The sequence below is a fragment of the Stegodyphus dumicola genome, chromosome 12, assembly GCF_044657685.1.
Source record: "Stegodyphus dumicola isolate Sdum_Otavi_A_Nest chromosome 12, ASM4465768v1".
Lineage (NCBI taxonomy): Eukaryota > Metazoa > Arthropoda > Arachnida > Araneae > Eresidae > Stegodyphus > Stegodyphus dumicola.
Genome location: NC_140779.1, coordinates 114,445,522 through 114,567,855, shown reverse-complemented (window position 1 = coordinate 114,567,855; position 122,334 = coordinate 114,445,522). Strand labels below are relative to the sequence as shown.

The 122,334-nt window shown below is 32.8% G+C and overlaps 2 protein-coding genes across 2 annotated transcripts; one reads left to right on the top strand and one right to left on the bottom strand.

The window, feature by feature from the left end:
• Positions 1-4,321: 4,321 nt before the first annotated feature.
• Positions 4,322-98,659, bottom strand: LOC118202272 (RING finger and SPRY domain-containing protein 1-like). The gene is made up of 16 exons (XM_085806824.1): positions 98,601-98,659; positions 89,192-89,314; positions 82,034-82,528; positions 78,146-78,311; positions 77,919-78,045; positions 72,572-72,630; positions 69,663-69,729; positions 60,925-61,065; positions 58,161-58,171; positions 54,371-54,475; positions 47,046-47,189; positions 38,747-38,858; positions 36,092-36,194; positions 34,456-34,608; positions 21,621-21,725; positions 4,322-12,929 (listed from the first exon to the last, which is right to left on the bottom strand). Exons 3-16 carry the CDS (start codon positions 82,264-82,266, stop codon positions 12,845-12,847), a joined length of 1,611 nt encoding a protein of 536 aa, XP_085662950.1. The 5' UTR covers positions 82,267-82,528; positions 89,192-89,314; positions 98,601-98,659; the 3' UTR covers positions 4,322-12,844.
• A 716-nt stretch (positions 98,660-99,375) lies between these two features.
• On the top strand, positions 99,376-102,812 carry mRRF2 (mitochondrial ribosome recycling factor 2). The gene has a single exon (XM_035374428.2). The coding sequence runs from the start codon at positions 99,493-99,495 to the stop codon at positions 101,683-101,685; it is 2,193 nt and encodes a 730-aa protein (XP_035230319.1). The 5' UTR covers positions 99,376-99,492; the 3' UTR covers positions 101,686-102,812.
• The last annotated feature ends 19,522 nt before the right edge of the window (positions 102,813-122,334 follow it).

The window sequence follows — 122,334 nt, the reverse complement described above, 5'->3', positions numbered from 1 at the left end:
TCTGTATAATTTTTTTAATTTTTAAAATGTCTGGTGACTTTTGACAATTATCTTTTCATGAAATTTGTTTTCATATTTTTTAAATTACTTAATTTTTCCTCCTTTTGAACTTCATTATAATTATTCCATAATCTCTTTAATGATTTACAATTATATCATGATCTAGATTATTTAAAAAAACTAGCAGTTACTGTAAAAAAAAGTAGTATTGGTATTATTAAAAAAAGTATTTATTGATTTACTATCGCCTTAGACTTAAATATGAAATTATGCTTTCATTATGCAATCAAAATTTTATACATTTATTTTAAGAAATAATATGCAAGAAAGTTAACGTCATATTGTGACTACTGATGCAAGAACGTTAAAGCAATATTGTGATTTGCTTTTGTATTTATTTGCTGATATTTTAAACATATTGTGGTTCGATAACAAATCAAAACAAGCAGTAAGATATGAAACATGAAATCTTTTTAAAATATGTTAAAATGCTACTGATTACTGACTTATGTGCAAGCCTTTGGAATCTCTGATAAAAAAGTTTTCATTTGTAATAATACGATAAAGAAAAAATTATTTCAGCAGGGGAGATTTTTATGAACTGCTTGTATAGCTTATTTTGAAATACTAGATATGTATGCCCTTTAAATGCTACATTAGAACAAAACCATCAAAGCGAGATAAAATGTGAATATGAAATAGTACACACAAATATGTAGAACTATAGTTAGGACTGAATATAGTAAAGCACACAAGGGCTATCTGTCTACATGAAGGGATGACTTCATGAAGAACTTCTAAAGGAAACTGACTTGTATTGACAGTATACAATGAGAAAACCATCCATGCAAACATTCCGTTCGCCTGGAATTGAACCAGAGCCCTACATACATGAATTCATGCCCGAGAAATTAGTATGGACAATGACATTTAAGTTATGATAAATACGCTGGACAATATGGTAGAAGTCCCTCCATGCATCAAGATACACTCATTGTCAAATAACACAGTTGCACCTACACAGAATCAGTCTACCTGAATGAAATCAGGCATACAGATTATCACTGTTAGATATGCAAATGATTCAAGCTTCACACACATCCGCATATACGACATCAGCAAGAACGGGGCGTACGACCTGCTTCACCATAAAAAGTCATCCCGATGAGTGTAATATCCTCTTTGAATATAGTGTTGTTGTATTGAAAACCATCTGTTTAAAGTGTACTTGAAGACAAATTCAACAGTAGTTTGAACATTGGAATGCATTCAAGAAATGTGGTGTGTTAGACCTGCATGAAGGCGGATAGCTAATTTGCCGTAGTGTGTGTTATATACATCGTGTGAATGTTGCTATTACACGCTTTTGGTGTTATTAATTTCAGGAATTCGCAGTCGGCAAGTTCTGAAAGATGTTCAGACAACAATGAGTGAAGAACGAAGGATTATCTGACGTGACATATAACAGAGTACCTAAAATAGATGGCTACAATTCTTGAGTTATGAGAATTCAGACTACAACAACGACTGCCCCCGATACCTCAGCAGCATCACCACAGGCTGCAATAATGGTACTGAGAGAGAGAGAGCATTATGGCAGTGGTTAATCTTTAGTGGCGAGTTTCACTTTTGTCTTGGTGCGAATAGCAATGCATCTGCGTGTGGAAGTAACGCTTCAACATCAACATAATTTTTTTATGTCACTTATCATACAAATAGTCAGTTGGATATCATAGTATGAGGTGTGATTTCATGACACCTGAACATATTGTGCTTACATGGGAACTTCGAAAGCTCAGTGGCATGTTGATGAAGTCCTTTGACAAGTGTGGCCCAGCCATTTGTGAACAGCCAGAATGCATTATTATGACATGAAAATACCCATCTTCACACTGCTGGCATATTGTGTTTTAACCTTTTGTTGTTGTTGTCTTTTCCATATTATATGGAACAATGGTTTCCAGAGCCTTCTCCGAAGAGAGGTTGGACTTCTATTTTCCACCCCTAATTTTACGATCTCCCACGAATCCACATGAGAGGACTTTTGGCTTGCCGCATATTTAGAGTGCTGCCATGACACTATACATACTTTTCTGGGATTCGAATCCGGGCTCTTCAGTACTATACTAGGCTCCCCTAACCACTATACCATCTGGATGACTTTTAACCTTTTGATGGTCATTTACTAGCTCAGCTTACATATTTACGATGACAGATATCATGCATATTTGGGAAGAAAGGATTGCTTAATCTTGAAACCAATGACGGGTGAACAAACATCATTATATGAAGTGTGCAGATTTTACTTGGGAATATGAGAATGCAAAAAGAACTTGCGGTGCAGCCATTTCGCCAGACTTATCTATAATAGAAAACCTTTGGGAAGCTACAAGCTGCTCTGATGCACAATAAATATTTGTCATACCACTCTTACTTTGTTAATCCTTTTTTTTTTGTTGTTGTTGTTGTTGTTGTTGATAACTATTAACTTCTTTCCAAATAATATTTCAATCCAACTTTTTGTTTTTGGTGTAATATTTGTTTTCAGGAGGGGGAGGGATGATGCTTATATTATTCATTATTCGATTTTGACTTTTATCCACAAATTCGGTGTTAGGGAAAGAAAAGAACTAGTTAGCTGATGAGGCCTGTTGATCAGGACTGGTTTGAACTGTCCAGTGTACTGAGATATTGGACTGTCTCTATCGATATTGATTTTCTAGTACATGGATTCTCAACCGAAGGCGGAATTGCTATAGTTTCAGTGGGGAATGCGGTCAGCCTTTTATTTACCTCTCAAGTATTTAATCAGTTTCATGTAATTGAAAGAGATTAAAAAAAATATTCATAGAAGTATTTGATACAGTACAAAGTCCAAGATCCGGACTAGTCAGGATTTCGGCGATTCTGGATTTGGGAATTTTCTGGATATTAAATCATCAGTTTGAATCTAGTAAGATGACTTGTAGAAATTGTAAAATTAAAAATATGAAATAGGTGTTCATGGTATAAAGAAGCATTTATGACCTTAAGGGAATCAAACTGTATCAAAAAAGCTCAATATGTGTCTGTTTGCTTTATTTATTTCTGTCAATGTAAGTTGTTTAAGTTGCTTCATTTTTTGTACTAATTAATTATTTCTATAGATAGACATACTTTATAGTTCAGTTACGAAGTTCCATTGTTCAAGTCCTGTAACTGCCATGCCGAGAATTCTCACTAAATTATCAATCGAAATTTGTTTCATTTTTAACAATCTCTCTGTTCACTATCGGTAGTGATATTTTTTGGGAGTGTGCCTTTTTGTGTGTTCAGATGAGAATTTTTTAACTGCTTGATTAATAATGTTGAGTGAAAAGATGTTACGTAGACGATACTTTTACACTGTTTGAAGGTAATAAGGATGATTTAAATAAAGTTCTTTCAATAATGAATTTCATTGAGCCTGCTATTCAGTTCACTTTTGAACTTGAGACATTCAATTCTCTTCTGTTCCTTGAAATTTTGGTCATATGTAACACATCCAACTTTAGTACTACAGTTTACCATAAACCTTTATTGGTTTGCCTTTTACCACACTTCAAATCATGTCATCTGGCTAAACAAAAGTTAGCTTCATTTTTTTCCTTTGTTTTCCGCGAGCTTCAAGTTTGCTCCTCCAAACTGGCTCTTGCTCACCAGCGGTTGGTAAAAGCCGCTGAACACTGGTAGTTCAGTCCTGGGTTTGAGTCCCAGTGAACGGGCTGGCTGCATAGGCGTTTTTGTGGTTTTTTCCCATGAGTAACGTGGATACGAGCCAGTTTCCCTTAAAAAGGCCTCCCTCGCTTTCCGTGTAGTGCCTAGGGCAGAACACGTAATAAAATAAAAATTAAAAAAAAAAAAAAAAAAAAAATGCCTCTTGATGAAGAACTAAATTTTTTAAAAGCAGTAGCTATTGATCGGGGCTTTTCACTCAACATTATATAATTAATAACTATATATTTAGATATATCATTATAGAACCAATCCTTTAACACAAACTGTTGGACTAACTATGACAACAAGGCTGCCCTCTGGTGAGTAGCCAGAGAAGTACTTCAGTAAAAGCCAAGCATCCCACTTGATAGGTTGTACCAGACTCTTGCTCTGTAATTTTCTTAAAGTTAAATGTAATGCTCCTGTGTAACTTAAACCCATTAATAAATATTTTTTACACTATACAGGATTCTTCTATGACCCTATCTAAAATGACACCCTCACAATTATTAATAACTATATATTTAGATAGAAAATTATATTAATTTTCTGGCTCAAACTGCATGATTAAAAAAATATAAAAACATGCAGAAAAATGATTTTATTTGCACAAATAGCACAACTTGAAGCATATTTGTACAGAATTCCCACGATTCAATTTATTAAATATTTAATTGCAGTAAAAAAGTTTTAAAGTAAGAAATTGTACACTTATATATACATAGATATATTTACATACAGTGAAATCAAATGAGTTGAAATTAAATAATGGCACAATCAAGAGAAAAAATTACAATGACTAGTAATTTACATTCCATACAAACACTAATATTTGAGCAAAGGTAAGAAAAATGGATGACAAATAATTCTGCATATAGTTGCAATTATAGCTCATTTTTGAACTACAGAGTAACAGCATAAATTTACAAAATGATACCGGAGAAGAAAAACTGAACTGCATAGCAATTATTAAAGAATAGAAATACATTTTATCGGAAAATGTTAAAATACTGGGCCTGCATCACTTTAAAATTTATTTAATTTTCTTTATGTCTGAATTGGAAAACTGTTTGCAATGCAAAGATAAAACTTTTTCACTAAGCAATGAACTGATACATAGTGAAACATTAATAATGATGAGAGTATATTGAAAAAAAAAAAAAAAAAAAAAAAAAAAAAAAAAAAAAAAAACTACACATACACAAAATAATTTACTTTTGAAATAATTATATCACAAATAATGGTAAATAAAATGGTTTTACAGCTAGTGAAACAAAATTTTCAATTCAAATATATCAATATTTTTTATTTGATTTATTTATAACTGGAATATATAACTTTAATAATTATAACTGGAATTTATAACTGAATCATTATGCAGCAAATGGTGTCAAACATATCTGAACCCATTTGCTAATCCTGAAATCATAGGTACTGATTTCAGACATTTTGAAAGAAAATTTTCCTTTTGAAACAAGTAAATACATTAAAATATTATTTCAGATATAAACATGAAAAAGTACACAATCAATATTTTCAAAAGAATTAAAATCTATAAAAATTTCTCTGTTACAAACAACACTGTGAATAACAGCAAAATAAAAAATCTGACTTGAATTCACTTGCAAAGCCTAATGGCAAAACATTTTCTCTATAAAGTATTATTTTTTTGTAACTCTCAAAGGCAAGACATTTTCCTCTGAAAAGTACTCTTATACTTTACTGCTGGCATCAGCAACCTTTTTCGGTTGCAGCTCAAAATTAGCCAAAATAATAAAGAAGAAATTTTGGTATTTTCATTTTATAACATAGAAGATATTTTCAATTTAGAACAGTCTTTCTGGTTGAACAATAAGAGAAATTTTATTGAGAAAATAATTAAATATGTTACATAAATAAAATTTAAATTCTAATTATTATAAAAACAAATATAACTGACTGAACTCTATTTTCCTCTTTGATATCAAATTCTTCTCTGATGCTGAACTTGTCACATCAGTTTAATCAAGTCTGGCTTATAATTAGCAATCTTAAAAAAATCTTTAAAAAATAAAAATCTAGATTTAATTAAAGTTTATACAAAAGTAATCACATATTTCATTATTACTCAAAAAGGTTGGCTGTGGATGACTTTGGGTTACATTAATGTTTTTCAAAGATTCCCCCCCCCCCAAAAAAAAAAAATTGCAGCTACACAACAAGTAATTCTAAACATAAGTTCTAAAATGACAGTAAAGGAAAAAAAAAAAAAAAAAAAAAAAAAGAGTCAGCAACAAACATTTGTACGAGGCCAATATAAATTTTTGATATTTTTCAAAATATCAAAAGTTCTTCACAACTGCAATACGAGTTTACATTTAATTCTAACAAGCTACCGTGTTAATCTTGTGATATGGAAGCTGGCTGCCATAATCTTGGGTGGTGGTTCAAATCTAGGAGAAGTCAAGCATGTTTGCAAGTGTATAAACATATTTACAGCATGGAGGCACTTAAAATATTGTTGAACCAAAAATCTTTTTGAGAGGTAGATAGGAGATGCATACAACCATTCTCCAAAGAAGCCGCCATCAAAATTGGGAGAGAAATTCTCCTTTATTGCAAGAATACTTTGGTCATTCCCTGCAGTGCATCCTGGTCAACATGCTTATTACTGAAACAGTTAAATGACCAATGCTAATTAAATATTCCTGATGAATATTTAATTAGAAAAGTATGTAGCTGTTAGAAAAAAGGAAAGGAAAAATTTCCAGCTAGCACTGCTCATGTTGAGTATGTATACATCACAAGTCTCATTTAACAATTATCATGTTCTAATGACTCTGCATTATTAAAAGGCAACCATAAAAATATCTCATCCATAAAGCTGATATACCTGTAGAAAAAAACTGCTACAACAAGATTCAAAAGGAATGTGTTTAACTTCATCCACGAAAACCTTTAATCTCCAAACTAGGAAACAATTCAAACATGCATTATTAAGTACAATAATATTATGTCACCCTCATATATACCAGGTTAGTATAATAGAAAAACACATATATTAAACATATTAAGTTATCAGAGGAGAAGATATACAAATGTTTTGCCAATGAGATTTAATCTATACAATGTTAATTTTTTATATAATTTATGACTGTTTTTAAATGAGAATTCAGAAGTTAATTCATTGTTTTATTCACATGTTTAGTAACATTAAACATATCAACTTGAATAAGTTTTGTCAATATAAAAGTTACTACAGATATGGAAATAAAAATAATGTTCTTTAACCCTCTGACCAGCACAGGGTTTCACAGAGAAAGCCCAAATTTTCGAAAACTGCCATAAGAAATAGGTATTTTCTTAATTTTAATCACAAAATATCTCTGGTACTTTATACCTGTTATGTACTTTTAATTTATTGCCTTAATTTCATAGACATATTTCAAGATGCATGTATCAGACTCTTACAGATATCACAAAAAATATTCTAGGCTGTATATATCCGGCTTTGCTGGTCAGAGGGTTAATCAAGACCAATGATTTTTATTCTAATATTTTATTGCCAGAAGATAATGGGTGAAGGCCCCTCATCTAAAGACACCCACTGAAATCATGACATTATATTTTATATGACAACAAAGGGCAGAGAAGCTTTTATGTTTTATAATTTGTGCACTTCTGATGATACATAACATTTTCATTTTCTATTTATATATAATTAACAAATGAAATTTTTGCCTTAAATGCATTTCACACACAATATATATATATATACATAGAACATGCCAATTAATTTTAATATCTTAATGGTTATTAGACATTTTTCTGTTATCATTTAATACAACACTAGTGGGCTGCGGCCAAAGCAAAATTAATAAGTTCTGTGTAAAAATAAATGTATGAAAACATTTTAATATGAATGAAATAAATTCATTTCCAAGAAACAACCAATTTGTAAGTAATTTTTTGTTGCCAAACCAGAAAACAAAATTTTTTGACGGTTCAGGTACGCATATGATCTCATGATTTAAATTTAATACAGTTAAAAGTCGTTAATCCGGACTTCGGCGATTCTGGATTATCGATTTTTCCGAATTATAGATCATCAGTTAATCTGGTAAGATGGCATGCAGAAATTATAAAATTAAAAATATGAAACCATAATTTATGAAATAAAGAACAATTATGATCTAAAGGGTATCAAAATTTACACAAAAAAAAAAAGCTTAATATTTATTTGTTTACATTATTAAACATTTCTTTCAATGTAAGTTGTTTGCTTCGTTTTATGTGATAATACTTTCTCTTTAATTCTATAAACAGACAAAATTTCTTGTTCAGTTAAAGAGTTCCGCTGTTCAAGTCCTATAATTGCTGTGTCAAGAATACCGACTAATTTGTTAATCGAAATTTTTTCGTTTTCAATAACTTCTGTGTCACTTTCTTCACTATTGGAAGCAAATTATAATGACGAGGAATTTGATTTAAATCATATCAAGACGGAATACATCGAGATGAAGTACTACATTTAGTAAGGAATTATAAGCCAAATAAAATGAAAACATCTGCCCTGAAGATAAGGATAGTGCTGACAGATCATCTTCCAATTTACTGCACGCCTGCTGCGTTGAAAACATCTGCCCTGAAGATATGGATAGTGCTGACAGATCAACTTCCAATTCATTGTGCGCTGTTACCCCCATCCCCCGCCGCAGAGCAGCGTGAAATTTGATAACAGATTTTGGAATAAACAGATTTTGGAATGGTTAGGTCATTTTTTGCAGAAATTCAACTTTTGTTTAATGGACTTTGAAACATCCTTTCGCTTTGGTAGATCTTTTACATATTGGTAAATATATATTGGAAATTCTATTTGACATAATCGAAAGTTCAAGCTTACTTTTATAAAATTGCTCCAACAGGCTGCAAAAAATAATAAGCCGGATCCAATTCGAAGATTAAGGAACAACGCAATCTGCAACATTAACTGAATTAGATAATTTTAGCTTAGCTTATACCATCCGTTATACATCAAACGCGCATGCGTAAACGTACTTTGCACACACGCACACACCTTTTCACAGACGTAAAGGTCTTACGTCAACGCGACGCATGCGCAGAAAGTTTGTAGCTTTGAGGTCCGGATTATAGATCATTCCGGATTATGGGTGTCCAAATTAATGACTTTTGACTGTATAATAATTTTTTCTCAATAAAAGAATTAACATGGCAATAACATATTGTGTCAATTATTTTGATCTGAAACTAAAAAGTTGGCAACAGTGGCTATTTATTTAAAATGCTGATATTAATAAAAAATTTTCGACATTCAATGACATCACATGCAATCGCATGCTTTCTTCAACGCAAGAATAACCTCATATAATAATAATCTGTTTAATGTTTGGCAATGTCATTTGTATTTCATATTTTGTAAATTCTACGATATGAAAGCAAGCATTGGCAATACTTTTCGATATACAGGATTTTTATTTCCAGCATATGGGACTGTTGCCACTCAGAAAAATGAGTGTGAAATTTGCATTTTCAGAGTTTTTAATTAATATGTCAGCTGGTTAAAGTTGTACAGAGATGACAATGGTCGAAATGGCTTCCCACGAATTTTTGGAATATGGAGGATACTTCTCTCGAAACTAAACTGTCGTTCTGGAAGAGATGTTATGAACAGACAGACACACATGCACATATTTTAATAGTACATATTTGTGAATTTAAACACTCAATTTTAAGAAAATGTTTACAAAAATGATGGACAAGTTTTTTTTTTTTTTTTTTTTAAATTAATACAGTGAGGATAGCTGATTCAGAAACAAAGCATATAAGCCTAGATCAACATACATATGCAATGGCTTTTTTTTGTTATGTCATGCATTAAATATCTGAAGAAATTGAAGCAAAGTGTCAGTTTAAAGCAATCAATAATCATCTGCATTTTTATTTTAAATAAAGCATACGAACAATTTAAATTACATTATATATGATAGTATATATAAAAATAAGTAAACGATTCACATTGTAACTGCCAACCTTGAAATATGAAAAACTGAGATTTTTCGAGAGGTTTTTGTATTGCACAGTGATACAAAAAAAAAAAAAAAAAAAAAAAATAAATAAAGCAATAGATTAAGACAATTCATATTAAATCAAACTTAAGAAGAAAAACTATGCTGAAATTCACTCATGGTGGGGGGGGGGGGCATGGAATTTGCCCAATTTAAGTTTCATTTATTGCTGAGAAACATTTTCCCTATTAAATGTTAAAAATTAAAAACCAGGAGGTTCAGTGATTTATTGGAAGACTGGTATACGGCATGAAAAACTGGAAGAGTTGGCAAATACACAGAATAAAAATATAGCTTTTCTCTTAAATCTTTGTTAAAAATATATTAGTTGTGTTTAGCATGTAATGTAAAGGCAGATTTACAGGATTATTCAATTTAATCAAAATCGTAAATCCCTATTTTTAACCTTGTATAAATGCTAAATACAAGGTTGTTTTTATGATTTATACCATTTGAAGTTCAGATTTTGAGCTTGAAGGTGCATTTGCCCCTCGCTCCCTATTTTTAACTTCGCTAATTTTTCTTGTCCTTTATGCTTGATCAGATAGCCTGGCTCAGTAAAAGTAGGCAGCCAGTGCAACTCTGATTAAAAATCCAGTTATAACGCCATGCAGTGCTGATAAGGACCACGTGTTTCTGACACTCCTTCCCCTTTATTTTCTTCTTTCCAGGTATTTCTTTCTCCTGATAAGGAGGGACCTTCAGCTGCCCTCGAAATCGATTGAGTGTTTGAATATACTTACGCTATATACAAGGTTGTTTTTACGATTTTGATTGTCACATTAGCGTGTTTCGCTTCTAGTCTACTCAATTTAAGCAAGACATAAGAAGACCACCTGCTTAAGCTGTCATATGGTACTTACACAACAGTCATGACATAAAATGGTCATAACATAAAACGCTTCAGAAAATAATGATTTTCATTTTGGGAACCGAAACTTACCAACAGGGATTAAAGGTGAACTGAAATCAATCATTCTGGAAAAAAGTACAAAAAAGGCACAAATGTGATAAACAGCAGGCATGCAGATTGCATCCATTGCACTTTAAGTTAATATTGTGCTTCTCAAGAAATAAAATATGTTTATTGAGATTCGACTACTGCTATTATCTCTACGGATTATTGCTAATTCATGGTCATGACATCTATATTTAAATCATCACATGTACACTCAAATATATATGAAAAATTCTAAGAAATTAAAATTGGAAACTTAAAATATAACAACAAGAAATCTGATACCTAAAAGGTAAGTTTTTCTTTCGACATTTTTGTGACGACTGATAATTTTCATCATTGAATCATGGAAGAATTAAACTATGCAGGTTATCCTTTACTGGCCTTTGTCATTCGTAAGTCATGATTTCAATTATAAGCAGATTATCAGCTACGTTTATGTTAGTATATTGTTCATGTACACATGTTGTCATAAATTTGCATAATCATCCAACATATTACAATTGTATTAGTCAGATTTTTATTCAATATTAATGAAGAACTGAAAATTATAAATGCAATGAACCCAGTTTTACAGAATATGTCAGCAGAACTTTGTATGTTTTAATCTTTGGGGAAGTCAACTCTAGTCTTCTTTTATTTGGTTACATAGATTTAACCACTGATAACTACAGTTTTAATTTACACATATTTTAAATTTCTTCAAAAGATAATTAACTGGATGAACATATTTTATTTAACTGCCATTATAAGCCTTTTTTTTTCTTTCTGTTTAATAAGTGCATAGATTGCAAAATTCCCAAAAATCTAAATTTTTTTCAAAAATCAATTTTTTATTGTAAGCTTCACTTCAATAATTAGTCATTTCATTTTTTCCCAGAAGCTCTTTTATTAAATGCCAATTATTATTATTTTTTTTTTTCATTTTTAATATGAATAGCAAATTTACTATGGTTTTGAGCATAATGCCTCCAACCGCAACTCTGGAAAAAACATTAAAATATATCACAGGCTTCTAACTTCAGTAAAAAAATGAAAATGTGCTAGTTGCTCCTGATTAACACTAAACTAAAAAATTTAATGACTCCCACCTTAAAGTAAAAGTGTAGAAGTCTTAAATGTGTTAAAAAATCTCTCTGCCCTTTCTTAACAAAACATATTTATGGAAATAAAAGCTTTTCACTGGTTTTATTTAATATAAAATTGTATAATAAAGAAACATTGATTAAAAAAGTAATTAAATGGACATTCATGCCTTTCTAATATTAAAGGCTAAATTTTATGACAAAAGGATACAAAGTTAAAAGCTTGCCATACCCCAGAATAAAATAACAAACTCACAAGATATATACAAATTTAAATAAGGTCATAAAATTCCCAGGTCTTTGACACACAATAAATAGTGAATATATATACGGATATGATATAGTAACTGCTATGCAAATTCAGTATGATTTAATGATAAACATATCGAAAAAATCTACCACTGAAAATTAAAGAAACCATACAAGGTTCAATATTTGGCACTAGACTTGCATAAATTTACATGAAACTATAGGCATAATTCTTTTTACTGGAATCAATCATGAAACACCGAGTTGCATCACACACGAAATACTGGAAAATCTTGAATACAAAAGACACTTAAAAAAAATTACACATTATCTGATGATAACCAGGATCAAAAGCAATTTACAATAATGAAATCAAATAGTTCTTTTCCCTGTGTATGAATAATAAAAAGGCCATTTTTTTAATATCAATTGTAATTTCTATTAAACTGGTTATAACCCGAGTTTCTTTAAAAATATTTCATTTTAGAACTTTATATGTGCAACAATGATTTTAGCATCAATAGTATGTACCAATATAGCTTTCTCATAAAAACAAGCATAGATTTCTCTCAGATTGAGACAGTTCTTCAATCTGGATAAATATATCATGTCAATAAAATTTCAGTCATATTTAAAATCTTCAGGCCCAGACTTGTATAATCTGTATATTAAAATATGGTAAATATTAATAATGCCAAACAATTACATAAAAAACAACTTATTTTAAATTTAAAAGTTCAGAAAACTTGCCTTCATCCAACTTCAACTCTTTCATCTATAGCACTACGGCACATAGGGCACACTTCAAGCTGCAAGGCACACTGTGTACAAAATCCACTAAAATCAAAACATTCTTTGATTATTATATATATATATTTTTAACTAATCGATGAAAATTATTATAGGAACCGAAATGTGTTAGTTTTATATGATTTAGTTTTAAAAAACGAGATACGATTCCGATTTTATTACTCTAGAGCAGTGGTCGGCAAAGTGCAGCTTCAGAGCCACATGAGGCTCTTTGGCTCCTTAAGTGTGGCTCTGGTACAAATATCCACGGAAGGCGCAATAATATTTTCATTTAAAAAAAACTTGGTAAGAAAAAAATTACATCTTATTTTGATATATTAAAATTCTTCTATTAATCGAGAACATGTATAATTTTTTGTTTGAGTAAAAAAATAGATAGGTAATTAAAATTTTATATTGTTGTAAAAATACGTAACGAACATCGAGTTTAATTTTATTAGTTTTCGTAAACGTAAACATAAACCATGTACAAGCTAGGGGAATGCGCGTGCATGCTATTTATAAAGTAGTGAAGGTACAAATTGGCATCACAGAGCAGCAGTTGCAGTGTGAACAGTTTTGCCTTATCTACCGCGTCTGCCGTAGTCCTGTCTTATTAAAAAGTTGTTGCATTTTTTAATCTAGCTGCACATCTTACAGGTATTTTTATATGATTTTATTACACCTGCTATGTATGTTTGTGGTTCCAGTACAAAATTTGTAATCGATTTTTCGATAATTTCTATTTGTCCAAATGTTGGAAGTTTTCTTCCATTTTTGGTCATATTAAAAGTTTTGTTATTCTGATGATGGAAAAAATTTCTTTTTTTTTTCTTTTTAGTGCATTTACATATATTAATAAAATTGTATTTTTAAAAAAGATTTTTAAAAATTTTTATTTTTATCAATTTAATAATGATAATAATTTTGTACTGGTGGCTTTAGAAAAAAATATATTTGGAATATTTTTATATGCATCCCAATTAACATGGCTACCAAAAAAAAAAGCAAAGAGAAACAGAAGATGAAAATCGCGAATTTAAAGTTGAGTGGACCAAGAATTTTGCATTTATTCAAAACTTGAATGGACTTCCGACATGTCTTATTTGTAAGGAGAAATTTGCGCATAACAAGAAGTCAAATTTAGAGAGACACTTTACAAGAAAGCACGCGTCATTTAGCACTAAATATCCTACCAGTGATGCAAGGAAGAAAGCAGTTGACAAACTTCAGAACAGTCAAGAGTCGTCGAATTCTGTGTTTAATAACTGTATGCAATTTTCCAGCAATATTAATATGGCAAGTTTTGTTTGTAGCCAAGAGATTGCTAAGCGAGGAAAACCGTACACAGACAGCGAATACATAAAAAATTGTTTTATAAATGCATCCAAAGAGCTATTTTGGAATTTTAAGAACAAAGCAGATATTCTGAAAAGAATTAAAGAGTTACCATTGTCTGCGAAAACCATTAAAGATAGAACAATTAAAATGTGTTTGAATATAACCACCCAGCATATCGAAGATCTGAAATTGGTTTCAGCTTTATCAATAGCAGTTGACGAGTCTTGTGATATAAATGATACAGCGCAAGTTTCACTTTTTGTAAGATTTATGTCTCATTCAGGCCCTAAAGAAAAACTTTCAGCATTATTGCCCCTAAAAGGTCAGACACGTGGAGAAGATATCGCCAATGCTGTAATTGAGTGTATGGTTAAACATCATATTCCCCTCGATAAAATTGTGTAGATTTCAACAGATGGAGCCAAAAGTATGACCGGCGTAAGAAAAGGGGTTGTTGCTATTTTTAAAGAAAAATTAATCACGAGATACTTGTTTATCATTGTATCATTCACCAAGAAGTGCTTTGTGAGCAAACATTTCCGGAAGAAATTTGTATAAAGTTATGGAATTAGTGATTACCATTATCAACTCCATTTTAGCTAAAGCTCTTAATCATCGCCAATTCAAAGAATTTTTATTTGAAATGGAGAGTGAGTATGCTGATCTTCTGCTTCGTTACAAGGTATGTTGGTTAACAAGAGGGAACGTTTTAAAACATTTCACGTCCCATTTTCCGGAAATTAAAGCATTTCTACTTGAGAAGGGCATTTACTATCCAGAACTAACAGACGATCAGTGGATCCAAAACTTTTATTTCACGGTAGATGTTACATCTCATCTAAATCAGCTTAATCGTAAACTACAAGGGAAAGGAAACTTTTTTTTCGATGTTAGAAGAAATAACAACATTCGAAAACAAATTATCCATTTTTGCACAAGATTTTGAAAGGGAAACATTGTTTCACTTTCCAAGCCTGCTGAAGCATCGCCAAGAAAATTCCTCTATTGATAAACACCATTTTAAAATAATAATTTTAAATTTGAGGGAAGCATTTCTCAGCAGGTTTCAGGAATTTAAAAACAGCAGAGCAACTTTATCATTTGTCAAAAATCTTCTTAATGCTATGATAACCGAGGTGAAGTTTTCTCCTTTTGAAATACAATTGCTGGATTAAAAAAACAAGGAGATATGGCGCTCTAAATTCGAATGTCTTTGTGTTGAATTGGAAATATTGGAAAAGAAAAAATATGATCTTAGTTCACAACGCAAGTAGTCTGCTTTGAATGACCTGGAGAAGGAAGACATGATCATTATCAACGCTTGGAATAGTATTCCTGACTCTTACGATTAGCTGAAAAAGCTCGCGTTTGCTGTTCTTCCCCTTTTCGGTTCTACATATATATGCGAACAATCTTTTTCAAGCATGAACATTATCAAGAGTAAACTGAGAAGTCGTCTTATTGGTGAGAAATTGGAATCATGCCTAAAATTAAAAACAACAACATACAAACCTGACTTACTCAAACTTTCCAAGGAGATGCAAGCCCATTGTTCGAATTAATAAATATTTATTAAGTATTAAATTTAGTTTTATTTAGTGTAATAAAAGTTTACTAAATGAGCAGATTTGGCTCCCAATTATTTTTAAAATTGTTGTAATGTTCATATTTAGCTCTTTGGCTAATAAGTTTGCCGACCACTGCTCTAGAGTAATAAAATAGAATTTCTACAAATGCAACCTCTTACAATTTTATTGATTGCTTTATACATCTAATTCTATTTTTATATTTTTACATCACAAATATATTCTTGGAGAATACATGTTAAAAAAAATTAAAATAAATAAATAAATAAAAATACCTTTGGAAGAAAAGAATACCGATTCTGGGTCTAAAAAATTAGCAAACATAATTTAACCTTTTGGGTAAACATTTACTTGAAAATTTTTTTGTACTAGATATTTAATTTTGCGGGCAAGTAAGAACAATAGATTTTACCATAAGGTTCACCAAACTACTGAAATTATTTGTTCTGTTACAACAGATACACATTACTTTGAAATAAAACAGAATGAACTAGCTAAATCTCGTCTCAGTTTCAATGATGTACCAGAACGTCATGTGTGTCTTTGCCCAAACAAATGCATGACATACCGATACGTCAAATGTAGCCAAAGGGAACGAACTAGTTAAATCTCGTCTCAGTTTCGATGTCGTATTAGAACAGTGTTTCCCAATGTGGGGGCAATTCAAAAATGGACTCGTCCAGAGTTTAGGAGGACAATGGACATTCAAATTTCCAAATTTTCTTCAAGCTGAAAGTTTTTCAAATTTCATTTTTTATTCCCAAAAATAAAAAATAATGTAAGTGATGTATACGTAAAAAAGATTTTAAATTGCAGTGTATTTTAAATATTTTGTAATGAATTATCCATGTAGACAGGGACATTTAAATGCCTAGAAATTTCTTTCTGAAACCTATCATTCAAGTTTCTTTCGTGAACATTTTAATTCTTGAATATTAAAAACTATATATATGCTAGGGGAAGCATAAGAATTTTAGAGAGGATTATGGGGGGGCAAAGCACAAAAAAGGTTGGGAAACACTATATTAGAATGTCATGTGCATCTTTGCCCAAACAAATGCATGACATACTGATACATCAAATGTAGCCAAAGGGTTAAAGAAATATTCATTTTAAGCTTATTCTTATATTTCAACAAATACATTTGTAGTAATATGTAATGAAAATGTATTAAGGTAAATTTGCATTTGAAATAAAAAAAAAAAAAAGGATCTTCGATTTAATTACTTTCAACAAAATTAATAAATTTATATGTGCACAAATTTGACTGAAAATTCTTTCATTTTGAAATACAGCTACATACTAAATGTCTTCTGAAGATATAAAACATCGGTTTCAATTCCAAATTCAAAGTACACACAGCTTGGGAACAAAAGAGAAAACTAATACATTTAGTCACATGACTTAACTACTAACTGTGGGGAGGTGCTTTATTCTCCTCTAGTTATGCAATCTTTACATGCCTGTACTCCTATGCTCCTAATACTAATTACTATGGTAATAAAAAAATACTCCTATTCTAATAAATATTGTTTTTCTTAAAATTAAAGGCCCCTCAAAAAAATCTTAGAAACAGGGTTGGCCCAATCATGTTAAATCAAAATGACACATGTAAAGAGAAAATTAAATATTTATTTTAAATTCATGTTAATTCAAATTTATGGAAAAAAAAAGGCTTGTGTAAAAACATAATTAGATGTTGTCATACTTGTATGAAGAAAAATAATACAAACATTAATATCTCATTTCAAAATACCTTGGGATTTCATTCTGTTATTAACAGTCTTTGCATGGTTCCTTTATGTAGTGTTTAACAATTAAATATCTTTTGGCTGTTCATAGCAGACCCTCACATAAATTAATTAATTATTATATTAGTTTATATATTAAAAATGAATATAACCATTAAAAGAAAATTATGTTATGGACTTCTGAAGTAATAATGAATTAAAATATAACTAGAGGACATGGGAAAAGTAAAATATCCACCACCCTAGTAAAAAAAAAAAAATAAAGTGTTCTTCATTTATTGTTTATATAAATTTTGGTGCTACTCGATTTTCATAACCCTAGAGACTACTTTGTCATAAGAGAAGTATGTAGTATTCTCTTTTCTATCACTGCATATCAAAGTAAGAATAAGTTGTTTTTGTTTGCTTATTTTACCTGCACAACCAGTGAGGTACGCACAAGGCTGCATGTGCTCTATACTAAAATTCTCAATCATCCTATTGCTTGGTTCATAGTAGTTCTCATAGAATTATTTTTGTCTATTATTGTGACTTATTAGTACATCATTGTAATAAAGATGTCAATAGTACTTTTTAATTTAAAAACTAACTGCTTCAACTGAAAATTAATTTTCTTTCTTACTTTCTTTCTTTTTTTTTTTTTAATAAACACATGTCCTATTTCTAGTTGGGAAAATGTCCTCGGAAAAAAAAATTTGGGCCGGAAACATAAATTTTAATAAAAACCGGAAATAGAAGAATTTTTTCCACACTTGCAAGGCAAAGTTGCTTGCCTTTTATGCTCAGATTCAGTATCCATGTTGAAAAAATATATTGTTACGAAATGTATAGGCATGGTAAGACGGCTTCCATGCGAAGCAGTTTTAAGGTTGCCATAAAATGGCAAGGGAAGGCAGAGGTGCCACATTTGGCGAGAAATTGCCCATTTGGCGACAAAATTGACGATATGCCATGGATGGATGGAGAACCTTCTGGAACGAATTCTTACAGGTTTAACCCAAAATGTTCTCGAACACAAGCTGAAAACTATATAAACCCTGCTGGTATGCAGTCAGTTAGTGTGTGTGCCTCGTCTAGCGAGCTGATAGTCAGTCATTGAGCAAGTGTCTCGAAGTCTAGCGCCGTGTTGGTCGTCGAGTGCATCGAGAGTCTTTTAGTGCATCGCCGAGTTTTGTCTTACACTGTGCTGAGTCGAGAGCTATACTCTTGTGTATCGTTGAGTGCATCGTGAGTTGGAGCGAGGAGAGTCTCGAGAGTACATGGAGTTTCGAGAATGACCAAGCAGAGTCGAGAGCTGTACTCTAGTGCTTTGACATGAAGCTATCTCCAACGTGATAGCCTGATAACCTGAAGGCTGTGTCGCTGATTGTGTCAGCATGTTTGTAGTAGTTCATCGATGACTGTAAAACGTGTTTTGGAGCTGTCCTGACAATACTGGTAAATAAAGTGTGTTTCGATACTTCATCAAGTGTCGTCGTTATTAACTTCAAATCTACGAATCCCGTACGAACGTGAAGTAAGAAAATAATGTAACAACTAGTGTCAGGAAGAGAAAAACACAACAAGTGGTGTTAGAAGTGAGATCCCCCTCCAGATTCTTTCTGACCAAGGCAGGAACTTCACTTCGGCTGTGTTCAAGGAACTCTGTAACTTGTTGGAAATTAAGAAAACGCAGACGACCCCGCTACATCCGCAGTCTGATGGCATGGTGGAGAGGTTTAACCATACAATCCTGAACCACCTCTCGCTCATGGTTTCCCAAAACCAAGAAGACTGGGATCGCAAGCTGCCCCTGTTCCTACTTGCTTACCATAGTGCTGTCCATGAAAGCACCGGCTATTGTCCATCACAGATGCTCTTCGGTCGTGATCTCCGTCTGCCAAGTGACCTGCTCTTCAGCCGCCCTCCCTCCAGATGTACATTCCTCGCCTGAGGAGTACGTGCAAAACCTCCAGGCCCGGTTGGAAACAGTACATAGGTTTGCTCGAGAGTCGATCAACATCTCGATGGACAGGGTGAAGAAGAGATACGACGCAAGAGCCACTGATCATCAATTCCAGGAAAACGACAAGGTTTGGCTGTGGAATCCAAGTCGTTGTACAGGTGTTTCTCCCAAACTGCAGTCGCATTGGGAGGGTGCCTATACAGTCCTCAACAGATTGAACGACGTTGTGATACGGATCCGTAAATCCCCAATTCAAAACCCAAGGTTATTCATTATGACAAATTAGCCCCATACTATGGCTATAGTACTTAGTGTTTCTTACTCTTAGGGGTACCCATAATTCTAGTGCATGAGTTTTTTTACCTAGTTTCTGTGTAAAGTTTGTATGTAGTGTAAATGTTTGTTTCTTTAGTTATGTTATCTGTATATTTTAAAACGTTTCGATTATATCGAAACTGACTTCTGACCAAGGGTTGTACTGCCCGGATGTGCAGTTCTTGGGAGGCGGCAGTGTTACGAAATGGTAACAGGCGCAGTAAGATGGCTTCACCGCAAAGCACTAGAGTATAGCTCTCAACTCTGCATGGTCGTTCTCTGAAATCCTTGTACTCTTGAGACTCTCCACGCTACAACTTGCGATGCACTCAACGATATACAAGAATATAGCTCTCAACTCAGCACAGTCTAAGACAAAATTCAACGATGCACTAAAAGACTCTCTCAATGCACTCGACGACCAACTCGGCACTAGACTTCGAGACACTCACTCAATGACTGACTATCAGCTCGCTAGGCGAGGCACACACACTAAGTGACTGAGAACTAGCAGGGTTTATATAGTTTTCAGTTTGTATTTGAGAACATTCTGGGCTAATTCTGTAAGAATTCGTTCCAGAAGGTTCTCCACCCGACCATAGCATATCACCAATTGGGCGATTTCTTGCCAAATGTGGCAACCCTGCCTTCCCTTGCCATTTTATGGCAACCCTAAAACTGCTTTGCGGCGAAACCATCTTACAGCGCCTGTACATTTCATAACAATATTAAACGGCATTACGAGACGAAACATGATACAAATTATAAGATATCCATGGCCAGATGCAGAGAGATAAAATAAATGAATTGAAAAAAAGATTTAAACAACCAAACAATATATTTAAAACTTTTTTGTCAGTGAAAGCTATTTACAATGTTAGTCATATTTTAGCCCTCCCAAAAAAGAAACCATTCGCTGATGAAAAAATAATTAAGGAATGTTTAACTTCTGTTGCCAAAATAGTTTTCCATGCTAAGAAAGACATTACATTCAGAATTAATTTGTCCAGATTTACAGCTGTAAGATGATCTGAGATCTATTCCACAACTGCAACTGAATGCACTGAAATAATTTGAATGGTGTTCTTTAGAGCTTGATGAGAGCAGTAACATAAGTGACAAAACATAACTAGCAATATCTGTAAGAGGAATCAATTCCAATTTTAATATAATTGAAGAACTGGATTCATTTATAACAACTGCAGGAACTACAGCAAGACTGGCACAAGGAACTAAAACCACTGTTGGAGAACTTACCAATTCCATTTGAAATGACTTTTGGCATATCCACCTATGGAGCACAAGCAATGACAAGCAGGAATGCAGATGTTATGGGAACGCTATTTAATTATATTAAAAATTTGACAGGGACAGAAATATTTGTTAATCATTTGGATAATTCACTGATAGATCATTTGCATAAAAACTAAATATGCCAAATGTCAACTTGCTTTACAAACAATTTGCTAGGTCATCTATATCTGCAAATACAGACCAATTGGTGGCAAAGAAGCAATGCCAAACTTCTCATTAAAATTTATTTGAGAGTTTTCTTAAAATAATTATATTTTGCTGTTTTTTATAGTATTTCAATTACAAATTTTCAAAATTTGTTTTTATAAGATTGTTATTTTGTTAATTAAGATATAATTTCTGTTCTGTGTTTAATATTTTAATATCTTATATCTGGGCTGCAAAATATTTTTTTAATTTGCAGTTGGCCCATTGTTAAAGAAGGTTTTTCACTGCTAATCTACACTATCAAAGAACAGAGAATATTCGTATTTATTAAATCACTTACGTATGACGACAAGGATCTAACCTAACTGTGGCAGATCCATCAAAACAAAGTGAGCATGAATCTTCCCTTACACTTGCTTGTCGTAATTTTTCAAGCCTTATATGCCTGTAGAAAGAAAAATAAATGTGGAAATATGTTCACATATACACACATATAAATTTAAAAAAATTAATTTTATCATATTATTTAAGGTATGTTCAATTACTTTAAAAATCAATTAATAACTATAATCAATTATCAATATTAAAAACCAAACTCAAAATTGAAATTTACATTATTTTCATATAAAGTATTCTTAAATAATGCATTTAATCTAATTTAAATATAAATTGTTTAATAATTTAAAAATTAACTAAACCAAGATTTTACTCCTTCAGAAGAACCTGAGTTAAATCTTTCATACCTAGAATTGTACGTATTTGAAATGAAATAAACTGAAAATATACAAATACTTCAATAAAATATACAGATACATACATATAATTTTACGCAGTATATTAAAATGTAAATCTGAGGCCAAGTGCAATTCAACATATCTAGATTTTTGGGCATACTCAATAATGTTTCCCCCCCCCCAAGTGCAAATTTTCAGTCTTATTTATACCTCTAAGACCCATATCACACAACGTTTGTTTCACACAAACCACTCTTTCGGACAATTTTTCTGCCTGGTTTACTACTGAAAGAAGGACGTGCAATTTTTTCCTTCCTTTCGAAAAAAATTGCAAGTTGTTCATTTTCAACCAACCAGTTTTCAGCTTGTTTGTAATGGGGAACCAGTTTCTCCTGTGTTAACCCCAAAGTGATCTATAGTGATAGGCTGTTGTGACAAAGCAAAAAAATTGTTCCAAACAGTTGTTCTTCCGAAACAAACCCACGTGTGATAGCAGCCTAAGAATATAAATTTGATAATCAAAAGGTCGCTAACAGAATTCCTTTTCATGAAAATGAGACACAAATACATGGCTTAACACTTTACCGACCGCTAGTGGTTCAACAACATATGCACGTCTGACCAGCCGCTCAACCGCAGATTCTTCATGTTCTAAATAACTGTCAGGACAATCTGATAAATCGTCTAAATAAAACTCTCCAGTACCATTTTTTTCGCAAATCGTAAATGGTAATTTTTTTAAGAAATGGTGTGAAAATGTAGGAGTTTATGAAGCAACGCACTTAACACAAGTGAGCAATGTACCTCAATACTAATAATAAAATGCAGATGATATAGCAAATGGCAATTGTTTATCGCCATGGCTGCTGATTGATAGGCTATTTTTAGGTAGCACAGAGAAAAAGCGATTAATAGGCTATTGGTCGGTAGGCATTGGCTAAAAAAAGCTGATTAATAGGCTATGGGTCACTAGGCGTTGGTGATAAAAGCCGATTAATAGTGCATAGACTCCAACCTTCAGCAAACCTTGTCAGTAGTCAACGCGCGAACGACATTTTTACAACTTTGAAAATGTGCGCGTAGCGTATGTTGTAATTAACCATTCATTAATTTTAAATTAATAATTAATCGTAAGCAATTTTATTACATTTAAAATCCATATACATATAAAACTGAATAATTAAAAATATACCTTGTAAATTATATGCATATTTAATTAGAAATTTTCTTTTAACTCCTCAAGCATTCACTAATAAAAAGTACTTCAAATCACTACTAATCATAGAAAAAATCAGAAGCTATAAATCATATCTTTATTCTGGATATGATTTCTACAGGGAAATAAAATTTAAATAACCAAGAATGATACATATAAGTATTAAACAAAATACGCATAATTTATGAATGCAAAGATTTATATGTAGCATGCTTAGCAAGCTTAAGTTCTGATTTTGAGAATGTTTTTTTATAACACAGTTCTTCATTTGCCTGCATATTTATTTTTTCAATCAAAACTGCTTCAAGAGTTTTAAGACCTAAATTTGGTCGAAATTCCGTCTGATTTTTTTTAACAATAGAAAAAATTCTTTCGCAAGCTGCATTTGAATGAGGTATTATTAAGACAGCAAGCATTACAGAAGGCAATACTTTGTATTTCATACACCCATTCATATTTTTTAATTTGGCAATTTCTTCCCATGCTATATCAATACGCAAATCTACAATTTCTTTCAAATCATCTACTTGATACATGGAAAATTCAATTTCTACTTGATTAAGACATTTTTCATCAATAATGGATGGAAAAGTATTCATCAAGTAAAGAACAGATGAAAATGAGACTTCAGTTCTCAAGTTGATGTCAGCAACTTCAGCATGTTTTAGAAATGGATCACTCAGTGGAAATTTATCAATTATATATGAACATGCAGTTACAAAAAAAGCTCGCACAGAATTGAAAAATGATTTCACTTCACTTTCATTCAACTTGGCATTTTTTAAATATAGTCTTGTTTCTGCACCAATCACTAAATTTTCATTTTCTTTTTGTTTACTATACTTCTGAAATGGAATAGACGTTAGAGTAACATCTTCATTTTCTTTAGAAATTACTGATGGTTTTACGAATCTAACAAATAAATTCATTAAAAGTTCAAAAAGTTCTCTTCTCAATTTATGTATATAAGGAGCTTGTTGTTGCAAATTAATATTTACTGTTATAAACAAAGGCAAAGTATTTTTCAAAAATAACAATTACAATTTGGTGGTCGGTGACTGTAAAATTTTTTTAATGTTTTGCAATCTCTTTCCTTCATTCTCACTATTATCTGGTTTATCTCCAAAAAAATTTATCACAGCATTCCACTGTTCTAAAATCCTTGTTATAGATTCTAAAAGAAACAACCATCTCGTACTGCAATATTTCAAAATTTTATGAGATTTTGCATTCTGTCCCAAAATTTGTTGAGCAACTTTGAAGCTATGCTTCCGTTTCGAACTTTTCTCCAAGTAAAAATATATATCTATTATCAACATTTCAATTTCTGAGCCAATTAATTTTTCAGTAGCTTTTTTTGCAGCTATATGCAAGAGGTGGCATGGACAACCTCGGTGGATTATACTTGGTTGATGCATTTTGATAAATGATGCTACACCTTTAAACTTTCCAATCATATTACTAGCATTATCTGAAGAAAATGATAAGCAATTTTTCCATTCTAAACCTTTGTTTTTAAAGTTTTCATTTATACAATTAAAATTACCTTCTCCTGTATTATTCTTGCATTCTAAAATAGAAATCAATGAAGTAATTATCACTCCCTTTTCTTTACTGTAGTATGTTATAACCAATGGGTACAGTTTGTTATCATTGTTATCATTACTTCCATCAGTACTTAGAGAAAATGATGTACTGCACACTGATTTTATAATATCAGCAACAGTATTTTCTGCAAGCGTTTTCACAATAGCAGTAGTTTTGGTATGACCGCAGCTAAATTTTTTTGCTATGGCAGAATCCGGAAACATTGCTTTGAAAAGCTCTTTGGAATGATCCGAAACAGAAAGCGGTAGATTATGTTCAATTAAAAAACGAACAAAATAGCATTCGGCTTTTATAGGATCTGTTTCATCATCTTTTATTAAGAAATTTGTTATTTCTTTAGATTTTACGGTGCCAAGTTCTATATGCTTTTGAGAAAACACATGCCGTTTACAGTCATCTTTTCCGCCATGAGCAACTGAGAAGTCTTTGTTGCATACACTGCAGTGTGCGTGATTCACAGAAATTTCGGACGCTTTAATGCATGGAAATTCTGAAGAATATGAATCTTAAAACTTCTGCTTTGATAATTTTGGCTTCTTCGTTCAAGGCAGCATTATGATTAAAAATCTTTCACCTGATTCACAGTTCACAAGACACACGCTAAGCTCTCACCGTAAACTACACAATGCAGCCGAATGCAGCCTAAACACGCATCAGCGAGGAACCTGGGAGACAGACAATTGGGTGGAACTATTGATAAGTCGTTAACGGTTGGAGTTACTGATCTACGATTGGCTAATTCTTCAAAACTAGGAACGCACTCAACACGTGATATATGATAACACGAGTATTCAGCCAATCATCGGATGAATTAGTTGGTTCCGTTTTGCGTACTGGTTCTCCTGCTCTTGTTTCTGTAAAATCCGTAGTTTTTTCCATACTTTTCGTAGCTCGTAGTTTTTCATGAATTTCCGTAGAAACTACGGAGAATCCGTAGTAGTTGGAGTCTATGAATAGTGTTACGAAATGTACAGGCATGGTGAGATAGTTTTCCCGCGAAGCAGGTTTAGGGTTGCCATAAAATGACAAAGGAAGGCAGAGTTGCCATATTTGGCGACAAAATTGAAGATATGCCATGGATGGATGGAGAACCTTCTGAAACAAATTCTTACCAGTTTAGCCCAGAATGCCACGTTAATTAATATGCTATTGGTTGGCAGGCGTTGACGATAAAAAGCCGATTAATAGGCTACCGGTTGGAAATGTGTTAAGCAGCTACCAAAAGATTTGAAAAAATAAAAAAGGAAAGAAAAACACAACTGGAATGTCAGTATTGTGGCAAACTGTGTACAAAAGGTATAATGAGAAGAACTATCACATCTGAAAACCAAAGTTTGTTCCTCTGATCTTGCAATAAAATAAAAGAAATCCCAACTGAATTTATGTACAGAATATCACAGCTGAAATCTACTGAATGGCATAGAAATAGTTTTCTTATTTAAAGTGAATTACAAAAATTGTGTAAAGAATATAATTCATAATGAAAGAAAGGAGAGAAAGAAAGTTTTTATTTATCAAATACTTTTAAATAAGGTGAAAATGAAATTAATAATTAAATGCTGGTGTGTAGATAAATCTAGTACTGTGCCATATACTGAAGCAAAATAAATAAATAAATATTAATATTAACCTATTAAATACTGGCTGAATATTCAAAAACAGTTCTTAAAGTGTTTACAGTCGATTAAGGCAATCCAAATTTTTTTTTAAATAATAATAATAAATTTATACTGAAAATCACTATTACCCAGTAGCCTATTAATCGGCTGGAGGGATGGAATTTGAAGAATTTAAGCTCAATTGGTTCAATAAATTTCATTTATTTCTGGCAAATATCTCTCTCAGTAAAAGCTAAAAAATAAACTGGGAAATGTGATGAAAAAGAAACCGGGGCTAATGACAGCTATGTTGTTGTCATTCTTTTTTACTCTCTTGTGCAAAGTAAAGGAAGTACAGTAAAATTCCAGAAATCCGCAAAGCTTGGGAGTAGAGGTTGTGCGGATTTTAGGATTTTGCGGATTTCAGGGTAGAAAAGATAAAGCATAATATTTGGACTAAAAGTGCAAAATGAATAAGGTGTATTAGATACATTTAATTAAATTATTATATACATCATTTCAATAATTTATTATATGCATTAAATTATTATTACATATATAAATTGATTATATTATTCATTGTATTATATGTACACAGCATCGAGGTTTGCCGATTTCGCCTCATGCAAAGATTTCCGGTTTTGGATTCCGGCGTTAGAATCACTGTTGCTGTAAAATTTCGACATGTTTTCTTTATTTTTCCGTATATCATACATAATCGTGTCACAATTCCATACCATTCTGCTATAAATCGAGGAGTAGCACCTGCTTCCATCTTCTGCAGAATTTGCACTTTTTGTGTTACCATCAATGCACCGTGTTTACATTTTTCAACATTGCAAGCAGTAAAATCACGCATTTCTTATCTGTCATTGTATTAAAAAGGGCTGAAATTAAAAATATTCTTAATTTATCAACAAAATATCCGGATAAAAAAAAGGCAGCACTAAATAATCTCATGAAATAACAAAGCTCAGAAAATACAACGTGAATCGTGAACTTGAACAAAGGGTTCAGTGAATCGTCTGCTTTTTTACCTCGATGCAGATTAGAGGAAAAAAACTTATTTTATTTATTTTATCTTATTTTTTTAACTTTTTTATATCAATAATTTGGTATTTCTGTTTTAACTCATTATTATTCGGTAATTATGACGTCATATATTCGATAAGTATTTTTTTCTTCGATATTTCATCTCAAAGTTGCGGTTTCCAGAACCTATAAACTGAATGTTTATATTCTGAGAGGCAATGCAGATTTCAGGAGTTGGCTGATTTCAGGTCGACAGATTTTTGGTATCTGACTATACTATAAATCATGAAAAATTTCAGGTATCATACTTTAGTGAAAATATCCATTTTGACTACTCTTGAAGCCCTTTGAATGATTTTTTTTTTTTTTTTTTTTTGCATGACATCTGTATGTACAGGTAGAATTAAGGACTTTTTTCCAAAACAAATTGTAAAACGGGTTTAAAATGGATTCAGATGAGATTTTTTTTCATGACATCTGTACGTACATACCTATATATGAATCTCGCATAATTCAAAAATGAGTGGTTGTAGAACATAAAATTTTGTATATGGGACACTGCTATAACATGTACTTGTGCACCTCCCTTTTCCAATGAATATCAGTCACACCTAACATGCGTATACATTTTATATATATATACACACCCACCCTATTACCCAGCTAAGCGAGTTCAGTATTTTTATTCTTATATCGACAAATAGTGCATTTTTTGCGGTTGCAGCATACAGGTTCATAACAGATTGAATGCACACAGAAATGATGATAGCTTGATAAAATTTATTTTGCCAGAGACACACTCACAGTTTATACTTCAAACTACTATGAACGTCAAACACAATGCAATGTAAAGCGCATCTGAAGAGTGAAGCTAACCTGGAGATATCTCAAAATTCTGAGCTCACAATACAACTAAGAGCAAATGCTCTGTAGGGCCTTATATAGTTCTCACCTGACCACAAAGATATTTCTAGTATTTTCTGCTTCTTGAAATTATTGGAAAGCATACAAGGGCCGAAGTTATATTACACAGAGCATCAATTGCAGTTATTCAGTTACATTATCCATTACAAAGGGTACAGGAATATCACCAAGTTTAGTGATTTTTCGCCAAATTTGGTGACAAAAATTTTTACCCAAAACCACTGCCAGCTTGGCGATATTTTGCCAAATTAGTGAGATACCCATTTATAATATTTTATAGACTTACCCCTGTATTCTTATTTTTCAGCAGAGCATTGTTTCTCTCAGCTTTTCTTGTTATATTAAATAGAAAAATGCAGCAATTTCACATATACTTTCACTAAAATTATCTGTCTTACTGTAAGCTATAAAGTATGTATGAGGCTGTTGTTGGTGCCTGATCGTCTGTGCTATGCGAAACCTTTCGCCTCTAACTTAGTCCCCTAGCAACAAATATTGTAACACGCATATGTCAATACCTTTTATTTTTGTAATTCTTTTTTATTAGCTTGTTCGATGAGAAATTTGTTGCTTGGATTTTTGAATGGCTGCTAATTGAGCGGTTAATTTTCGAATAGAATAAAAGATGGATTTAAAGGAAAATTAGTTTCGTTATTTCGTAGCTACAGTCCTCCATAACAGTGGTCCTTAAACGCCGGAGTGGAATTGGCTAAATAAAATGTTGTTTCGAATGTTAGCAATAAAAACTTTAGTTTGATCGTGCATTAAAAACGAAAATGGCTAACGCAGATGATAAACTGAATAGTAGAGATAATTCTACAGTATTGTTAGTAGATGAAAAACTAAAAGTGCTGAATCGACAGCGTGGAAACTTTAAAACTAGGATTACGAAATTGGAAACTTTTTTGAAAGATTCAAATTTGAATGCTGACAAGATGCGTCTTCAAATAAAATTCGATATGGTTTCAGACATGTTATCTCAAATCGAATCGCTGCAACTGAAATATTATGATGTCACTGATGATGAAAATTTATCGAGTGTGGATTTAGAATTTGAAGAAATGAAAGACCGTTTAGAAGAAATAAAGGTAAGCTTACAGACATTATTATTAAATTCAGATTTAGTTGATAAATCTTTAATGAATAATATTAAGGATCCTAATTCTATCTCCATTAAGTTACCTGATTTAAGCTTATCAGAATCTGACAGTTGTATTGAGAATTGGAGTAATTTTAAAAAAAAAACAATTTGATAGTTTGATTACAAATAACTCTTCTTTAAATGATAATCAAAAATTGTTCTATTTGTGTTCTGCATTAAAAGGAGATGCGATAGCAACTCCAGAAGACAGTTTTCAGTCTTTATTTGAGGTTTTAATTGATAGATATGAAAATAAACGGTTGATTGTTAATTCTCATATTATGAATATTTTAAATTTTGAGAAAATACATGTTGAATCTTATAAGAGTCTTAGAAATCTAGTGGATATTTTGAACAAAAACCTAAGAGGTTTAAACTTAATGAAATTAGAGGCTAATGAACTAACACATCAATTCCTTATAAATATTGTCATTCAAAAGTTAGGTAATGAAACAAGAAAACAATATGAAATGAGTTTAACATCGACTGAATTACCTACCAAATTTGGTAGGTTCATGGAATATCTAGAAAAACGATCCTAAATGTTAGAAAATTTACATGGAGTGTGATTACCGTCACTAAAAACTAAAACTTCTTATACAAATAAAACCAGAAATTTTCTGTTAAATTCTAACAGCAATTCCTGCATATTGTGTAAAATGTCATATTTGGTATATAGTTGTTCTTTATTTTTAAAAATGACTCCATTACAAAGATTTAACATTGCTAAAAAAACATGCACTTTGTATAAACTGTTTAAGTGATAAACATAAGCTTGCATCATGTAAATCCAAATATTCTTGTTGTTTATGCCAAGGAAAGTACACTTATCTATTGTGTAGGTCTGAAACTAAAAATTCCTTGTGTGAAAAAATTTCGCCAGATCTAGATATTTCGTGAAGTTCGCAATCAGAAAATCTTCCCATTTTAGAGACTGCAGATGATCGTAATACGCAAAGCAAAAAGAACCCTAGTTCGCCCGATGTAATAAAAAATCTAAACTTAACTGAAGAGGTAAAGACTTTTGGATCTTTAAATAAAATGTCAAACAAAACAGTTTTGCTTTCTAAAGCCATGGTTAAGGTTTGGTCACCGATTCGAAGTGATTATATTAGCGGCAGAGCGATACTGGACAGTGCATCTCAATCGCATATTATGACCTCGCAGTTCACTTCTTCACTTGGTCGTAACAAACATACGATAAATATTCCTGTTAAAGGTTCAAGTGGAAATACGATGAATATTAAATGGAAATTAAATGACGTTCTCATTAGTAATAATGACCCTTCTTTTAACTCAGTAATAGACTTTCTCGTTGTACCTAAAATAACAGACTCTGTACCTGCTACCAGAATAAATGTAGAAAATCTGAAAATACCTGAGCTTAACAGATCCAGATTTTGACAAGCCAGGAAGGATCGATCTGACATTGGATGCTGAACGTTTTTTTGAATTAGTGAAGGAGCGAAAGATTCGATTATCTAGTACTTTACTTTTCCAAGATTCAATCTTTGGATTCATTGCTAGTGGATTTGTTGAAATTGAAAATTCAACAAATCCACTAGCAACGAATCCAAAGATTTGTTGAAATCCAAAGATTTGTGGATTTGTTGAAATTGAGTTTTGCGAATTGCATTATCAGAAGACACATAGGACAAATGAGAGTGGGCGTTTCATAGTACAGATGCCTATTTGAGAAGAAGCACTTCATCAATTAGGTGATTCTCAAGAAACCTTGCTAATAAACATCTTAATCAGACGATTGATTAAAAGTTTAAATAAAAACCCAGACCTAAAAGGGCTTTATACCGATTTTATCAACGATTATGAAAGCTTAAATCATATGGAAAGGGTTGAAGAAGAAAATCCTCCACCCGTTATTTTCTACCTTCCTCACTATGAAATTTACAAACCTGAACAATCATCTACGAAACTGCGCATTGTGTTTAATGCATCAGCTCCTACTACTACAGGATTGAGTTTGAACGACATTTTACTCTCTGGAGAGATTAAAGAAGATAATTTTGATTTAATTGTTCAATTTCGTAAACATAAAATAGCACTGGTCGCAGACATTAAACAAATGTTTAGACAGATTTTAATCGATTCATCGCAAAGGAATCTTCTATGTATCTTATGGAAAGAGCATGAAGATGACTTACCTATTATTTTTAGATTGAATACTGTAACGTTATGGGACTAAATGTGCTCCATTTCTAGCTATAAGAACTCTAAAACAGTTAGCTTTGGATGAACAGCAGAAATACCCTTTAGCTTCTGAAGTGATTCTTTCTGACATCTATATGGACGACATAGTTACAGGAGCCTCTGATTTTGAGTCTGCTATTCAATTAAAGAAACAACTAATAAAGATATTCAAAAGCTGTGGAATGGCTTTACACAAATGGTGATCTAACTCTAAGAGTGTATTACACACTTTAGTATCTAAGGAAGAGCTTCACTTTGATTGCACTGAATTTACGAAAACTCTTGGCATAATTTGGCAACCGGAATCCAATATCTTTACTTTTAAAATCACTTTTCAAGGCAAGTCATCTTTTACAAAAAGAAGAGATCTCCTTTCAGTCATTGCGCGGTTGTATGATCCTATTGGCTTTATCGGTCCAGTCATCTGTAAAGCAAAAATATTCCTTCAGAAACTACGGTCTTTAAAACTGAACTGGGACGATGAATTACCTGAACCATTTGCCAGTGAATGGAATCATTTCATTTTAAAGTTAAAGGAATTGGAAATTCTTAAGATAGGAAGATATGCTCTGCATTCTACAACTGATAAAAGGGCTATTGTAGGTTTGTCCAATGCTTCAACATCTGCGTATAGAGCAGTGGTCTACTTAAATGCCACTCAAGATAACCCTTGTTTAAAATTACTGGCAAGCAGATCTCCAGTAGCTCCTTTAAGAACTTTATCTTTACCACACTTAGAACTCTCAGCTTGTCTTCTACTTGCTAAGCTTGTTAAAAAAAGTTCTGACTTTGCTAAATATAGACATTGAAAAGGTAACATTATATTCGGATTTGAAAATTGCATTAGCATGGATAAACACTTCGCCACGTCAACTCAAAACCTTTGTTGCAAATCGTGTTGTGAAAATTCAGTCGTTATTAGAAAACTTCGAGTGGAAACGTATCCGTTCTAAGGAGAATCCTGCTGATTTGGTTTCTCATGGAGTCAAGCCTAGTGAACTTTTATCTTCAGAATTATGGTTCAATGAACCTTTTAATCTTGACATGAATGTTATAGAAAAGGCTAGTTTGGATGTTAAGGACTATGAACGTTACGAATGCGACTTGAAAAAAATCTCCAGAAATTTCTCTTAGTATTACTTCTAGTGCTGATTTCATTAACTATTTTCTTTCTTTAAGTAGTAGTTTTGTTAAACTAACTCGTATTCTTAGTTTTATTTCCAACTGTTGACAAGGTAAGAGGTCATCAGGTCCTATTACTAGATGAATTTACATATGCCAGATAGCAATGGTAAGGCTACTAGAGCGAATAGTATTCAAGGAAGAAATTCAAGCCATTAGATGTGGTAAAATTATAAAGGATAGTCACTTAGGTGATTTAAATCCTTTCGTTGATGAAAATGGAATACTTAGAGTAGGTGGAAGATTAAATAAATCATCTTTATACTATGACCAAAAGCACCTCTTCTGCTGTCTAGGAATCATAACTTAACTACTATAATTACGCAATACTTCCATTTAAAAAATTTACATGTTGGTGCTCAGACTATGCTGTATTGTGTTCGACAAGAATTTGGCCACTAAATGGCAGAAACACTGCTCGTAATATAATACATAACTGCATTATCTGTTTTAAAAATAGACCTAAAATATCCCAACAACTTATGGCACCATTGCCGAAAGAAAGAGTTTCTGCGAGTCCCCTTTTTTCCGTAACTGGAATTGATTTATGCGGACCCTTTTACATAAAATATAAAAATCAACGAAGAGGTACCTTAAATAAGATATATGTTGTTATTTTTGTATTTTTAGTTACTCGAGCAATACATCTGGATTTTGTTACAGATCTAACATCGCAGGCTGTAACTGCAACATTAAAAAAGATTTTTCGCGCAACACGGCCTTAGCTCAACTATATATTCAGATAACGCTACCAACTTTGTCGGAGCCAACGCCGATTTGAAAGGGCTGACAAAATGTGGAATATCGAACTTACGTATTCTACCTATGAATGATTGAAGTAGCGAATTTACCTTATAATTACTTGTATTAATATTGCATATCCATTTTATTGTAAAATGTAGTAATTTGTTTGTTATTTGTTTAATAGATGTATTATTGCATTTAATTGTTTCTAACTGATATGTGTATCAAACTTTGAATTTCTTAAATAATTTATATTAGCTTTGAAATTAGTATTTTAGCGTTGGGCGGGATGTTGGCGCCTGATCGTCTGTGCTATGAGAAAGCTTTCGCCTCTAACTTAGTTGCCTAGCAACAAATCTTATAATGCGCACGCGTCAATATTGTTTCTTTTTGTAATTCTTTTTTATTAGCCTGTTCAATGAGAAATTTGTTGCTTGGATTTTTTAACAGCTGATAATTTTCTAATAGAATAAAAGATGGATTTAAAAGAAAATTAGTTTCGTTATTTCGTAGCTACAGTCCATAACAGCTGTAGTTCCTTTTCTTGAACATTTTATGCATACAAATCAATTATATTATCAGAAAATTTAATGATTATTTTTTCAAGTAAAGCTGTCCCTCCTTCTTTCCTCTCACACATGAAAAGATAAAGAGAGAGAGAGAGAGAGAGAGAAACAGACACACACAACACAAAGGAATTTCTGTGGTTAGCCCCACTTTAAAAACATAAAACTAAACCTCAGCTACAAAATTTAAAAATAATGACTCATAAAAAGTTAACAAAATACCTTGGTAGAATAATTTTTTCTTCTTCAGAGAGAGTGGCACAACTATTAAAGGACTGGAAGCTCACATTTGGAGGGAATCTGAATGGTGTTCGACCAAAATTAAATTCGCATTGTTGGAATGACATAAAACTAGCTGCAGCAAAAAATCCCGACCTAAGAAAATTTATTTACAATGAATTCAAATAAATAAATGCATAATTTAATAAAGTAAAAATATAATTTTTTATCATACAATACACAATTTTCCAACTTATCAGATTCATATTTATTCAAAAAGAAGGGACTAGTTTTATTCCCCCTGGGAAAATTGGGGAATTAAATGAAAATTTGTTACTCTATAAAGAACACAGCTGAAATCTAAAAATAAAGATAACACCAATATTAAAGAAAATATTTATCAGTACTTTTAAATTTATTAGTTAGATAATCTGTGTGAAGGTCCAGCTTATATGCTGCATGATTACTTTTACGAGTATTACACATCCTAGCTGCCAATTTCACATAAGCAAAATGCAGAATAAAGGATATAAAATGAGTTTTAAAAGAAAAACATCTAAATATTTTGAAATAATTAGAAGAGGGAGGACATTTGTCACACAAAAGGAAAATTAGACAAATTGAATTTATTTCAGCATATTTACTCTTAACTTTTTCAGTTTTGCTGAAAGGAATCTACTATTAAACTAAATAGACTTAACCAAAACAAGACACAAATACCTAATGTAGTTGGTCCTTAAATTAACCTAGCCAGTGATTCTCAACAGGCACATACAATATGGCTGAGCCAATAAAGACTCCTAAGCACTCTTTCTTGAAGTAAGTTGAGTTTCCTTTAAATACTTCTTCTAACTCACTTGAACTGTTATAACATTAAAATACACCTTACAAATGTTTTATTGTAGGATAGAAATGCAGCTCAGAATCCTGCAGGAAAAATAACAAAAGGTTTTGTTACTTCAAGTGGAAAAACTTTGGAAGCTAGTTATCTAGTAAGCATAAGAATTGCCAAAGACTCGGCAGGCACACACTATCCGAGAAAACCTTATAGTTCCGCTGCTAAATGAAACAACAGCTAATGAACTAAATAATATACCATTACCTAATGATACAGTAAGTCGGCAAATTCCATAAAAGAGACACTTACTCAAAAAATAAAACACAGTGAGTAAATCTCATTACAACTGGATAAAAATAATGATGTAATGAGCTTTATTCAATTACTAGTTTATATATGCTTTAAAGAAGATAAACGAATTACCAAAGAATTAAAATATTATAACTTAAATTTTGATAATTAAAATGGTAACCAATTTTTAATTTTATATTTTTTATGTGTGCTTAGTTAATATAAATAGCCAATACATTATGCAAATGGCAATATATATATTTAATATTTCAACTGAGAAATTGATAAATAATCAGTGTAAAATGTAGTGGTGGTACTAAAGTTTTTCAGTTTTTGTTTAGATGGTATGAATTAGTCAAAAGATTGAGAACCGCTGGCCTAGATATTTAGAATTCTATTGTATGATTATATTCTTTTATAATGATATTAGCTAATTTTTCACAGTGGATTTACAAACTCGAAGTATAAAAACTAATTAACTAATAGAAAAGTAATTATTACTTAGCTTACCTCGCACTTTGAAACAAATGTGTACATGGTGGCAGTGGATTTCCATTCAAATAAAATATGACACAGAGATTATTTAAATCTAATAAAGATCCTAAAACATCACCTACAGAAAAAGGACCAAAAAAAAAAAAAAAAAAAAAAAAGGTATATTTAGTTTGTAAAAGATATTTGAAAATACTCAGAAAATACATAAAAAATTACAGTTGTTATAATATTTAATGTAAATTCTTAAATATATGCTCAACAAATCTGTTTTAGGAAATAGATCACATAAATTTATAGTATGTAAATAAACAGCCCCACAAAATGTCCTTTTAAAATTTCAGTCAATTTTCTTGTGTATCTGTTAGCAGCTACAATCTTGAAATTTTAAATACAGACTCTAATGAGATCCTACCCATTGTTCTCATAATACATAAAGACCCACATATGGACTACAATAAATTTTATCTCAGATTCTACTGAAAATGGTGAATGTTTAAATATGGATTTATACTATGATCTATGCATCTTTATGCTGATATCTATCTATAATATATCTATTCATTAATTACAGCATGAAGCACAGCTTTTTAGCATAAAGGACTTGGACATTTTCATACGAGATCTAGATATGAAATATACATTATTACAGATTTTGCAATGCACCTGTATAAATGTTCAAGAAAGATTTCAGTACAATTTCACAGTCAATGTTCAGAGAAAAGAAAAGGTCATTGGCTTGGGCTCCTAAATGAAAAATAGCGACTCAATGAGAGTTACTCAAAGCTACCCAAGGTATTGGATTTGAATACAAAAAATGTAGCAAGTTTATCAGTTGTTGAGAGTAGTAATTAAATACTCTCATAAAATAAACCAACTGAATTTTCAGTACTAGTGGATATTGCAGGATGCTTTTGATCAAATGAGGAATAGAGCTTAGAAAGATAGCCATTGTATGCTTTAATTGAATATTCTATTTGGCAACAGCAGTCGCTAAATATTTCTTTTTGACCTCAGGATTCTATAACAGCCAATAATAGAATAATTTCTTGATTGTAATCATGTTTATGAAAATTATTTGCAGTTGGAAAATACTCAAAGCTATCATATTTTGCTGTCTTTTTTATAATCTAAATCCGTACTGTGGCATATTTAACAGAACAAAATACAATTTTTATTGTTCATTTAAAAAATTCTTTGGGATGTATATGGCCAGAAATACAGCACCGAATATGTGAGGCAAAGTACAAGTAATACAAAAGTCAAGCCGAACTATTATAAATAATACAGCAAATTGAATATAATCATTCCTACTGAATTCTTTTATAGCTTACAGATACAGTGGGTTTAGACATGGATTCCAAATTAGCAAATCATGAACAGATTAGCTAATATTAACACAAGGGCACAATAGCTGCACACTGATCAGTTTCAAAGAAATTTAAAAGCAGAATCCAGATCAACATAGCAGTCATGCATTACACATTACACAGATAACTGATTACATGTATTCCCACAATGTGTAACATTTATCTTATCCTATATTAAAAATATAATACAGTTAAAAGTCTTTAATTCGGACTCGTCGGGACTTCGGCGATTCCGGATTACCGATCAGCAATTTAATTCTGGTAAGATGGCATGCAAAAATTATAAAATTAAAAATATGAAACCGTAATTTATGAAATAAAGAGCAATTATGATCTAAAGGGTATCAATATAAAAAAAAAAGCTTAATATTTATTTGTTTACTTTATTAAACATTTCTTTCAACGCGCGCATGCGTAAAGCATACATTACACATAGTCAAAATTAGGAAATTGCAACCAGAAAACTATTTGATGTGTATTCGTGATACTTATAATGACGAGGAATTTGATTTAAATCATATCAAAGACGGAGTACATCGAGATGAAATACTACATTTAGTAAGGAATTATAAGCCGAATACAATAAAAACAACTGTCCTGAAGATAAGGATAGTGCTGACAAATCAACTTCCAGTTCATTGTGCGCCGCGACGTCCCCCCCCTCCCACAGAGCAGCGTGAAATTGATGAACAGATTTCGGAATGGTTAGAGAAACAAAGGATATGCCTTTATCCATTTTTTTTGCAGCAATTCCACTTTTTGTTTGATGGACAAAAAAATGCCAAGAAACATGCTTTCGCTTTGTAGATCCTTTGACAACTCCAAAATCGGAAATTCTTTTTGACATAATCGAAAGTTCAAGCTTACTTTTATAAAATTGTTCTAACAGTCTGCAAAAAATAATAAGCCGGATCCAATTCGAAAATTAAGGAACAACGCAATCTGCAACATTAACTGAAATAGATAATTAGATAATTTTAGCTTAGCTTATACCGTCTGTTATACATTAAACGTGCATGCGCAGAAAGTTTGTAGCTTTGAGGTCTGGGTTATAGATCATTCCAAATTATGGACGTCCGGATTAAAGACTTTTGACTGTATGGGAAAAGAAAGCCCAAAGCTAAAATGAATTTTTACAAATGAAAACTAAAAATTAATATAAACATAATTCCATTATTTATCAACAGGAATTTTATAATTGGTATTTGTTTAATTTTTTTTAATGTGATAAAAGTCCAAAAATTTATTTTTTAATTATATCAATTAATTACTAATAAGAGATTAATTAGAACACAAGGCTTACCGGGCTTCCAACACAGATGATTATGAGAACTACTGGCAGCATTATACCAAATCAACTGACGGCAACCATCATATGCTAATGAATATTCATCATCACCTATACCATATCCTTCCTATAAATATTTAAAATGGATATTTTTTACACATTGTGAGATCAACCTACAGTGTTTACAGTCCCTTACATTTATAAAGTGCTCTAATAGAAAATGCATATGAAAACACACAAGAAATCATTTTAAAATAAAAATTTGAAGACAGAAGTAAAATGAAGTAAAAGAAAAAAAGTATGACTTTAGAGTAGAAATTATGTTTGACTCACAGAATTTGTTCAGAATGCACAAACATTTTCTACCTTTCTTTTAGTATGTGTAATACCTATTTTAGTATGCATTTAACAGTATCAGTAACTATAATGTTTTCAAAAATCCAATAGCAGGCACTTGCCTATTCAGCACTGGCCACTCCAGAAGTGGTGGCTATTTTTATTTGGACATATCTAACATGTGACCACCGCTGCTTCCTAAGAAGTCACGGACAGTTACAGCCATGCCTTTCAAAAGACTCAAACTTGGGCTCTTCAGTATTGCAGTAGTCTCCCCTAAACACTATACTATCTACGCAGCTAATTTATAATGTAATCATCAGCACATTTTGTGCTTAAATGAAATTCTTTATTAAGAAACATGAGTTAATAGTGCCCAAATATTAAAATAATGTGCATAGTCTTTAAACACGCTTACAAAATCAACATCTGGATTTTTAGTACAGAATAAGGAGTGCCCTATATGAATGCTGAAACTATAAGGTCTGCCAAGAATATTTTTCAATATTCAAGAATATTTTTTTATAGTTTCAATTCACATGCTTGTTTTCATTTACAACTTAGTTTAGCTGTCTTTCTTTATCACTGTAATCATACACATACACTCTTCTAAATTAATGGAAACATAATTATCTCATGTCATTATTAACTGAGATCTTGTAAACATGACTAGCGATAAAGCTGATTTGTATTTTGTACAAATTTCAAAAGGAATAAATGCTACAGAAACGAGCAGAAATTTAACCCTTTCCGGCACACTATCTTTTAAAGTTCGAATTTCGATAAAAAAAAAAAAAAAGGTAGGCAGTCTAACTAGGCCTAGAGGAGTGCACAAGTAAAATTTTGTGAAGATAGTACTTATCGTTTTAATTCTCTGGGTGTTCCCGAAATGAACACACTGATTGAATAGAGCTTTGAAAAGAGTGCTGAAACAAGCATTGCTGGGAAGCGCGTAAAAGAGTAAGAGATTTTGCCTACAATTAAAAAGCACTAGATTCTGAATACCATAGCAAATTTAGCATTACCTAGGGTGTGCCATGGGGAGACCTGCTACTCTTTTCAAACAATTCCTTCACCCTAAAAAAAATCTGGAAGATTTCTTTGAAAAATGAGGGTCTTAAAAAACTAAACATGGCTAAAATATATGGACTGGTTGTGTTGGGCTGCCATCTACTATAAATAAAAAAGGTTCAGAGTAACCTGTAGTAACTCTAAATCTTTTTTCATTCAATTTTTCTGTGCGTACAGAAGGAAACTTTTAAGTGTGCCCAGATCCTCAGATAATGAGAATAGTAACTTAAATAATTGTTTCTGTACCTTCAATGTTGTTATGTACAATTAACAGAACTTCTCATAGATTTATATTAAATGCATTTTATTTCTTTATACAATGAGTAATATGTAACTTTTACAAGGGCAAACAACACCAGCCATAATAGACTAATCATAAAGTTGCATCATAAGTGTGGCATACCGGAATTACCCCCACCCAAGAGAATGCCGCAGGGGATGTCCAAGGACCAATATATTATGAGCTTAAGCCTAATGAAACACTCAGTTCAGAGATACTGTCACCAAATGGATGAATTAAACAAAGCACTCAAAGAAAAGAGGTTGGCGATGTTTAATAGGATGCACATCCATAATGCCTCATGATAATGCCAGAGTGTATGTTGTTTTCGCAACTCATCAGAAAATTACACAGCTAGGTTGGGAAATTCTGCCACATCCAACACTGAGGTCCTCTGATTATCACTTGTTTCTCTTCTTGCAAAAAATTTTACAGAAAAAAATTCAAAACTGAAGGATGTGTCAGCCAAGCACTACTCAAGTTCTTTACCTCTACGGACAAGACGTAGAGACATTAGGTAATTTGGAAGCAGGAAAGATGAAAAATGAGCAACCGCCTTCGCCGAGAATTGAACTGCGGACCTTTGGAATACGCACCAATCGTGCAGACAACCACACCATGAAGGCGGAAGAAATACCTTATATACTTCCCCTTTTAAAGAGCAACTGGGGTTATTTTTAGGGAACCCAATCTCTAAATCCTCGGTGAGGAGAATCATCATCCAACACCCTTTTAGTTCGGGCACCACTATAGAGACATTACGTAATTTGGAAGCAGGAAAAAATGAACAACTGCCTTCACTGGGAATCAAACTGCGGACCTCTGGAATACGCGCCCAGCATGCAAACCACCACACCATCAAATACCTTGCAAAGACATTTTTAAAAAATTGCATTTCTTTCACTTTTCAAACGTACAGAATTTTCTAACAGGCCTTATATTATTTCTCTAAAAACAGAAAAATGTTATTAGTTTAAAGTTAGATTTCAGATTGCTTGTTGTTTCCTTTATGAGATTATACTTTTTAAATCTTCAAGTCAATAAATATTTTACTCCCCATACTTAAAACTGTATACACACTTTTAATTTTGCTTCGAGTTCCTTATCCACAGAAGAATTATATCCATAACAGGATTGGCAAGCTTCTTTCAAGGTAGTAAAATTATTTTTTACAACCAGTTCAAAATAGCATAAAAGTGGTCATGGGTGTAGCCAGGATAGGAGCTGGGGGGTGCAAAGGATTTTAGACCCAGAAAATGAAACTATGGTATAACAAGAATTTTTCGGTGACAGAGCAGATAAAATTGCTGAGCACCAGTAATTCGATTTGAAAGTGAATTAATTGGTTGGCTGCATGAGTGGCTTTTTTTTTTTTTTTTTTTTCTCATGTATTATAAATTGAATACGGGTCATTTACCTCACAAAATTCTCCTCTAAGACAGCTTTCCTTCAGGATAGCACATATGCTTTGCTACAGTCGAATAAACGAGCAAATAAATAATGAAACTGAAATACATGAGTTTAAACAAATCGTTAAAATATGGGAGATAGGAACAAAGAGACTCCTGACACTTTTTTACTTGGTCTTTAATTTATGTTACAACAAGTGTTCTGCTATCTGAACTAAAATTGTTTTAAAACTTCTTTTTCCATTTCTATTCTTGTTTCTTGAACAAGCTTTCGATGCACACTTAACACAGCCCATTTAAGTGATTCTCGATTTGATCTTTTACCAAATCTTCCACAGCTAACTCCTTTATGTTGTCGATCTCTAGTTTCCTCATTTTCCAGAAATTATAACAGAGTTCTCTCTGACTATCAAATTTTTTTCAGATGATAAAATCACGAAAGCACTCCACATTTTTGGCAAATTCTTCCACTGGCATCTTTAGCATAAGCCACAGGATGTAATAACAACAAAGAAAACACTGGTAAACTATTGCTGTAAAATCTTATTTTCAGTAATGGTATTAAGGAATCCAGATAAGGGATAATAAGACACCTTTCCAAGAATTCATCGGTTGTAGATGCAGGAGGATTTGACCGATGTTTTTGCAGTTTTACAATTATCAGAGCTTGCAATTCAGTGCCAATGCTCTCAACCATAGCACTTGTAAAATTTTCTGGCATAAAACATCTGTTGCTCTACGATGTTCTTTTACAAAGCATTAAAATTCTGTTTATGTGTGAATTATGTACCTCCAAGGTACTAAAAATTATACTTAGGCCCGACAAAGAGGGAACGCTTCTTCATAGGCAACTCTTGAAATTACAATCAGACATTTACTTATTTATATCATTTAATGTGAATGTGAGCAAAAGAATGTCTGGACACTAGATGGTCCTTATTTGTATGACCAGCAGTAAAAATGTTTGGAGCTGGGAAAAGATTCAACAAAGATATTCTACAGAAGACAGGGGAAGAACTTAAAGAATAATATAAGAAACAGCGAAAACTTTTCGCTAACTTTTTAATTGAAATAAAAAAAGAATTGCAGTCGTTTAGGAAGGTGCACTTGCACCTCCCTGCACCCCCTGGCTATGTCCATGAAAGTTGCAATACCTGGCAGAAACTCATAAATATTCTAAATAGCTGACTCATAAATAAAAATTGGCTGCAGTAAAGTAAACGAAAATGTATTTTAAAGTTAGGCAAATTTGATCATAATTTTTATAATATTTATTTAAATATTACATCACATCAAATTAATCATTCAAGTACAGCCTGACTTTCTCCACACAGTAATTTATGACAGAATAATAAATTCACTGTTTTAAAATCTAAAGAATATCTGAATTTAACGTGGATCAAGAAAACATAGGAGAACATTCTTGGAAACCCAGCAGTACTCACAATATGATCATCCTGCAAAAAGTTATGAACTTTTCACTCATAATTGTTTCTTTTAAATTAGATCACCATTCACTAAGTGATAAATAATTTTTCTACAGTAGCATTTGAAAGAGATGATCTAAATTCTGTCCTTATTTTTCTCATTTGACTGAATACCCATTTACACTTTGTGACACATTCCTAGTTTTTAAGTAGTTGTAAATAAAATGAATAATTCAAAGTAATCTACACTGGTTATCATAAATTAAGGAAAAATCACAAAAATCACAATTACTGAAAAAGTTACATGGAGAATTTTATGAAACTTGCCCACAATATACAACATATAGTAAGGTATCAAATAACATAAAAATAAATTACCAGACAATTATGGTAATATAGAGATTAGCACGTGTATAAAATGAACAAATCGAAGGTGTGTCAGTTTGCTAAAGGGAAAGTACCTTCAATATGGAATATGGTCGCCTCTAGAAACAATACAGCGATGTGTGATGCTTTCAATTATGCGGTCTATCAGTTCCATAGGAAGCAAGAGCCATTGCTCTTGCAAAGTACTTGCAAGTGCGGCAAGGGTCTGAGGGGGGATGGAATGAGAGCAGCTAGACGTCTCTCTAAAGCATCCCAAACGTGCTCGATAGAATTTATGTCCGGGGATTGAGCTGGCTACTCCACGCACATAATTGTTTCCTGTTGAAAATAATCATCTACATGCGAGCCCTGTGTGGTCTTGCGTTATCGTCCTGTAACAGGAAAGCATCACCTATTGCATTGGCACATGCACGCACATAAGCATCAAGGATGTCATCTCTATAAACCAGAGCATTCACGGTTTCCATTGGAAAGAGATGGAGGTCTGTGCATCCACCCAAAGAGATGCCACCCCAAACACAGACACTGCCTCTTCCGCATGCATCTCTTTAACGGATGTTTGACAGATGATAATATGTTCCAGGTTCTCTCCATATCAAATAACGCCTACTATCGCTTTTTAGACCAAACCCGGACTCCTCGTAAAGAGAACAGCCCTCCAGTGATCAGGCGCCAAGTGGACATGTTGTCGTGCCTACTGCAAACGGTCCCTCCTATGGCATGACGTGAGCGGCACGCAAATGGCTGGACGTCTCGCATACAGACCACCTTCGTGAAGCCTTCTATGCACAGTTGACGTTGACACTAACCTTCTGGTGGCTGCAGCAAATGAGGATCTAAGAAGAGTCGGAGTAGCGGTTCTATTCCTGTGTGCAGATAATGTCAAATATCGGTCATCAGCGCTAGTCGTAACAGTCGGTTGTCCTTGGCTGAACCTCCTAGATGCCGAATCTGTGGTTTGAAATTGCCTCTAAAGTCTATGAACCACAGAAGGACTCACATTTAGCCATCTGGCCACTTCTGTTTGACTTTGCTACGAGTTGGCTATATTAGATTTCTGATGTCACTGTCACAGTAAAATATGTGGGCTTGCTCTCAAACATGGAATTTTATTCTCCTTGCAGATGACGTATTCCGAGTGCAGCGCCACTAATTTGCATATTGCAGTTTTACTCAGCTACTCTTACTTGGCAACATATTCAAATTTTACATGGTTTGGCTTATTTTTGAGGGAGTTATCGCTATTTTTGTGATTTTTCCTTAATTTATGATAACCAGTGTATCAGATTAATTCACCTTATATTTTCAGGAATTTGTGACTTTACAGCATTTGTATATTCCTTTGAGCTAAACACTTTATCTACAATGATTTTTGAAATATTTAAAGACAAATACCACGCTTCATAAATAGAACAAGATAATAAATAAGTAGAATCATAATATTGTGGAAACTACACTGGTCTTTTCAAAAATAGTTTTTCTCGTTTATTCTATTTGACAATTATTATTGGCTTCTACTTTGTCTTGTATTTTTTTACCTATTCCTGTTATTATTCTTGACACTATTTATGCATTGCTTGCAATCTTTTTCTCAGACCTTATATTTATGGAACTCAGCAAAGTCTGTAATTTTTCAGTGAGTTTCTCCCCCCTTTAAAACAAGGACAGTTCTACTGCTCTTGTTGTAATAGGTCTGCCATTGCGGTAATTATCCAGCATCCAGACCCAGGGTTTTTGATCTCTTTGGTAATGATTCCACATCCTACTGATGACATTACAATTCACATTCAGCTCTTTCATAATAGCGAATTTTCTTTCACTAGCTTGCAACATCCTGACAGCATTCCAATGCATTTCATTTTCCCAATTGTTGCCATTTTCAACTGGTTACAACCAGTTTTTGACTCAGGCAGGAAAAAGATTATTTTCTACCAGCAGAAAGCCAGTCTTGATGTAGATTTAATCTGACAAAAGAAACAAATCCTCAATTATGAATATTTGTAGAGACGGATTCGGAAAAGCAGTTTAAAAAATACTTCTTCATTCCATTCAAAGACTAAACACTGTTTTCATTAAAGCAGTAATTTGAAAGTTGAATATGGAAAGCATATAAATGGATCAATCCTGTATAATCTCAGGAAACTGGATAGGAAGTTACCAGCCAAAAACTGCAAAAATTTTCAATATGCTTTAATTCAAATGACAACTTAGGCTGTAATAAATAGTTCATTATTAATACTTAAGATTATCGAAGAGCCGTTCAGCCTCTAAGACATCTATTCTAAAGTAACAAGAAACACCCAGAGGGAAAGAAAAAGGTTGCTTTCTACATTATAATCAAATCTCTGCTAATCAAAAAAAGTAGTTTTACCTAATAATTTTTTTTTTTTTTTTCCAGTAACTTTTGTCTCAGGAACTGCAAGACAGAAGAGTGTTCCTAATTTCAAACTGATAAAAACATACTTGAAGTCAAGTTTTAATTTAACATAAGTAAAACCCCCTTGCATTTCTGTTCGCAGAAAATTTTACTGCTAAAAATTACAATGAAGTAATATAACTGGCAACTTCCGTTTAAAATTAATTAAAAGTACTATATTATTAATTAACTAAAGGCATACTATTGATTTGATATATTAATTTGCTTAACTTATATGAGGTACCAAAAGCACTGATTGATGATTTATATGGAATACTGAAAATGCTGTAGTTGAACTTTATCTATAATATACGATCTCTATGTGAAATAAACTAAACAAATCTAGATGATGTATGAATAATACTTAAATTGGAGACAATCTAAAATATACACATGATATTACATAAAACAGAAAAAGGTATGCAAAAAACTCTAATGAAGATGCATAAAAAATTACACTCAATTCCTGTGTTTACAATTAGCACCTAATTTTTACAGGAGACAGAAACCTTACATCTTAATGCACCATCTAAAATAATTACAATATTTCTTCCCTGTTGTGAATATTTTGCATACATACTCAATCAGATTAATATATATGTGATTGATTCTTAATGTGTTGTTTATAATATCAATAAAATAAATAATTTGTATTTGTCCCTTATTCCTATTTACTCAAAGCCTAGATTGGTAAAAAAATATTATTATAATTATTACAATTATTTTAAATAAAACGATTACTAATACCTTCATACAAAATTTAAAATCGCCAACTTGAAATATTATAAATTTTTTTCATACCAATTTAGCAGAATTTTTTTTTTACACTTTTTTTTTTTTTTTTTTAATTTATACTAAAGCAATGTTTGATACTGGCAGATATAATGCTCCTGATGCCCCCTATAAAAGACAAAGTTCAGCCCCCTGTAAAAGACAACAGTTATGTCTAAGTTTAACATGTACCTTAAAAATAAAATATACTGCCTACATGATTTAGGAACTTGCTATTTTTTGTTGCCCAACCAATCTGCATCACTCCAGAAGTAACAATTGTAACTTCATAATACCAAACTCCAGAGTCAACCTGGAATGTACATCTGACACTCTCAAAAGATGATGCATCTGAACGAGCCTGAATGAAAAGAAAATATTTTAAAATATCAATGAAATAGATCAACATTTTTCATAAAAAAGCACAACAAAAAACAAAATAAAATTATTTTAATAAAAATTGCTTTGCATAACCAAAAATATTTATTACTATTACACTATAATTACAGTATAAGAAAAGGTCTAAAGTTATACTATCTAGACATATTTTCACATAAAATATAGCACATAAATTGCGCTAAAGATTCCAAAACTGATTTGTTGTGAAACGAACTGATGTAATAACTGGCACGAGGCGCTGCTGTTCGTGACATCAGCCTGCATGCTGAGTGTTTCGAATGTTTTGCTTGTAGACAGAACGAAAACTGATCTTGGAAGCGTAAGACTGGTTTGATGAAAATAAAGAATGGCTTATTAAGAATTTTTTGTCTTTATTCATAATGCACCCAGCATCAGGTAGAAGCAGCCCGCAATTGAATGAACTGTTTTGAATATATTTGATTTATATATTTTCTGTGTTCTTCGTAACATAGTGGTACCCTCGGCGGAACCGGGTACTATAAATTAGTATTTTCCAAATGAACTTTTGATTTTGGACATACTTTGAAGATAGATTTGATCGCTTTAAAGGCCCAAAGAAGAGGACTTAGAATTGCATTTTATCAAACCTCAAGGAATACCAAAAGTGAATTAACTAAAGAAGTAAGAGATTTAAAAATAATTTCGATTTTGAAGAGTCAACTTTGCAATATATTCCAGAGACTTGACATCAGAGTGCTATCTCACAGCAGATTTTGCAGACTGAAGATGGAGAAAAATTATTTAGTGATAACTTTCAAGAAGCGGAGGATTAACGAGATAAGTTTCTAGAACAGTGTGCTCAAATAGATGCGGAAATACAAGCCTCCTCTCTTCCAAGTAACTTAGAATCGAGGAAGTTTAAATTACCTAAAACTGTGCTTAAAAAGTTCAGCAGTGAAGCTAAAGATTACCTGACTTTTTGGAGTCAGTTCCAGAAAAAATCTACGACGACAAAAGTATCGCTGATGAAGACAAAATGCAGTATCTGTTGCAGGGCATGGAACCCCAATCGAAGGCAGAATGCCTAGTTCTTAGCTTTCTGGCAAAGGCAGCTAATTACCCCAAAGCCATCGAACAATTAAGAAAGTGCTTTGGGCATGAAATTTACTTGTGCAAATCTATGGTGAGAGATTTGTTAAGACTAATGATGAAGAATGCTGTAACCGGAAGAGCAAAAACTGATCTACTCTCCCTTTATGATGAACTAGAAGGAAAACTGCGAGCATTGGAAAGTCTGGGAAGGACCCAAGAAAAATATGGTGATTTTTTTAACCCCCTTAGTGCAAAACTGCTTACCAGAAGAAGTACTGATGGTGTGGGAAAGAAGCTTACATCACGATTCTATTGAAACTAAAGGGACTTGATCCTTGCAACATTTAATGAATTTCTTAAAACAGGAAGTTAAGGGCGAAGAGATGGTTCTACTCGCAAGAACTGGTTTCGCCTTCCAACAGACTCATCGGAAGAAAGAGGTTTGACCACGAACAGGTAAAGCAAAATGAACTCGTAACAGCATCAGATCTAGTAAGGCTTGAGAATTCAGGTAAGAGTATTCTGAACTGTAATTTTTGTGAAAAGAAACATTCTAGTGAAAAATGTTACTAAGGGGGGAAAAAAAAAAAAAAAAAAAAAAAACTGAAAAACAACAATTGTTATTGAGAAAAGGTGCTTGTTTCTCTTGTCTGAAATGAGCGAGTCACATTAGTAAATTCTGTCCTTTGAAAGGTAAGTTAAGTTGTTCTATTTGCAAAAGTTGTAATCATTTTGATGTAATATGTAATCAAACGCTAAAAAATAGCGATCAGATACATGTGTCAAAACAGAGTTCTCTTTCTAACTGTGGCAGAAGCGAAACTAAATTTTTGCAAATGCTGCGTGTTCGAGTTCGCTGTCAAGGTCGGGAGAAAATTATTCGCTGTATAATTGGTAGAGGAAGCCAAAGTAGCTACATTAGTGAAAGTATGATGAGTCAGCTTAAAGCATCTCCACTTAGGAAGGAGACAGTTATACATGCATTGTTTGGGAGGGACGAAACAAAACCTAAACAACATGAAGTGTTTTCGGTCGAAGTCAGCAATTTAAAGGGAACGTTCGTATGTAGTTTTGAAGTACTTTCTCAAAAAAAGGATTTGTGGTTTTATTCCTAAGGATAAAGAGATTTTGAATGAATTAAAAGAAAAGGAAATCGAATTTTCTGATCCATTGCAAAAGGAAACTGAAATTAACCTTTTAATCGGAGCAGATGTTATAGGAAAATTATTGACGGGAAATTCTATTAATTACAGTTGGGGGTGACGGCTGTCGAAACGAAACTTGGGTGGACGGTATTTGGAAAACAAAATTTGGATGAAAAGGATAATATTTTGAAAACATTTTCAATGCACGTCAGGAGAGTTCCTTTGAATGAGTTGTGGGAACTCGAAAAAATAGGAATATGCGCTCCAATCAAAACTGTTAACATGAAAGAGTTTTAATTTATCTGAATTTGAGAACAAAATGAAAATTCTTCCAGACGGGAGATATGAAGTAGAACTTCCATGGAAATGTGATACGACACATTTAACCGATAATAAAGAATTATCATGGAAAAGGTATCAAAAGATGATCTATAAACTCAGATGTAGTAAATTTTTCGATGATTATGAAAATGTGTTCAAGGAATGGGAAAGGTTGAATATTATTGAACGCGTACCAGAAAACGAACGGAATAATAAATATCATTATTTGCCGCATAGGCCTGTAATCAAATTAGGAAGTGAAACCCCGAAAATTTGTCCTGTTTTTGACGCCTCTGCCTCTGAGAAAGGGAAACTCTCTTTGAACAAATGTTTGTGCAAAGGAATGAATCTTATTGAACTAATACCCGATATTATAGATCATTTTATGATATATCCAATATTAGTGCCGATATTGATAAGGCTTTCTTAATGTTATCCGTCGCATCTAAAGATAGAGATTTCCTCAGATTCCCCCCCCCCATGGAATGAAGGACAATTAATTTATAGGCATTGCAGAGTTGTTTTTGGAGTTTCTTCAAGCACCTACTTGTTGAACGCATCTATTAGAAAACTGTCTACGTCAGTATAGTGAAGTTGCTCAAAAATTGAAATCATCATTTTATGTGGATAATTGTTTATCTAGTGTTTTTAATATTTATGAACAGTTTAAAAGAATTCATGGAAATCCATTAATTCCAAATTAATTATGTCAAATGGATGTTTTAACTTGCACGGTTTTGAAAGCAATGTGGCTGGTACAAATGTTGACAATCATTCAGGGGATACTTCCATTTTGGGGGTAATTTGGATAATGATACGTTTAGGTGCTGCACAGATACAGATACATTGACCTGTGATACGAAAATCACAAAGAGGACAATTTTGGCAATTGTGCAGACAATTTTTGATCCTATTGGTTTATTAACGCCAACTACATTGCTTCCAAAACTGCTGTTGCAAAAATTGTGGAAAGTGAAAATTGCATGGAATGATGAATTGTCTCCAAATGATGTAAAGACATTTTTGAACTGGTTTAAAGAACTTAATGTTTTGAAAGATGTTACTTTGCCTCAATACTTGTTTATTAATGACACGTCTGAACTACATGTATTTGTAGATGCTTGCAAGGGAGCGTATGCAGCGTGCGTCTTTGTCCGATCAGTACTTAATTCTGAGGTAAAAATAAATCTCGTACGGGCGAAGTCTAGAGTATCGCCTTTGAAACCTTTAAGCATTCCTCGCTTAGAATTAAAGGCCTGTTGTATAGGTTCTAGACTTGCAAATTCTATTATCAAGGCTCTCAGTTTGCCCGACTTAAAAGTTACCCTCTGGTCTGATTCGACCACTGCCCTTTGGTGGATAACAAAGCAAGGAAATTGGTCCGTTTTCGTCGAAAATAGGGTTAAAAAGATTCGAGAGTTGACACGAGGTCATTCATGGAGACATGTCCCAGGAAAACTGAATATTGCCGACTTGTTATCGCGCGCATGTTTTGCAAAGCAGATGCTTCCGTCTAGATGGTGGTAAGGCCTCTTGTGGTTACGAGAAGGCCCTGAAAACTGGCCCACTGGTGAGATTATTTGTTTGCTTGAAGAAGTAGAATTGGAGAGGAAAATGATAAAAATAGTGAATATTGATCTATCAAAAGACGCACCCCCTTGACATCGAATCAGAGTATCCAATTATGATAAAATGATTAGAATAGTTGCATGGATATTTAGATTTGTAAATAATTGTAAAGATGGTTCTGAAAAGAATAGAAACATTGAACTTTCACAGTATGAAATTGAAAATTCTGAGAAAATTTTAATTTCTTTGGTTCAAAATTATTATCTGACTGATAAGAAATCTTATAATTTTATTGAAACGCTCATTGATGATGATGGTATTCTGAGAGTCAAAATGAGAATACTAAACAGAGATGACCATGAATCTTTTCTGTATCCAATACTGTTGCCAGAAAAATTTGATTTCACTAGGTTATTAATCAGAAATGTACATAATAAAAACTGTCATGCTGGTCTTCAGATGATGCAATGTATATTACGAGAAAGATTTTGGATAGTCAGAGTTAGGGCCATTAAAAATTTTAATAAAGGCCATTAAAAAATGTCCTCTTTAACTGTATCATTTGTAAAAGATTTAAAACTAAGGCTATGTCAAGCGAACCGACACCTCTGGCACCAGACAGGGTTATGGATTGTGCACCGTTTGAAACCATAAGGATATGTCTGGACCCGTTTTTAAAAAATGGAGGAAAGGTATGGATCGCACTGTTCACGTGCACTGTGTACCGTGTCATTCACCTTGAACTTGTTAATTCTCTTTCTACTGATGCTTTTCTTCTGGCACTTCGACGATTTGTTGATAGGCGCGGACGCCCTATAATAATCTATAGTGATAACGGGACAAATTTTTAGGGTGCATCTACTGAGTTATCAAAACTAAATTGGTCTAAAGTATTAAAGGAAATGGGAACTGAAAAAATACTCTGGAAATTTATTTCACCTGCAGCAGCTTGGTAAGGCGGCTGGTGGGAGAGGTTGGTTCGTACAATAAAAGAACTGCTGAAACATACGTTAGGTAAATCAGTGTTATCATATCAACAACTTTATACTATTATTTGTGATTGTAAAACTATAATTAATTGTAGACCCTTAACGTATGTTTCTGAAGATCCGCAGGAATTTGTCCCTCTGACACCCGCCATGTTTCTTATCAAGAAGAGAAATTCCAATGTTGAAGATCTTGATGAATTAAATTTGTCAAATCTTAAGAGATTAAAGTATAGAACTAAATTCTTAAATGATCTGCAACAACGCTTTAGAAAAGAATACCTTAGTCAACTGGTTCAAAAGCATAATGAAAAACGATCTTGGGAACCTGTAGTTGGAGAAATAGTACTGATGGGGGATAATAACAAAAAAACATTTATTTTGGCCCTTAGCCCGAATTACAGAATTGATCCCTGGACGTGATGGAAAGATTTGCACAGTTAAACTTAAGACCCGGCATGGAACAATTGTACAACCAATACAATGCATCTTTCCCCTGGAGATACAGGCCAATGACAGAAACATAATTCCTGATAAGAAACTAGGTGCAGAGGAATCTAATTCTAGTGCTGGATGTATGTTAAAAGGGGGAATTACACCTGATACAATGGTAATGCAACAATATTTCTCCTCTGGAGGACTTGTAAAAGCTCCAGAAAGACTTGATCTTTTAAATAATGTTTGTTATGAGCTTGAGACTCATCCTTAGTCTCAAGAGGGGGGAGGATGTTGTGAAATGAACTGAAGTAATAACTGGCGCGAGGCACTGCTGTTCGTGACGTCAGCCTGCATGCTGAGTGTTTCGAATGTTTTGCTTGTAGACAGAATGAAAGCTGATCTCGGAAGCACAAGACTGGTTTGATGAAAATAAAGAATGGCTTATTAAGAATTTTTTGTCTTTATTCATAATTCACCCAGCCTTGGGTAGAGGCAGCCCGCAATTGAATGAACTGTCTTGAATATATTTAATTTATATATTTTCTGTGTTCTTCGTAACAGATTAGAAGAAAATTCTCAGATCATTGACACATGATAATTCTCATCAGAAAGTGATGGCTACTTGCTGTTATACTTCACTTCATAGGGAGATACAAAAGTAAATAAACGTTTTAAGAATAATCCATTTCAATGGATTTGCAATTAATAGTAATATACTACACAATAAAAAAATGCGATTTTTTTAATTAAAATTTTGATTGCACTTTGTAAACATTTTGCTACAAAATAATAAAAACTACAGGAGGTAAAATAGCTGCAATTTTTTTCACTAATAAAAGAACTGCAGGAACATACTGTTAAAATTCTTTACTCCTCTCTTAAGAAAGCATGTTATATGGCACTCTAGAATTTTTACATAAATAATTATTACATATGGAGCTTGTAATGCATGAATTATGGAGGATTCATAAACATTTCTCTTTTTAAATTCATTCAAAAGCTCTTCAAAGAACAGCTTTTTGACTCTTACCTCACTGGAATGAAGCATAAATTTTGTAAACAAGTTTATAACCTACTTGATAAAAATTCGTTGAAATGTCTTATTCACTAATATTTCCAGATTTTCATTTTCCCTACTTAATTACACATATGAAAATATGAAAAGCAACTCCTGAATAAATTTTTTGGTAATAAAATGTGAACTTGTTTAAGATATCCCTTATTCACTATAATGAAAAATGCATTCTTTAGATTTTCATTTTTTGCCTATGAGGTTAATTGTAAAGAGCAGTTTCTGAACATAAGACAACTTCCAAACTTAATGACAAATAAGGTAGAACTGGTTAAGTTGCCCTTAAAAAAGGGAGAAAAAAGATTATATTCATAGGAAAATAGTCGACAAAAATCGGGTTGATATTATTAAATTAATAAGCATTATAGACATAGGGGGAAATAACAAATACTGCACTGAGGAGGGTGGTATATTAAACTGCTATTGAAACTATTTTTTAAACTGAAAAAATTATTAAAATAAATAAAGCACTAGCAAAATGCAAATGCTCAATATAAAAATGATAAGTAACAGCAATGATGAAATAAAAATAATTAATCAACTAAAAAAAAGCACTCACAGTTAAACCATCAGCTGAAATCTTTAAATATTCACTAACATCATTACTGTTGAGCATAGCATTCAAGTTTGTTCTGTCAACATGTTCATAAGTAAATGGTCTCCCCTAAATAAAATAGAAAAAAAATCAACTAAAGGAATTTTATTATTATACAAGATGCAATGTATCTATTAAATAGCTTTTAATGCTTGAAATTTACAAAATCAACATATACAACACATTGGTGTGGTGGTGTATTTAATTATGGCAAAGCACACTAGGGCTATCTGCCTAAGGGGGAGGGAGGGATGCCTTCGTGGAGGACTTTCTAAGGGAAACTGGCTCGTATACACGTTACACATGGGGAAAACCACGAAAACACCCATGCAGCCAGCCCGTTCGTGAGATTCGAACCTCGGACCGAACTACCAGTGTTCAGCGACTTTACCGCTCGGCTGCTGGTGGCCCAATACAACATATTGTACACATAATAATATGACTGACTTATTTTACTTTACAGAAAGCAAATAAAAAGTAACACAAAAGAATTTCATATAAGTTTTCAAATGCTAAAAATATATTATTCAGATTGTCATGAAATTTTAATACTTTATTATAATTTAACAATCAAATGGAGGAAAAAAATCACTGAACTAGAATTTTTTTTTTTTTTTAAATTTATGCAAGTATTGTTATGAGCTGGATATGTACCAATACTGTAGCTTGCCACTGTTTTCTAGAACATGAATTCTATAAGATTCTGTAAATAAGATCTCCTTCTTTGAGGAAAAAAATCATACTGATTAGTATTTTTTAGGATAACTAGCGTAGAAATGCTTACTGCTTAAACTATTAACATTAGAAGCCTTTTTCTAAGCTGATATTTTATTTCAAATTTTTTAATGTGTTGACGAAAATGTCTATTATTATTTTTTTTTAAAGTGAAAAAGAAGAGCAAGTAAAATAATTCCTTAAGCGCCAATATTTAGTATGACACCTTGCAATATGCCTTATATTGCATTAATCCCTCATGGATAAAAGTACTCTCATTTAGAATTTTGTTTTTGCTTAAAGGGAAGGGGAACCCTCTTTTAATGCTGTTTTCACATTAAAATTTACATCATCAAATGTTTGAAGGTCCCAGGAATTCTGTAAAATTCGATAAAGATGACAGTCTGAAGGAGCTAGGCCTGGGCATAAGGTAAAACTTACCATTCAAAGTCAAGTAGTTTTTTTCTGAGTAATTAACACAGCCTGAGTTCTGGAGTTTTAATGCTGAGAAATAACACCTTGGTGACTGACAAATGCTGGCTGCTTACAATAAGTTTTGTCCCAGCTTGTCCAGCAGTTGGTGGCACAGGTCATTTATTAACAGTTTATGAGGAAGCTAATCTCAATGGGTTTATTCACATCATAGCTCTCCATATGCACTTAACAAAATCTTCATGATGTACTTAACAAAATCTTCAATATCTTGATGTGAAAGCAGCAGGCTCTGTCTGCTACACAACACACAGTTTTTCAACATTTCACACAGATATAGAGTATCAATTTCTCATTATCCATCACAAATCCAAAAAACGGTTCATTTTTTGGAAAAAAAAAAAAAAAACCCAGAGAAGGACAGATACTAGTTCTCATCTGTTGTTGCTTTTCAGACAGCTGAAGTATAACACACTGAATAAGCTGTGCGATGAACCTAAGTGCATGCATTTCTCTTTAAACTGTTATTGCGAGTAAAGAAAAAATTCTACTAATTCCTCAGCAGTTGCCCAGAAGGCATTCCATATAGCTTGGTCTAGAATCTGCTCAGAAGCCACTGATGAACATTCGGAACATGGTATGATTTGTACAGCTTCTGTTTCTATTCCTGAATTTTCGAAAACTAGCGATGACATATGCTATTATCAATCACATACTTTCCATATACTTGACAAATGTTTAGTCATGAAGGGCTAAAGTGTTGCCTCTATCAAACTCATTCTACATACAAAGTCTGATATGCTCCCCATCCTTTGTCATCCTAGATATCTGAATTTTTTTATTTGCTCTTACAAGTCTTAATGATTTACTCTTACAAGCATGTTGCCCTTTCATGTTGTCTGCCTACACATTTTACTGGCTTAAAATTCCAATCATAACAATGTCATGCATGATGTTAAATAAAATCATACTCTGAATCTCCAAAAAATAGAACATGCTTTTGCATCAGCCCAATACAGATGCAAACATGATACTCTTCAGTTTGTAAATGGTCCCTGAATATGATCTCCCAGCTTTAAAAATGAAACATAGCCAAATTCATTGCACGGGAATCATGCTCATTCTTCTTTTTTTTTTTTAATAATAGTATAAATTTTTTCTATATTTTAGTAGAAGAAACAGGGAAACCGAAAGTGTTTTTAAGATTTCATAAATTTTACTTAATTGAATTTTTTAATATAAAATTGTTAAAACATAAATATTAGTGTAATATGATATTTTTGTACTTGAAAGTATATGTATACGACCAAGAGTTGCAAAAATAAAGGTGAGGTAAGGACTTTTGTGGACAAAGTGTACATACAGCTACATTGATGAAATTATAGAACATCACTGAATATATAACTATCTACAAACTGATAACTAATTACATTGCAATGAAATTTAAAAGTCATTCAAAACTATGCATTAGTACTAATGAAAATTAAATGTTTACTGCATTTCATAACTTGTAAATATTTCAGGTATAAAGGAAAGAATTTAGAGACTTAAAAGAGTTTAGAACTTCAACATTTCCAATGTTCCTAATGTTTAGTGAATACATTATAGCAGCTAGCTTAAATTAACACCATGTACTGGATAGATTAGAGTACTTTGATTACAAAGTACACAAGACTACCTGCCTATAGAAAGGAATGCTTTTTGCGTAGGACTTTCTTAAGGAAACTAATCAATATTTACGTTTTCACATGAGCGTGGAAAAAAACATGCAGTCAGCTCATTTAACCAATAATAGAACTAAAACAATAATAAAACTAAGTAAAATATCAAGGTTTTTGTGGCTTTAGCTGTGCATATTTGTCTCTAGAAGCTAATGTTTGACTACTACTAACTATATTAGAGAGGAAGAAAGCCATAAAAACTTGAACTAACCAGTATAAGTCTCTAAGGATCAGCTCTGAGTCATCTCAAATATGAACTGAGATGACTTTTTTTTTTTAAACTTCTATTGCAGTATATAAAAAATTAGTTATAGGCCAGAGTTCAGTCAATCATAAAGTATTCACTGGTTATTCTCCAAGATTTGGGTACATATTGGGCTTAGTCTTATGTTCATTTATTGTCAGTTTGTAAAAGTTTCTTATACATGAATTTTCAGTTTTTCTTCTTATTCACATAATCTACTGGATGGTTCTAATTCAATCCTTACATTGTAAGACTATTAACTAGATCACCCTCAAAAGGAAAGAATTTAAAATTGCAATTATAGGCAATTATGATCTATTCCATGAACTGAACACAGTCAAGTTTTGATACTTATTTATAACACACAAATCAAAACACATCACACGAGAATATTATTTCCAATATAAAAAATTTTCATGTAATAATTGCAATCAACTATTAAAATGTATGTTAAATTATTATTATTATTGTGAAAGTATTTCAAATACTGAAACTATTTCACACAAATGTTCAGAAAACAAGATAAACCTTGGTACAAAATTTACATAAGGAACAATACATCAGATACTATATGCTGATATTATGATGGCTCATGGTCAGTAAATTAATATACTACATTAAAGAGAAAATATTTTCTACTTACTTTTTTAATGACTGCAGTCAAGGATTTCACATGCAAAAAGAAATATTTTTTTGCATTATTTGCAATCAATGAAAATATTAAATTTTATAACTGAGTGAAAAAATTATCATACAATTAAAAATATGAAAAATGTGAAAATTTATTTAATTTTAACAAACAAGTACAGTCAAACCCTGCTAAAAAGAACCAAAGTTAGATCTCTAATCCAGAATTTAGGCAAGTTCTGACTGAAAAATGATTACCCTTAAAATCATCTATGTATAGGATCCTATCCTTATCAGAATAGCAGAGAATGCTTTCACATTACAGCTGTTTTTATCTTCATTCCCATCTTTCTTTGATTTTTAAACACGCGTTACGCGAGACAGATAGTAGCATTTAGTTTTTGAAGAACCAGGACATATAATAACCATAGTTTAGGATACCATATGGTGTTTCTGGCAACTGACAAAAAGAAACATGAATAGGTTTTCTGACTCCATTCAAATTTTTTGACTGAGCTGTCAGATGGAGCCTCTATCTCTCAAGGGTGATGCTATGATGAAAATTTTGAACTTTTTGCTATACAGGGAAAATGGAAGTAGTGAACAGATTCTTATAAATTTTAGGCTTTACAGAAGATTTGCATTTTAGAGAGTAAAATTTTTACTTATTGGTTTGTTTCACTTCAGTATTTAAAATGCTGCTAAAGTGTTGCCAAATGAAGAGTTTTACATTCTTTAGATTGTCTGTAAGAGTTAGGGTATTCTTCATAAATTATTGCATTTTTGAACATTATATATATATATATATTATATATATATATATATATGTTTGCAGTTTATATTGAGCAAAAATGAAAGCATTCTTGCTGCACATTAGACAAGGCAGATTAGTGGTGAAATTATTGCCACTTCCAGAAGAAAAAAAACTGCACCTAATTCTTTTCACTCTGCACTGAAGGAATTTTCAATGTTAAAAATTCCTCTGTATGCTGAGTGGTAAATGCATAATGGGCTGTAGTGAAGACAGATATTTTTTGAAAAACACAAAATGGATAAAGCCATATATATATCTGTTTAATATATACAATACAGTTTATACAAATTCACAGTTGCAATCGTGGGAAAATCGAGACTTAGTTATTTCTACTCATAGTAAAAAAGAGGAGAAGGTTTAAAAAGACTGAACATAAGAATGTTAAAGAAGCATTGTTAAAGTGGTTCACTATTCAAAGAAGACACAAGCTGTGATTATCTTGGAAAATTTTAATTATAAATATGAGTTTTAGATAAACATGATTAATTAGAGGGCAAATCTAATCCACAATTTTCATGTGAAGTAATTTATCATGTAAAATTGTTAATGAATGGTGATACTGAAAGAGAACAACAAAAACAAAGTAGTAACTGTATGTAATAGTAACTGTGAATAAACCTTAAAATGATTTTCTTGAGTTATTATTCACATTTTTTTCAGAGATGCGACAATGCAATCAACTGTTTTTGTAATTTGTCAATCAATTTTTGTATTTTTATGAGTGCTGTTTTATTTTCCCCCCTACCAAATAGATAGGGAAAACCTAACTTCAGTCTCTTGAAGTTTGTTATAGAACAGACTGATTGTATATTAAAACAATTGTCATCTTCTAATAGTATAAATTCAAATTCACATACATCTATTTCTTTAATTTTAATAGCATAATAGCTGTAAAGAGAAATTTTAATACAAATTATTTCATTTTCAATATAACAATCATAAAATATTTAGTAATAAAAATTAGTTAAATTTAAATTGGTTTGTCTAATTTTGCAAGCTTGTAAAAAGAAATTAAGATAATTTACTATACACATGTTGCAGTAATTAGAAGTCTTGATTTCCATAATGTTACTTTGAATTTTTACAGCCATCTGTTATGTCATTACTAATGAAAATACTTCCTAGGGAATTAGTTCAAAAGTTCAATCGATCGTTCACCTTCTGCACAGAAACCACAGTGACTTAATATATTGAAATTTCTGAAAAGGGAAGTTGAACGAAGAGAGCATACATTTTCCCAAACATCACCAAAATTATTCTGAGTTTAACACCAGAAATGAATAATATAAATATCAATTAGATCTTATTAAAAATGAAAAATATAACACTGCTTTCAAAAATAAGCATTTTGTTCCATCAGTTGTATCAATGAATACAAACATATTGAGAGGCGATTGCAGCTGCAGATTTTGTGTGATACAAACATCAAATCTATCTGGATGGATTTATTCAAAAAAGGCTCAGGTAATGAAGGTGAATATGGCTTCTTGCTATTGCAATTTTAATGGCCAACAGTATAACAAAAGAAATTTTTCAAATTAGATAACAAACAATTCAACAGAAGTGAAATATATTCATCAGTGGACTCTATTCTGTCATTAAAAAATAAGCTCATACAAAATAGTACAATTTAACCAAGCCCCCAATAACGTTTTTTTTTTTTTTTTTTTAATGATTTCTAACAACTTAATTTTTTTTAGCACTATGTTATTTCAATAAACAATGTTGAAATCATTTAATATACTTTCAATTAAACAAAACTATATGCAATACTGTCTTATTTTCTTTTAAGGAAATTTGAAAAAATGCACATAACTTAAATCGAGGCCAATATCGTAATCATAAAAGTTACAAAATTAACTGAGTATACAAACAATAATGCAGTACCAAACTATTTCAGTTTAATTTTACACACATATGAAAAACTATTCCCTCTATCATTTAAAATTCTAAATTAAATACTTACATAAGTTATCTAAGCACCATTGGGCACAAAATCCTACTTGCTTTGCCATGAACAAAGGACTGTCTATAAACTTTTCTAACTTTTCTAGAGGATTTTCAGGTTTAGAGGCCAGTTGGTTATTGATTGTGGATTTATTTATACCTAAATTGTTTTAAAAATTACAATAGATACATTTAGTATGAAAGATAAATTGGAAAAATAATTATTTGTAAAGAAAGATATCTGTATTAGTAATTTATACAACAATACAATAAGAAAATTCACTGACAGTATAAAAACAAATTATTAGATTATATAAATTCAGTGTTGGATTACACCAGTTAAACTACATACAGTCAAAAGTCGTTAATTCGGACACCCATAATCCGGAATGATCTATAATCCGGACCTCAAAGCTACAAACTTTCTGCGCATGCGTCGCGTTGAATAAGCGTTTACATGCGCGCGTAAGACCTTTACGGCTGCGAATATGCTTGTGCGCATGCTCATAAAACGTTTACGCATGCGCATTTAATGCATAACGGATGGTGTAAGCTAAGTTAAAATTATGTAATTCAGTTAATGTTGCAGATTGCGTTGTTCCTTAATCTTCGAATTGGATCCGGCTTATTATTTTTTGCAGACTGTTAGAGCAATTTTATAAAAGTAAGCTTAAACTTTCGATTATATCAAACAGAATTTCCGATATATATTTGTTAATATGTAAAGGATCTAAAGCGAAAGTATGTTTCGAAATCCGAAATCTGTTTATCAATTTCACGCTGCTCGGCGGGGGGAACGCCGCGGCGCACAATGAATTGGAAGTTGATCTGTCAGCACTATCGTTATCTTCAGGGCAGATGTTTTTATTTTATTTGGCTTATAATTCTTTACTAAATGTAGTATTTCATCTCGATGTGCTCTGTCTTTGATATGATTTAAAACAAGTTCCTCATCATTATAATTCGCTTCCGGTAGTGAAGAAAGTGACAGAGGTTATTGAAAACGAAAAAATTTCGATTGACAAATTAGTCGGTATTCTGGATACAGCAATTATAGGACTTGAACAGCGGAACTTTGTAACTAAACACGAAATTATATCTGTTTAATAGAATTAAAGAGAAAGTATTATCACATGAAACGAAGCAACTTAAACGACTTACATTGAAAGAAATGTTTAATAAAGTAAACAAATAAATATTAAGCTTTTTCTTTTTGTAAATTTTGATACCCTTTAGATCATAATTGTTCTTTATTTCATAGATTACGGTTTCATATTTTTAATTTTGTAATTTCTGCATGCCATCTTACCAGATTTAAACTGATGATCTACAATCCGGAAAAATCGATAATCCGGAATCGCCGAAGTCCCGACGAGTCCGGATTAACGACTTTTGACTGTATATCCTTTTCTCTTTCTGATCCTTTAACCCTTCACATTATAAAGAGAATTCAAACAATCAACTCACAATCCGCTTTTTAACTTTATATTCTGCAAATTCAAAAGGTATGATTTTTTTTTTTTTTTTTCATTTTACTATAATCTTTTGCAGACATAAAATATCTTATTTAGCTTTCACACACACCTGTAATTGATCCAAAGTACAATATTTACACTGTTTTGTTGTTGCTGCAAATATATTTTCAAACTAATAAAAATTAATTTGCCTTTTGATCATTTTTGATTTTTGAAAATGTTTTGCTATTCCCAAACTAATGAAAAGTAAACAAAATATTTCAATCTTACATGCAGGCGCTTGTATCTTGAGGTTCCACTGTATATGTAAATCGTACCTCACATGACAATGAAGCACAGTTAAAAAATAAGTATAATTTTGTCCCAACTATCACTTGATTCAGACCTAAGTGATATATATTTATATCCTGTTATATGTACTTCATTACTTATGTATATTTTTTTGGCCTCTAAATAAAATTGGAGGTAGGGAAGTGAGTAACACTGATTCTCAAACTTTTTCATAATTACACCTGTTTGAAAGAACAGAATTAGATGCATTTATTTAACAATACACAAAACGTATCCTTCCCTTTCTTACTTAAAGGAAAAAATATTTTTATTTTTACAACATTGCTGCTCACACTTTAGCATACTTTAACAAACTTCCTGTTAGCATACTTTAATGATATGTATATTACAGCTGTTCAGCTGTTTGAGAACCACTGAACAACAACCAAAATTAATCTAATTAAATATGACATGAGGGAAGCTACATTTGCCTGCATACTGTATACAATATAATGATGTACACAATTGACACTCCAAAATGGAATGCTACAAAGGAAGTATTAAATAGGCTTGAAATTTGCATCATTTATAGACTATGACATATCATATATATCAAATATGATATCAAATGATTAGCAGTGTAATATGATTGCAAATCATGTGGAACATACAAGTATGTGTGAGTGTATGCTACCTAGAAACACTCTAAACACAGAAAATAGCAGATTTTTTTAAAGTATTAAAATTATGTGCTGTCCCATTATTCATTTGCAGAGAAGATTCAATAGCCATCATCAGAAGGCAGCCATTCAAACGAGTTTTAGAGTTTGGCAGAGCAGGAACTGTTGCTTATAGATGCTGTGAATAATCCTCCTGAAAAATCGGTGTTCATCTTAGATCAAATTAAACTATGGTCATATGAGTATGCATTCAGTGGGTGAAAGAGGGCAGACTGACTGATGGGAAAAATTGCACAGCCTCATCACACTAATGAATGAGAGGATAGTCATGCTGTGTATATGGAAAAGATGTATCATACAGCAATATGAAAAATTCTCAATAGCTTATGTCAATGTGTACCACTTAGCATAGTCCTTGCAAGGCATCCCTTGCTACAATTACTCGATTTCCTGCAATTTATTGCAAAAATGTGAGTGGCTACAATGTGTGTTGAATGCTAGACACAGACAAACAAATGGCATAATACTGTGTTTTCAGAAATATCTTAATTGTGCCCACTGAACTTCAACAATTGTGTGAGAGTCTAGTAACACCATGGTGACAAATACTATGACTTTTTCATTACTATCTCAACCTATCACTTAGTGTTAAGATTTAGCATGCTACAGAATTTTACTCCTATGCCTGCCTAATATATGCTGCTGGCACACTCAACAACTTTCACTACACCTATGAAGTTTTGGAGTCCACTGTCTTAAATTTCCCAGTTTGTCTTGCAACAGAACAATAGGAACAATGCATGACTGTATGCAACATTCAGCTATTCTTCATTGAGAATTGGACTGCCTGCTGCTTTGGCCACTCATTCTTCTGATATATGACTCATCGAATACATCAGGCCAATGATTAAAACCCTTATCAGACCTATAGATGTGAAACACAATAAGAAACTGAGAAATAGGTTCCTTTCAGAAGTTTAAAGGAAAATCTGCAAGAAGTATACAATATAAAAGTAAAACCTTTTTCTGATTGGTTGACAAATATGAAATAGAACTTCCAGTGAAATTTTCCCCTTAACATAACACAATATTGCAGGAATTTATGTAAAGAGACATATGCAACATTTTTCCCAAATTTGAGGGAATGATCTGCCATTCAAACTAGCTCTCAATGAAAAGCAACTCCCTAAAAAGTTTCTTTGCTTCTGCACTCGAAAACATGGCACAACCCTTCAAATCATGCTAGACGAACTTCAGCGATATGTGGAAACAGCATGAACTGGCATACCCCATGATATGCAGTTATTGCCAGCCAGGCAGTCTATGCAAAGTATTAATTTATTCATGTTCTATATGTCGAACACAGGCTGCAATTTTAATAAATTCAATGTACTGTTTATTATTAATGAGAAAACATGGCTTTGATATCTCGTGCTTTCTATGATGCTGTATGTATGGTGCTCTAAAGTGTTGTTTAAAAAGGGGTTCTTAACCAGGGGGGGGATTTCTTTGTTTCAGAGGGAAATGCAGTCAGCCTTTTATTTAGCTGTTAAAGTATTCAGTTTTAGTTTATGGATACAAAAAACTACTTTTATTCAAGTTTTGGTACTTATCAACATTTTATGCACTTTTTGTTGTTTAATTTATAAAGCACATTAGAAAATAATCTAAATCGAAATAAATGTATATATGTATTTTTCAAGTTTTGCAAAGGAGGGGGGAATGATCTAGCAATGGTGAAAAGAGAGCATGGAGCAATAAAAGTTGAGAACCACTGTTTTATAATTTTGACTGTTTATGTTATGTAGTCTGAATATGAATTATCTGAAGTGATAGAAAATGCAAGTTCATATTATACATAACACTTAGCAATTTTAGTTCAGCACAGTTTGTTAATTCAGGTAAATACATTTAAAATTAAGCTTTTTAGTTTGATAGATACTACTTTAAGCAATTATTAGCAATTATTATAGATACTACTTTATTAAAGCAATTATCAAATTGAATTAGTGAAAGTGATTTTAAATTAAATAAATATTTTAATGATATAAAAGGTTCTTTATTGAATCGATAAAATGATGAATCAAATTTAAATTTATTTGGGTACGATTAGTTATATTTTTGTTTTATGAAAATAATTATTTTAATCAATAATATGAATAACTGAAAAAATATTTCTTAGTTCACTACTTCAATAAAACATGTTTTATTACATATTTTATAAACTGAACTGAATAAATATAAAAATCAAGAATTATATAATTGCTTTCAATGATTATTTATGATCTGTCCAAGTACTGCTTATATGAGATACACATATCATTACACTACATTTTCTTTAGGTTTATAGGGTATGAGAAATATTCTGTGTAGTACATAAGTATTTTTTAAGTCAGTGAACAAAATATAATTGCAGTTAATTACAGTTTTGGCTTATTAAGAAAAAGGATAACTCTTCATTTTTAATTATTTTATATTTTACTTTGTTTAATTTGAGTTACCCTCCTGCTCAAGAACATCTGAAGGACAAAGAAAACTGTCTGGTTACTAGTAAAACGACAAAGAGTGGAAAAGGAAACCAAAAGCAAAAACAAGCTGGCATGTTAAAAAATTACATACACAGTTGTTTTGACAGTGCCAAAACAAATGACAACTCTGAGAATCCAACATCAGGTCCAGTTATATAATAAAACATGAAATTATAACAGACTGATAATGACAACAATTGGATTATATTTCTAAATCAAATGTATTTGCCATCACTCCACCATCAAATGAAAGCATCGTAAAAATTAGCACCAATGTGACTCCCACAGAAAGTGTTCCACAAACTTTGAGCACAGATCCAGCACTGCGGCTAAGAACTTCAGGAGATGACAAAAGAAGCTTTTTAGTAAGACAAGGTCTACCTAAATCACTGTATAATCCTAAATTTTCTTTTGATATGACACTGGTTGACATTTTAGTCAAATTATTGTATACAAATTTTAAGCCATGGAGTTTTATGAGACTGGCTAATGTACTCTATTTCACAAAGCTGTGCTGCAAACGTTTCAGCTGTGTGGTTAATTCTCTTTCAAAGGAGATTTTTAAAAGTTGAAAGTACCTTGTCAAATCCTTAACCCTCTGAGCATTACAAGATTTTAGATCTGTCACGAAGACCGGTATTTAAACAGCATTTATCAATTGAGTTTGAGTAATTACTTATTTTAGCCCGTATTTTCACAAACTTACATTCATTAAGATGATATTTGCATTATTAAAGTAAGTAAGAAAGCAAAATATCTTAAATTATAAGCTAATATATGCCAAGTAGCAAAACTTATGATGACCGGATCCGGTCATCATAAGTTTTGCTACTTGCTCAAAGGGTTTTAAAAGACCACAAAATTTCCAAAAATCATGGCTAGAAATGAACCAAAGCTTAAAGTGTTTAAAACTATAGATGCAGCGGCTCAAAAAATTATTAATGCTGGAACAAACCATTAGCTTCTAAAAATTGCAGCAATTACTCAAATTCTTGGCAAAAGTTATCTGGCTTTTCAAGCAACAAGTTGTTTGAGTATCACAATGGTAATTTCTTAAAAACAAATGAGTTGCTATCTGAATTTGATCCCATTATGGATGAGCACATCTGTAGAGTGGGAAAAAAAAAAAAAAAAAAAAAAAAAAAAAAAAAAAAAAAAAAAACAGACTACAGCTCACTATCTCAGGGTATGAGATAATGGACCCACTGCATCAAAGTGTGAAATCTCGTATTATTGACGATACAAAAAGCCAAATATTTTTCCATAATTTTAGTTTGGACTCCTGACATAAGCATAGCATAGCAAATGACTCTTGTAGTCAGATATGTTTCAATCAATAAATATGTTGCCAGTGAGGTTCAAATTAAGATGAATAAAAGCTTTTTAAGCTTCCTACTAGTTGAAAGGTCCATGAGAAAACAAACATCTGAAATTATGGAGAACTTAATTATTTGGGTTTAAACCTGCACAATATCCGAGGGCAGGGGTACGACAACAGGCTTAATGCAAAGAATGGCAGAGCAGGAGAGCAATCTAGAATTAAATAATTTAATTCATGAGCATTCTAAGCTCTGTGTAGTAGTTGCTCTCTAAATCTAATTGTTAATGATTTGGTAAAAGCATCTTTGGAAGCTGCTAATGTTTCAACATTGTCCAAAATATATATTTACTTTTCTCAGCATCTACTTTTTCATAGGCAACACTTTTAAAACTTGTTCAAGGATTAATTTTGAAACCACTGAGTGATACTAGATGAGAGAATAGGGTACAACCATTAAGATTCCATTTGGGAAATGTATATGACACCCTGCTAAGCATTTATGAAAACAAAGAAATTGATAATTCGATAAAAAAATTAAGTCTCAGATTTATTAGACTATATAAAAACAATTTAGGCTTTTACGTTCAGTAGCTGTTTAGTATAAAATACTAAACTGCATAGTATAAAATACTAAACTGCATATACTAAACTGCTATACTTAAACTGCTAAATACTAAACTATAAAATACTAAACTGCATTAATCCAATATGAAAAATACAAACAAAAGATTTTGATCTAGCAATTGTACTTCATCTTTTACGAAACAGCAAAATATTCTTCATTAATCTTTAAGAAGATTGTATAAATCCTTCAATGAAACTATTATTGATGCAAAAGAACTTGTCAAAATTGACACTGAGGCTAATTTTGAATTAGCAATAACACAACACCGTATAAGAAGTAAAAAAGTTCTCATTCAAAGCATAAGATGAACCAATCAAAGATTCAAAAGAAAAATATAATATAGATTCTTTTATTTTAGAATTGATCAAGCACTAAATATACTTGATGACAAATTTGAATATATACATTTTAACATACACATTTTAAATGCCATGTCTAAAAAAAATACTACTAAAATACTCTAAAAATTTGGAATGAACCCTTTCACAGCGGCATGTTGCTCAACTAAAAACCCTTTGCAGACGGGTATGTCATATATGCATCAGTCTCAACTATCACTAGCAGTGGGGTGATACACTGGTGCATCGCGGCTTGCATTGATCTTCCAGACAGGTATTGCATACATGCATTCTCAAACATACACCTTCTTGCAGAATTTTTTTTAAATCACTAGATGGCACTCCATGTTCACTATAGTTAGCTTATAAAGTTATACATTGTTGACCTTGTGTTCGTGAAGTACTTCCTGATTCTGATGATTCGTTTAGATGTACAGCAGATGACATAAAGTAAACAAAACCCAGCAGACTTCAGTTGGCTTCACCTGATATAAACATTGAACAGTTTCTGATGCTTCAAATTTGTTTTCTTTCCTTCCCCATGGGAAGATTAGAAGTGGAGCTGTAGTTTTAGGAACTCTGGTCTGTATTCAGTTTGCATTTTCTTTGGATAGCAGACTGAAGTTTTTTACAGGGTGATAGAGTGATATCTACGAGAAAGAAATTTTTAATGGAAGAAGTACTCAAGTATACTCAAATTGCAAATCCCATAAGTGTTCATTCGAACCCAGGTTCCCGATTTTTTTCACTATGATTTTGAAAATAACACAGTTATTGAATAAAAATGCTAGTCTAACTCTCTAATGATACCATATTTAAAATAAAATTCAAAGCAGAAGGTATAGTTAATTTCTGGACATCATTAACAATGAAAACAAAATAAAGTGAATTGTACAATGGTGCTTTAAAAGTTATAATTCAGTTTACTTCTATGTACGTATCTATGTACAAAAAGGTTTTTCATCACCAACTCGAATAAAAACAAAGGACCAAAATCAACTTGACGTGTGTCCGGATCTCAGACTTAAGCTTGTCTGCATACATCCAAATATAGAACAGCTGTGCAAGAATCAGAGGTTCATTTATGTCATAAATTGTGGGTACCAACATTTAATTTTAGTTAATAAGATAAATATTATCGAACATCTAATAGCCTTAAATTATTAAAAACACTTTTTTCCTACTAACTTAATCAATTAATACTAACATAAAACTAATGAATTTTAATTAACTGTATTTTAAAAATGTAAGTATACCAATAACTAACATATGCTAAAAAATTGCTTTCAAAGGGGCTAGAGTAAGGTGGTCTGCAAAACATTCTAATTTATAAAAGTGGTCCCTACTTGGAAAACATTTGAGAAACACCAATTTAAATAATTTTAGTATGCTAAAAGAAAATACTTTCATGTGACATCAAAAATAATTTTTAAAAAAATCAACATATTCCTTATTAGAAAAACACATGCATTATTTTATGTAAGAGGAAAAGAAAAAAATTAACTCGTACATATACTTACTAGTTTGTGCAAACTTTTCTAATGCAATTAAAGAGAAAAGGATCACAGATGTATTGAAAAATGGATCCTATTGAATAGAAAATATCATTTTAAAAACAGACTAATACATAATATACAGAAATCCACATATAGCCAGACATTACGCTGATATCAAGGACACTTAACTAAAAATCATAAAGATTTTCTTACAAAATGAACAATAACTGCTATTATACGAGATCTATCCGAAAAGTAAATTAAATTTTTAAATAGGAAACTAAAAAAGTAGCATAATAGACTTGCAATGTCATAATACATAATGACAACTTTAATATTAATATTTATTAAGATTTCTTATTGCTGAATCATCCCACCCCAACTAGCCATCAAGTATACGTACACCAAATTTGTCTCCTATATTTTTCACAAGTTAATATGTGAAGGATCTTAAAATGAATATGCTCGTGGGAAATTTTGTATTAAGATAAAAAAAAAAAAAAATTGTTAAAATTTTGCTCTTTGCAACATTTGAAAGGGAACAGAACAATCATTAAAAATAATCTAACATTCAATAATAATGCATGTTAATATGATCTTCATATTGAAGTAATGCTACAACAGAAATTTATAGTTTATGAAGTTGTTGGAAAAAGCAGTAGTATATGTTTATCATAATATTTGAAATAAAAATCGAAGACTTTATAATTTCAGCATCTTAATAAACAAATATTACAACTACGAGTAAGATCTTTTGATAGCTAAATGAATAAGCAAGAAATAAACCATAGTCTCAGAAGACTTGATAAAACATTCAAATGCTAGTACAAACTCCAAATGCCATGGCAGGTGATAAAACAAGTACAATACTGAAATTAAAGTATGTCTTCACTGCAGCCAGAAATCAATGCTATCTTTTAGCAACCAAAAAATTTTAATCAAATTTAACTACCGATTTCCGTTTTCAATGGAAAGTCGCTATTAATCAAAAACACATTTCTTTCTCTATAACACTGAATGGCAAAGTTTACTGAAATACTATTAAGCATGTCAAGCTTGATGTGTGTAGAAATAAGTCTTAAATAATAAATTTATGACTCCTTTCTCTATTGTTTAGGCCAAGACTTAATGAAAATTCAGATATAAAAAAATCAAATTTAAGAGGTGCTTTCCACTAAGAAAATTACCTATCGCACCTTTATATATATATATATACTCTTTTTAGGTGCAATAGGTATATTGTGTAGCATGTATTTTTTTAGGTATATTGTGTAGCACGTAAGTATTTTTTTAGGTATATTGTGCAGTATGTAAGTATTTTTTTTTTTAGGTATATTTGTAGTACGTAAGTATTTTTTAAGTCAGAGAACAAAATAGAAATAGAAACGATATGAGCAGTTCATGGGCTGCCCTATTTTTCAGATTTTGTTTTTTTCTCAGCCAAAAAAATCATTAGTTTCAATCATAACACAAAACAAGAAAATTCACTATGAATATGGAATACTTTACAAACTGAATTTTTTCTCTATCTCTTCTGCCATTTGAATACAATATATTTACTATTTGACAAAAATATCTTCCAGCATTCAATGCAGAAGTGGGGGAATATTAAGAACTCTGCATAAAGACAGAAAGAGATACTTTGAAAAGACAAGTCTCCCCCCCCAAAAAAAATTTTCTTTTCAGATAGACAACATGCTTGAAAACAATAATTAAAAAAAGAGATAAAAATCTGATACTTTTGAATTACTTTAATGGATACAAAAACATTGCTTAATATTAGATAAAATTAAAAAATATTAAATGCAGTCTATAATTTGACCTTACTAGCCTGTCAATCTTATCTTTCAATAATGCCTGAAATCAAACTCACAATAGTATATTTACAAAATCACTTGAATAAAATAAGTTTTCCAATAAGGACTTCAGTTAATGGAATTAAGAAGCTTTTGTACACATTTAGTATTAATATTAGTGTATTATATTAGAAGCTCCACGTTTTTACATTTTATATAAAAAGCAAAATATCAGGAAAACTTAGATCCTGTACTTTTACTTGCATACCTGAATTATTATATTCAACCATTTCCTACTTACCAATGTTAAAATTATTTTGGTAGATGCCATATTCTAAGCAACCTTTTACAAACATCTTTTATTTATATGTCTATTTTAATATAATCTCAAGAACAATTCTGATTAAAATGAAAAGATGATGGGAAACATATTTATCAAATTAAATATCAAAGATGAATTCATATACCCAAAATTCTATATAAGCTTTTGCAGATAACCTGTTGTGCATCATAAAGCTGAAACTTAAACAGCACTCATTTATCCTTTCTTTACTTCCATGTTCTCTCTTTTTTTTCTTCATGCTGATTCTAACTTTAGTTACTAGAATTACTTTATTTCTTTAGCATGCATATCCAAATATATTGTAGTGACAGGAAAGTTTCCATTACAGCATGGCATAGTCATAATTTTTTTAGCATGCATATCCAAATATATTGTAGTGACAGGAAAGTTTCCATTACAGCATGGCATAGTCATAATTTTTGTTGCTTCTTTTTTGCTTCTAGCACTTAGTCACAATTTCTGTTTATGCATGTTAAAAATAATAAGATTTTTTTAAGACCAATAAAAGTATTGGGGTGGGGGCAGGACAAAACATAAGACAGAAGAAAAAGGTTACACAAGTTTTTACTAAATTTTAACTGACCATGCAAATGAGTTGAATGTGAAAGCTTCAAGAACTGCATGTGCTGATATAGTTTTAAGAAAGTTTAATTTAATCTTTAATGTTTAGTATTTATACTACTAAATAATTCTTCAGCCTTTTCATTTTACAATATCAGATTTACATTTAAAATGGTATAAAAATATGCTTTAAATAAAGAAATGGAAAATGTGAAGTATGAAAGACAACTTACAAGATTTGTAAAAAGATAATCCATTGTATCTTGTGTTAAAAGTGTTGTACTACTTGGACCTACAAGACATTTGAGGATTAATATTAACAGAAATTTACATTGGTAAATTAAAATATTTTAAACTATTATTGAACAAAATTTAAGAAAAAGGAATGCAAACAAGTTTATCTCATAAAAGAATTACTATTACACAATGAAATGATAAAAAATAGCTAAGAAACAATGTTTAATTTATTAATATACGACATCCATAGCTTTTGAGCATATAATGAAAACTACAATTCTTTATAAATTAAAATTAGAAAAAGATATTAGTTTTATTAGTATTAGACAAAACTTCACTGTAATGACAATATGTTCTAACTTTTAATTTATTCAGCTTTCCATTACTAAAAGCACATTTCATAAGTATATCAGAATTTAGCTACCATATAGTTTGAAAAGAAAACTGGTGATATAAAAGTGAATAATTATCAATATGTTGACATTTCCCATGCTAAAGATGCCTTAACTACATAAGTGACTTGTTTTCAAGAAACTGATGCACATATTGAACTTTACGAAAAACTGACATTTTTTGACAGCGAATTTGAAAAATATCAAAATAAAATCTTTATGTCAAATGTCATTTTCAACACAAAAATAAAAATTGTTGGCAAATACCATTGACTCCCTTAGCACATATATAAATGCCACCCTTTTGTTGCATGTGATTTACTCTTTTATCAGTTAGTAGGAGAGAAGTGCAATGCACTATATGTTCAAATACTTTACAAGTTTTCTTACTCTGCTATTTTTATGAATTCATCGTCACAGTAGTGTTTCTCCTGTTACAGTAAGACATCATTGTTTTGCAATTACAATAATTGAAATTATGTTTATCATAACCGAGATGAATTTTAAAATTCTCTACAAATTTATTTCTCACTTTTTAAAAATTAATATTAATTTTATTTAATATACCATGACATAAATGCAAACTTATTAATATTTACAGTAAAATTCTTATAATTTTTTGTTTGTTTTGTTTATTTATTTATATAATAGGGAAATAGGTATCTCTGTTTATCAAATTATTGAGCTAAAAAACAAAAGACAGATTTGACTTACCACTGACACCGAGAAATATTTCCACTTCCTTTCATGCTTATTATAACTAATTTTAGTATTTCTCCATTTATTCAAAATATTTTTTAAAAAATAACTTTTAACTCATTACTAAGACTACCAATTTTACCAGTACATAACAAAAATCTAATTATGATGCACAAATGTGAAATACTTTACCCAAGAAACAGAATACTTTCTTTCTTGCAGGATCTATGTTTGATAAACAGAAATAATCAGAAATGTTTTGTACTTATGAGCAATCTTGTAACTAGCCAGGTATAACAGTTGCCCTGCATAGGGCCCACCTGGGAGGCAGCCCAAAATGCTGTTTACATGGAATTAATTATATTTTAAAATTTTTCTCCCTCTCTGTACAGTTTTGCCATCAGATTTCATTTTAGTTAGAACAGAGATATCTCTGCTCACCAACATGAACATTCAAACAAATGGCAAAACTAACATTTTCAATTTGTCTACACTGACTTAACTAATTTAGACTATGTTACAGTGTCAATATAGCAACGTAGTCGCTGTACTTGTGCTTTTGTGTACATGTATTTGTGAAAACAGGTAAGAATATAAATAATAACATTGTCTGACTGTAATATTTCTAGGATTTCATTAAATGACATATGACAAATATGCCTGGATAACAATGTCAATTTTGTTATGTAGGGCTTTTCTTATTTCTGTAGGTAATTTTGTTCTTTACTTATATAGTAAAGTGATTTGCAATGCTAAGTTTACTAGTTATGTACTTGTAGACTATTTTGTTTAGCATTTTTTAATAAACCATTTGTTTTATAGCAAATTTTAATAATAAATTTCATACACAATGAATTTTTGGGTTCTGTTATTTTCTGTAAAATATCTGGCTGGAAAAAACATGGGAATATGGGACATGAGGGCATCCAAGTAAATAATATTTCACCTTCCATTCACTCTATAAAATACTAGTTAGTATTTAGTTTACAATATCTTAGCACTGTTTTGTTAAAAATAATATTTGTTTAGTTTTAGTTTTAAAATGAGGGTGTGTAATGTAGCAGTCCTGCAGGGCTACTTTAAATGAGTTAAAAAATGCTGCTCTGGCTACTATACATTACAGGTACCCTCCAGACAAGTTTTTCCATGTTTACACATATGGTTCAGCAGAAAATGCGATAAAAAGGTGCCGGTACTGGAGCATATTCAAGTAATTTTAGTATTGGCATTCCTCTTGAGAAGTACTTGTGACAATTTTGATGGAGAGATAGCAGCTATAACATGAAATTAATCAAAATATTTTGTTTTTCCTTCACAAGCTGCTATTTCGTCACTAGCCAATTTTAATTATAATGAAAATGCTCAGGCTCATCCTTGCAAAATGAAACTTTCTGAGCTAAGGGAAAACAAAAACAGCATTCCCCCCCCCAGTGGATTTTAAGCCATTGAGATATTTTTGGAAATGAGCAGACAGACGTACTTTCCAAGGCCAGGTCCCTTATGGCCCAACCTGACTTCGCTTTGCCTTCGCGTAATATTAAAACAATTATATATAATAAAATGAAAAATAGGAGAATAATCCTTATATGTTGATGCATCAATGGATAAGAAGTGAAATATCCTACTCAACATAAGAAATAAAATCCCCAACTTCCTTACCTCGGGATGTTGGAGTTGCTTGTTTTCATTTGACAACTGGCCATGATTATTTACAACAGACTGGAGTTAAGGATTCAGCTTGTTGCCCTCTGTGTCATCAGGATAACCTGGATGGTAACCACCTCAAGAACTGTTTTATTATTTTAAAGTTTATTGCACACAACTGTATCAAGGCTACTTTTTACCCTTGCTTTTTTGCACTCTCATCTTTTTATTGGGCTGCTCATCCACTGATGGCAGAAATGCCAAAGATAAGTGTAGGATAAAAAAAAATGTTTTTAAAAAAGTTTTTAAATGCCTAAGGAACTGTCATATGCATAAAAGAAACAAAAATTTGATGAATATAAGTCAATATTGCAACAATTTATTAAATGGCTAGGAACAGAAACAACACAGAATGGAGGAAGTGCAGAAGAGATCAGATCTGTTACTGCTTCACAAGCTGATGATACAACACTATATTTGATATCTACACCTTCAATGAAAGATACTACTCAAAGAAGCAAAATTCAGAAGTGACAACAAGAATAAGATATTTTACTACAACTGCTTCACAATTCAAAAGGGGACAAACTTGCACAAAGTACAGCAATGTCGCAAAATAATTTTAAAATGAGCATATCTTTAGAATTTCCGATACACAATTCTGCGCGCTGGAGATAAAAAGGTCCCCCCCCTTCCGTAGAGTGTAGCCATTACTCGCTTTTAAATCGTTGAGTTCGTTACTCTAAAATTCGTTAAAGTTTTACAAAATATGAAATCAATCTTAAAACAAATTCCAAATTTGATCTTCCACATGCCGATATTTGTAGGAGGATTACGTCATTCAAAATTCGATGGCTCTGTGTTTCGTTGTTTTATCACAATGCGAGAAATATACATACATTTATGCAGATTTTTCATTATTTTATTTCTTCAAATATAATGCAGGACTCTAACATTTGGTGGCAACAGTTTGAAAAGTGAAACGGACATTTATATTAATTCAACACAAAATCGCAAAACGAAAACAATAGTCCTTCAGGGACAAAGCCCCTTTTTGGACTAATAATTCAATATTCCGTACAAGGAAGTACACATCAGATTTTTTAAATTCATATTAGTGGTCTGCCAAATATAAAATTATATATGTAGTGGTCCGTGAAATTCTAAGGGTTGACGACCACTGCACTAGTTGGCATAACAGAAAGATACTGACTGAAGAAAGCTTTATCAATTTTATTCAATCATATGGAAAAAAAAAAAAAAAAAAACTGGAGAACGTTTATCAACTGAAATTTAAATATATTAGAAGTTCATAAATTGGATATTCAGGATTGCAGGGAGCAAGGATTTCACAATGTTCCTAATATGTCTGGCAGATATAAGACAGTAAGTGCATGTATTTTGGAAATTATTAATTAGCAATATCTGTTCCATATGTACTTCATAATCTAAATTTTACTAGCGCCCATACTGCATCTGTAACTCAAATTATTTTTTTTGGTAGTGTGCAAAGATTAATCTCTTCTCACCCTCAATAACACATTGGGACATTTTAATGAAATGCCTAAAATTACCACTTAAAGATTTTCTGATATAAAGTGGTCATCAAAGGCCAGTACTATAAATGTCTCTATATACAATTACCTAAAGTAATGAAAGAACAGCAATCAACTGCAAATGATTTTTTTCAAATCCAAAAGTCCTTTATTCTGTCTTTACATACAGATGCCAGACAAGACATCATTAGTTGCTTTCGATAGAGGTCAAAATGGATATTTTCGTTGAATATGGTACCCGAAAATTTTCGCGTTTACAATAGTTCCTTTACTTATACAAGGAAGTAAAAAAACTAGAGACAGATCTTGCTATTAAATGCAGTAAAGATTTAAGAAAAAGTATGAATTTGCATGTGAAATTGAAAGTTTGAAGTAATGATTCTTACACAAAATATAGAAAACGCATCTCCATTTAATATTCTACAGCCCACCAGCGGCCGAGTGATAAAGTCACTGAACACTGGTAGTTTGGTCCGAGGTTCGAATCCCGCGAACGGGCTGGCTGCATGGGTGTTTTCGTGGTTTTCTCCATGTGTAACGTGTATACGAGCCAGTTTCCATCAGAAAGTCCTCCACGAAGGCACCCCTACTCTTAAGCAGATAGCCCTTGTGTGCTTTGCCATAATTAAATACACCTGCACCTTAATATTCTACATGCTCTTCATGATTTTGCTCTAACTGAATCTTACCCAAATATCAAACCTGCTCTTTGAATATCTCTAATCCTTTCTCTTTCTTTGCTTCAAACGAGAAATGTTTTAGCAAGTTGAAAATAATAAAAAAATTTTTAAGATCAACTATTGCAAAACAATGATTAAAAACTATTGTAATGTACTTGTTTCATTATTTTCCCAAACCTAATTAATTAAGGGGCTTAAATGCGAATTCTTACATAAGAATGGCTAACCACAGCACTACTTATGAGGGCTGTTTGATAGGTTTAGCAAATTTCTTACATAGAAATGGCTTTATAATTAATTTTTGTTAACTAAAGTATGAGAAATACAGCTAATTTACATAGCATTAAAATGAAACATTAGACATATAAATACCAGCAAGTTTTTCAGCAATACAACCAAGTATAACACAGATATTTCTGTGCCGTGTAGGATACAGTTTCCCTTTTATAGCTATTTCACTTGATAAACAAAACATTTTTGATAGTTTTGCAACAGATTCCTGCAAAAAGAGAAAAGAAACTGAAAGTTATCCAAATCAGAAAATTAAACATTTTACTTTCATGAAATAATTCTAAAATTTCTGTGGAAAAGAGTCGTACTTTTGTTGGTAAAGGGCAGTCATCAAGGAGTAATGTTATTACAGCAGGTCCCAAAGGATCATCCATTGGTATGACATTAGCCATAGAATTTACAACAGTAAGCCAGCCTCTTTCTTTATCAGCAATGAAATGGAGTTTTGTCATAGATGGGGGAGGCTCAAGGTCACTATAAGCAAATACAACTCAATTATTATATTATAAAACCAACAATTAAAAAGTTTGATTCACAAAGTGAAAAGTACATTTTTGTTAGATGCAGAAAAAATGGTCCTAGATTATGGAGACTGAAATGCAAGAAAATTTAAAATAACCACAAATGTTGTGTTTGACAAAAATTTAGGTATAAAAATAGAGGGAAAATGTGAATTGAAAGAAAATGAAATCATAGACATAAAAAAAAAAAATTATTCTGTACGAAGAAAACAAAAATGAAATTTTAGAGAACAATCGAGAGAAAAGGATTTCTACTATGAAAGGTGATAAGTTAGAAGGATGAAGACAAAAACAGAAAACGAACAAGTGACATATAAAACAAAGAATACTACCAGCAAAATTAGAAATTTCATAATGGTGTCACTCCCTGAAACAATATCAGGAAAAGGTAAAGAAAAATGTTTAAAAGCAACAGGAGGGGAGTTTTCAATTAATGATAAAATTTTTGGAAAATTTGAATGGAAGTAAAGCAAAAATATGCAATTTTTGAAATTTTAATATCAGAAGAGATGGTCAGTTCAAATATATATTTGACGTTAGAGGGTTTCAATAAAAAGGAGGAATTCACTTTGAAAAAATATGCAGGCTTGTAAGCAATGCTGCATTCAAAATATTATTTGCAGTAGCAATTAATAAGTTTGAGATGATGCAATTCAATGTAAAAATTTCTTTGCTGTATAGGAATATAAAATTGAATATTTAAATGAAAGTTCCAGAAGGCCTTGATTATGGGAATAAAATATTAGAGAGTCTCTTTATGGACTAAAACAAACTCTTTTTAGTTGGAATAATTGCTTCACAAAATTTTTAAAAAGAAAATAATCAAAACATAACTTGAAGCATGTGCATTTCAAATATGCGATTCTTCAATGATTTTAGCAACATCTCATTGGAAAAAGAACAAATGAGGAAATTTATGTAAATTATTAAAATTCATATTGAATATTTTAATTGTAAAAGATAAAGAAAATGTGAAGAAATTTTAGAAGAAATATCACGAATTTGAAGTAATTTTTCAGGACCTGAAATAATGGGATAGGAATAACATATTAAAATTCATATATAATATTTTGACTGCAAAAGACAAATATGTGAAGAAATTTTAGAAGAAATATCACGAATTTGAAGTAATTTTTCAGGAACTGTAATAAAAAGAAATGGGATAGGAATAACATTAAAATAGTTATGAGATTTCCTACGTTTTCTTAAGAGTTTTCAAATGGTTGAATGTTAAAGGAACAATTACTTACTCCAATAAGAATATCTAATGACATATTTAAAAACAGCATCTAATGAAATGGGGAGGGAAATCCCTTACATATCAGCAATTGATTATATTCTACATCTATCTAATAAAACTCATTCAAATTTAAAACTTGTTTGTTATCCTTTAAAGAAGACATGCAGAAAATCCAAGTGTAAAACATACTAAATATGTAAAAAAATTCTTAAATATACAAAAAGCATTGTAGATTTTGATCTCCCTTATTCATTATATAAATGTTCTACTTCAATAAAAGGTTAGAAAGTTTTTGTGATGCCTACTGTGCAGATGATATAGAAATGCACAAAAACACCATTTAATACGTGTGACTTTACATGAGGCAGCCATGCTAGTTGGTTGGTGTACAAGAAAACACTCAACAGCGGTGTTATCAACTACAGAAGTCCAATACATATTAGCAGCAAACTGAGTTACAAAACTTATATTAAAAACTTTTTTGAAGAAGTACCAACAAAACTGCTATATAAGTAAATTATATATTGAAAATTAAAGTGAAATTAAAAATGGGACTTAATAAAGGAAGTAAACATACTGTAATACTTTTTGTCAGAATAAGTCAAAGAATGTAATATTAATTTAGATTTTGTAACTTCTGATAATATTTTTAACGCATTAAGACCAATGAGTGAAGTTCAATAAATTAAAGAATTATTTAATTTTAACAGATTAAGAAATAAACATTTTTCCAGACTTGGAAGCATTATAATATTAAATCAAGCACTATGATAAAAATTAAACTTTATGCACAGAATAAAGGAAATAAAATTACAATAAAACACCGAGTTTACAATACATGAAATGGTAATACAGTCAAAAGTCGTTAATCCGGACTCGTCGGGACTTCGGCGATTCCGGATTATCGATTTTTCCGGATTATAGATCATCATCAGTTTAAATCGTGTAAGATGGCATGCAGAAATTCTAAAATTAAAAATATGAAACCATAATTTATGAAATAAAGAACAATTATGATCTAAAGGGTATCAAAATTTAGAAAAAAAAGCTTAATATTTATTTGTTTACTTTATTAAACAGACATAATTTTTTGTTCAGTTACAAAGTTCCGCTGTTCAAGTCCCGTTAATTGCTGTGCCAAGAATACCGACTAACTTGTCAATCGAAATTTTTTTGTTTTCACTAACCTCTCTGTCACATTCTTCATGTCTTTATCCATTTTTTGCAGCAATTCCACTTTTTGTTTGATGGACATCGAAACATATTTTCTTTTTGTACGATCCTTTGGGAGCTCCAGAATCGGAAATTCTATTTGACATAATCGAAAGTTCAAGTTTACTTTTATAGTATTGCTCTTAAAGTCTGCAAAAAATAATAAGCCAGATCCAATTCGAAAATTAAGGAACAACGCAATCATCAACATTAACTGAAATAGATAATTAGATAATTTTAGATTATACCGTCTGTTATAAATAAAACGCGCACGCGAAAACGTATTCTGCACACGCAAATCTGCAGTCGTAAGAGTTCTTACGCGCACGCGTAAATGCCTATGCGCATGTGTCAACGCGGCGCATGCACAGAAAGTTTTTAGCTTTGAGGTCCCGATTATAGATCATTCCGAATTATGGGTGTCCGAATTAATGACTTTTGACTGTATCATATTTAAGGTTTTGTTAATATTATTGCTGCAAATCACTTACAGATTTTTTGGCTTAGGAGTAACATCTTTTTAAAAGACTTCCAGTAGAATACATTTGAATTGCATTCATATTATACACAACGAAAATAATAAAAATATTGTGCTGACTATCAGTTCAGTCACTGGAACAAGAAGTCTGGTTGAAAACAATCACTGTTCAGTGATTATTCACATGACCACCAATTGGTCAGGATCAGATTTGAAAATGTAATGTATAATATACAGGTAAGTTTAACATATGTATAACAAGCACCAATATTAAGATTCTAGTTGTAATGAAAAAAAAAAAAATAAATAAAATCTGATACGGACACCACATGACTTCCTTGTACACAATATTAAATTACATGCAGTTTTTGCTGCATTTCATTTAAACTTATTTCCTTGCATTTCATTAGATATATTGCATTCGAAATAGAGATAGAGAGATGCATGTGATATATAGATTGCATCTGGTGATCAAAATGGATATTTTTATTTAAATGTGATATCCGAAAATTTTACTGATTACAATACTTACTTTACTTCGTACAAGGAAGTAAAAAATATTATAATAATTTCAATCTATGAATTTACAAGCAGCAGATAAGGTTAATACTGATTATAACAAGGAAATTATATGTGTTCTTTGATGCTTGCTATAACCACGTCTGACTTAAATTACACTTTTATATGAAATACACAACTGCTGTACAGCATGGCCTATACTACTGCATATGAAAAAAATACTCACTTGTCTACCAATGTTCTTATAACTGACAAAGTTTCTAAAACCAACTTGTCTACCATTGAAGACAATTTAGTTCCCATGAGGTCCCAAGATTGCTGTGCGGGATGATTCTGAACATGAGAAGCAACTGAGTCTGTTGTACCAGACACTGAATTGACAGACATCCTGGGTAAGGGTGGAGTGACCGTTTCTTCATCAGACTCTGACTGTGCTTCTTTACACACACAGATTCCCATTCTTATGTTATACAAATCACATATTTATTATACAACTTCTGTACATGAGGGAAACTTGTTGCATACTTTGTGGGCACTTATATAGAATTCCTGTTTGTAAAATATGAAGTGTGAAGATACTGCCATTTTATGATGTATAAAAAGTAGAAGAACATTTAGTAAAACACAGAAATTTAAAAAATTCAGCCAGATGAGATTACTCAGCTAAGTGCAAAGATCAATGTAGATAATTCTTTAAATTTTCTTCAACAGCATCAGCCATCTATAAAAGATTTTAAAAAAATAAATTAGTCTTAATATTATGACACATTTTTAAAAAATTACTTATTTAAAACATAGCAATTAATATATAACTAATAATTAAAAAGAATGCACTCATTTAAAAGACAGGAATTATTAATAGTAGATAACTAACTGCTAAATAACATGCATATTAAAAGACTTGGCATCTTCTATTGCTTTTTTTTCTGCACAATAAAAATTTAATTCTTAAAAAGACAACATATAAATAAACTGAACATGATACTTAATATTTCAAATACATTAAATGGTAAAAAACATCTAGGAATCCTGTTGGAATAAACTAGTGTCACTTTTGAATAATGAAATTCGGAAACGTCAAAAACAAACGATCACAAAACAATATATATTGACTAGAATGAATTCTACTTATGGGCCAATGCAGAAGTCTTAAAAAGATTTCGTACTTGCACTGTATTTCTTTTTAGCATGCTACCTTCTTCTATGGAATATACTCTTGATAATATTGCTGCCTAATATATAAGCCTGAAGATATTTAAAACTTATAAATTATCATCTTTTAAGTTCTTTATTTTAACACACAGATTTAAATGTTTATTAAGACTGTTAACTTTGGTTTGTGTTCTATTTAAGCAAATTATCAATGTGTTCTATTTGAGTTAAGCTAATTAGCCAGTGGATCATAGTGCAGTCTTACATTGGACTTAAAAGTTCCGTGAAGAATGTGCCAGACATACAAGGTAACATAAAACCAGGAAAACCAAAAGTGTCAGCAAATGTAGTAAGTATAACACTCGTAATGCATGGAAAGGAAGAATATCATTGAGCAGCATGTTACTATTATAGCATGTTGAATGAATGGTTGAGAAAATTGTGGACAAAAGTGCACACACACACACACACACACACACATACACACACACAAAACAAAACAAAAAAAAAACTTGTTTAGGAATGTTAGAAGATGAATACATTGAATGCTAATGCACATCTGTACTTGATTTGGCTGTGAAGATCTGCTGACAAAGTAGAAATATGATGTTTTACTTCATCTGCTATACATAGTTCCATCACACCTCAGATACTTCCCCAATTTGAAAGAGCTCCAATGTGGGTTGCATATTTCCTCACTGAAAGACAATTCTTCAGCGATTATCCAAATCATTGAAAGGCTGAAAGAAAATTGATGCTCATTCATAAATACAATCAAGCCTCCATTAGTGGACATTCATAAGACCATAGCTTTTCTCTGTTATCAGGGAGTGTCTAAGTAACAGGAGCATATTGATCTCAATCTAGAAATTTAAAATTTTGTCACTGATGAACACAGAAAAATGAAATGTCTGTTCATGGGGTTCCAACTATATTAAAATTTTTATGTGACCTGTAAACATTTCATAGAGGGCTAGAAAATCCAAAAGATTATAATCCAAGCTACTCTCCCTAAAAAAATTCTGGATTTCCTTAGAATAGCAAATAAACAATTTAGAGATATAATACAAAAAGATTACTTTTCAACTGTTGACAATTATATTTTCTTTATTGAAGAAATACTTAAGCCATTCTTAAAGTACTGTTGCGTGTGTCAGATTTGTAATAGATTGAATACACTCACCGATGATAGCTTGACAAAATTAATTTTACTATAATAAACATTTCATAGTTCTAGAACTTTGCACAAAAATACTCATGCAGCTCTTCACAGTATCCTTTAGTACAATCAATAGTTACACTTTAAACACAACACCAAGCAAAGCGCATCTAAAGAGTGCAGCTAACATGGAGATATCTCAATACTCCGAACACCTGCTGAACTAAACAACTGAGAAACTGATACTCTTTCCCATCTTATATAGTTTTTCCTCGGCCTCCGAGAAATGTCAAGTGCTTTCCACTTCTCAAAATTACTGGAAAGCATATGAGGGCCAGATATGGTTACAGTTACATACATAGATTAATTAAACTTATTCAACTATACATTATAGGGCACTTTCTTTGTTGTTCTTACTTTGCCCCGAGACTAAAACGCCAGTCAACCGAGATATCTCACCAAAATCTGGTTACGTGTTCTTATACCTTGCCGTGTGATCATATATTACCACCAGCAGCCAAGCGGTAAAATTGATGAACATTGGGAGTTCGGTCCAATGTTCGAATTCTCTGAACAAGCTGGCTACGTGGGCATTTTCGTGGTTTTCCTCATGTATAATGTGTATACAAGCCAGTCCTCTATGAAGACATCCCTTCCCTTATGCAGATAGCTTTTGAGACTTTGCCATAATCACATACACCAACACACCACCGGCTGTAAGCTCTTATACCTCACCACGTAATCATATATTAGCACCATGTTGCATTTTTCCTCTCACTGGATGTTCTTATATTATTAATTTTTATGAGTTTTTTGAATTCACATTGTTTATTTCAAAATAACTCATTGCTTTTTTTTTTTTTTTTTTTTTGTGTGTGTGTGTGTGTGTGTATGTGTGAATATTACATTCATCTTTAATTTACCAAGTAATGAGGTGGATGTCATATTTTTTCAAGAAAGAGGTCTTTTACCTGACAAATGAGTATGCGAAAATAGCCACAGCGTAAAATTATGTTAATGATGAAACCATTTGGAGGTGTAATGTTAAAAATTGCAAAATGAAAGGCCACCAAAATTGAAATTGGTTCAGCAGGTTCCAGAATATCATTTGTCAGTGCTATTAGATTTATGTATTCTTGGGCAGAGGAGTTGATATCCATGAAAAGGTGTCACAAACAGTTTAATAGTAGTGCTGCAGGTGACTGGAACAATTATATGTGCCAAAATAATAATTAAAAGGATAGGGATTCTTAAATATTCTTAGGAAACCACTTGTGAGTATTATTGTTATTACTATATAATGTGTCATTTATTTTTACATTTGTGCTTCACGAGCATGGCAAAATTATACGCTGAGATCTTGGTGCAAATCTAAAATCACCAAATATGGTTGGGGGCCGATATAACAAAAAAGTACCTATCATAGTTATACAGGGACTGGACCAAAATATCGCCAAGTTTGACAAATTTTGGTGATTTCTAAACTAATATGGCAACAAAAATTAGTCACCAAAACCCTTACCAGCTTGGCAATATCTCATCAATTTAGAGAAATAGCCATTTACTTAGTGTTAAATTATATTTGCCACTGTATATTTATTTTTATGGCGTAGCTTCGTCTCTTTCAAGCATTTCATGTTACATAACACAAATGATACTACAATTTCACTTAAATTATTTACATATGTACAAAATTCATAACAGTATCTACTATTCTTCAAAATTATTTGCAAATAAACTTAGACAAAAGAAATGATGAGGCAGGTATTCGGATGTCTGACGTTTTTAAGTTTTCTCCCCTTTGTTCCAAATAATTAATAATAAGTCATTATAACATTTAATCATTTCTTATTCAACATGGGCATATATCAGACCTCATATGTTAAAACAGACAAAATGTCTCCAATAATGCTGCTGACACCTTTTTAAAAATGGCTCTTACAATTGTTATTAATTTAGCAGCAATTCAATTTCATTCAGACAGAAATACACTTTTTAGGTTTATCCATATGCAATTCAAGTATAGCATTGATATATATAATTAGGATTTTTTAATTTTCCAAAATAATACAAGAGAGCTTCTTCTTAAGAAACATGTTAAAAATGATGGAGAACTATTTTATTCTGATATCACAGACAGTTTGCTCTAACAAAACTTTAAAAAATGTCAAGAAACTTTCTGATTTATCCTCACCTTCATCAAAATTCCGAGAACTTGTTGGCAACTTTAGACAGCATTTGCAAACTGTTGGCGATTCATTATTGGCCAAGCTAATGCACCAAAGGAAAAACAGCAATAATAATCTAATTCTTAAAAAAATCTCATTAATTTTTTTGTGCTGTTGTTCTTCCCACATACACTAAAGAAACACTGGAGTAGTCTGTATTTCGGGATACTCCTTGGGCTATAGTCAAGCTATTGTTTCATTTATGATAACATGAATATTTTATGGTGTATGTTTTGGAAATCCTATCATGACGTGATTGGTTGTAATGAGTGTTTACAGTGATTTTGATTTCTCAGGGATTATTTCTGCATTGGATGTCGCTCAGTAAGTACATTGCTCATTTTGTGCTTTATACCATAAAATGCCTGCCTATGATAAGATTAATCCGAAGTTTCTGTTGTACGATTTGGAATGACTACGAAAAAATCATTAATTGACTGGTGTGTAAATAAAGTTTTACTTAGTAAACATTATATGTGTTCTGTATGTATGAAAGAAATGCATATGGTCGAATGTAAAGATCATTCAGATGGCTTTGAATGGATTTGTTCAACTCTACAGAGTCCGACAGTCCAGCACTACAGAGGATATTTTTTATTCTCATTTTTGTGAATTCATGTGGCGATGGCAGTATACAGATTCTAGTTCAGATAAATTTTAGACAGTTTTTGGATGCTGTTAAGGAATTCTGCTTGCTACATACCGAAGATACAGAAATTTCTAAATAAGGTAAGTCAATATATCCTTTTTGTACTGCATACATTAGATAACATGTATTTCCATTCTTATGTTATTTCTTTCTTTGATTTAAAATGCATTTTACTGAGATTATATATTTTGTTTCAATTATGATTTTTAACATTATGTTTTGGACGCTATTTTACCGGATAGGGCGTTGCATGTGAACAGGAATGGTGCCAATAAATCGATAATTTTTTGCCAAAGGGTACCCTGAAATATATTTTTCCCATAACACTGTTTTCACAAGAAAAACTCGGATTATCTCACAAATTTGACATTATGCATAACTTGGCATTGCACCCCAGCATAAATAATTTCCCATAGCACACCATACATAAATTCGTTGCTATTACGATACAGTACACAGTCCGTAATCCGGACCTCAAAGCCACAAACTTTTTTTTTTTGTGTGTGTGTGTGTGATTATGGCAAAGCCTCAAGGGCTATCTGCCTAAGGGAAGGGATGCCTTCGTGGAGGACTTTCTAAGGGAAACTGGCTCGTATACACGTTACACATGGGGAAAACCACGAAAACGCCCATGCAGCCAGCCCGTTCGCGGGATTCGAACCTCGGACCGAACTACCAGTGTTCAGTGACTTTACTGCTCGGCCGCTGGTGGGCCCAAACTTTTTTTTGTATGCTTTAGGCATGCGCGTTTAATGTATAACAGACATTATAAGCTAGGCTAAAATTATCTTTACTGATTCTAAGGCATTTCAGTTAATGTTGCAGATTGCGCTGTTCCTTAAACTTCTAATTGGATTCGGCTTATTATTTTTTACAGACTGTTAAACCAAATTTATAAAAATTAAGCTTGATCTTTTGATTATGTCAAAAAGAGTTTCTAATTCTGAAGATCACAGGAGGATGTGTCTCCAGATACGTTAAAAAATGCTTGGCATAATTTATGGCCAGCTACCATATTTCATGGTGAAGACGATGAAGATGATAGCCACGAATTTGAGGGTTTTGAGACATCGCAAACTAAAGCTGAAATTTTCCAGTTAACTGGATTTTTTAAAGGAATGTGGAGAAGCAGTAATAAATGATGATGATATAACAGAAGTTTTTCATTGCGACGACAATGCCCCAATTATCAATCAATTAACGGACGATGAAATCTGTAGTATGGTTCTAGATCCCGAAAATACCGCTTCCGATAGTAAAGAAAGTGACAGAGAAGTTATTGAAAATGAAAACATTTCGATTAACAAGCTAGTCGGTATTCTCGACACAACCATTACAGGACTTGAACAGTGGAACTTTGTAACTGAACAAGAAATTATGTCTGTTTATAGAATTAAAGAGAAAGTATTAGCAAAAAAAAAACGAAGCAACTTAAACAACTTACATTGAAAGAAATGTTTAATAAAGTGAAAAAATAAATATTAATCTTTTTTTTTTTTTTTTTTTGTAAATTTTGATACTTTTGATACCCTTTAGATCATAATTGCTCTTTATTTCATAAATTACAGTTTCATATTTTTAATTGTATAATTTCTGCATGCCATCTTACCAGATTTAAATTGATCTATAATCCGGAAAAACCCCTAATGTGGAATCGCCGAAGTCCCACCGAGTCTGGATTACGGACTTTGTACTGTATATGGCTATCTTCAAATCAATTTCCAGCCCACATTCTAACAACTGTGCTTGTTATTTTTCCCATTCCCATAAAATTCCATCATTTAAAGAATACAACATAGAATGTGGATTTTTGCATTCCCTATTGCTCTATATTTCAGTAGAAACACAGCACTGTCTTTTTCATCAGCTGACAAACTTGACACTCCCATTACAATTCATTATATGAAAAACAAATATAATCAATGAAAAAAAAAAAAAGACTAATCAGGAAAATGATCGTTGAAATTCCAAAAGTGCAAATCCATGTAAACGAACGTGTTACGTGAACACCTGGGTTGCCACATAAAGACACTTTTATCATAAATCATCACGTTCCATAAAATTTTGCTTTGAATTTTACAGATTATTTTTCAATATAAATTTAAACTGAACACACACTAGTTAGAATCAGTATTGTTTCTAATAAAATTTTGATTTTGCTTTAAAAATGGTTCAGAAATATGAAAGGTCACATACTCTGTATTCAGCAAATTAATTCACACTGAGAGAAGAGTCAATCAAAACCAGGAATTCATATCAAGACATGAATTATTTTTCCTTGATACCCAGACTTAATGACTTTAACTGGAATGACAATAACTGAAATGAAAGAGAAACTAGTCAGTGAAATAAATGGCAGAAAGCAATAATAAATACATATACAATACATACAGTAGTTACACCTCTTGGATTTTCTAAAACTTGGATTACTTGGGATTTTTCTAAAACATGATGCAAAAAATTAATAACTTCAAAAGCAGTTTGAAAAAAGAATAATTTTATGAGAAGAGCATTTTTTACAGATATCTAATTTAATGGATCTTTCTCACTACAGCTGTCTGATTAAAAATACAATCCCCCCTAAAAAACTATTATCTCATATACCATAGTTTCTGGAGAAATAAATAAATCTTTATCTACATTTACATAAATTTCTTAATTTTCTTCTACTCTTTTTTCCCCCTGCTCATAATACTGTTATCCAAATAATGCTGCAAGAGGCACAATGTAATCATACTTCATTCACTTCCTGATACATACGGTGTTTATATATTTTTAAAATGATTTAGATAATGAATGACTGAATGAAGATAATGAAAGAATGAATGAATTTTAAAAATGATTTAGATAAATAATTTTAAAAAAAGCAAATATTTTGGAACAAAATTTTTGACAACAGCTTATTGAGATGAAAAATATCGTCTCCTAATTTAAAATGTATTCTTTTGTAATGTCGCATGTAAACAAGCTTTGGATCGAAGCATGAGTTTTTGTGCTTTTCAAAGAGAAATATTCCCATTTCATAACTAAAAAATGTTGTGAAATATGAAGTATTACAATTTATAAGTGTAAAATAAGCAACATTATTAATACAAAAGGGAAACACAATCAATCATTACTTCTGCGTGGAAAGAAGACTCTCCTAATGGATACCAGAAAAAGTTTCTAATGTTTCTTATTGTTGGTAACAAGAGAAAATGTAAATGCAGAAATCAATTATAGAGAAACATGGTTCCATCAATGCTAATAAAATTTCAATTAGGGGTTTATGCTTGCCACAGGATTCTTTTACACTGAGAAATTAAAAATAAGAAGAATGGGGAAAAAAAATTTTTTAATCAACTTAACAGTACATAAAGAGAAAGTTTCACATTCGATATTTGTTTGGGATGTGAATGGTTGGATTGTAACACCACATTAAAGTACTAAAGAAATAACTGTTTGTGTCTCAATTTAAGTGAAGGTTCAAAACAGCAGACATAAACCATAAACTCCACACAGGACATGGTTTGAAGGCTCCTAAGCAAACTCATAACGCAAGATGGTGAGGAGGATCTAATTTCAATATAACAGTAGATCCTGTTGTTCCAAAAATTTCTGAGCCATGATCCAATCTAATCAGACTAGTACTGTAAGTATGAAGCAATAAGGAACATTCAGAGCTCCAAGTGTTAGCCAGAACTTATGAAGATTCAGCAGTTTAAGACAATTCTTCCTCTAGTACAGTAGTATTCCAACCTTATGGCACAGCGACCCCATAAAAATGCAAATGACATCAAAATATAATTTTGAAATCCTAATCAGAGTGTTGACCCAAAAGTTATATGCCATCAATTCAGCTTTTTTTAGGATTTTTATGCACCTTGCAAGACCACTATAAATTTACGCAATCCAAAACTGGGACACATAGTTTGAACATCACTGCTCTAATACAAGACATATGGAAGGAAAGTTAGTTTTTTGTTGAACACCACTCTTAAAAAGGATAAAAGGAAAAAAAACTTCAGATCATATGGTAAAAAGAGATGTCTTAAAAATCCTATGAGGTTGATGCAAGGGTTTCTAAAAAGATCCGTTAAGTGATTTTTGGGCCAAAAATCGCCGCTACACAAAGCCAAAATACCAAGACAAAAAATTGCACAAACTTGGTATCCATGCACACATCAACCTATTTTCACTTAAAAAACATCCCAGAATTGCACAAAAATGGCATTGCACACTCTCTTGATTTTATCCATGTACACATCGACCTATTTTCACTTAAAAAAACATTAGGGAATTGCCCAAACTAGGCTTTGCGTACTCCCTTGACTTTGTCCATGTACACATCAAATTATATTCACTTACAAAGTCAAAGGAGCAGCCAACAAAAAAAATATATAATCTGAATAAACTACGCTTTTAATCAAACAATGAAAAAACATAAAAAAGGAAAATCATCTTAGCACTACACGAAAGAAATATCCACTTACTTTATTTATGAATTTACGTGTCTTCAGTCAAACAAAATTCCTTAACAGCATCCAAACACTTCCTAAAATTATCTGAACTAGAATCTGTATACTGGTGTCACCACATAAATTCACAAAAATAAGTGCAAAAAATATCTTCCATTCAAAAATATCCAATGTTCACCCATACACATTTCCTTCCTCCAAACAGGACATTTAATAATAGCTACTAAGTAAACTTTCATTTACACAGTCAATTAATGCCTTTCCCTTTTGTTCCAAATCCTACATAAACTTCAAATTAATCTTACCACATTCAGCCAATTTACTATGTAAATCATAAAATAAGAACGTACTAATCCATCACACACAAGCCCTTACCCAAAATCCGACACACACTTTTCAAATTTTTTCCCATGATTCAAATTCACCGCAATCAATTACATCATAATAGGGTTTCCATAGCATTCAACTACTCAGGCGTCATAAATGAGACAACTTGGCGATAAATGAAACAACAATTTCACGATAATACAAGGGGTACCCTAAAATCACTTCTAATCAAAACTTGAATTTTATCTCGCACATATACATAGATATATATATATCGGATTTTAACCAAAGTTTCCCGCCACTGCAGGCAGTTTGCGTTGGCATGTTTAATCATATTTTGACAAATGATTTTTGGCATTTGAAAGAAAAAGACTTGATTTAGAACACTGTACAGTCAAAAGTCGTTAATTCAGACACCCATAATCCGGAATGATCTATAATCCGGACCTCAAAGCTAAAAACTTTCTGCGCGTGCGCGTAAGACCTTTACGACTGCGCATATGCGTGTGCGCAAGCGCAGAATACGTTTTCGCGTGTGCGTTTAACGTACAATGGACGGTATAAGCTAAAATTACCTAATTATCTATTTCAGTTAATGTTGATGATTGCATTGTTCATTAATCTTTGAATTGGATGTGGCTTATTATTTTTTGCAGACTGTAAGAGCAATTTTATAAAAGTGAACTTGAACTTTCAATTATGTCAAATAGAACTTCTGATGCTGGAGCTCCCAAAGGATCTACAAAACGAAAGTATGTTTCGATGTCCATCAAACAAAAAGTGGACTGCAAAAAATGGATAAAGCATGAAGAAGGTGACAGAGAGGTTAGTGAAAACGAAAAAATTTTGATTGACAAGTTAGTCGGTATTCTTGGCACAGCAATTACGGGACTTGAACAGAGGAACTTTGTAATGAACAAGAAATTATGTCTGTTTATAGAATTAAAGAGAAAGTATTATCACATAAAATAAAATAACTTAAACAACTTACATTGAAAGAAATGTTTAATAAAGTAAACAAATAAATATTAAGCTTTTTTTTTTTTTTTTTTTTTTTTTTGTAAATTTTGATACCCTTTAGATCATAATTGTTCTTTATTTCATAAATTACGGTTTCATATTTTTAATTTTAGAATTTCTGCATGCCATCTTACGAGATTTAAACTGATGATCTATAATCCGGAAAAATCAATAATCCGGAATCGCCGAAGTCCCGACGAGTCCGGATTAACGACTTTTGACTGTATTGTGAAATTCGTAAAAAAATATTATCATTAAGTAGAAGGTGTCTGAAATGGAAATACCATGCTACCAGATTAGAACCATCATTTAATTTCAGTTCTCTTACAAAAAGTCAGCTACAGAATGTCACCAAATCTTGTGTACAGCTGCTTTAGGAACTAATGTTGTATCACATGACACTGTCAAGGTTTGTTGCTGAAATTTCAAAAACAAGGATTATAACATTCAAGACAGAACAAGCAGCAGAGTGCTCTGGCCAGCCTACTGATGTTAATGAGTGAACCTGTGGAAGATCAGTATGCAACCACTCAAAAGCTTTCTAAGACATTGGTACCATGTCCATTAGTAACGCTATGCATCACATAAATTCGACGTACAAGTTCAATCGGTGGTTGCTGCTTGAGTCCAGCACAAATGTGCTCAAATATCAATGGAAGGACAAAATTCTGGACTAGATCATCATTTGCGATGGAAAGTGGATTTAATTCAACAACGCAGGCAGTAAAAGTATATTTACGGGTATCCCTTGGCAAAAATTGGCGATTTTTGACGGTACATGGATATGTGCAATTCTTTGAGTTGTTACTTTGGCTTTGTGTAAAGCACAAAGACAAAATAACAAGTCAAGAATTGCAGAAACTCAGTATCCATGTACACATTGACCTATTTCCACTTTAAAAAAAAAAAAAATCACAGAATTGTGCAAACTAGGCATTGAGCAATCTATCCCTTTATCTATGTACAGGTCGACCTATTTTCACTTAAAAAAACATCAGAGAATTGCACAAACTTGGCACTGTGCACTTCCTTGACTTTGTCCATGTACACATCGATATATTTGCATTTAAAGGAGCAGCCAATTCTAGGTAAAAGATTTACATTTACATTAATTTAAATACTCAGGTTACCATAAATGAAACAACTTGGCGATAAATGAAACAACAACTATGCAATAATACAAGGGGTACCCTTTAGTCTACTCTAACCACACAGGAAAAAAAAAGGGGTTGGTCTGTGCACGTTGAGCCCCTAAGCAGCATTGCAAAATGCACTTTGACTAACAAAAAGATCATGCTTTGTAATTGGTGGGATTGCCATGGTATTATCCACGAAGAGTATCTGGAAAAATATAAAACCCTCAACAGTAAGGTGTACAGAGAGATGATAGTCCGTGTTGACACTGCTATCACAGAAAAATGTTGAACTGACTTCCGATGCAAAAAGGTAATGTTCTGTCAAGAAAATGCAAGACTATGTGTCTGCATTTACCAGATGAACTCTGTATGGATTCGAATGGGATCTTTTGCCACACCCACCATATAGCCCTGCCATTGCTCCTTCGAACTTCTATCTTTTTTTTTTTACACCTGCAGCAACATCTTGCTGGTGGTATCTTTCATTCTGCACAGGACGTCCAAAATGATGTTGGTCTGTTTTTAGACTCACAGCCACCAAGTTTCCGGGCTGAAGGCATTGAAAAATTACCAAAACGTTAGCAGAAAATCCTAGATTTGGGTGGTAATTACTACCCGCATTATAAGAACTGCTTTCATTATTTTTTTTTAAACTTTATCAAGAACGTTTTTTGTTTTTTGGTGGAAAACTTTCATAACAACCACATATAAATTTGCTTATTTAAGCTCAATGGGAGTATCCTATAATGACAGCTTGATTTAACAAAGTCAATTTGATAACTACAAAATATGCACTACGATATACACTCAAGAGCCAAAACATTATGACCACCTGCCAATAACGAGTTTGGCCACCTTTGGCGCGCAACACAGCTTCAACCCGCCTTGGCATGGATGCCACAAGTTCTTGATAGATGGCCGGAGACAGGTTGTACCAGATGTTGTAGCAACGGTCACGCAAATCCGAGATATTGCGAATTGGTGGTCTTTGACATCTGAGCTGTCGTCCCATGACATCCCAAATGTGTTCTATCGGATTGAGATCTGGTGAGTTAGGCGCCCAGGACATTAACTGGAAATTAGCATCATGTTCCTGGAACCACTCCAACACAATTGTAGCCTTGTGACACGGGGCTTTGTACTGTTGGAACATTCCATTTCCAGCTAGAAAAACACAGAGGCCATGTAAGGGTGCAACTCGTCCGCAATGATGTTCAGATACCCTGTAGCATTCATCTTCTGCTCTACCACAACCACAGGTCCCAGAGACGCCCAAGAGAATGTCCCCCAGGCCATAATACCGCCAACACCGGCCTGTGTATGACCTACTGTGCATTGACCTAGCAACAGTTCGCCTGGAAGACGGCGTATCCTGATGCGGACATCGGCGTGATAAATGACAAACCGTGATTCATCTGACCAGGCAACTATCTCCCACTGATCCATGGACCAGTCGCGATGTTCCCGGGCCCAGCGCAGGTGCAGTTGGCGATGAGGCTTGGTCACAAAGGCATACAAGTGGGACGTTTGCTGCATAGCACCATATTCAACAGTGTCCGCTGATCAGTCTGCTCCGATACTTTTCTACTTGGCCCTGCATTGTATTCGGCTGTCAGCTGAGCCACTGCGTGGACGTCCAACATCATGTCGTCTACTGCTGGTTTTACCGTCATTCATCCACTTTTCATACGTATTAATAACTGTAGATCGCAAACAACCCACAAGTCGTGCAGTTTCGGAAATACTTGTCCCGAGCCTTTGAGCCATTACAATCTGCCCTCTATCAAAGTCCCTTCGATCCGCAGCCTTTCCCAACACACACAGAAGTAAGTGAAAGAATGATTCTTCAGACTCTCCAGCAACAGTTAAATACCACTTCCACCTGATCACTTCCGCGTCATCTAGGCACGTTCATCGCAAAATGTAGGGCTGGTCATAATGTTTTGGCTTTTGAGTGTACACTCTTTTGCAAAAAAATCGAAGCACCAAGAACGACTTTTGCGATCTTAATGAAGTTTCGTATGCAAAAACATCTTGATCGAAGATGCAAATGATCAAAGTTTCAAGGTAAATGAACAGGAATTGTGATCATAACGCACATTTCTAGTGCGATTAAAACCAGTAACAGAGGTGGAAAAATTATCTTTTTTTTTGTTGCTGCCATTGTAATTCAGTAAAGAAGCAACTAAAGATGCCATTACGATGATATCGAAGACCGTACAGACAACTAAACAACTTTGAACATGGTCGCATTGTAGGGTTGTGTGAAACTGGGTGGTCATAGTGAGCAATACGTTGCCACCTTCAGCGTACAGACACTGCTGTGCAAAATTATTGGCAGTAATGGTTGCTACAAGGAAATTGCCGACAAAATGAAGGCTCTGGAAGGACAAGGAGCACAAATGCGAGGCAAGATAAGATGATTGTTCGCCAGCGCCAGGCCCGTACCGTCCCAATGGTATCATTGTCGACTATTTAACACACTACAGCTAAGTATACATCTCCCTTGGTACCATCCACGATCTCACAGCCCCTGTCTGAGGCAGGGTTACGCTCACAGAGGGCTTTAAGACGTTTGCCTTTGACCCCCACAACATTGGCAGAGTCATCTAGAGTGGTGTCGCTGCCGATCATCATGACTTGGGGCCAGCGGTCCCAATCAGCCTTTGTTTTACAAAGGCATACATCCATAACCCCTGGTGTGATGGTGTGGGGCACTATTTTTTATGACAGCAGGTCATCTTTAGTCATCCTCCGTACACCTTTAACACCTCAACGATATGCTGATACCATCGTGCGGCCGGTTGCATTACCCTTCATGGCACGTCATGCTGGGGACATTTTTAACAAGATAATGCCAGGCCACATACTGCTTGCATACCTCTAGACGGTCTCCATACGGTTGATACTCTTTCTTGGCCACCAGACCTTTCACCAATCGAGCATGTCTGGAGCATGGTAGGCCGCCAGATTCAGGCACCACAAAATAGTGCGGATCTGAGCGACAACTGATGAATGCCTGGCAGAATGTGTCGCAGGATAACATTAGGAACCTCTAACACTCCTTGCCTCGACGAATTCAAGCTTGCATTGCGCCAGGGGCGTTTTAACGAACTACTAATTTGAAGACTTAATGGGTGATTGTGAGCCGTGAACAGGTACTATGACCTTAATTTTTCAATCATTTTATTATCTGTGTTTGAGGTACACACATATTCAATTTCATCAAAAACAACCACTTCCTTCATGGTGCTTCGTTTTTTTGCAAAAGAATGTATATGTAAATATATATATAATATAAATACATATATCAAATAAAAGTATAGGCAATGCTATATATATAGCTGAAACACATCTAATTTGGTATACATCCCATTTGGATGTGGAAATTTGTGTTTGGTTTCTGACATTTGCTTGGAATATAACTTGAGTTAGATAAGTCTTGACTGCATACCAACACTTGTTCACCTCTTTCAAGGGCAAGGCTATGACTACCCATGGCCTGTTGCTATTATTCAGTAAACAACCCACATTATAACTCTGGATTTTCATGTAAATGTTTTGTAAATTCATTAATAATTAATTTTAGGTAAGTTAATAAGAAGAGCCAAGTAATGACAAAAATTGTTAGACCCACAGAGAAGCAAAAAGAAAAAAAAAAAAAAGATTGTTGAAAAAGTGTGAAGCTGTCATGCAAATCTAGGACTTGCCTAGTGCAAGCCAATTTCCTCATGAAGGTCTTTATTAAACAGTTTTCTCACAAGGTCTTTAATAAAATTAATAAAAATGAAGATGAGTTTTGTTCAGCTGTAAAATTAGCAATTTGTCATATCTGTACTGTCATCGCTGTTCAGAACTCTGAATTCACTAAATTTCCAAATTCACTAAAATGCACTTAATATCACAGCTGAATTTCCAATACCTCAAATATCTTACATTTAATATCACAGCTAAATTTGGGCTCAATTTTCGAATTCACTAAAACGTACTTAATATCACAGCAGCTTACAATAAAAGCAAAATACCCAACTTAATCTCACCCCCCCCCTCAAAAGAAAGATATTAACCGAATATCTGTTTTTGCAACACAAACTAAGATCCGTTGCTCTATAACTTTCTGGTGTAATATTCCGAGTTATAATAAACAACATATGCATGGACTGATAATTTAAAGGTCCTCAATGATTACACTCAAATATATATCGAAAAAAATCTTATTTTATTTTAAATAACACACGCAAAATTACTCCACAGCTAATGATCAGAAAAGTCTTAGAGTTGAAATTATCATAATACACATTCAAATAAATGCGATATAAATATAGCTCAATTCTAAAAAGCAACGAATGAAGATTTCCCTGACAGTTCGATTTTTAAATTTAAACTTAACGAATCATACTGGTAATAAAACTTTCATTTAGATTATTAAACTGAAAATATTTCACAAATTCCCATGCACATAAAATTAAAAATCAGAAATCTATTTCAGACAATTCATTTTTGAAAGGTGATCTAATATCAAATTAAGGATTAAAGAGCTTAAAATCCACTTTTTTAACTCTGAGAAAGAAAAACAGTTACAAGCGAAAGTCCATGATTTAGTTCTCTATGATAAAATTATCAATTATTATAGGCAAATTTACATCTAAACTTTCAAATACATACTTTTACGTTTCAAAATCAGGAACTTTCACATGCAACCATACAGCAAACACACATACCTTACGGAAATTTTATGTTGCCATCACTTATATAGTGAAAGAAAATGGGTATTAAAAAATGTGCAAATATTTGAAAGTTAAATTTGGAATAATTATCCTAGTTTACGTCATTACATGCTTCTAATGAACTATTATAGATTTTGTAATGAAGTTTGTTCCGAATTTATATTCTTTGTAACATCGAATGGATTATTTAAGTTAAAGTAAGTTTTTAATATAGTTATCCTGCGTTATATCATGGCAGTCACCGCCCAGTCGGTATGATGGTCAGGAATGCTGACTGCCCTGCCGAAGGGCCTGGGTTCGAATCCCGGAGAAGGCATGGTTGTAACTGTCCTTCCCTTCATAGGAAAGGCGATGGTGACCCACCCATTAGGTGCCTCCATAATAAAGATACCACCACGTCCGGCCTTGTATACATAAATGGACTGGGTTACATTTGTAATTGTTCACAATCTGCCATTGGGAAAAAAAAATACCATGGCAGTCATAAAAATAAGTGAAATAAGAAAATAATAGCTGAAGATGATTTTATAGGCTGTGATTAAACAAGTTGTATTTGCTTGTTATTTTGTGGTATCTTCAATATTGCATTATAATGAGAATTTGGACGAAAAATCAAGTATGGATATCAAAATAACTGAGTCATATTTTACAGCTCCGTGTTCCGAACTGTAGTGAAATAATACTCGTTTAAAAAAAATCAGGTAACGGAAACGGAAATCACGAGGGTAAACAAATGTCTAGCTCGACTCTCTGTGCACGATGTTAACATGTGTAAAGAAGGTATTGTTTATGTTATACTAAAGCGACAAGACTGATATTTATAATTATCAATGTTCCGTTTTATGCAACTAATTAAGAAACTTTCTAACCCATATTTTGTTGTCTTTTACAACAAATATGAATTTAACCAATTGCGTTTTATGACAAAAATAGCTAACATCAGTGACGTTAATAAAATACGTAACATAGGTATTATTGCCCATATTGATGCTGGAAAAACAACTACTACAGAAAGAATGTTGTATTATTCCGGTTTTACACAATATATGGGTGAAGTCCACGAAGGTGATACGGTAATGGATTATATGGTTCAAGAACGAGAGAGGGGTATTACAATTACTTCCGCATCAATTACATTTAAATGGAATAAGCATAGAATAAATTTAATTGATACACCTGGTCATGTGGACTTTACATTTGAAGTCGAGCGTTCTCTTAGTGTATTAGATGGGGCAATTGTTATTTTAGATTCATCAGCAGGAGTTGAAGTTCAAACTGTGAAAGTTTGGGATCAAGCCCAAAGATACGAAGTACCATGTATTGTTTATTTGAACAAGATGGATAAACCGACTTCTGATATTGATTTGTGCTTGATGTCATTAGAGAAAAAACTTAAAGTGAAACCACTGCTACTGCATTTACCGGTGGGATTGGGAAAGAAATTTAAAGGTGTAGTTGACCTTATTTCAGAACAAAAATTCTTGTGGAACAATATGAATACTAAAAGTGATGGTCGTACTTTTGTTATTGAAAAATTGAATCTTGAAAGTGAGCAAGATTTATACTCATCAATGTTTCAGAAAAGGGAAATGCTAATCGAAAACATTGCTGATTTGGATGAGGTAACTGGAGAAAAATATATAACTGAAGGAGCTCAGGCTTTGTCTGTTCCAGAACTATACGCTGCCATACGCCGCATTACTTTAAACAAAGCTGCTGTGCCTGTGTTATGTGGTAGTTCATATAAAAATATAGCTGTTCAGTTGTTGATGGATGCTATTGTTAATTATCTTCCTAATCCTCTAGAAAGAAAGTGTAGTTTTTTGAAAAATGATGATGATTTTTCTGGAATTGTATTCAAAATCATTCATAATAAAAATAAAGAACCTTTAACATTTTTAAGAATATATTCAAATTCACTCAAAGCTGGTCAACGTATTTATAACAAAACTCGTCAAAGTGCAGAAAAGATTGGTAAATTAATGGTGGCTTTAGCCAATGACTTTCAAGAAGTGCCTTCATTATCTGCCGGTAATATAGCTGTAGTAACAGGTTTGAAAGAGACAATTACTGGTGATTTATTATTCTCTTCACCTTCTGCTGCAGCTGCAACTGGATCAGGAATGCCCTGCATTCAAATTCCAGATCCTGTATTTTTTTGTACTATTGAGCCACCATCAGTTGGAATGCAGAAACAGTTAGATTTTGCATTGCATTGTTTACAGCGAGAAGATCCTACATTTCGTGTTGAAGTAGATGAAACCATTGGGCAGACAATATTAATGGGAATGGGTGAACTGCACATTGACATTATAAAAGAAAGAATTCGAACAGAATATGATATTGATGCCTACTTGGGGCCATTGCAAGTTGCTTATAGAGAATCCATTGAAAAAGGTGTAGAGCATATGCATGTTTTGGACAAAACGGTCAGCGGAAATAAGCAATTTGCAAAAATCGTTTTAAGGATATATCCTTCTCAAAAAGAATCGCTAAAAGAAATTAAAGTGATAGTAACAAAAGATAATAATTTAGGTAAAATTAGATCAGATTTCTTAAAAGCAGTGAATGCTGGTATGAGAAATGCTCTCAGCAATGGGCCTATTTTAAATTTTCCTGTCCTTTATGTTGGTGTAGATCTTTTATGGTTAGAAGTAAGCAAAGGTACTTCTATGACAATGTTATCTGGAGCAACTTCTCAGTGTATTTCTGCTGCATTAAGGAAATCAAACGGGATACTTTTAGAACCTGTCATGAATTTATCGATAGTAATAAGTAAAGGTTTTGCTGGTAGAGTTTTAAATGACTTGTCTCAGAAACGAAGTCAAATACTAAATATGGAACTACGTCACGATGTGGAAATTATTCAGTCTCGAACTCCTTTATCAGAACTTCGAGGCTATTCTACACACCTCAGAGCTCTGACCTCAGGCATGTGTTCATTCACAATGGAATTTGATAGCTATCAGAAGATGGATGTAAATGAACAAGCAAGGGCTATTGGAAATATTACTGGTTTTTAAGCTAATATAAATCTGCTATTAAATATTTCCATGATTTTATACAGCAACATATTTTAGCAAATCTTCCTTGGTATAATTTATGCATGCTTTATACAAATTTGCTTTTTTTAAATTTTTAATAGGTGAGGATATTAATATGTATATATAAGCCAATGACTTTCTTAAAATTAATATATTTCAATTTTCATTTGTAATTCAATTCACTGAAATCTTGGACAAGATTGACTGTATTTTCAGCACCCTGCATAAATTTAACATATTAGTAATATGTTAAAATAAGTGACATATACTTTAGTTGATGCTTGTGAGAAAAATTTAACTGGGTCCTCTGAAAATTGTTGAAGTGGCTGCCAATATTGCCTATGCCTATAGCCAGAATTGATGTTAAATAGCTACCAGTCTTTGAATTATCATAATGACTGATAATGGCATTTTCTATCACAAAGTTATAAGCTGTGGCTAATAAAGGTCCACTTTTTGCATCATTGGTAATATAATATAAAAAAAAAAATCAGTTATAGAATTGAAAACAGATTACATTGCATCTCCGTAGTTTGTGTAATATTGTGTACGATTGTATAATATTTAAAGTAATCTCTAGCTATAACATAATAAATATTAGATACCTTTAAGACTTATTGTACCTTTATAGCTTCATTTTGCTTTTTACTGTCATGTGTAAACAAATTCTATTAAGTACATTTTGAATCAGTTATTTAAAAAAAATAATTTATTTTAAAAATTTATTTTTTTATTTAAAAAAATTATTATTATTAGGCTACTGAAATTGCACTGGTGTATTTAATTATGGCAAAGCACACTAGGGCTATCTGCCTAAGGGGAGGGAAGCCTGCGTGGAGGACTTTCTAAGGGAAACTGGCTCGTATACACTTTACTCATGGGGAAAACACCCATGCAGCCAGCCCGTTCGCGGAATTCGAACCTCGAACCAAACTGCCAGTGTTCAGCGACTTTACGGCTCGGCCTCTGGTGGGCCGAAATTGCACTGTAATTTTATAATGGAACATTTTTTTAGTATTTTTTAGTACTGTGCTGTATTCTTTAAAATGTATTTCAGTCTTGTATTCTGAATATAGTGATTAAACAATAATTTTTTTATTTATAAATATGTGACTACTTAAATTTATAATTCTTTCCTCCCTCCGACTAATTTTCATTAATAGTTTATGGATATTAGTAATTGCTGATTAAAAGGGTTAGAAACGTTGATTCTTCTATATTCCACAAAAGAGGAATACATTTGTCACAGTAGAATTTTAATTATTGAAATGAATGTATATCAAATATAGCTTGCATTTCACTTCAGTCTGGTTTCAGTTTTCTTGCAGTATTTAAAATAATTAGCTTTGAACGATACCCTCATCATATGTGTTCAATAAGTGTCACTGCAGTACAGAAACATTGTACCAAACTAAGTTCTGAAGAAAACATATTACATTTTTTAATTTAATTCTTAAAAATAAGTAGTTAATATGAATTAAATATTATAAAGAATGTGATAGTTGTTAATCATTACAGGAATAGCTTTTATTTGTACTAGTTTTTCCTTGATAGGTCTTTGTTGGGAGATTTTTTAAGGAAAAACTGATTCACAATACAGTATTGTACTAGTTTTTACTTAGTAGGTCTTTGTTGGGATACTTTTTAAGGAAAAACTGATTCATAATACAGGGAGGGGGAGAAGAATTAAAAAATTGTTTCTTAAGTCTAGTTTTCATCTGACATTTCTGTGAAATTACTTAGTACATAAAAACTAAAAGAATTGATCATGTAAGCTATATTTTATGGCACTTTTTTTTTTTTTTTTTTTCTTTTTTCTTTTTTCAATGTTATTACAGGTAAAGCTCCATTAGCAGGCAGTTTCTCAGTACAAGACCTCTAGTACTATCCTATTTAATGGCTACTCCCTAATAGTGGACAAAAGTGTTGGTTTCATGAAGTTCAGTAGTAAGAGGCTGAGCATATATACTATTATACTGTTTTTTTATCAAAACTTATAATATCTTTTCTTAAAAAGCTATGAATAGTTTCATTTTTATTTTAATACTTTCTTTTTTCTTCCCCCCCCCCACCTATAGCTTACAAATAGCAGGAATAAAATTATTTTTTTGCAGTAAAACATTCAGTAACAATTTTCATATTTTCAGTGGTTTTTTTTTTTTTTTTTTTTTTTTTTTTTTTTTTTTTTGTGTGTGTGTGTGTGTGTATGTGTGTGTGAAATTTAACAATGTTTTATTACATTTCCTGATAATCTTCAAGGTATAAGAATACTTTACACTTCCTTCAGTGATATAAAATCTAATCATTTCCATTTATGCTTGTCCAATGTATATATTACGCTATGATTATCTCACTCATGAGACATTAACATCAGATCAAATCCATAAATTTATTCATGGTCAAGAGACAAAGATTGCACTTGTCCTTAGGTCTTGATCAGTGGTCTTCCAAGTGGAGTATGCATACCCCAGAGGTTATGCAAAGTGATACCAAAGTAAGTAAGTGAGTAAAGAAGTAAGTTCACAATCACTTGCAAATGTATCATTGTGCATTACATGAGTGCAGATCTAACCAAATGGAATTTTATGATTTGGTTCTTTATACCTGTGTGAGGTAGCATTTCTTGCAATAACAACAATTTAAACCAAACAGAGGAATAAATTAGATCCAGAACCAGATCTTCAAGTTTCATTGACAGGGGGCATCAAACCAGATTTTTCTGATATTACTGAGCAAGTACAATACACTGTTCACATTTAAAATGTAAATATGTAATTTAATTGAAATGTATGAAAATTGTTTAAAATAAATAAATAATAAATTATTTAATTTTTGGCTACATACACACGCACAATGTGTGTACATATAGTATATTTAATATAAATCTGGAATCAAAAAATGAAAATTAGGGCATTTAAAACTAAGCTGAAGCGCAAAAGTGTACTGTTCTATTATCAGGACCAGATTCAGAAATGTATGTATATCTTCGTGTTTGCATGTATATATGCAAGTTCAATTGTATGTGTGTGTATATATACAGAGTGTCCCATAAATGTTGCGACAAACTTTCTGGGGGAGGTAGGGCACATCATAAGGATTAGGAACAATAGCGTAAATAAGGGTATGCAAGGAATGCCATCTCATAGGAGCCCGAAGGTTTAGGGGGCCCTTGCGTGTCTTACTAAACTACATTTACATACTTAAAACATGGATTCTGTTATCTATCAACACATACATAATAGAATCCTTCTTCTTTTCAGTTTTTAAGGCCCTCCCTAATATATGACACAAATAGGGGGACCTTGGAAGCAGATGAAACAGCTATATACAGAAATACAGACACCCAAATTTCACCTGAAGGAAAACAAAAAGGCTGCATGCTTTCGTTTTGATTCCTCTCTAGAGGGCAGCTTTCAAGATATTAGTAATACCTGAGGCCAGGATGTTGCTAGTCTGTTGTGAGAACAAGTTCTAAATTTCTTTAGATGGGCATATGCAAGATGCAGTTCAAGGTGTAAGAGAGCTACGTAAATATTTCAAAATTCTTCAAAATATTTACGTGCATTCCGGAGAAAGTTTAAAAAGACGGAGTTTACTTTCTTCGGGAGACTCTGATACTACTCTCAAAATTCTAAATCTTACAAGGTGGGCTGGACGATTATCATGTTTGTTAGCAATTAAACTAAGATACTTTGACATCTTAAAAACAATAAATTAAGTTATATTAAAGTCAAAGAAAGCACGAAGAAAAGCCATTGTAAATGGGTTAAAAAAATGGAGGCTTTTAAATTTTTATTCTTAACAGTTTTACAGTGGATGAACAAAAATATGGAAACACCTTGTGAAATGCACGTTTGAAAAGAGAGATTGATTTTAATAAAATATGTAGGTGGCGCTGGCGTTTTTGACTACTGACGCCACCTATACAACTTCGTAAATGTGCTAAACAGTTCAGTTGTTTGTCGGAGTACTGTTATGTGAGGTTGTCATTGCATTATGTCAGAGTTAACAGACTTCGAACGTGGGCAAATTGTTGGAGCACGTATGGTAGGTGCTTCCATAAGCAAGGTAGCCGAGGTGTTTAGTGTTTCAAGAGGTACTGTATCGAAGATTTATTCCGCATATTTGAAAAGCGGAAAAACATCATCTGCTAAATCACAGCGCGGACGAAGGTGTGTCCTGAGTGATCGTGACAGACGATCATTAAGGGCAATTGTTACGAAAAATAAGAAGACCACAGCTGCAAAAGTTACTGCTGAAATGAATGTTGTGTTACCGAACCCTGTGAGTACCAAAACAATTAGAAGGGAGCTTCATAAACAGAGAATTGCTGGTCGTGCTGCAATTGAGAAGCCACTCATCAGTGATGCTAATGCCCGTAACAGGAAAAGGTAGTGTTTAAGTCATAAAGCCTGGACTATAGAGCAGTGGAAGCGAGTAATATGGTCTGACGAGTCTTCTTTCACATTGTTTCCCACTTCTGACCGAGTTTACGTCTGGAGAACGTCATCTCAAGCTTATAATACAGACTGCTTGTTGCCAAGAGTGAAACATGGCGGGGGTTCTGCTATGGTTTGGGCAGCCATATCGTGGTTCTCTGCTAGCCCCATGATAACTGTGTCAGGGCACATGACTGCCAAGACTTATGTGAACATTTTGGCCGATCAAGTTCATCCCATGGTACAAACTTTGTTCCCCGATGGTGATGGTGTCTTCCAAGACGACAAAGCCCCTGTTCACACAGCTCACATTGTCCAGGACTGGTTTTCTGAGCACGAGGATGAGTTGTCCCATCTCCCCTGGCCACCACAGTCACCAGACCTGAATATTATCGAACCTTTTTGGTCTACATTGGAACGGAAAGTGCGTTCTCGTTATCCACCGCCAACATCGTTTATCTGAACTTGCCACCGTTTTGCAGGAAGAATGGTATAATATTCCCTTGGCAAACATACAGGAACTGTATTTATCCATTCCGAGAATACTACAAGCTGTTTTGGATGCCAACGGGTTTCCTACACCATATTAAGCAAAGAAACATGTTTTTTTAAAGGTGTTTCCATATTTTTGTCCAACCCCTGTATCTTTTACTGATGCAGCGTCTCAAGTATTACAAAGAAAATCAATCTTATAAATATTTAAAAGCTGTTTCTATCAGTATGCGAAATATGAGAAACAAGTTTGAATATATTCTGAAAGAAGCTGAGTTTGTTGCAAATAAATGGAGCATAGGAATTAAATTTTAAAATGAAAAAAAAAAATTAAGTCATTTTTTTTTTTTTTTTTTTTTTTAAATGTGAGGATAACAGGTTTGAAAATTCCGAAATATCTTTTAAAGTAACTGTTTTTTTATGCTGCGGTCTCTATTTTAAATACTCAGTTAACATATAGAATGATTGAAATGATAAAAATCGCAATAACATTTTCCTTTTTTGGACCTAAAATTCTGTCATCATTAACAAATGTGGAAATTATTAATAATATTTCAAAAATACAGAAAGCATATAAAGGACACTACTAATGCACTGGAAGTAAGCTGCTGTGATTTATAAATACTTTCAGATCAGAAATCCATTAAGGATTTAGTTAAATTAGCAGTGGTAAAATATTATGACACGGCAAGCAGTTATTCAAAAGTGTGCAATTTATATGTATTGTGTTTATCATTACTTGTAACCACAGTTACGAGTGAGAGATTATTTTCAAAACTGTAACTAATAAAAATATATTTGAGAAACACTATGACACAAGATCGGTTGTCAAACCTATCTCTGTAGAGTGTTGAAGCTAAGATGTCTGAGAAAATAGATGTCCAGGTATTGATAAATAATTTTGCGGAAGTGGAGGTTAGGAATAGCAAATAAAGATGGAGTTTTGTCTTTATGACGAATATTGGCCACCAGTGTTATAATTATACTAATTTATAAAAAACATCAGAGAAGACCAGTATGGACCGAGAAAAATTAAAAGAAAACGGAAAAATTGACCATACATATTTTTAAGAAAATCATGTTGTAAGGATCTTAAACTTTACTAACGTTTATTTTATTTTAAATCTTTACTATCACTTCTTTTTTTCTACTTCCGGCCAGAATTAAAAGCGTTAACTTATTTATGCAAAATTTGTCTGGCGAACGCCAAGTACTTAAGTTGTGGCTTTTTGCCAAGCGAGAGAGAGGAAGGAATTAGTCGAAGCAGGCCGCTTACCTTAGAAGTTTTACTCAGTTGCTGGTTGCCTTCCAGGCCAGAGGTTTAATCCTCTTGATAATTTTAAACGTATTGTAGTGTTAACAGTTCTCTGTACTACATACGGCTTCCTGTTAATATAAGGCCAATCTTCCACGTTTATTATTTCGAAGTTAAGTTAGCGTTTAGTTATATTTTTATATTCTTACGTTTAGACCACAAGTAGTGGGTCTTTGTATTCCGAAGTACGGAAATTATTGTAAAGAGAGAAAAATAAAGGGTTTTGTATACCCTTCTTGTGTATCCTGTCTACTTCCCACAGTTATTGAACATAGCTTTAGTAAGCTCTCTGTTCCGAGTCAGGTCCTTGCATGTTCCCGAAGAAAGTAAGACGGAACATTGAACCTGATAGTGGCGCCCAACGAAGAAGAATAACCATGGCCGAGTTTCAAGAAGAACCTGTGCTGCCTGCAGAAGCGGCTCAGAATCCAGAAATGCCAGCTGCCGCCCTGGAAGGATTTGGTTACATCGTCCAGACCATGCGCGCTTCGATGAAACCAGAAGCAACATTTAATGGAAACTCACCGGTAACCAGTTTTTTGGAAAAATTGGATGACCACTTCATGCTCTACCCCGTGCACGAATTTCAAAAAGTTACCTTAGCTACCAGCGCTTTGAGGGGCCAAGCGCTTAATTGGTTCAAATGTATAGGCAGAAGTCTCTTGGGTCAAGCAGGAAGTCCCACCTATACTTACGAAAATTTCAAGACTGCCCTACTAAAAGCCTTCCCTGTTGTAAGGGATCGTGCGAAATTAGAAACGGAACTTTTCAGTATATATCAGCAAAGAATCGAAAATCTTTCAAGCTTTATTTTAAGAAAAATTCACGTCTTCAAACTCTTGTATGGAAACCGTCCGGATCCTGAGATATTTCAAGTGATTTTGCCGAGGTTACTGCCCCAAGTGCAAGACTTTATTGAATTAAGAAATCCGACTACACTGGAAAAGTTATTCGAGCTAGCAATCCAGTTTGAAAGTAGAAGAACGGCGGACATTGAAAGAAGACGCCAATATCAACAGCGAAACCAATTTGGTGCGCCAAGACTACAGCAAACTCAAGCACACGGCTACGGAAGCAAAGTGAATCAGTGGGCAAGGAAACCCGAGCATTCAAAAACAGCCGGCGAACGTCGACAGTTCAATAGCAATCCAGGAAAAAAGTCTCAAGGCCAGTGGAAAAAGAAGGAAAGCACGGAAAAGAAAAATAATGACTATCCTTTGACACATCCAAAAAGGTGGAGATTCGCAATTGACTACCGTAAATTAAACTCCATAACTAAATATCCGGTATATCCGTTACCTATTATTGAAGAAATTCTAAGGAACATAACATCCACCAAATATATGACGACTTTAGACTTAATGACTGGTTATTTTCAAATAGGGGTTAGGCCTGAGGACGTGCCTAAGACTGCTTTTATAACCAAGTCTGGCACTTATGCATTTCTGCGTATGCCGTTTGGCCTTTCAGGGACACCGCCAACATTTCAGCGATGCATGGACATTGTGTTAAGGCCTGTTCTTGGAAAGTCCACATTTATCTATTTAGACGATATCATTATTACTAGTGATAATCTCGACCAACATGTACAGGATTTAAGACAGGTGTTTTCTTTATTAAATGAGGCCGGTCTAAAAGTTAATGTCGAAAAGTGCAAATTTGCAGCCCCTGAATTAAAATATTTAGGTTACAAAATATCTCAGAAAGGAATCGAGACAGACGAATCAAAAATAATCGCTGTACAAAAGTATCCGACTCCAAACACGGCGAAGAAGCTCTCTTCTTTTCTAGGACTTTGTTCATATTATAGGTCCTTTGTAAAAGATTTTGCAGCTATTGCTGAACCATTGTTAAAATTAAAAAGGAAAAAGGCAAGATTCTCGTGGACGGCCGAAGCCAATAGTGCTTTCGAAAAATTAAAACAAGCATTAACGCAAGCCCCTGTGTTGAAATTTCCTGAAAAGGATGAGAATTTAGAAATTTCAGCGGATGCTTCGGATTATGCGGTAGGAGCGGTACTTTCGCAAAATCAGCAGCCCGTGGCATTTTTTAGCCGAACTTTAAATCAAACACAAAGAAACTATTCCGCGACCGAGAGAGAGGCACTTGCAGTTCTGTTAGCAGTGCAAAAGTTCCGAGTCTATTTTGGAAAGGCGCCAATAACAGTGTACTCTGATCATGCGGCGGTAACTAGATTGTACTCAGGGAAAAACTTATCCCCAAGGTTAATAAGATGGGCACTCAAGCTACAAGAATATAATCTGGTAATCAAGCATACCCCCGGAAAGGAAAATATCGTAGCAGATGCCCTATCCAGAATTAAAATAGATGAAGAAGGTAATACTGTATAGGTGGCAATGCTCACAGCATGTACAATAAATTCCCGAGAAACTGTAATAACCGAACTGGCTAAGGATCCTGAGTTTGGAAGCATTTATGAGTATTTAAAGGATCCTGAAAATTTTAGCCACCAAGATATTGTGGCGATAAGAAATATGGCGGCCCATTACGAACTGATAGATGGTCTATTATTTTATACAAAAACTACGAATTCCAACAACGAATTTCGACCTGTTATCCCAGCTAGTCTTAGATTAAATATCCTGCAGGAGCTCCATGACAGCCCTTTAGCTTCTCATGCTGGTATTCGAAAAACTATCCAACGCGTACGCGAGGCAGTCTATTTTCCTGAACTGCAAAAGTTAACAAGGGCGTATGTCCAGTCCTGCCCAACATGTCAAGCAGTTAATTATATTAATTTCCGCCCGGCCGGGTTTCTAAATAGTATTAAATCCGAATTTCCAAATGAAATAATTGGCATCGATTTATTGGGCCCTTTCCCAAAAAGTCAGTTAAATAAAAGTCGCTATCTCCTTGTTATGGTTGATCATTTTAGTAAGTGGACCGAAATTGTTCCCTTAAAACGAGCCTCCGCGAAATTAGTTACTGATTCTATTTTAAATAAATATATTTTAAAATACGGGGCGCCCCTAAAAGTTATATTGGATAATGGTCCTCAATTTGTAAGTAATGTATTTGAAGACATGTGCCAAAAACTGGGCATACGTCATTTAAAAATGTTCCCGTATCGGCCGCAATCAAATATAGCGGAACGGGTCAATAGAAATATAGTGAAAATTATCCGTAGTTATGTTAACAATTTTCATAAAAGCTGGGATAACTATGTCAATGAATTTGCTTTCGCCCTTAGGACCGCAAAACATGATACAACGGGCAAAACTCCTGCTGAGTTATTTTTAGGCAGAAAGATTATAACGCCGTTAGATAAATTATTTTATGTGCAACAAAAAGCCCCAGAATTTAAAATGGGTGATATAGAAAAACTAATTAAAGAAGCAAAAAAGAATACTGAATTAGCACAGAGAAAACAAAAGCTGTATTATGACTTGAAACGACGGGGAGTAACTTATAAAGTAGGGGATGAAGTATTAAAAATTAAGCATTCACTTTCTTCAGCACCAGAAGATAAAACTGCCAAATTTTTTCCACGATTTGAAGGACCATATGTCATAGAAAAAATAACTCACGCTGTAGTAGTGTTAAAAGCCAGGAATGGTGAAACCTGCTCCGCAAACATTGATCAAATCAAACCCTACTATGATCGTAATAAAATGCAAATATTTACAGATCTTTTGCAGGATCCGGCACCGGAGACACAGCAGGCACAAGCTCCAGAGGTGGAACAACGACAAGTACAAGGGCAAGCCATTAAGAGGCAGGAGCAAGTGAAAAGAAAGTTTCCCCGCGGGAAAATTGAAGGTAACAAGAAAAAGAAGCCGTTCCACCGTCCAGAAAAGAGAGCTCACGAACACCCCCAGAATGAAGAAGGGAGAAGGACGACGTATGCAAAGAGAGCCAGGAGAAATGACGGCAACTATAACCCGGCTCTAAAACGGAAGATCTACTCATTCGACAGGACTCTCCGCAGCAAATGTCGCCGAACTGCGGAAGGGCCACCAGCGGCGGAGGAAAAGTTACATGGAAAATTTGAACGGCCAGCAACGAGGTCCAAGCAGGAACGCGAAAGAAGTCTCCCGGTTCCGCCAAGACCAGCTGCCATCAAACGGCCAAGACCACAGGCAGAGGCGAAAAAGAAGGTATTCAAGGGTGACCGAACTGGAGAAAAAAGAAAGCTTCTAGAGGAAGGCACTGAAGGGCGAGCCCGCACAAGAAGGAGGATAAATCAAACGAGAATCTGCACTACCTTCCAGGACTGGGCTCAGAAAAGAATGTCCGAATATCACAAAGATAAGTAAAATTTTATGTTACTTTGCAAACTTAAGTTAATCTTTCATTCTTACTGCAAGTGGCAGATTTCAAGAAGTTTTACCTCATGCGAGGTTTACCTTTATCGCCAAAAAGGCGAGAAATGAGTTGTTACCGATTTTGGCATTATGTTTTTCAATTACTCGCGCGTAAAACTAAAGTTGATGTATAATAGCGATGTGTAAATACTTAAATATTGTAAAAGTTATTGTATAAATTTTATTTAAAACATTCTGGCAAGAAAGAAGTTTTAGTCTGAAAGACTTTTTGAAATGTAGTATTTCAATGTAGAAGAATTGGCACTTGCTTGGAAAAGAATAGAAGTTAACAATGTACTACTAATCTATGTTTTTAAATGCGTAAAATTAACGGCATGTTAATATGTTCTTATATACAATGTGAACTGTTATTTTAAATGTTAAGAAATACCGTGATATGGTAAAAGTGAAAGTAATGTTAAATTTTTTTTTTTATTCGTGTGACTGTAAAAAGACCAAATCATGGTGAATATGTGTTAAAGGTTGAATGAATGTAGTTAGGCTCTCTGACGCTACACTTCAGAGTTAGCCACTTTCAGAATAGTACCTCAGGGTTTAGAGTTGAAGTTAGGGTGTGATACGAGGTCTTGGTATGTTGAATGGTCTTGGTATGTATGTTTATCACGTTAGTGTTTTGATTGTAGGAGGAAGTGTTGAACACGTATACATAAACACATTCGTGTTTGGTGTTCTTTTACAACACATGTCAGAGAGCACGGGGAGAGATAATTAAAATAGTCATGAATGAAATAAGAATGTTAAGAGAAATATAAATATGCATGTTACTTGCCATTTCATTGTGTAACATTTCATTAAACTAGTTTTCCTTCCAGATCTCTGGAAGGAACCAGATTTGAATAAAAGCTCCTGTTTAGATGCAGTACAGATGAAAAAATTGCGTGTCCTTGGAGCTGCTATTGTAAAAACAAATTTCTTTTTTTTAAATTTCTAGTTTCTAGTGAGAGATGTTTGTAAAAGATTGGCCTCGCGTTAGATTCTAGAGCTAAAAGTATTCAACAAGGTCGTTTTAGAGCTCAGTTTCAAACTAATTAACTCTGGTGGGAAGTATGTAAGGATCTTAAGTTTTACTAACGTTTATTTTATTTTAAATCTTTACTATCACTTCTTATTTTCTACTTCCGGCCAGAATTAAAAGCGTTAACTTATTTATGCAAAATTTGTCTGGCGAACGCCAAGTACTTAAGTTGTGGCTTTTTGCCAAGCGAGAGAGAGGAAGGAATTAGTCGAAGCAGGCCGCTTACCTTAGAAGTTTTACTCAGTTGCTGGTTGCCTTCCAGGCCAGAGGTTTAATCCTCTTGATAATTTTAAACGTATTGTAGTGTTAACAGTTCTCTGTACTACATACGGCTTCCTGTTAATATAAGGCCAATCTTCCACGTTTATTATTTCGAAGTTAAGTTAGCGTTTAGTTATATTTTTACATTAGTAGATAGAATATGGGGGTTTGGAGCCATGTGGCGCTGTGGCGCTCACAGACGACGGACGGGGGGAGAGGAAATTTACGGAGGAGCCCGTGTGGGTTGATACGTCATCAACCACGCGGCTTAACCCCGGACGTGCTGCATCCTGTTTGTGACGTCATCACGCATTATCACTTCGTATTATCTTGCTATTCTTACGTCAGACACATGTCTCATCCTTTTTGTGTAGTAATCCGGTTCCATGTACACGTTTATCGATTGACATAGAACTCCCCGCTGCTTTGATGTCATACTAAATCCGCAACCTGATTGTAGCATGTTAGAATTTCTAGCGCATTCTTTTTAGTTCAGCAACGACCGCTAGAGGGCAGTAGTCGTATCCATAGCGCTTTCTGATTGGTTCTCATGGATCCTGACCAAGGCCTATATAGAGAGACGCTGGACCCTATCATATCATTTCCGCCTGTGTTGCATGTTTTGTTCCTGCTTTCGCTCTTCCTGTTTGAATCAAGACGTGTTATTCGAGGTAAGTGTTTTACCATAGATTATGTTTGCATTCATATACTCGATGTTAATATTTATTTTTATTAGATATTATACATAGTTTTTATAATGTCTACTTTATTTTTCTTACAGACTTTTCCCTGTGATTATTTTAGTTGAACCCATTTTGTTTTAATATAAGTCATTCATTTTCGATACCTCTTTTATATTCATTTTATTCTGCGCTTTTCCCTATTATTTATAGATTACATTTATTGAAATATGATACCTAATGTAAATTTTCTTTGTTGAATATTTTTTAACTTAACGGTACTCTTAGGTTTTCACGCGAAATATTATTGCATTCTTTAAATTATCTTTAGTATGCTTTCTTTTTCCTAACGTAAATCTTCTTAGTTAAATTAACATTATTTCGTGTTTCCATGTAAATATTATCGCATTTATTAAACTGATGATTTGCCCTTTGCATTCTTTCTATTTAACGCTACAATATATTTTTAAATGAGTTTGTTTTTATTTTACTATTATAAGTAAGTTTATTTTAATATTTTAACTTTTTTAGTCCTATTTATTTCATAAACAATTGAATTCTTTCTCTACTTTTTTTTTCCAGATGGAGCATACATCTGAAGCTATGTTTTTAAATCATGAGGTTGCTCAACCACAAGGCAGCGTAAGTATCTTTCTTTTTTTAAATATGATATGTTTGAGAAATTTTGAGTTATAATACTTATTTTTGTCCTCTTATATTTTTAGATGGATCCTGAATATGTTTTTGAACATGAAGACGTGCCTTTGGATGATCAAACGATTGCTATAATGGATTTTGGTGATCTTACATCATCACAGTTGGATTCGCCTTTCGCTGATACCCCAAATTTAACTTGCTCGGAGTGTAATAAAACTTTTGCACACCAGAGAAGCTTGACAAGACATATTGAAGTGCAGCATTCAATATCAAGACACATTTGCGCCATATGCAAAAAGGAGTTTTCCCGAAAGGATAGTTTAATGAGGCATATGAAAACGCATTCAGAACCCCAGACATCCATGCCATCTCGCTCAGTGAAACCAGCAGCTTCCCCCGCCACCCTGCCTGCCCCTAAACGACCACGGCAAGAACGCCCACCCTGCCTTGGTACGTTTGCTACAGAAATCATTTATCCCAGTGAAGACACCAAAACAGATTTGCAAGTATTTTTAGAGTCTTCAAAAACTGATATCGCTAGCAAGATTCGAGAAGCTGCCACACAGCATCAAGGTATCAAATGGTACTTGAATGCTTCTGTGAAGATGGTCAGAAAAGTGTCAGAGACCGAGGAGGAGACATGCATCCCTTACTTTCGATCCAGATGCTGTACTATGCTCACGGGAGAAATGCCCGATATGCAAGCAGCTTTTGAAAAGGTAAGAAAGTTAATTTTATGTGAATTTTAATTTATTTTAAAATGTGTGTAAAATTAGTAATACTCATGAAATGTTTTACAGGCGCTGGATTCCTTGGGCAAATTTCTGAAAAAAGGTTCAGGATGGGTTTTAGACTCCGTCCAATATCTGGAGCTCAAGATCGCTGTCTACAAACCCCTGGCGGCCTCTTCCTACATACCCCTACCGAAAGCCTTAGCCAGTAAAATGGCAGTTCTCAATATCCAGAATGAGGACCACAAATGTCTCGTCTGGAGTGTGTTAGCAGCTCTTCACCCCATCAAAGATCATCGAGAACATGCATATCGAGTATCTCACTATAAGCCCTATGAAAACGAAATCAATGCGGACGGGTTGTCTTTTCCCACCCCCATTCACCAGCTGGACAAGTTCGAGAAAATGAACAACCTGTCGATAAACGTGTTCGGTTGGGAAAACAATGAGATTTTACCTCTTCGGATCACCAGGAGTCGAAACGGTAATTTATCTCTATTTTGTAAACTTTAATAGACATACTTTAAGTTTGAAAATTATTTTATGAAATGGTATTTTTCTCTTTTGTAGGTGATCGTCATATCAATCTGTTGCTCATTTCTGATGAGAAAAAGAGACATTATTGTCTTATCAAGAACATATCTCGTCTTCTTGCCGGACTCACCAAACATAAGTGTGGAACATTTTATTGTGACTATTGCCTTCACCGATTCACAAAGAAGGAGACTCTCGACGGGCATGTAGAAGACTGTCGAGTGCATGGAGCACAAAAAATTAAAATGCCGGAAAATAAATGGTTAAAATTCGACAAGCACCAGTTTCAACTACCCATTCCATATATAGTTTATGCCGACTTTGAATCCATTTTAGTAAAGCAAGCTACCTGCCTACCGGATCCTTCGAAGTCATCAACCACCTCTGTAGCCAACCATCTTCCTTGTGGATACAGTTACGTGATCGTGGGACAAGACGGTTCATTTTATCGGGAACCTCAAGTATATAGAGGGAAAGACGTTGTCAACCACTTTCTAGCATCTTTATTGGAAGAAGAAAGGGGCATCTTTGAAATTTTGAAAACTGTAGAGCGTATGATTTTCACCCAAGAAAATCAATGGGTCTACGAATCTGCCTCTGAATGTCATATCTGTGAGAAGCCATTGAATGAGATAAGGTAAGTATTAGTCGAATATTATAACTTCATTCAGTAATATGCTTTATAATAATGTGTTTTTAAAACAAATTTTTCATTTTTTAGGTGCGGGACCATTGCCATCTTTCAGGAGTCTACAGAGGAGCAGCTCATAATGGATGCAACATTAATTTCAAATTTGCAAATTTTCTACCCGTGGTCTTTCATAATCTGAAGGGATATGATTCTCACCTCCTGATGCAAGCGGTGGGAAAATTCAAGGACGAAGAGATTAAGTGTATTCCGCAGAATTCAGAAAAATTCATCTCTGTTTCTTTGGGTCGTCTACGCTTCATCGATTCTCTACAATTTCTGAATGCTTCTTTAGAAAAGCTCGCGGCTAATTTGGAACCCCAACAATTTCAACTCACAAGAACCTATTTTCGGGAAAAAACAGATCTGATACTTCGAAAAGGTAATCAGAATTTCTATAACTTTTTATATATGATAATGTATTATGACTTTTTTATACAGGTTTTTTTTAATCTCGATATTTTTAAAAAATTTTTTCCAGGTGTCTACCCTTATGAGTACTTAGATTCGTTTGAGCGATTTGATGAGCCGCACCTTCCACCTCTCTCTGCCTTCTACAGCCATTTAACAGAGAGTGATATCAACGATGAGGATTACCAACATGCGAACAGAGTCTGGGAAGATTTCGGATTACGTCATCTAGGAGACTACCACGACCTCTATGTAAAAAGTGATGTTTTGCTTCTGGCGGATATTTTTCAAAACTTCAGACGACTATGTCTTGATTTTTACAAACTGGATCCGGCACATGTTTACACAGCACCTGGTCTGGCCTGGCAAGCTGCTCTACGCATGACCGACGTCCAACTGGAGTTACTCACCGATCCTGATATGTATCTCTTTATAGAAAAGGGCATTCGAGGTGGCATCGCTATGATTTCACATCGCTTCAGCCAAGCCAATAATAAATATATGGAAAATTATGACCCAACGAAGTCATCATCTTATATTATGTATTTGGATGCCAATAACCTTTACGGGTAAGTATCCTTTCCAAATGTTTAGATATAATATTTTCTCTATTATTTACTTGTGATATTCATTATTTTTATTCTATCTTTTTAGATGGGCCATGAGTCAAGCTTTACCAACCCATGACTTCAAGTGGCATGACGGACCTCTTAACTTCATGGAGATGGCTGACGATGCGGAAGAAGGATGTATCCTTGAAGTTGATCTGGAGTATCCAAGGGAACTTCACGATGATCATTCGGACTATCCTCTTGCTCCCCAACAAGTAGTCGTGACTCCTGATATGTGGTCACCTTACACGCGAGACCTGGCAACTAAATTCCAAATCCCACCGAGCAGTTCTATCAAATTGGTGCCAAATCTGCAACCTAAGCATCGGTACGTGATACATTACCGAAATCTGAAGCAATATGTTTCACTGGGGCTTCACGTGACCAAGATCCATCGAGTGCTAAAGTTCAAACAATCTCCTTGGCTTGCAACATACATTGAATTCAACACTAGGCAACGTAAACTGGCTAAATCTTCATTCGAAAAAGATTTGTTTAAACTCTTAAACAATTCAGTTTTCGGAAAGACGATGGAAAATCTCAGAAAACGTACCTGCATTGATCTGGTTCATCGAGATAAACAAGCCAAGAAGTTAGTCGCTGCTCCAACATTTCATTCCTTCAAGATCATCACCGACGATCTGGCAGCCACTGAGCGACGGAAAACCAGCTTGGTTATGAATCGTCCTATCTATGTAGGCTTCAGCATCTTGGATTTATCAAAAACGTTGATGTATCAATTTCATTATGGATATATCAAGAAAACATATGCATCAAAGGCTCGTTTATTATTCACAGACACCGACAGTCTGTGTTACGAAATAGAAACTGATGATATTTTTCAAGACATGAGCAACAATCTGAACTTATTCGATACCTCAGATTACCCAGAAAATCATCCCCTCTACAGCCTTACCAATAAAAAGACGATTGGTAAAATGAAAGATGAACTATCTGGACAAATTGCCCAAGAATTTGTTGGACTCAAGCCAAAAATGTACAGCCTACTGAGTAACTCTACTGAGAAAAAAACTGCTAAGGGCGTATCGAAAACCATCCTTAAAAGACAGATTCGTCATGGGGACTACGTTAACTGTCTTTTACAACAACAACGCGGCCTTGCGCATGTGCAACGTATTGCTAGCCACAGTCATCAGATAAAGACTGTGGCTTACACGAAAGCTACTTTGTGTCCTTTCGATACAAAACGGTACATTTTGGACGATGGGATATCGTCCTATGCATACGGACATTATGCCATATAATTTTAGTTTGAATAATTTTGTCTCAAAATTCTCTGTACATTGAATCAAAATTCTAAAAGTATTTTATTGTGGAAATTTATGATGTAAATAAGTGTAATGATGTGTCTTCAAACTTTAATAAATGTTTATTTAAATATATTATTTCTTGTTTTGTACTTTTAAAAACCAAGTCTTCAGTAAAGAGAGGGTTCTCTGAATCTTTTTAAAAAAATGCTTAACACGTTAGAATATTTTAATCAAGTTACAATAATTAATCTGGCAAGTTAGAAAAATTAATTTTAGTTTTATCAAAAAATGGAAAGTTAGAAAAATTAAAAATTTGGTGGAACAGCTATAAATAGAATTGTTTTTCGAATAAGAATTTAGTTAAGATGGAATTGTTGAAATTAAAGCATCCTTTCACGATGTTAGCTGCTGGTCCTAGTGGCAGCGGAAAAACCATGTTTATTAAAAAATTAATGGACCACCAAATGATCACTCCTTTTCCTCCTAAAATTATTTGGTGCTATGGTGCTTATCAAAGTCTTTACGATGAGATGAATCATATTGAATTTTTTGATGGTTTGCCTGAAAACATCCACACTTTATCAAATTCTGTGATTATTATTGATGATCTTATGTCGGAACTCGGAAACGATATAAGATTGACTAAGTTATTTACCAAAGGATCTCATCATCGAAATCTTAGTGTTATTTTCATTGTACAAAATTTGTTTCATAAAGGTATTCGAGAAATGTCTTTGAATGCTAATTATTTAGTGCTCTTTAAAAATACAAGAGACAAGTCTCAAATTATGCATCTGGGAAGGCAGTTATACCCAGAAAAGAACAAGTTTTTTCAAGAAGTGTATCAGGATGCTACATCTAAACCTTACAGTTATTTATTGGTTGATCTCAAACCTGAAACATCTGACTCCATGCGTCTGAGAACGGGGCTTTTTCCTAACGATAAATACTACGTCTATCAACCTCGCTAGTCATTTGCTGGTGAGTTGTCAACGAGTGAAGATGTCTGTGGTGATCGACTTTGAAGGCTTCCAACATTCTTCAGGACAGTTTTTTATTAAAGAACTTGCAGCTTTTGCCGTAGGGGACCCAACGTATCGTGGCAGATGGACTTTTCAACCCCCCTGTTCCTTTGAAGATTTCAGCAAGAAAACACAACTCACGTTTTCGTGGGTATCTCGGAATATACATAATATGGACTGGACATATGGAGAAATGTCATATGCAGATTTAAATTTAGTCCTTCAGATGCTGTTTCGTTCATTTAAAAAAATATATGTCAAAGGTCTGGAAAAAAAGAAATATTTTCAAAATCATACCAGAAAAGAAGTGATTAATTTGGATGATGTAAACTGTCCCCGTTTTTGTGACTTACCTTCAGGAGAAATAGTATGCCCTTATTTGCATGTGAAGAACTTTTCACACTGTGCTGTTCAAAAAGCCGCCGCTTATGCACGCTTCGTAGAGACTCTATAAAAGCCCAACACTTTTTTCTTTACTGTCATTCGTGTATAAAATGTCGAACTGTTCGCTGCACCAATTAGAGCAACTGAAACTCATCTCGAAAAGTAAATTTTCAAGTGATTTGCTTCGCAAGTGCCCCAATAGTGTCATAAAAACTGTGTGTGAATGTGCCTTAAACTTGCTTCGAGGTCATCTTGCCGTTTCCTCCAAGCGAAAGGCTCAATTAGCGCCTTATAAACGAAGTTTACGAAAACTCGCCAAAAAAAAGTACCTCTTTATAAGAAAAAAAGACTGCTTGTACAAAAAGGGGAAGGTTTTCTAAGTGTTCTCTTACCTGCGGCTATTTCTGTCATTAGTTCTCTTATTCATGGAGTTCAGTAAAAAACTTCTCATCGTACCAGAAGAAAGACGACAAACGGTGGAACATCTTACCGAACTGGATGAGAAAATAGATAGAATTTTAAAGAAAAAAGACCTTGATGAAAGTGAAAAAGCAGCTTTGTATCTACAAGTACTCCAGAAATATATTACCTATCAGTTACCACCCCCCGTTGAAAAAACAGAGAAACCTATGGAAAAGAAAGAAGAAACTTTGGTGAAGAAAGAAGGAATTCCAACGGAAGATCCATTTGAGAAAAATGTTGTGAATGTGGCTCCTTTAAAATACAAGTCTCAAGCAAAAGACATTTATCATCATGTAAAGAAACATATTTCAGATGGAGGTGAACTCATTTATCGGGATCAGGTCGTTCCAGGGACTCATGTTGTGACACTCATCAATCATTTTTTAAGAAATAAGAAAAAACCAGTTGTTGGACAAAATGAATTTTATGCTGTGTTAAAAGAATTAGGTTTACCTACTATGTATGATGTTCATAACAAATTAAATGTCATGTATGCTCGAAGAAATGCATGGATTAAATATTAAATAAAACAATGTTAACTTGATATATGTGTCTTTATTGTGTTCATAGGAATAAGATACTTTTCCGAAATAAAAAATAATTATGAAAAAATAAATAAAATAAAAAATAAAAAGATTTTTTCTAAGACGGAAAAAATTTTATTTACAGTTTTTAAGATGAAAAACTTCAGTTTTTTTTTATTTATTTTTATTTTTATTATTATTATTTTTTTTTTATAAGTCGAAAAAAATTCATTTAGATATTTTTAGGTCGAAAAAATTTCACTTTAATTTTTTTATGGAGAAAAATCTCAACTTTTATTTTTTCTATGGGAAAACTCATGTTAATTTCAAAATGTAAGGGGAAAAATTTACACTTTGATTTTGAAAAGTCGAAAAAATTCATTTAGATATTTTTAGGTCGAAAAAATTTCACTTTAATTTTTTTAGGGAGAAAAATCTCAACTTTTATTTTTTCTATGGGAAAACTCATGTTAATTTCAAAATGTAAGGGGAAAAATTTACACTTTGATTTTGAAAAGTCGAAAAAATTCATTTAGATATTTTTAGGTCGAAAAAATTTCACTTTAATTTTTTTAGGGAGAAAAATCTCAACTTTTATTTTTTCTATGGGAAAACTCATGTTAATTTCAAAATGTAAGGGGAAAAATTTACACTTTGATTTTGAAAAGTCGAAAAAATTTCATTTAGATATTTTTAGGTCGAAAAAATTTCACTTTAATTTTTTTAGGTCGAAAAGTGATATTTGTGTTTTTCTTCATATGAAAAGGTTTCATTATTTAAAACTC

Excerpts from the sequence above, each read along its gene's own strand:
- LOC118202272 (XM_085806824.1), bottom strand. The coding sequence starts at position 82,266 with ATGGGAATCTGTGTGTGTAAAGAAGCACAGTCAGAGTCTGATGAAGAA. Across the intron at positions 78,046-78,145 it reads ACTGCCCTTTACCAACAAAA|GAATCTGTTGCAAAACTATC; the intron begins GTACGACTCTTT and ends CTCTTTTTGCAG. Across the intron at positions 47,190-54,370 it reads TTTCAGCTGATGGTTTAACT|GCTCGTTCAGATGCATCATC; the intron begins GTGAGTGCTTTT and ends CTTTTCATTCAG.
- mRRF2 (XM_035374428.2), top strand. The coding sequence starts at position 99,493 with ATGTTCCGTTTTATGCAACTAATTAAGAAACTTTCTAACCCATATTTT.